This window comes from Cupressus sempervirens, chromosome 10 (assembly GCF_028749045.1).
Source record: "Cupressus sempervirens isolate cs-2001-9-10 chromosome 10, ASM2874904v1, whole genome shotgun sequence".
Taxonomy (NCBI): Eukaryota; Viridiplantae; Streptophyta; class Pinopsida; order Cupressales; family Cupressaceae; genus Cupressus; species Cupressus sempervirens.
In genome coordinates, this window is record NC_143127.1 from 39,792,932 (window position 1) to 39,921,903 (window position 128,972).

Sequence of the window (128,972 nt, forward strand, 5' to 3'; positions counted from 1 at the left end):
GCATGTGTGTGGCATAAAAATTGTTACTATCCAAATTCCCGAGCTTGGAAAGACATCAACACTATGTATCATAATAATCCAAAATCTTGAGCTTCTTAATTGTATTATATTGGTTTCACTATATTGTCATACTAAGCTTTTGTACAATATCCTTGTAAATATTTGGTCATGTGGTTTGTACATATCCCCTACATTCGATTATCAATTTTGATCTCGTTGTATATATCCCAACTTTGATGTTAGTTGTTTGTGATAGATCAAGGTATTGGTTCTTATATGTGTTCTAGAAAGTCCTTATGCGAGATCCTTTGTCAAGATGGTTGTCCTAGATCCTCTTTTTCTAGATTATCACAATTCAAATTCCTACCAATAAGTCCTTGCAGGATGCATCCTTCCTCATGTCTTACATAATACAGTCAATATCCAATCCTACTGATCTCTTTGGAAAAATCTGTTGTAGAGTTTTTCGTTGATGTTGTATTTCAATTTTGGCTCTTGATCATATTTTTTGAGCTATTTGTTTGTATCCCTCCTCAAGGTTATCATAATCATATATATCACGGTGCACTGCGAATGGGGCTACTCTAGAGAAGGGTCTTGATCTTTTTCTTGTTTTCTTCTTATGATCCAATCGAATGTGACCCTTGCATATCCAAACATGTGATCATATGTGCTCTCATGGTACACTTGGGAAAAGTCATATGTTTGTGAATTACCCAACATCATTCCTAACTTGAATCCTTTTCAACTCATGTGTAATGTCGGGGTGTTTAAGTCAGTCCTATGCTACGTTGGTGACAAGGTCTTGATGTTCTTGGCAACCTTGGCAGGTCTCTAATATTGTTCTATCTAACTAAGCACTAAATTACATGGTGGTGTTTCATTTTAAAGTAACCTCATGCTCAAGCTTGAAAACAAAAATCCTACACCCATCATAATCCCAAAAAATCATATCACAATCCAATCATAAATCTAAATCAGTCCCAAGATCCTAATGAGCATGAAATTCAAATCCCTTAATCCCTCAAGAATCCCTTCTTTCTGGCCAGGGTAAATTTCTTTTCGAGATGCTTCCCAAGCCCCTTTTTCTCTCATGACCACCTTCTCAAGAGGACATCACCCAGACTAACCAACCCTCTTTTCCCGTAGTCTGAACCAACTCTATTGCCTTTTAATTCTTTGCATCATCTATTACTTTAAATGTCTTTGAAATAATGTTACTCTAACACTATGTCAAAGAGGGGTAAAATGTAGACACTTAAATATGATTACACAATTTTGCAATCTAATTTAGTTCTCTTTTAGGGTGTTATTAATTAAAAGTTAAATGTTTAATTAATTTATGTCATGCCACTAGTTTATTTATTTATTTAAGTAAAATCGAATTAGTTATCTAAAATGGAAACCTATAATCAGATAATTAATTAATTCTTCCTTCCTCTACTAATTTAAATAAATACATAAAATTATTTAAATTAATTCCCAAATTCTCCCTTTGGTAAAATAATTCATACTTAATCAATTAGAGCACATGGCTAATAACTTTAACCCTTAGCTAACCATCCTCCAACCACCTAACCATTGGTTTGAACTCATCCCAACCCATTCACAAATACTACCCTCTTAATTAATTGATCATTATTAATAACTAATTAACCCTCCACTCATTCTCGCTCCACCCACTTGCATCCTCCATAAAACCCTACTTGCCTATCAACTATCCTATTCCAACTCTAAACCACCCCCCCCCCCCCCCACCCCCACCCCCACCCCAGAAAAAGTCAACCCTCCCATCACATCTTACACTCTTATTCATATGTTTTAAAGTCTTCCTTAAATGTAAATATTTTTACACATCCCTTACACCCTCATACATCTTTTTCCTCTCCAAGGAATATTCTATTCCATCTCCCATTCTCCAAAACCCTTCCCACTCTCCAAGATGGTCACATTCCTCAATGCATGACCTTACGAGATTTGAGACAATATGCACATTTATGGCATACCTTCCCAAACCCTAATCCCCTCTCAAGCTCTCTCTTTGTGGCACTTGTCACAAGGTTATGGATTTGAGAAAGTACAATCCATGTGCTCTCTCTTCCATAGGTAGAAGGTTTCTAGCAGTCTCATATGTCAGCATTGCATGTCTAGCATCTTTAAAATCCATTCTAAGTTTTCCCATCAAGCATTGTATCCACTATTTTCTTAATCAATCTTTTTATTTGGTGCATCAAAAGGTAGAGAAAGGAATGGAGACAAGGAAAGGTTGGAGGCCACTTGGATGAATGTGGTTAGAAACTATTGGTAGGTAGCAATTTAATTTGTCCAAAAAGTGAAATAACAATTTGTTGGGAAATAGGCATTAGAAGTAATGCAATAAGGTATGTGCATGTGAACAAAGAGATTTGGGACTTTGAGTGTGAAATAATTATCATACAAAATGAAATGATAGAAGTCAAAATGTCACAATAAAGAGGAGTGATGAATATGGTAGGTTCGGTGTTAGTGGATGAACATGGAATACATGATGTGGGATGTGAGTATGATGAAAAGTGTACTTAGGTGTTAGGTTATGCAAAAGAGTAAAGGAAAAGGATGAACAACATGTAAACTTGAAATAGTTGTGGTAGGGGTAATAATACTATGGGATGGACATGTAATGAAGCATACTTGTGATTATGGTACGACTCTAATATTAGCTAAAATAGCAAAATACTATTGATCACATAGGCATCATGATCATGATCATCTTAAGGATTTTCAACATAGACATCTAAAAAGGCTTCACTAGCCAATGGGATGATATAGTAAGGCTAGGATGATTACTTGTTAAAGAGACATAATAATCCCAAGCAGCTTGTGGCAAAATCAAAGCAATATTGTTAATGAGAAAAAATAAGGTACTAAATCGCTCACATTCAAAAAAAAAAATTTAAAAATTACGTTATCTTGAAAATGAAACATATTTTGAAATCCAAGCATAACTAGTTAAGCCCTAATCAAATTTGAAAAATGATAAACCAAACTACAAATCTGAAAACTCTAATCATAAAGAAGGTATAACAAAAGGTCACACCCTAATTGATTCCTTTTTATATAAATCTAGGTGAATTCAAGGAATGTCCAATTCACCAATTAACCTATATTCCATTATTTTGAAAGATCTCAGAATTGATAATTGAAATAATATTTTTTTCAATTAAATTCAAACAATAGGTTAGTGTAGCTCTTGATTCAAAAACAACACGTGGAAGATGATGTCCACAATCAATTCACCACAACAAAAAATCTTGCATTTCTGATTTGCTCTCTATCTCAAAATCATAACAAACTCAAAATTCTTCACCAGGCATCCTACCAAATGGCTCAAGGTCAACCCTAAGCATCCTCAATAGTCGAAATTCGAAGTAAACCTAAAGCAAGCATTCAATAATTAAAAGTGAAAGCCACAGTGTGTAAACAAGACGAGTAATCTTCCAATAGGTGAATATTGAATGGAAAAGTCAAGCAATGCCATGCAACTGATACGATCAGCAGTGTCGGGTTACTGTTGGCATTTTTTAAAGGACACAATCCATGGGTAAATACAAGCAGTGAAAACCTCTTGAGCTGGTGATTAGTTTTGATTACATACACAGAAGGAATGACAGAAGAATAAGCTCTATCCATGTATGGCTTTAACGTGGTACTCTTAGAAGTTGGGTGATTGTTTTTTGTTGATAAGTTGAAGTTCGGTGATTGTTAAAATATAACATATTTGTTGATTTTCTCTTTTTAAACATTTCTTATTCCTACAGTAAGAAACATTTCAGCTCCCTAAAGAAGTAAATGTTTATAGTGCAATCACTAGAAAATATCACAATTTTAACAGAGTATGGAGCACGGCCAATTACAATAGTGAAACTACTTCAAATTCTTTGCAAATGGGATTCTGCTGATAATAATTGTGCCAGTTTTGAAATGCTTAATGTTCTATCATCTTGAGGTATAATACTCTAAATGAATAAAGAAATTGTATTTTAGGTTAAATCAACTGGATTGAGGATCTGAACAATGCAGCTCAAAAATACAGCTCTCAAGTCTTTCCGCTTTTTCAAATCAATGTAGAAAAATTTAGAGTATATTTCAGCGACAAACAATTGAAATATAGGAATCCACTGAAGTTCGAAACAAGTAAGAATTGACCAAAATATGCAAGTGGATATATTTGTATTTTCAAGATATAAAAATTTTACGTACAATATTACAAGTCCCAGAAATGCCATATCCAGGAAGTCACAAGGTATAAATTTGGAAAAGTCTATTTATTTCTGCAGCCAATATCAGTTTCTACAGAGCCTGGTTGCAGATCATTTTTGGTAGAGCCTCTAGAATTTCGGTGGAATCTTCTCCTATTAGATTAATTTGTGGGCTGGAATTGCCACTTTTCCAGCATACCAGCACTATATACCAAAATAACATGTTTGTGGTATCTAATGATCAAACTACCTACTATCCCACATGGGGATACCCCCAAGAAGTACAAAATAGCTTTCTCAAAGACCATCCGTTCCTCTGCATAACTTGCATCCAAATCCTTTCAAAAAAAATCCTTTGTACTTGATAGGGGCGCTGCCACTGAGAAAAACTGTATTTGCCCCATGGAAAAATTTTCAATGCCAATATGTTATACAGCAGTGAGCTGGGGACCTGCTTTTCCTTTTTGATCTAAACCTCAAGCTCACAATAGTCTTTATTGCAATGTTACATAGCTAAATGCTTCATTTTTACATGCCATACAAATGATGGTAGAAATAACAAATTACTAAGCTCCAAAAAATAGTTACTGCCGCTAAAACAACAATTTGACAGCACACCCATCCTTTCTCCTGTAATTGTCAATATATCTTCCAAAAATGTTAATATTACATACTGATAAATATTATTTCTTCAAATTGGTACGGGAAAGAATCCGTTTTCCATACGGGCAGCTCCGCAAAGTTGGTAAGTGTGGTCGAATTGCTTCAACCAATGCAGCATGAACTGCCACCTGGTTCTGTACAAACAAAAGATGAAAGCAACTTTTAAATTACAATGCAACAATCTAACCTAGTGAGAAGATCAAGAATGCTTCATCAGGTAGTTTCTCTCCCTCTTATTGGTTTATAAAGGACAATAAGAATGAGGAAAAATGAATGTCAAGGGAAAGCACACCTTTGAAGCGCCCAAAGCTGACTGGACAACATAATTACCATAAGCATCCTGTAAAAGTTCCCCAAGTTGGGAACTATTTAACAGCTCCTGAATTATAGCTGCACGGTGCTCTTCTTGACCTTCCTTAAGACATTTCTCCACAACATTACTGCTGAACTTTTGCATTGAAAGCATTGCATAGTGACCTTTAAGTTGAGCAATGACCTTCGCAGTTGCCCATGGGATTCCAAATTCCAAAATATACTGGACAACATAATTTCTGTAAAACCGAAAAAAAAAAACTTTAAGCATAACTGTCATATTCATTAAAACACGCTCAAATTATGAGCACCTTTATTCTTTAAAAGCACATGTTCATTATGCCAGTTTCTAGTTTCAATAACAAGAAGAAAAAATTTATGGGGATCCTATAAGTATTTTTGTTGGATGAATTACATTTGAACATACAGCAACAATAAATGCATGATGTTTATCTACTCTTTACATCCCATACACATTCTTGTGATTAAATATAATTGAAATATTTTTCTTGATGAAGTTTTATTCAACCACTGAATAATCTGAAAAAGACAACCTATGAAACACTATCTGCAAAATGCTGGTGGCAACTAGCCATACTCATTCTATTTATGAAGGAATGCATACTAACTTCTATATTAGATATTTAAGCCTTATTTTTATTTTGACAAGAGCTGAGCTTTGTCAATAACAATCTGCATAAGGGAGAAGACCTAGGCTACTTGAGTTCTGGTCCAGTTCACCCCAGGTCAAGCTCTGGATGCAGTCCCCTGTGGTTTTGGACAGGGTGCAGATTTTAGCCCACAGACTGTGGGTTCGGTTTGCTTAACCCGAGGCAAACTTGGGAGGTTATGTAGCAACCTATGGCAGAATCAGAAAAGTCTTTGGCATGAACTTTTTATTTTTTGACTTAACTCTTTTGCTTTGGCTTTTTTTGGTCAACACCTCCTAACCCTAAATATGGCCACTAAAAACACTAACAAATTGAACACCTATTTCATTTATACATTTGTGAATGAAAAACAAAACTTCTTGCCTCCGTCACTGAACTTTCTTGTTTGCTTGTCATTACTCAAGGAGAGTTAAAGGTTGATTGTTGCATGCTGTAAGCTGATTTGCGTGCTGTTCCAATATGGTTGCAAGTGTTGAGAACTTCTCAAAGAATTCAGAGGAAAATTTCAAATAAGTGGTAGGTTGTTTTTTGTCTTTGTTTTTTTCCTTCACATTTCATTTCACAAAATGAAATGAAATAAAATCTCTACTTTTGTTTCATTTTTTTTATATCTGTTTGTGGTTTTGTATTTTGTTTATAGATTCATTGAAGGCGAGTGCTTCCACGTCTGAGAATTTCCAGCTCAAAACAGACCTGAACTATTAGAATAATATTTAGTTAACAGTAAATATTGTAATATTAAGTCTAGTTAGTTTATAAATTACTCTTTCTGTTATTGATCGTTTCTTTAGAAACATTATCAATGTAATTTCCTATATGCACATTTCACTCTTTAAATAATATCAAACAATTACCATTGTGGCATGGTATTGAAACGACAGATTATTTTTTGAAAAAAAATGATAATCCTAAGAATTTCACAAAAGTTTAGTGCAAATTTCTATCTGCGATTCGTGGGTAGTTTTTTAATCAGATCACGAGCTTCTGCAGTTTTGCGATCTCAATTTCATGCTCATCCTAGTCAAGGCTTTCTAGGTTTCCATTTGTTACAAATCATGTTCAAGATTATTACTGCTCACATTTTTCTTTCAACGATGTCATTTTCTCTGCGCATGTCAGCTCAAAAGATTCTGTTTTTTGTTTCAAAGCCTGAATGGAGTTATTTTTCATCCAAGGCATACAACAACTCTCTGCTTCTATGGCTGAGTTTATGCAATTTTAGGTGTGATTTTCACACATTTTTGCCTCATTCTTAACTTCATGGAAATTTGCAAGGTTGTGATGCATTTTTTCAGTATTAAAGAAAATCATGTTTCTTTAACATGATGATGCTTACCCAAAATCTGCAAGGGTTTTTGCATAATTTTTGAATACTCTCTAATGTTTTCACTCCTATTCTTTTTGTTTGCCATTTCTTCACCTTGACCTAGGATTTTGGGTAATAGTTACGAACAAAGTAACAAGAATCGGAATCGGATCGAAATCAGCAAGGCCGAATCAAATCGTGAATCGGCCATGAATCGGAATCGAATCGGCCATGAATCGGAAAATTTAAAAAACCTTTGAAATTTAGTGAGTAACTTATTTCATAAACCCTTTATCGCTGATTCGATTCACCGATTCACAAAAAATCGTTTGGCTTGAATTGAATCGCCAAATCGCGTGAATCGCATGAATCACCGTGATTCTTGGAACTATGGTTACGAATAGTGATGTTGAGCTCTTTGCTATTTATCTTAGATGGCTTCTTCTAGCAGATCCATTCTCCCACTCCCTTGCTTGTGCCTCCACCTCGTTCTCCTGCCTCTCAGCTGCATTGTTGTCCTTCCCCTGTTCCATTGCACAACCCCCCCCCCCCCCCCCGCCAGTGCTCCCCTTCCAAGCTTAGGCATTCTTGTCCTATGAACCATTGGTATGATGACTATAAGGATTTTCACTCTCGCCTCTACCTTGCCTTTACCCACCATCACCCATCCGTTCCCTACTTGTAGTTGCCCTATCGCATGCTCTGTCATTAATGCTTTTTCATTCCCCAAAGTAGATTTTCCCTTCACTCCTTCCGTTCTCCCAAGTTGTTCTAGCATATTTTATTTCCTCATCACTCCCCCCTCCCCCATGAGCTTGTGCAAAGCACCTTATTTTCCCATGTCTCCACTCTGTATGATACCCCCGACCAGTCTCTTGTCTAGTCCACCCCCACTTCTACGTACCACCTTTTTCACTTGTTTGATTGTTTTGGAGGCTATCAAAAATATGAATACTAGAAGGGTTGTTGATGAGGAGGGTTTTCAAGGTGAGCTCTTCAAGCATGGTGCAATTGTTCTTTGTTCCCATCTCTTTGAACTCTTCAAATTGAGCGGTTTATTTGGGCTTCCCTCTTGGTCCCATCATATTATCCATCTAATTCATAAGGTGGGCCCAACATCCGACCTCGCTAACTCCAAGATTATTATGATCAGCCACACTTTCTCAAAGTTGTATGCTACAGTTCTTAATATCCTTCTTTCCAGAGAGCTTGATCAACGCTAGGCTAGGGCCAGCAAGCTGGCAGGTTTCGCACAAGATTATTAGACTATGGACCACATCTTGACTCTTTGCACTATCATTGAGGAGGCTTGATCTCATTCCTCAAAGGTCTATTGCTACTTTTTTGACTTCCAGAAAGACTTTAACACGGTCCCTCGATGGACACTTTTTCAGAGACTTCGTGAAATCGGCATCTCAAACCAACTTATCACTGCCATTAAGAGGCTTTATATCATATGAGTTGGTCCCAGGTCATCTTAGGACTCCCACTGACTTCTCCAACTTCATTAGTAGCATCACTGGGGTGAAGCAGGGGTGTCCCTTATCTCTTGATGAGCTTGAGGATTTCCTTCGTGAGCACCTTCCTGTGGGTGATGGTTGCCTTCTTCAGCATGTGTTAGTTCACATCTTGCTTTTCGCAAATGATATAGTTCTTTTGGCCTCCTCCCCTGAACGCTTATAGTGATTGTTGGACAGCTTCACTTCCTTGTATGATTTGAGATGGTTGACCATGAACTTGAGTAAGACCAAGGTAATGGTCTTTATTTGCCTTAAGACTACCTATCTTCACTTTTCCTTTAGTGGCTCTAAGATTAGATTGTCTCATCTTATACATACTTGGGGTCAAGTTCTTTGGGTCCCCTTTCAGTTTGAGGCCCGCTATTCAAACGCATATTTGCAAGGGGTTTGAGTCATTTTCTCTTCTTGAGAGACAATGCTTTAGGAATCACTTCCAAGACATCTTGTCCGAGATAAAACTTCTTGACACTCTTGTGCGTTCCACGATTCTCTATGGTTTGATGGTTTAGGGGCCTTCTCTTCTAGAGTCAGACTGGGCTTAAATGAATATGACAATTATTTTGGAAGGTAGTTAGAAGTTCAACAACCACAACTGACACACCTAGAAACAGTGGATGATAACAATTTTGAGGTTTGATAACTTAACCAAATTATTTTGGGCAAATCTACTCATCTTGCAGGGTTGTGTTCGGGTTAGGACAAATTTAATGAGCAGAATCAAGAAGTTGTGATGCTAATTAAATTGTCAATCATTGACAATCAACTACCACAGGTACTTTCAAGTTAAACAAATATTGAAATATAGGAATATTTGAAAGGCCTACATGAAACATTTGATAAGATCCATGTGTTTTTTCTAAAGAATATGCTTATCTTGATCATGATAGATGAGAGGATATCCCTACTAGAGCTTCCCACAAAAATAAGAACATTTGTGATCAGTTGGAGGCAATTGGTAGAACAATTGAGGAAGAAGAAATGGTAGTAATCATTTAAAAAGTCTACCAAAGTCTTATGATCACTTTATTGAGACACTCAATAGTACCTCAATTGATGTTGACTTGAAGTTTCCAAATCTTCACACCAAACGTTTGCAGCAAGATCGATGGAGACAACAATTCGATGGTAGTGCTAATTCAACCTCTGCAAAAAACTTGCTTTCACAAGACAAAGGTAACACTTAGTTCTCTTAGCAAAAAGACACAAGTCAATCCTAGAGCAGCTCCAAGAAGAACATTTTGTGTAGTTATTGCCACAAGTATAGTCACATGAAGAAAGACTATTGGCACCATTTAGCTTATGAACAAAAGAAGCAAGGAGTACCTCAACAAGAGGCCAATGTAGCAGAGCATGTTGAGCACACTGAATAGGACTCAATTTTTTATGCCTATATGGCCAAATGCCTAACAGATCACATCAAATCGTCTAATTGGTACCTCAACTCAAGTGCTTCTCGACACTTTACTGATCAGCTTAATCGGTTCACTAGTTACACACCTTTTATTGATTCAATAATTTTTGGAGAAGAGTTTACTATTGTCGAAAACGGTATTGCACAAATTCAATTTGTATGGAGGAATTTATTTTCCTCAGCGTTCGAGGCATGGAACTCCAGCTCCTCTTTGTTAGTCAAATTATGAGACACTCCTCAGCTAGATGCGGTATCCAGTTCACACAAATGTAATATTGTTGATCGAGAGACTTGCACTACACATGTTGTGGGTATTGAGGATCCTGGTCTTTATAAACTCACTAACATTAGTGATTCTCAAGAGCATGCCATGGCAGCCAAAAAAATGTCCACCAAAAATCTCTGGTATCACCGGAATGGACATTTAAACATACAAAATCTCTCTTTGGCTAGTTCAGAAGGATCTGGTTGTTGGTTTACTTGGGATTCACTCAATATTATGGAGTTTGTAGAGCTTACCAAGTTGGAAAGCAACATCAAACTCCATTTTCAATGGCGATTCTTGGCAAACTTCCAAGGTATTATAAAAGAATTTGATGGTAGTTCAAGCTCCACAAAGTAGGTCTTTACAACAAACTTGCCTATGCAAGACAAAGGGAGCACTTAGTTCTCTTAGCACAAAAGCCCTAGTCAAAGAATAGCTCCAAGAAGAACGTTTTGTGTAGTTACAGCCACAAGTATAGTCATATGAAGAAAGACTATTGGCACCGTATGGCTTTTGAATAGAAGAAGCAAGGAGGATCTCAACAAAAGGCCAACGTAGCAAAGCACATTGAGGACACTGAATAGTAGTCTATGTTTTATGCCTTAATGGAAAAATGCCTAGTAGATCACATAAAATTGTCTACTTGGTACCACAACTCAAGTGCTTCTCAATACTTTACTGATCATCGAGATTGGCTCACTAGTTAGTCACCATTCATTGATTCGGTAATTTTTGAAGAGTTTACTATTGTCGAAAACAGTAATGCACAAATTCAATTTGGACAAAGGGATTTAGTTTTCCTCACTGTATACAACGTTCCCTCTTTGTTAGTTAGATTTAGAGACACTCCTCAACTAGATGCGATATCTAGTTCACACAAATGCAATGGTGTTGATCAAGAGACTTGCACTATACATGTTCTGGGTATTGAGGATAGTGGTCTTTAGACACTCAATGACATTAGTGATTCTCAAAAGCATGCCATGGCAGCCGAAAGTTCTTCCCTCAGCAATCTTTGGCATTAGTGGAATGGACATTGAAACATAGACTATCTCTCTTAGCTAGTTCAAGAGAATTTGGAAGTTGGCTTACTTGGGATTCACTCAAAATTATGGTGTTGTGGAGCTTGTTGGGTTGGAAAACAACATCAAACTCCATTTTCCGATGGCAATTTATCGAAAACTTCCAAGGTATTATAATAGAATTCGATGGTAGTGTTAGTTCAACCTCCACAAAATTGGCCTTTACAACAAACTTGCTTGCTCAAGACAAAGGGAACACTTAGTTATCTTAGCCGAAAGGCTCAAGTCAATCCCAGGACAGCTCCAAGAAGAACATTTTGCGTAGTTATTGCCACAAGTATAGTCACATGAAGAAAGACTATTGGCGCCATTTGGCTTCTCAACAAAAGAAGCAAGAAGTATCTAATCAGGAGACCAATGTAGCAGAGCACATTGAGGACACTTGAGTAGGAGTCTACTTTTTATGCTTTTAAAGCCAAATACCTAGCATATCACATCAAATTGTCTACTTAGTACCTCAACTCAAGTGCTTCTTGACACTTTATTGATCATCGAGATTGGCTCACTAGTTACACACCATTCATTGACTCGGTAATTTTTGTAGAAGAGTATACTATTGTTAGAAAGGGTAATCCACAAATTCAATTTGGATGGAGGAATTTAATTTTTCTCGTTGTATACAACATTCCAGGCATGGAACTCAACCTCCTCTTTGTTAGATTATGAGACACTCCTCAGCTACATGCGGTATCCAATTCACACAAATGCAATGGTATTGATTAGGAGACTTGCACTATACATGTTGTGGGTATTGAGGATAGTGATCTTTAGAGACTCAATGACATTAGTGATTCTCAAAAGCAAGCCATAGCAGCCAAAAGTTCTTCCCTCAGCAATCTTTGGCATTAGTGGAACAGACATCTAAACATACACTATCTCTCTTAGCTAGTTCAAGAGGATCTGGTTGTTTGCTTACTTGGGATTCACTCAAAATTATGGAGTTTGTGGAGCTTGTCATGTTGGAAAGCAGCATCAGACTCCATTTTCCGATGGTGATTCATGGTGAACTTTCAAATTATTATAACAAATTCCGATGGTGGTACTATTTCAACCTCCATAGAATAGGCCTTTACAGAAAACCCACTTGCTCAAGACAAAGGGAACACTTGGTTCTCTTAGCAGAAAGGCCCAAATCAATCCTAGGATAGCTCTAAGAAAAACATTGTGTAGTTATTGCCACAAGTATACTCACATGAAGAAAGACTATTGGCACCATTTGGCATCTGAACAAATGAAGCAAGGAGGATCTCAACAAGATGCCAATGTAATACAACACATTGTTTTATGCCTCTATGGCCAAATGCCTAGCTCATCACATCAAATTGTCTACTTGGTACCTCAACTCAAGTTCTTCTCAACACTTTACTGATCATCGAAATTGGTTCACTAGTTACACACCATTCATTGATTTAGTAATTTTTGGAGAAGAGTATACTGTTTTTGGATAGGGTAAAGCACAAATTCAATTTGGATGAAGGAATTTAATTTTCCTCATAGTATACAACATTCCAGGCATGGAACTCAACCTCATCTTTGTTGATCAGATTTTGAGACACTCATCAGCTAGATGTGGTATCTAGTTCACACAAATGCAATGTTGTTGATTGAGAGACTTGTACTACACATGTTGTGGGATTTGAGGATCGTGGTCTTTATAGACTCATTAACGTTGGTGATTCTTAAGAGCATGTCATGGCAGCTGAAAATTCTTCCCTCAGCAATCTATGGCATCAGCAGAATGGACATCTAAACATACGCCATCTCTCTTGATTTTTGGCTTACTTGGGATTCAATCAAAATTATGGAGTTTGTGGAGCTTGTCAGGTTGGAAAGCAGCATCAGACTCCATTTTTTGATGGCGATTCTTAGCAAACTTCCAAGGTATTATAACATACCTTGATGGTAGTGCCAGTTCAACCTCCACAAAATAAGCCTTTACAACAAATTTGCCTACTCAAGACAAAGGGAACACTTGGTTCTCTTAGCACAAATGCCCAAGTCAATCCTAGAACAACTCCAAGAACATTCTGTGCATTTATTGACACAAGCAGAGTCGCATGAACAAAGATTATTGGCACCATTTGGCTTCTAAACAAAAGAAGCAAGGAGGTACCCAAAAGGAGGCCAATGTGGCAGAGCACATTGAGGACACTGAATAGGAGTCCACTTTTTATGCCTTTATGGCCAAATGCCTAGAAAATCACATCAAATTGTCTACTTAGTACCTCAAGTGCTTCTCAACACTTCAGTGATCATCGAGATTGGTTCACTAGTTACACACCATTCATTGATTCAGTAATTTTTGGAGTATACAATTGTTGGAAAGGGTAATGCACAAAATCAATTTGGACATAGGAATTTAATTTTCCTCATTGTATACAATGTTCTAGGCATGAAACTCAACCTCTTCTTTGTTAGTCAAATTATGAGACACTCCTCAGCTAGATGTGGTATTCAGTTCACACAAATGCAATGTTGTTGATCAGGAGACTTGCACTACACATGTTAGGTATTGAGGATCGTGGTCTTAATAGACTCATTGACATTAGTGATTCTCATGAGCATGCCATGGCAGCCAAAAGTTCTTCCCTCGGCAATATCTTGCATTGGTAACTTACACTATCTCTCTTGGATAGTTCAGGAAGATCTGGTTGTTGGCTTGCTAGGGATTTAGACTCAAAATTATGGAGTTTGTGGAGCTTGTCAGGTTGGAAAGCAGTATCAAACTTCATTTTCAGATTATGATTCTTGGCGAACTTCCAAGATATTATAATTGGTCCATGTTGATGTATGTGGACCAGTTACTAGGTCCAGGTATTTTTTGATATTTGTCTTAAAATGTGGGTGCATTTTCTTAAACAAAAATCAAAGGTGTTTAGTATATTTCAGAAGTTAAAAGCATAGGTAGAAAAAGAAATAGGTCAACAAATTATAACTCTTGGAACAGATAATGGGGCAGGGGATTTTGTTTTAATTTCTCTAACTTTTTAGTACATCACAATATCAAGCATCAACTTACTAGACTTTACATCCCTCAACAGAATGATTTACTTGTGTGAAGAAACTGCACAATCACTAAAATTTCTCAATCTATGTTGTAACATAGAAACCGTCCAAAAAGTTTTGGTCAAAACCCAATATTGTTTATCTTTTGAATAGGTCTCCTACATGTTAAAAGGAACACTCCAAAGGAAGCCTAGTTTGGCAAGAAGCCTAAAATCATCCCTTGAAAGTCTTTGGTTCTTCCACTTATGTTTGGACTCGAGATGCCAAGCACTCAAAACTAATTCCAAGAGCCGAAAGCAAATGTTCAAAAGACATAGTGAAAACCACAAAGCATATTGATTGATTGGTGTAGATATTGTTGACTCATATTTAATTGGGTTGTTGTCTTTGATGAAGAACGAGAGCCTTTTCAGCTCTTTTCTCTTCTTTTGAGAACTAAGGATCTGCGTTTGCAAGCTAAGGATTTGATTGTTAGTCTTCCATTGGGTCCACATAATGGGAGGGGTTCAAATGACTCTGACTCTAAACTTGTAGAATCTCCTACAAATGATATTGCACCACCCAACTTTCCTCAGGAACCTGTTGAACTACATCATCATGACCATGTTCCAGTTGCTCCTCTTAAAGCAGATGTTGGTACTTCTACTCTCTAACCAAAATGGTGGTCCAAGATCATTGGCAATCTTCATAATGATGAACTCATTGAGGGTAGCTCGTCTAGAAACAAGAGAGAAAAATAATACAATAAACTTTGTTCTTATAACCAATATTCACAATGTTTAAGAGCCTCAATCCTATCTAGAGGCTAAAGGTATACCTGAGTAGGAACAACCTATGGAAGAAAAACATTGTAGTCTTCTAAAGAACACTTGGGTCTTCTCATATTCCATTGAGAAGAAGCTCATTGACTAGAAATGGGTGTATTAAGTACAAGGTTGATGGAACCCTTGAATAATACCAAGCTTTGCTAGTTGCTAGAGGGTTCTTACGGAAAGAGGGGCATTGATTATGAGGAGACTTTTTCTCTCACAGCCAAAATGACTGTTATTCAGCTTGTCCTCGCCATTTCAGCCCAGTTTGGATGCAAAGCCCATCAAATGGACATCAAGAGTGTCCTCCTAAATAGTGCCTTGCAAGAAGTCTATATGACGCAACCTCTTGGTTTCAAAATTGTTGGCAAAGACCACCAAGTATGCAAACTTATTAAAGCACTCTATGGCCTAAAACTGGCTCCTTGGACTTGGTACTTAAAAAATTGATAAGTACCCCAGTGATCAAAGCTTTCAAAGGAGTCCTAACTCAAATTTGTATGTCAAATCTACGAGGGATGATATAATTCTACTTGTCTTCTATATTTATGGCTTGATTATTACGAGTTCAATTTTTTTGATTTAGCAGATCAAACAAAGTTTGTGCCAATCGTTTGACATGACAAGTTTGAGACTTTTGCAATATTGCTTAGGTGTTGAAATTTGGTACAGATAATACTATTTTTAAATCTTAGTCAAAGTATGTCAGGAGTTTGCTAGACAAATTTTGGATGCATGACTGCAAACTTGCATCCTAACCTATGGAGAAAGAGTTGAAAGTAGCTACCAAATTAGAGTAACCTCTAGTGGATAAATCTATGTTTAGTCAACTAGTGGGAAGTCTTATCTTTCTTACTCCCACTAAACTTGACCTCATTTTTGTCATAAGTTAAATCTCTTGTTACATGGCAGCTTGAGATGAACACTGGGTTTTGGCAAAGCATGTGCTGTGAAGTTAAGGGCACTGTCAATTTTGAGATTCTATATGGCAAAAGTAATAACCTAGACTTATCAGTTTCACACACTCAAATTGGGCAGCTTTTGATGATTGGAAGTCTACATCTATGTATGTCCTAAATCTAGGCATATGTGTAAGTCATATGAAGTAGCAAGAAATAACAGGTGGTAGCTCTTTCCTCAAATAAAATTGAATATCGAGGAACTGTTAAAGCAGAGGCAATTTGGCTTCAAACAATTCTTTTTAATATGCACATGCCTCAAGCAGGTTTGTCACCTCTTTTTTGTGACAATCAAGATTTGCTCAAACTCGCCAAAAATCTTGTCTCCCATGAGCAGACCAAAAATTCTCACCAAGTCTCTGGGTCTGGACACATGTATAAAATTTAGGAGGCAACTTGGTGCAATTGAAAGATGGGCCATTAAGGGTATTCGAATAATATTTAGTTAGTCCATGTTGTAGTATTAAGTCTAGTTAGTTTCTAAATTAGTCTTCAGTTATCAATTGTTACTATAGAAGACATCATAAATGTAATTGTCTATATATTTGAATAAAACCAAGCAATCACCATTGTAACATAACTCTCCAAAATAAATACGTGGAACTGGTACAACTACTAGGTGAAGGAGGTTACATTAGGATCTGTAGCCATTGCAAAGAGCAATATAACAACTCATATAGTCAAGTGAAAGCACATTTGTGTTTTTTCCCTCATAACAGTGTCAAGTTTTGAGCAGGCAAACCAAGAGTTAGTGGGGACCCTCTAGGTAAACGCCTTCTTACAAACTTTATTGTAATGAAACATTTTGAAGAGCAAGAAAAAGTAGATGAAGCAGTTGGGAAAGCGGTTCCTTATACTTTAGAAAAGTCTAAAAAAGGATTGAAAGTCTCTGATGCAATAGTTTCCAATCTTGAACCCACAGAAGACCATCCATTCTTACATGTTCCTGAAAAACCAGTCTCAAATAAGAGAGCAAAGGGCTGCTTGGAAATGGCATTTCACAATGGCAGTAGAGAGATTACTGAGAAAGACATAGCTAGATGCATCTATGCTAATGGATTGGTATTTATTGTTGCTCGATCATTGTATTGGCAAAATGGTGAGATCAATTCATAAAGCTCCAAAGGGGTTCAAGTGCCCAAGTAATGCGGTGGTGCAGTTCTTTATTGGACAAAGAGGTGAAAATGCAAAGAATGCCTTGAAGCTCATCAGGGATTCATGGATCAAAATAGACATGTCTGCAGTATATGATGGATGGAAAGATGCAAGAAATGACCGTTTTATCAATGTTATTGCAGTGTCCATGAGAGGTATAATGTTTTTGAAATCATGTGTTGTGAAGGGTAGTCCATTTATTGCCAACATTCTTCTTCAAACCAATGAGCAAGTTAGCCCTCAAAATGTTGTTACAGTTAATGCAAGGCTGATGGGTTACTGGTTGAGGAGCATTGTTCACACATTTGTTAGACACTTTGTGCTATCCACTCACTCAACCTAATGCACAAAAAATTAGGACCAAAATTGAATGAATCAAACAAATGTTTGCTAATGCACCGAGACCCAAATGTTTATCACCAACAACCATATGACACAACACATTTAGACAATTTTTGAGATTGGAGCTCTTGAACGTAAGTTAAATTATTTAAATTTAAATATGTTTTATTTCAGTAAACTTTCTAAGTTTTTAATTTTAATTTATTATAATTTTGATTTTGAAATAGGTTACTAAGATCCATTTTGCATCCAACACAATTGCTTTGAGATGCCTTATGAAGGTTCATGAGGCATTGTCTATAACGGTTATTAATCCTAATTAAAGCATATGAAAGCAATCTAGCAATAAAAGGGAAGTTGTCATTAAGGAAAATGATATTAGATGACACTAGGAGTGATCACATTAACTACTAAAATTATTTGAGCCTATATTGAACATGATCCGGTCTACTATCATGGAAAGGCCTTACTTGTGTGAGGTATATGATGGCATTGACACAATAATTGAGGATATGAAAGTCACCATAAATGGCAAAGAGCAGGATCCCAAAGAAACATTTTTAATGTCCCCTTTTAGGATAACTTCAAATTTTGGGACAATTGCCTTGAATTATCTCGTCTTGCTATAAATTATTGTACAGCTTATATAATAGATAATGACAACATTATTTCAAGAATATATATGTATATTAAACACTTCAAGGACGATTCTATCAATATGAGTGCCATATCAGATTGGAGAATTAGAAACATGTCAATGAATTGAATTAATATACTTGCACTTAGTGCAATGACCACTGCTATATCTGATATGACTAATTGAAGATACAAGATGACGTTGATAGCTTTTTCTGATTTGGCAATGGGAGATATGCTATGATATGGTCAATAATCACTTGTAGCGATTGAATGGATGTTTCTAATGCAATCTTTCAAATCATGCAATTGATTCTACTTATTGCTTATAGCAATAATTGTTGTGTCTAATATGCCAATGTGCTTATGTAAATTGGAAAATGATGCTATATCTGATATGGTCAATTAAAAATTGCAACAAGGTGTTGTCTCTGATCTTCCTCCATTAGTATGCAACTGCTAATGGCAAATAGGCAATCACTCAATTGAGCAGACCCACAAACGGATAAAAGAAAGAATAAGTTTCCAAGTTTGATGAATGATTGAAGAAATGTGCTTGGAACTTGTTCTTATATCTCCTAAATCCAAAAGGTGGCAACCCTTGAGGTTTGATGAGTCACCTCCCTTCTATATTGATCCCTTCAAAACAACAGGTAGACTTTATTAAGAACAGTTCTCTAAATCCTTTTCATGAATACTAATGTGCCTCTTCTTCATGATGTTATCAATTAGTGTATAATTGGTATGCTGCTAATATTGTAATTGATATTTGTTATTACCATTGACTATTTCGTATCTTCCTTTTATTCATTGATACAATCTGCATGGTTATACTTGATGTCACCATTTAGGGTGTGATCAAAACCGCGGTGTGGAGGTATGCTAGGTGGGATGTCAATGAAAACCATGCTCTGCTTATCCAACACCACCTAAAGCTCCTCATCCTAGTAGTAAGGTTTCTAACTCTGTATAAGTTTTGTTGAGACCAAGCAATGTGCCACCCAGACAACATCATCATGTTCAAAGATCACCTCCATCTGTCATGACAAGATTTCCTTCAGGCCCCCATTCGACATTCCCCTTTGAAGTACCTTTTTAACATCCACTTCAAAGGAGAACTTCATCCACGTGTGCTGTATTGCTTCGCAACATGTTACATTTGATGCCATTAATGGAGAACACTATGTTGCAAGTGCTTCAATTAAATCTTTTGATATGCAATAACTTGACTATCATGCTAATAAAATACTTATCTCAATAATTGTTTAATCCTCCTTACAATTCACCGATTGGTTTTTTCCTGATCTTGGTACCTAAAATAAAAAACCCTCTGGATTGTCACAGGATTCTTTAAGAGGTGAAGCACCATCAACATTTGCAGCAGCAGCTTGATGTTTTGGTCTTGTTAAACAACCTCTAGCAAAGTGACCATACTTGTCACATCTGAAACACTGAATTCTAGAAAAATCCTCCTTCAGTTCAGGAACCGAATCTAAATTCCTATCTCTACTCCTCTTGAAGTTTTCTTTTATTTCTTCTCTTCCTTTTCATTTAGATGTCTGGGCAGCAAGGATGTGATCTTCATGATGAAATTTTCATTCATTTCCTCTTGCATCTAATCTGAGTTTTTCTTGAACACAATCAGCTCTAATCTGAATTCTTCTTGAATGCAATCAAACTTGGGTAATTCATCTCTTTCACTACTGCCTTGAATAAAAGACTCCCAAGAAGGAGGGAGGCCATTCATAGCCAACATAACCAGGCCTTTATCTTCAATTGAATCTCCTATACTAAGCTGGTCTTTCAATTTTGTAATCTTCATGAAGGAGGAAACAACTGATTCTCCTCTAGCCTTTTTTATATGAAGTTGATGTCTCGAGGCTAAAACTCTTCTAGTATTGTTGAATTCATACAAGCTTTGAAGACTCACAAACATTTATTTGGCTGAATTCAACTTGGATATAATAGGCACAAGATGATCCTTTACAGAAATAATCATTATCTTCTTTGCCATAATATTATTCTTCCTCCATTGAGCTTTCTCAGTGTCATCAGTTAGTTCAGCCACATCAGACTTCACATAGTTTAGAAGATCATTTTCTTCTCGAGCAATGAGGACTCTAAATTTCCACTAAGTAAAATTGGATGCATCATCCAGCCTATCTTCAACTGTGAGTCCATTCACGATTATTGAAATCTGAAAGAAACAATCTAGAAGAAAAACAAAAGAATAATTTGAAGTGTGGAAATTTGTGGTTCTTGATCTTTTCCTTGACCCGCTCTAATACCATGTAAATTTATGTAGTGCCTGCCCCTAGTCTACATTTTCGAGCTACATTTATGATATGATTGCCAAACTCTTTTAGGCCAATTTATGTTTGATGAGTAGTATTATTATTTTAGAGATTATCAGATGATGTTTACACTCAGTTTATTATATGATGAGATTACTTGGTACTCTATATTTCATGCATGTATGATGATTATTCAATGGTTTCAGTTATCGATGATGATTAGTTAGATGGTTTATTATTTCATGTGCTTCTTATGGATACTTACCCCATACTGCATGTGTATGGTGTGCGTGTTGTTTTATTTATGTATGGTGTTTCTGATATGGTTAAGGAAGGGAGTCGTAGTCACCTGCTAGTCGGGATCTACACGATGCACCACTTCCTGCCATTGTCTGTTTAGCTTAGAATATTGTGTTTGTACATGCGTGGATTTTATGCAGGTTGCAGGTACCGGGTATCGACTTCCCTGAATTGTCAGGATGAGCGTACCCTATCGCACCGTCTCAATGGTAAGAGAGGGGAGATAAACTCTTAAGTCCAAATCCTAAACCCTTTAGCCAATTGTCCTAATTGATAATTAGGACAAGTATCTGAGTTAAGTACCCTCCGAATGCATCAAATGATGTAATTTCGGAATTATAACCCTTTTTGTTTGATATGGTATGTATTTTTCTATGATGGGTTTTCGTATGTTGCTTTATGAGTCCTTGGTGTATTTTCTATTAATTCAGTCTAATTAAAAAGATTAATTAATGATTTAATTTAATAGAGAATTAATATGATATCTTTATATTTAATTAATTAATTAAAAGAATTAAATTTGGAGATTAAAATTCAAGGATAAATTTAGAACAGGATAATACTTATTTAATTTAATAATAATATATTTGGAGTTCATTTTTAAATAAATGCTAAATATTATTGTTATTTAAATTAATTAAATATGTTATCAATTAAGTTCTAAAATAAATTAAAAGTTGAAAGATATTTATTTATTAAGAATTTTAGATCGCATGATCTAAACATGAGTTTAAATATAAGAATTAAATTAAAAGATTAAATTATAAAAATTAATAATGTTATTTTAATTTCTTAAAAGTGCACATAAGATTAAAGTAATAAATTAATTAAGAATAGAAGTCAAGTGAAATTTTAAATAAAGTTATTTAATAATTCAACTTAATGTGCATGAAAGTTGAATGCAAAAGAATAAGAAAAGATAATAAAAGTTAATTTGGAGTTAACTGAGTTGTGCAAAGAGTCTTCTCAGGTAAACGCACAATTAGTGCCCCGATTTGAGGAGAAATTGCTTATCACAACTTTGGGGGTTCATTTTTGAGAGAGAGGAATTTGGACGGGAATTTTTGGGAGACAATTTTTGGAAGCGAATTTCAGAAAGCTGATACCAAGAAAGTGTTCCAGAGGAAGGTTATTGAGAGGAGCGAATTCTTTTACAGTTTCTGGAGATTGCATAATAGCATCAGGATCAGGTAGGGTCTTGTGTTTTCGATTATCGATTTATTACGCAATTATCCTTTCCTGTCTTCTTCGTGTCTGAGGTTTGTTAATCTAGAATTCTCTGTGATGAATGTTAAAACATTACGATATTGGAATTTATCAGATGCTTGCCAATAAACTTCTGTATACATAAGATTTAAATGGGAAGGGTTGAATCTAATACCGAAATTCTAAATTAGAAGATCGATTGGTTGACTATATATTTTCTATATCAATTTAAAAAAAAGGAGACCAATTTTTCAATGTTTATATATATATATATATATATATTCTTAATTAATTTGTTTATTAATAAAAGTCTTATTAATAACGAAATGGTATTCTTTTGTTTTAAAAATATAAGATATTATATATATATAATTATAAATTAAAAAAATAATAAAATAAAAAAATTTAAAAAAAATAATATAATATAAATATATATATATATAGTGGGGGGGGAGGGAATCACCCCGTACCCGCCCCCCACTGTCGGAGGCCGACAGTACCCTGCGTCGCAGGTACTGCGACGGCAGGTAAAGAGTACCTGCCGCCGAGGCCCTGCGACCGCAGGCCTGCGGCCAAGCCGACGGGCTATAAATGTATTTTGCATGAAAAAAATATATATAAAACTGACTTTCGCATTTCGTTTTTTTTATATAATTTTTAATTTATTAAAAACAAATTATATTATTTAAAATTTTTAATTAATAAAATTATAATATATTTAATTTAATAATAGTTTTAACTTTCTTAATATTTAATAAATAAATATTAATTGCATAGACATAGTCTGTAAATTTTAATTTATTAATAATTTTGCTTAGATATTAATAAATTAACAATTAATGGTTAGATTGAAATAAGTAATTAGATCAAATGATTATTGATTAATTTAATTAAAATTAGTTTAATTAAGTTAATTAATAATGAATTTTATTTGACTAAATTATAAATTTGGAGTATTGATTTAATGAAAGTTATTATAGAAAAGGGTTAATCGTAAAGGGTAGTTGTGAAAACCTAGTTACTTGAAATTAACATTAAACTGAAACATAAACCTTACCTTAACTCAAACAATATACTTTCTAATCCAATTTCTAAGACTTTGATGTTGTCTTTGTACTTTGAATGTTTTGGGGTTGGTTTAGCGTTGACCAGTTCAGGTTGTTACCAGAGGCTCGGGGTTGTGAATGTGATGTCATGATGATTTGGTCTCGATCTTTCTTAACCTGACCATGGTAATGTGATGAAGTGCTCTATGACATGATTGTGTTACTATTTGTTATTGCTTTCCAGTTTCCTTGTGTGAAGCTGAGGTGTATGTATTTGAGAATACCTAACTTAACCATTTTTGAGTCTCGATCAGTTATATTTGATAACCATTTCTGAGTCTCGATCAATTATACTTGTATTACTTTCTGGTTGCTCATTAGAGAACCATTGGATTTTGTGACTTATCATTGATGCCTTCAGTTGCTGATAGAGAACTGTCGTGATTACATGATTACTATTTGATGTTATCTGTTGCTCATGAAGAACTGATGTAATTTTGTGGATTATCTTTTTATGATGTTTTTCAGTTGCTCGTATAGGACTGAGGTGGTTTTATTATGATTCTTTGATTTACGAGTTCATGAGCTAGGGTAGGTTATCTATGTGTAGAGTCGGGAAGTGGCTTGCAATGGGGGTCGGAGCCCTAAGAGGCTGCCTTGAGAAACCCATTGTAAGTCGTTTTTAATAAGTGAAAACATTTTACACTAAATGAGAGAAAATGAACCTAACAAGATAATTGTATGTTCTCTCCCATGCCATGAGTGCTAGTACAGACTAGGATGGGGTAGAGAGAACGCTTGGTTACGGCCTTGCATTCCATAGTATGCCTCGTCAATACGAGAGGATACTAGTGGCCGCAGGATCAGTAGGGACCCGGGATTCCTAAGAGATTGCTCGGGTAACTTCTACGTGACTTTTGCGATGACACTTTCCCACTTGCATATTAGGTTTCCTACGTGTCTTGTGGTACCTCTGGGAGTTAGATGTCGGTCTTTTTAGGAACCCTTGAGTTAGCATACTTATAGGATTTCCTAGACTTAGAGAGTGTCTTTGATTATAGGTTTTTGTTATCCTATTTGGGACTTGAGACAATCTCCTCAGCGCGGTGGGAGTGGACCATTTAGGTTCCACGCGGTCGGGTGGTAGTGCTTTTACTCTTACCATTGAGATCCGTTCCGTGGTCACCGTGGCTGGAGTTTTCGTGATTGGCATTTACCTTCACTATGTTCTTGGATTATTATGATGGATGGTTAGATTTTATGATAGATGTTTTATCATTATGGATGTATGGATGTATCATGTATGGGGAATCGTTTCATATGTTTTTACTATACCTTGTATCATGGATTTGAGGATGTTGTATCTTTATCTTTACATATGTATATTCTTTTAAGCCTTTCATACCCTGTGACTTGTACAGTGGATGATTGAGCATTCCGAATTAATTTGCCGAGAGGCATTCGGAATAAATGTATATTATGGACATGGGACTTTCTGATTATTCTTTCATATGTATGTGATAGTTGTTAGACTTAGATTTAATTAAATTTAAACGTGACTCAACGTCTTGGGATCTTTAAGAAATGTAACTTGCAATGTATGTTTGTCGATGATTACATGTTATTGCTTCCGCTACTATGTGTTGATGTGTATGTCATACTTTCTTATTTTTAAAAAAAAAATGTTTAGCAAACTTAGTGAAACTTTAGGTTAATTCTTTTGGATCCCTTGGCGGGGCGTTACAATTTAGACCCAGAAATACATAGAAACAACTTCCAAAAATCTTAAAACCCAAGAACAGATAACAAAAGAATTTTATCCTAACCCAACCACAACTGAGAATTGATTCTTTATTGAATATTGAAAAATCAATGAGACTGAATACAAAGCTCGCAGGCTTAGAAATGAATCCTTTACACAGATTGTTAACACTTAACAAACACTAGTAGAATGCCTTTTTAGAATTTTAAAATCTAGAACCCACAAAATGCCTATGATATATCACCTATATCTAGTGTAACATGGGGACTTGTCCCCCCACCAAAACCAGGCCGCACCCAAGATGGGGGGACAATGTCTTGGCGTCTTGGGCGGCGCCACTCAGAGAGCCACCTCCGCCGAAGACGACAAGACGTCTCCACGTCCCCTGTGGGTGCGGGGGGGCGTCTCCGAGATGGCAGGACTTCCAGCCTCCAAGGGATGATCATTGATCATTGATTTGGCATTTTGATTTGGACTCTTGGAGACTTGTAGTGTTTGTTTGCATTATATACTTATTTTGATGTCATGATTCATAGCACATGATACTTATTGCAATCATCTTTATGTCATGACTCATGATCATTGATTACTATTAGATAGTAGAATCTAGATACTCATACTATTGATCTAAAGATTGATATATATTATAAATTTAAAATTATATAATTTGACACTCTTTCATTTGCTGATATTCAATGTTCATTGATTGACATTTCATCATGAATCATGATGTGTCAGTTCAAAACTTCAATGTTTAAGTTTTTTACATCTTTATATCTTATATTGTATAATTGTAGTACATCTTTTCATAACTAGCATTTTAAGTACCATATGTATAGTCTATACATCCCTGCTCCCACCACCACCCCCCCCCCCCCCCCCCGCCCCAACCCGTTGTCCCCCCGTCATGCCAAAATCAAGGCCCGTTTGTCCACCCATCTCGGAAACTTGTCCCCTGTCCCGTAGGGTGGTGTAACTATGCCTATATCATACACGACCAATGAGCACATATGATAATCACACAGAATGTTAGCGAGAATATCTGCAGGAAACATAAACAATTGCACACCCTTTCTTTGAACCAATATCCATGCTCAATGACAACAAATGTAATCACAAATCATGTTACGCTAGTGAATCAACTAACTCATGGAGTAATACCAAAAGGCCATCCAATAGAAGAAAAATGCAACCGAATACACTCAACTGCAATCCTCCAAAATGATGCTATCGGATCACAAACTATGCAGCTTTGACAATCCACTTCATTGATGCTTTGTAACGTAAAGGCCAACATGTAGCACTTCACATGAGGACTAGTACTAGAGTGGTGACTCTTGGAGTTCTCAGCACGACACCAAGCTTGAAGGGAGTTTACCGTATGCAAGAATCAACAGCAGTAAATGAATGTGTCGTTCCAATTTCTTCATTATACATGAATTGATAGAAATACTAGAACAAATATCCTGAGCCACATAAATGATCTACAATTACCATAAGGAACAGATCCACAAATTGCGAATGAATACAATTCATTTTCATAACCGTATAATACAAAGGAATGAGAAACAACAATATGAAAGAAACCATCATAAAACGGAGACATTGCATGAGATGTAGTTCTTCAACAGCATCATCTACCGACAACCCTATATGAGATGATTTATTTCAGGTATGCAGACATCTCTTATAGCTACAAACTTTAATATTATATAAATCCAAACATACCAATAAGGATCAATCTTGATCTAATATGAACCAGTGAGTTACATGGTTCCTGAATTATGTCTATTAAGGATCAATCTTGATCTAATATCAATCTTGATCTAATAAGGATCAATCTTGATCTAATATGGAGATCTATGATCTAATATGAACCAGTGAGTTACATGGTTCCTGAATTATGTCTATTAATGTATCTAATGATCCAATTGATAGTCTTGATTGACTATCACAGTCTCAAATATTCTTCTTGATTATGCGATGAATCTGGTTTATTCGCAACCTCTTATGGATCGAGGGAATGACTAGTTCCTAGTTTCCGTAATAGTAAACTTTTTATGAATATGCAATAAGTAGGATTACCACTATTTCAGACTACAAAATATCTTGCTTATGCAATTTAGTCTCTAGTTGAAATCTTTATGTAAGTGCATTCTTGTGTCCCCAAGTGTGGAATGTTTCAACTTGAGGCTACATCCTGTATGCAATGATGGGAAGAATGATGATTTGAAGGTATTGTCTTTTTGTCCCTGAGCATAGTTACACCGCCCTAAGGGAAGAGGGGACAAAGAGGCCTTACTTCGGGGACAGCAAGGGGATGGTGGGGGAACAGTGGACAGCCGGGGGGTTGTATATACTATACATACGATACTTAGAATGCTAGTTATGAAAAGATGTATTGCAATATAAGATACAAACATGTAAAAGAGTAAATACTTAAACATTGCATTGCATTAGCACATCGAACATTGAACATAAATAGTCAAATCAACAAATAGTCAACATCAGGACATCCTCCCATTCTTGGCAAAGGTGGCAGAATCTGGTTGCTGCTAAAGAAATGATCTCTACAAATTTAATAACACTTTCCATTCTATCTGTATGTTCCAAATGCAGATTTGAATGTATAAATATGAGTAGAGGAGACAAGTCTCTATGGTAATTTATAAGTTAATAACTATCTAGACAATATTAACATTAATATATAAACACACACACTATTACATCCCAATTTTTGCCCTAAAATTTTAAACTGAGTATAGCCATTAAACCAAATTAATTCTTCATGTTCATGTGAAATTGAGATAGTTCATTATAGCCGTTGTTATAACATGTTAGTTATAGCCGTTACTTATTCCTTCATGTTCATGTGAAATTGAATCAGTTAATTTTAGCCATTGCATCGATCTAATTATCATATGAAATTGAGTCAGTTAAATCTAACCGTTGTGTTAATTTATTTTCATGTGAAATGGAGTCAATTAATTTTAGCCGTTGCATTGATCTAATTATCATATGAAATTGAGTCAGTTAAATCTAGCTGTTGTGTTAATTTATTTATGATCATGTGAAATGGAGTCAGTTAATTTTAGCCGTTGTATATACATGATGAATAAATTAGTTATTATGATGAGATTCCTAACGGTCACTTGATGATTTTATTTAACAAATTATGAATCTTGAATTGATGCTTTGGCAAGAATGTTGTTTTAAATGTTCACAGGATGAAGACCGAAGAGAGGGGAAGCATTATGAAACGAGGTCATCGAAAGGGGATGGTCATAAGGTTCAGTCGTCAAGAGTGACAGGTTTGACCTAAAACCGCCCTGGCAAGGTTATGACTTGACAATATATTTCATAACAGAACCACATGAGCTATAAGTAAAAACAATATAAATATTAAAAATAAACAAAGTTCTTACCTTTAAATAAATTATCAAATAATAATATCATTTAAATATTATTTTATTCACTTAACTATGATCATAGATAAATAATTATAAAGTGGCATCATTACATTAATTCATTAATCCAATTATGCCACCTTACAACTACGTACCTATAAACTTAATCAAGAAAATAAAATAATATTAATAATATTAATTATATAAATAAACTCTTCATCTTCTTTCTTTTTAATTTTTCCCTCCTTTTCTTTATTTCTTTCTAGCCGATTGAATAAAGAATCCGAATATGATCTTGTAATCAATGGAAGCCGTAAAGACAAGCTCACGTCTATATTATAAGAATTTCAAACGTAACTTGGTACCTTTGTCTTTATCCAAGCCTTGGCGTTCATTATTGCTTTCAGCCCTGCAAACCATATTTTCGCTTTGAAACCTTCAACCAAGCTTACAAAATCAATCACAGAGGAAGCAACAAGTAAATAAGGAGCTTACGGCTAGGATATTGCCACTGGTTGGAGAGTTCTCTCAAGAACTCGAGCCACATCATCACAGGATTAATTCACGTAAGATAGCTTTAGAATTCCAAAAAAGAGACATTTTCACTTCCTTTTATTATTTGATTTAAAATATGCAGTCATCCCTGTAGGTAGACGTACAAGATTTCTCATAGGTTTTGGCAATTATTTTGTCTCTTTGCATCATCAAACTGTACATATAACCCATTGTATTTCATATCGAATTTGTCTTTTCATTTCTAGATTGTCTTTGTTTCTTGTTGTGACATAAGACCAGAAAGAGGATGTCCATATTAATTCTTTCAAAATCATTATAACCTGTTGAAGATCAGTTGAAGCCTTATTTTCTATTTAAATCAGTTAACTGAAATCGATATCCGAATAGGCAACATCCCTGAATTTTTCTTAAAGAGGGGTTAATTTCTTTGATAGCATTTACTATGCAATTTGAAAATAATGATCAAAACAAAGATGAGTTCATAAAACAGAGTACCAAGGAATTCACTAGGCTAAGAGCCAGAATAAGGTGAATAAGGTACAAGATATATCAGTAAAGGTTAATTGTTTAGGCACCGAGGAGTCACCAGCCTGATGGCCTAATTTTGGTGAGGTGTAGATGAACCTGTTAAAAAGAAAACAAAAATGAAATCAATAACCAATACATTCATACATAAACAAACTAATATATATTAGCTCATGCAAGTTCCACTTCTGAAATAAGTTGTCAAGCTGAGTGGTGGAGATCGAGTTATAAACCCACATTTCGAAATCCTTGGCTAGGGTGGAATTAGGCAGACTTGCCAGAACAATTGATCTTGTTGTTGTCCAGACACTTCAGTTATTCTATCGGATAACTGTTGGGACCTCAACCCACCTGGATACTCTGATGGCTAGAACAATGAACATCCCAAGCCTAACCTCAGGGTAGGGAGGGTCGTTCTATTAAATTAGAACTTGTGGGGATAAGTAAAAGGTCCACGGCTGGGAGGTTAAGCCTATGTTAATTCTTCTCCTCTCACCAAAGCCAGACCTTGAACAATCTACTAAGGAAGCTTTACACAAATCTGAATGCTCTTTATCAAATCTGCAAGTCTAGTATTTCTTTTCAAGTTTATTAGTTATTTACTCTAAAGATAGACTAGAACGTAGTTATCTCTGTTTTCCTTTCATTCGATTGAATAATAGAAATAGATAAGTATTTATTTTTCATCTGAACATGTAATTTATCAATTATCAATGTAATTCTTGATAGATTAGAAATGCAATTTAGATTTAGTTCCAGTTTAAACCGTTAATGAAAACTTTGTCATGTGAATGAGAAATAAAAATAGGGTAGTTTAATAATGAAATTTAGTTAGAAGAAACTGGATGTTACACACACACACATATATAAGAGTTTGTCTAATTGATGATTAACCAATTGCCATAGGAGGATTGTCTCTAGGTCAATTCAATCTAACTGAAGCTCAATATGATATTCTTGGAATGGCATATTTAGGGATATCAACATATATCCATTATATTAGACGTTATCTTTTGATATCATCCATAGTATGATTCAACAAGGAATATCAATCATTTGATATTCATCATACGTATATTATATTGGTATGTGCACTGGCATCAAGTCCATGATGCCTACCAAGAGAATATGTCATATCCTAGAGGGATATGTGTTATTTAATCTCCGAGACAGCAACTTAATGTAGTCCATCAGAATAACAAGTGGCTAGCACAATCTCTGGGACAGCAACTAAATGTAGTCCATCATCAATAAAAGACAGGTTGTCATGACCTCCAGGACAATGACATAATGTAGTCCAGCATGATAACAAGTCAAACCATTGTTAATATCGTCACCTTACAACAACGACCATAATCAAACATCATTGAAAGATCGTCACCTCTCATGATGTTTTTCAACAGAATCATGTAGTAACTCACATGATACACACCATGACCCATGTTAGCGGGTGGATCCAAAATAGCTGCTCCTAGAGGGTAGAACTAGGGCTTTCACCTCAAACTTCTATCTCATAGAGAACAATGCATTACAAGGAATTTCACCTCGAACTTATTCCTCGTTAAGATTTCAATGTGTTGACTTTTTCATCCAAGGTTGCTTGTTAGACTCCCACTGGAACAAAATGTCCAAGATCCTTTGATGTCAACTGAGGCAGATCCTCTAGTTACTCACTCTTGAACTACTATTATAAGATTATCTGAATAATCAATCTTTGATCTTAGAATAAAATTATGTTGTAGTTTGCTCCCTCTAAATGGAAGAGTCCCTTGTCTTTATTTCATAGTCTCGTATGTTATCACTCAACAACATTCCTAATGCATCATTCTTCTTTTTGTGGAAGAATATTCCTGTAGACCAAGGAATGCAACAAGAGTACATCAAGATAAATGGCTCTTATTATTCATATAAGCAAGTAATTATAATACTCAAATATAATAAATACTTATCTACACACAAACATCCTTGATACAAGTTGCTCCAATGAATGTCCATATGTATCAAATCTAGAAAATGCCTCCATATAAGCATTTGTCAAACAATGGTAATGGAACATTGGTTACTATTTCCCCCCACAATGTAAAATTCCTGGTTAATTCATTTTATACAAATTAAGACCCTCATGAAATGATCAATTCATTTCTCAATGATGCAAAGCCTCTAAGTTCAACTATTATTTCCTTGCTCATAAGAATTTGCACACATGAGATAGACTCATATGACCAAGTCAAAATTTAGAAATAATAATATGCCATGTATCACTGAGTTCTTTGTTTCCATCTCTCATTGCTATTAGACTGATTTCAAATATTTGTGTGCTTTCTAGAATGGCCGTCAGTTGAAGACAAAAACATTAATTGTGGTTGTCCATCCTTGCCAACCAAGTGAAACTTGGCTGTGGTCCAAGACACTAAAGGAGAACATTTATCATTGGTGTATCGACGCAACATCAAAGGCTATCAAGAAACTTTTGTGTCTATTCTCTCCACAAATTCTACAATGAAGTTGATATCAATGATATTGTAGATTTCATCTTAGGCAAACATAATCGTAGATGGTCACTCTGAATGCAAGTTGTACAATATTTTTTTGGAGATATGCTCATTGTACTTATTTAAGGTTCTTGTGATGCCATTTCTATTTTTAGGAATCTTATAATCATGGTGTCCAAATTACTTTGCACTATCCTTGATAGCCTCAAGTGTATCGACAATCAATAACTGTTTAATGAGAGTGATAAGTCCACAGGGAAGCAAGTATTATTTTTATTCTTCAATCCACTCTTCACGAGTATTGTTTCAAACCAATTTTATACCCAATATAAATAGAAATGTATTGGCATTTCAAACAGTTGGGTTCATTTGGTGATTCACAAGCTGCATTGGCGAAATTGAGAGGTTCGAACCCTCCTATCAGGCCCAACACATGCTCATAAATTATTAAAATTGTTGATCAATGTCTACTTTCAACAAATTCATTTTGATAAGGTCATCGGGTCCACCTTGGACTTCATAACTTTTCAAACAAGTCAGGAATTAGAAATGGTTCCATATCATGTTCTATAGATACTTCAAATAGATCTCCCATTTAGAACGGAGTCCCTCAACCACTCTGCTAACCGATCTTCAAAATAATTTTGCTCATTATTTCTCTAAGACTGGCTAGAGTCAATGTAAGATGTCTATCTTATCACTATATCTAGGTAGTGTACAAACCTGACACAACTATTCAAAATGGCATCATACTTGCCATTGAAATTTCTAGAAGATTCTTCCAACTTGGTTGACACTACATTTTGAGTGTATCAGCATCCAGAAGATCATAATTCTTTGAGGGATTGTTTGCTAATTGAAGCTTCAAAAGATTTATCAAAGATCTATATTGAATTTCATCTAGAGGAGTGCATTACACATTATGCACACATTTCTTTGTGATATTTTACCATTTTCACATATGCTAAGGCAACAAATTCAATCACAAATGCCTCTGTCATCTATGTAGATCATACTGATTTTGAGGCTATAGCTCTCATAACATATTGCGGATGCACTGCATAATGGGCCGATTCTTCTAAACTGGAGAAGATCTGCCTTTTGGGCCTTTCTATTAGGGACTATTTTATGCAGACGGACTTGCCAATTCCAAAATGAGGATCCTTGGGGACCTCATTAAATTCTCATCTTGATCTTCTGACTTCCCAGGAGTCATCGCTACTTCACTGAATCAACCCAACACATCTCAAATACAAATATTTAGCATTCTATAGTGTTTCCCATGAGGACCAAAGTGATACAAACATCTGTATTCGAGCCCTCACCATTCCCACGGTAGGTGTATCAATTCTCTCATTTGCACATGTATAAAAAAAAATTATATGAGATTCTAGTTTTCGTGGATTTTACTTGCAAAAGAATTAATATTGAAAATGATGCCTATCAAAGATTTCCACATTCTTCTCCCTCATAATATGCTCATGACTTAACAACTTTCTTAGGTAATATTTTGACTGCACTCTTGAACGTAATTATTTATCCATACTATGAATTTTTTTCTTACATCCCTTGATCAACACCAAAGGACAACACGATATTACCAAATGTCTCGATATTGAATCATGGGTTTGTGGATGTGGTTATGGGATTTGTGCATTTAGTAAAAGGTTAAATTCACAACCTAGAGAAACTTATCCGCCACTAAAGAGCTTCTGAGATGGTATTTATAAGATATGCAGATTAAACCACAAAAAATAATAGATACATTAATAGTCAACAAGCCTTTGAACAATCATTGTAACTCTCATGATATTCATCCATGCAAGGGTCTGTAGTCTCTAAAGTTGTCACGCCAAATACTATTCACAACACTTGGAAAATATATTGATACCCAGTAATTCCTTTCTTGTGTACTCTCATTTGAATTTTGCTCAAGATGGACTACTCTCTAACATATGCTAACTGTCGACGATAGTGGGATTCATATACCTTAGCCATCTTTCTTTGTGGTTCTTTTCATATTCTATATATAATTACTGCCATCAAAGATGATATTGCATGTTGCAAATAACTTAAATCTCTAAAGCTCTAAGCACCATAATAAATTGTCTCGAGCACAGACATTACCAAATACAACTCATGATCCCAAAGACATTCAAACCTGGCTCATTATTTTTGTTGCTTAATGTAGAATATGGTGGCAACACAAATCGGCTTGGCTACCCAAAGGGTAGAATGGGCGATGTCCAAGATCATTTTCCATCCTCATGTGATGAACAAAGTGAGAGAAGAATTGGATTCATTTGTTGGAATTGAAAAGCGAGTAATTGAATGTCATCTTTGTAACCTACAATATTTACAAACAGTTTAACAGAAACTCTACTTCTGCATCCGCCAATGCCACTTATGCTTCCTCAAGCATCTCCAAAATGTTCAAGGGAAATAATGGGGCATTTCATTCCACTCAAATCACATTTCATGGTGAATATGTGGGGAATAGCAAGAGATCCAAACACGTGGAGGAAGTCATTGGAATTTGAGTTGGATTGCTTTGTGGAGAGTTCGGTTAATCTGGATGGACGAAATTTCCATAAAATATCATTTGGCATAGGGCACAAAATGTGCCTGGAGTATAATCTAGGGCTTCGTATGATACAATTTGCACTTGCAAGTTTTCTTCATGCATTTGAGTGGTCTCTTCCCCTAGTCAATAACCTAAAAATTTGGACATGAGAGAAATAGGAAGTTTCAATTCATAGGCATGTTCCTCTCAACTTATTTGCCACTCCTTGCCTACTGATTGATATGTGGTGACTGACTAGGAAAGTATTGTACACTTTTCATAATTCTTTGGGAAAAAAAATTGGTTAACTCATCAAGGATTTTTGAGTTGACTCGTCAAGTGCTTTTAGGTTAACATGTTAAGACAAAATAATCTAGCCCTAATTTTGTAAGCAGCGAAAAGCTTGTATAAATGACTAAGGGTTAAGGATTTCATAATGTATAATGAGATAGTAGCTTCTTGCGGAGGTATTGGGCTATAAGGGATTACAGTTTGTAATCAAGTTGTAATCACTAGATAATAAGAATATTAGACTCACTATCGGTGGATGTAGCCCAAGGATTGAGTGAGCCACGTTAAATCTTTGTGTCTTGTGTTCTCTTCTATGTGCTTTATTATTTCCTGATATTAGATATATTTGCATGTAATTGTTATTTTTGTCTCTATAATAACAAGAAGGAAAGAAGGAGGCAAATGTGGTCAGTAATAAATCTGAAGAGAATGTTTTGCTTCTTTCCTTAGCAAATGTTGATGATTCATGGGTTTTAGATTCAAGCGTTGCATTTCATGCTACTCCCCATTGAGGTTATTTTCTTAATTATGTCCAAGGGGATTTTGGGCTTGTTTATTTGGGAGATAACGAACCTTGTCAAATTGTTAGAAAGGGGAAAATTAAGATTACATTGCAGCTTGGGAATCATTGGCTTCTAGAAGAGGTAAGACATGTTCCAAGGCTGAGAAGGAATTTAATTTTAGCGGAGCAACTGGGTGATGAGGGTTGCGCAGTTACTTTTAATGATAAAAATTAGAAGATTTTAAAATGTTCCTTAGTAGTAGCAAAAGGTGTGAAAATAGGCACCTTATATCTTTGTACAGGTCATATTGTTCCTTCTTCTTTAATTGTTTCAGAGAAAAATGAATGTGCAAGAACAGTTGTTGCAGTTGAGCAGGGAGAACAAACAGTTATTGTAGATTCTAAAACAGCACTATGGCACAACAAACTTGGGCACATGAGTAAGAAAGGTATGAAATTATCTCATTCAAAGAAAGTTTTACCAAGTCTAAAATGTGTGAATATGGATTTTTGTGAAAGTTGGGGGTATGGAAAGCAAAAGAGAGTGAGTTTCACGAAGAGTGGGAAGGAAAAGAAAAATGAGAAATTAGAGCTTGTGCATATAGATGTATGGGGACCAGCTCAAGTATCTTCCCTTGGTGGCTCTCATTATTATGTTACATTTATTAATAATGCAACTAGAAAAGTGTGGGTTTATTTCCTTAGACAAAAATCTGATGCATTTACAACTTTTAAGAAATGGAAATGTTTGGTTGAAAATGAGACTGGTAAAAGGCTAAAATCTCTTAGATCTAATAATGGTGGTGAGTATTGCAGCAATGAGCTTGAAGATTATTATTCCACTAATGGTATTCGTAGACAAAAAACTTTTCCAAGGACTCCAAAAGAAAATAGGCTAGTTGAACGCATGAATAGGACAATAATGGAGCATGCAAGGAGCATGAGGTTGCATGTTGGGCTGCCTTAAAATGTGTGGGCAAAGGTTGTCAATATTGATGTATATTTGATCAATAGAGTTCCCTCTACTCCTTTGGGTTGTGGTATTCCAAAGGAAGCATTGACTGGTGAGAAGCTAAGTTATTCTTTTTTCTCAAAAGATTCAGTTGTGAAGTATTTGCATGTATAGATTTTGAAAATAGAACCAAGCTGGAAGCTAAATCTAAATAATGCATATTTGTTAGATATGGCATTGATGAATTTGGTTAAACTTTGGGATTTTGAAAATCATAAATTTATAAGAAGTAGAGATGTCATATTCAATAGAAAGTGTTGTACAAAAATCTGTTGCAGCAGCATGAGAAGAAAGAAAATGATTATATAGTACTGGAGGATACTCCAAAAGATAATGTTCCAGTAGTTTCTTATGCTCCGCAACAACAAATACCACAAACCCCAGTAAATGTTAGACGGTCAACAAGGCTAAGTAGACATACAGAAAGATTTTCTCCTTATTTATATTCTATTTTATTAATTAATGCAAGTGAACCAAAATGTTATGATGAAGTTGTGCAAGTGGACACAAAGATTCAGTAGGTGTTTGCAATGACAGAAGAAATGGACTCCTTGCTGAAAAATCGGACTTGGGATTTATGTAAGTTGTCTGCAGGCAAAAAAAGCTTTACAAAATAAATGGGTTTACAGGCTGAAAGAAGAGGATGGAGGTAAGAATAGATTTAAAGCCAAATTAGTTGTAAAAAAATTTGCACAAAAAAAGGCATTGATTTTGATGAGATATTTTTCTCTTGCTGTTAAAATGACTCCTATTTGCACTATTTGAAGTATTGTGGCACTTTTCTCCATGGTGATTTGGATGAAGAAATATATATGGCACAACCACAGGGATTTTAGGTCAAAGGTAAGGAGTATTTAGTGTGGAGATTGAAGAAAATTTATATAGCTTAACACTTCAGCAACGGTATCTTAAATTCGTTAATTTTATGCATAAGCATGGTTACAGTCAATGTCATTCAGACCATTGTGTTTATTTTAACAGGTTGGATGATGACAACTACATTATTTTATGTTTATATGTTGATAATATGCTTGTAGTTGGATCTAACATCGATCACATTAAGGAATTAAAACAACAATTAGAACATTCATTTGCTATGAAGGATTTGGGGGCAGGAAAACAAATCTTTGGTATGAAAATTTGCAAATATAGGAAAAATAGGAAATTGGCTCTATCTCACTTTGATTATATTGAGGTGGTGTTGCAACGTTTCTCTATGGAGAATGTCAAAGGTGTCAGCACACCTTTGCCTAGTCATGTAAAATTGACAAAGGAGACATGTCCAAAGACACAAGAATAGGAGGATAAGATGTCCAAGGTACCTTATGCTTCAATTATAGGGAGCATAATGTATGCCATGGTTTGTACTAGGCCAACTATTGCACATGCAGTGGGAGTCATCAGTAGGTATATAAGTCATCTTGGGATTGAACATCAGAATCCCTTAGATATTTGAGAGGAACATCCAATAAATGTTTACATTTTGGGGGCTCTACTACTGATTTACAAGGCTATGTTCACTTAGATTTGGCTAGAGATCTAGATATCAAGAGTACTACAACATATGTATTTTACTCCTAGCGGGACAACGGTGAACTGGGTTTCTCAATTACAGAAGGTGAATGCTTTATCCACTACAGAGGTAGTCAAGGAGATGATATGGCTTCAATTCTTCACGAAAGAACTGTGACACCTGATGGAGCCCACATTTTTTTTTGCAAATTAGGACCTCCATGTGTACACTCCCTATTGTAACCATTTCATGTTAAGGATTCGGAGCATAGCGCTATATGTTAATTGCACATATGTTATACACACCTCAAATATTTGTTCACTTCAGCACATGGATGAGACTCCTCTCTTTAACTATTCATAGCTCCAGATGCAGGTATTTGATAAGGCAGACCACATTTTGGTATGGGGTTCTCAAAATCATTGAATCTAATCCTATCACAACTTCCAAGAAGAAATGTCGACTTCGATGTTCTCTGTAACTCAGACATAATCAGTACAGGTTAAAAGGTCCAGAGCATATAGCTGTCCATGGTGAAGTTTGTTTATGGAACTTTTAAGAAGTTACATCCTGGTGGTCAAATAAGATGCCTTCATTGCCACGTGAAATAGAGTCAAGGATTATTAGTGCTCTACAAATATACAGAGGAACAATATTTTTGCAACTGATATTGCTTCAAGAGACTTGGACTCCCCAACTATTGATTGGATTATTTAGGAGGATTGCCCAGAAGATGTACCATCTTATATTCATTGTGTTGGGCTTACAGCCTATTTTACGACTGGAGGTTGTTCTATTGCATTCCTGATGCCTTCAGAATTGAAAATACCAAACTTAACAGCAGAATGAAAGATACTCCAACCTGGCACATGTGTAGCAGATAATATTCAAGTATCACACAGGAGGATGAAATAAGTAAAAGTCTACTCTAAATGGTGAACCTGTTGTAGACAGATGAACACATGGAGTAGAAAAAGATTAAAGCCACCATTGTTAATAACCTGGAGTCCACGTCAGCAGATCAAAAGGAGCAGAGAAGTCAACACGTAGTATTAATCACAACTATCCGGTTACGATTGAAACTGATTAAAATATACAAAATCACTGCACAGAGTCAACAATATATTACAGTTTAATTAAATCAAGATTATGAATTCATTAATAATGTTTTTGAAGCCCCGTTAAAATGAATAGAAGGAAGAAACTAACAAAAGAATTGCAGCAGTTCTACTGTAGAAAAGAGGACTGGGCGCCAAGAAGCAAAAGAGAAGGAAAAATCAGAAGAAATTGTCTTAGATGCTCAAAAACTACTCAAGTTTCTTTCCATGGCTGGGAAACTGCAAGGTTACAAAAAGATATCCTCCTGCCACCACAGCAAACAAATAGATCATATTCCAAGCAATGATGGATTTCGTATCCAATACACCATACCCATGAATCAAATTGCCAAAGGTATTCCAACAGAACTAAAGAACGATACTAGAAAACTAAGTGACCGCACAATGGGAGCAAGCATGTAAAATTGACAAATGACTCAGAGTCCACGAGCATGGGAGTATCGTGTGTTGCAGAGGACTACACGGTTGCAAACAATTGAGAGTTTAAATTAAAATTACAACCATCGGAAAGAGTTTTCGCATAAAATACACTTTGGCATCGTGGATTTTTAATTTTTCGGGTGGGGTATGTATGCCGCCGACTTTTTCATGGAGAGAAGATATTTTAGTTAATTTTGATCACCGATAGAAGGATAATCAAGAGGCATGATTAATATGTGAAGGGGTATAAGTTTTACAATTTTAAAAAAAATAAGTTTTAAATTTAAAAGTCATAACTTTAGAATAGGAAGATATAAATAGGAGTTATTTTATTCAAAAAAAATAAATAAATAACAATCAACATATTCGGACAAGGACATTCATACACTCTAAGGAGTATTTTATTTATTTATTTATTGTATGGAGGAATAAGGAGTTCATTATGACTTTGTAATATAAATTCTATTATTTTATTTTAATAATAAAATAAAATGTGTTTTGTTTATTTTTAAAAGGCGTGGAGATTTAAACTACGGGTGAATCGTTCTTCACAATTATATTTTAGAATTCTATATATCATTTTGATATCAGATAAGTGGACATGGTCAATTAGCATTTTAGATTTGATCATCATAGGTGTTGTGAAATATTAAATTGTTTCCGTACCTCAGTCCAGTTTGTCTCCTTCTCAGCAAAGTTAAAATTCAATCTGGACTAATTTAAGATTGCATTATAATTGATATGTCGCATCTGGATTATTAAAATTGTTGGCAGTATAAGTGCATTGAATATTATGAAGTTGTACGTAAAAGTTCACCGAAGTTGACTCTATCGCCCGAATTAACAAAGCACTAGTCTTTTGTTATTAAAGTCAGAAAATTTAAAATATCCTTCTTACAAAAAAAAATCAAGTCCATTATTATTAAAATTTTATCCAACTACTCAGTATCGAGTTTCATTCTGATCAAGTTCAAGGACCTTGCTAACCAAGGAACTCACAAAGTTTAAATTCGCTATAGAAAACCCTTGAATTGAGTAGTCAATGTTCAAGGCGAAGGTCTACCCGCCTGGGTGTAGCGGAGCCTGAAGTGCAGGAGAATCAAGATGTATTCCTATTCGTTGGCCAGAACTGATTGAGAAGTCCTATCGAAGAAGTGGCAGGCTCTTGAATTTCCAATCTGCAATTTTGGAAACCAACAACACCCACAGAGAGATAATTATCTGTACACAAATAGTGAAGAATTCTACTCTACATTCAAAGACAACACTTACGATTATGGTATCGTTTCATTTAGTGAGTTTTGGATGATGAACAGTTAAAGCTGGACAAGATACATATAGATGACAATCCAGCAGATATGTTTACAAAGGTCGTGACAAGGGAGAAGCTAAACTCCTCTTCAGCTTCGATTGCTCTTCTAAACTAAACAAAATAAAGGAACAGTTGAGTCTGGGGCAATTCTATCCAGTGAGAGCCTCATGTGGTAGCAATATTGCTATAGGATCAGTTTCCAAGTGGGAGATTGTTGTTTAGTGTGGAGCCTAATCAATTCCCAAGTAAGAGAGTGTTGATATGCGATGACTGATCAGGAAAGTATTGTACAATTGTTTAGGTTGTCTCGTCAAAAATTTGAGTAGACTCGTCAACCATTTCCCAAGGTTGACTCGTCAAGTGTTTTTAGGTCAACTTGTTAAGACAAAATAATCTAGCCCTAATTTTGTAAGCGGCAAAAAGCTTGTATAAAATGGCTAAGGATTAGGGATTTCATAAAGTATGATGAGATAGTAGCTTCTTGTGGCAGTATTGAGTTGTAAAGGATTACAAATTGTAATCACTAGATAATAAGATTATTGGACTCGTTGTTGGTTTACATAGCCCTAGGATTGGGTGAACCATGTTAAATCTTTGTGTCTTATGTTTTCTTCTGTGTGTTTTATTATTTTATGATATTGGATATATTTGCATGTAATTGTTATTTCTATCTCTAATCCTAACACCACCAACAGTCCTTTATAGTGTCTTACCTCATTTTTATCAATTTTACGACGTCTTACTTTAAACATTTCGTTTGTGTGAAATATTTCCTATTTAATCCCTTCTTTGAACATGTCTCATCTTCTTAGAATGCATATATAATAGCACTGCTTGTTTCTTTCTTAAATAATAATGACCTTCTTTGATCTTGGTTTAAACTTTTGCCATGTTATTTCTACCCTTGTCATGGTTGCACTGTTCTTTGATTTTCTTACATTTGCAGACTAGCTCTGATACCATGTTGAAGAAATGATCCCTGCAAATGTAAACACTTTATGTTCTATCTATGTGTTACAAATGCAGATTTGAATGTATAAATATGAGTAGAGGAGACATGTTTCTATGGTAATTTATAAGTTAATAACTATTTAGACAATATTAACATTAATAGATAAACATATGTATATACATGTGTGTGTATATATATAAGTAGATATATAAGAGTTTGTCTAATTGATGATTAACCAAAAACCATAGAAGAATTTTCTCTAGGTCAAATAAATCCGACTGAAGCTACAACATTAACAGTGGTGTTGTTGGGGATGGGGGAATGGAGTACCCAAGTCCCTGATGAATCTCTATCTCCGTGACGTGGGGCAAAAAGCGAGGGGTGGGTGGGGATGCGTCCCTGTGTTACTATGTCCCTAAGCAATGCTTATCTCTTGTATCAATAATCATTGATTCTATATATTTATCACTGATTCTAAAGAAACTATCAACTGAGAACTGAAAGTCCCCACCACGTAAAAAAAATGCAAGTGTCTATATACAGTAAGAACTCCATCTCACCCCAATTCATGGACAACAAGCCACTACATCTGCCTAATATATAAGAAGAAATACTAGACGCATTGATCATTTCAAAGTGAAACCAAGAAAACATTAACACGACAATATGAAACCCACTCCCCCTCATTATGTTGTAGTGCATGAAGAAGAAACATCTAAAAATTCACAAAAAAGTACGTGCAACTGAAAAAGGGTGTGCAAACCAAGGTATATGTGCTTGAAAGTAGAAGAGGTTGTGCTTGCAAACAAGAAGTCACACACAACGAACCCATGATGGCATTTTACGATACGGTGTGAGTGCAAAATATAGCACATGATATGCGGAATCCCCAAAGAGCATACACGAGAGTGGCACTTTATCTTAGTATGTCTACAATGAAGAAAAGCATTCAAAAGATGCCTACAATATCCAAAAAGGATAACACTCTATAAATAGATATAAAACATCTTAAAATAAGTGATCCCACACAAATCAATGCTTTGGCAATATTAGAATATTATAATATGATTCTTTAATGGTCATCTCAGTTAGTCTTTAGTTTATTGCGTAATTTCTATTTTCATCTTTAGTTCACAATTGTTTCTTTAAGAAACATCATCTTTGTAAATCTATATAAGGAGTTTTCATCTCCTTTGTTTAATACAACTACAACAACATTGATTTACCATAACATGGTATGATAGCAGGTTGATGGAATTTCATAAAAATTGGCAAAGTTTTCTTTAAAAAATTGAGCCTCTTCTAATCTGGAAAAAAAATCCGAATTTTTAGTGTTTATGAAATTTGTGGTTTGTCTTCGAAGATTTTTGCTCAAAATCACAAGCCTTTTTGAGGATTTTGATTGAGCGATCTCTTGATTTCAGTATTTTAAGTTGTAATAGTTTTTTAACCAATGGATTAAAGTCTTCTTACCATTCAAAAATATAAAACTTCAAAATAAAAGTATGAGTTTTCTAATTTAAAATGGTCGACCTTTCATTAGTCTAAAATAGCAATATAGCCTCGAGGCTTAGAATAGTTTTGGGAAAGCCAAGTAAATTTAAGTCCACTCGAGAATAAGGAAGAGGTCCTATCTAACTACTGATTAACTAAAAGAAGGCATAAACCGAAAAAACCTAGCAACCGGGCCTTAAAATTTAGCAGCAACTTTCATAGTCAAGTGTGTTGGCAATATGGTCAGATAGATGTCTTGATGGTTGTCATTTATGGCAACATATACTCAACATTTCATTTATGCATTCAAAGACAGAAAATTGTCTAAGTATTAGACAGCTTGCAACAGTACAATGAACAAATCTTAAAGGTATAGATGATGCGCAGAGTTAGCTTATGCGCAGTTGAGGAAAGGCTTATGAAATCGTCATGATGACGTGTACCAGTGAACATGTGTGTACAATCTGTACGGCGCAAGTTATAGTAAGTTTAACTGTGTTGGTATTTAATAGTGCAAAACAGAGCATAGCAGAAAACAAAGTTGTACAGCATTAAGAATTATTTTGATTTCAAAATAATTACGAAGTCATGTTAAGCCAACTATGTGGATATTATTTTATATTATGTCAAGCGTGTGAAGACATGGAAGCCGACTAAGCAACAATTTGTGAATGCGCAAGATATAAGTAAAGCTCTTATGATGCAGAGTGAGAGAATGAGAGTTGCGCAGTGAATGTATGTTATGCATAGAAATTGTGAAAGTTGCATGATTAGATATGACATGCGAACTATTGTGAGAACTGTTTGCGAGCTTTATGTGATGCGAACTCTAATGTAAGATCAGAGAAAGTGCGAGTTACAGCAGCAAGCAAGTATTGTATGTATATCTATCTTGTGAAAGAACTGAATTGTATAATTGCATGTTAGCGCAGTGAGCTCTTCTTGCATACATTGTAATTGATCTGCCAACTCCTAACAGGGTTAAAGCTTCTAACAAGGCCTAGTCCTCCAACAAGGATTCGAGACACTATACGTACTTCATAGACTCCTAATAGGGTCACTATCCTTAACTGGATCCTATTGTTTAGTGAATCATCTAGTCGGTATCATCCCTACCGGAGTTTTCCCTTGGCCAGGGTTTCCCTAGTTTACAAACAATGGCGTTATGAGTTCTTTATGTGTATTGTTATACTTACTGTTCAATATTGTTGGTTTACTTTCATATGCAAGATATAAAGTAATTAACAATTTTCAGTTGTGGGCAAAAGTTTGTAATATACTGATTCACCCTGTCTCCCTTCTCGCCCCCCCCCCCCCCACCCCGTCTCAGTATTATCTATTTCTAACAGGGTGGAGGTGGAAGAACTTGTTGATTGCTCTTGCTAACCCCTTGTACCAAGTATGTTCCTCCATTCTAAATGTGTAGTCCAGAAGTTCACTATCAACTCATAGTAGGGCAGTTCGACGTGGTTAATTTGTTGCTTCCAAACCTCTTATATGTCAGAATATGTCGACAGTTCTCCCAATAATCTTCCAATTGTGGTATATGTCGGAAGTCCTTAGTCATATTTAAGTGGGTAGTTGCATAACATCTACTATCGAATCTTCTTCTATTGGAAAAACAACTCCTGAATTTTGTCCTTCCTTGAAATTCTTATCAATATGAGCTAATTGTCTACACACCTCAATGAGAACATGGTTGTCTAACACATACCTAGGGAGCTTTAGTAATTCACCTTCAAAACCCCTAACATGAATATAAGTGAACCTTGAGAATTGGATGAAAGAACTTCCATAAATGCAAACCAATTCCATAGCTTCATCAAACATCATTTAATTAACAGTTCCATGAAGTTCATACACCAATCTTCCAACAAAAACATCATTTACCCTCAAAAAACCTTCTTCATACCTCTGTTGCTGCAAGTGCTAGTAATATTCATAGACTTTCGTTCCAGGCACCCAGGGTTTGTGATGCAGTCCTCGTCATTCCTTAGTACAAGCTGGAATGTAAAATAGATAAGACATGTAGAGATTATGCAGCCCAAAGAAATTTCCCAAACCTTCGTGTAATCTTTCAGCTATTACCTACCCCTAATCTAAAAATTTCTTTCCACCCAATAAAACCTGGATGAGGAAGTGCATCCAGTCTTCCCAATGGAATGTATGTTAGTTTCCCTTGACTTTGTTAAGCAGAATAACAATATCCCTCACCTCAAGTATTAAGTGCTCCCTGAATAGCAGTCTAGGTAGCCTGGAGCTGCCTTTTGCATCTTTAGGAGCCAATTTCGAGCTAGAACACTTTTATATACACTCTTCTCCTCTATGAAAATCAAGTGCGAGGTTGAGATAGACCATTCCTCATACGGCCCTTTGTAAGGAATGCCCATTGCGATTATTGCAATTTCCCTATCAATCTTTACAAGTTCACTTACAATTCTACAACATATTTATTCACGTACTTCAAAGGACATGGCACAACCATAGGGAAAGCTCTGGCTTCAACCAAACCACAATTAGTTATCTTCTCCATCATGTACCCCTCTTCCGGATTTTTAACCTTCTCAAGAAATTCATCTAAATTGTCTTGTGCCAAGGAAGTATGACCCATTTCTGGGAGGGTACTTATCAAACACGATGTCTGCCCCCATTTGGGAAGAACATGACTCAAAGTGTTTCTCTTGCAAATTCAAAAAATTGTACAGAATATAGCAATCATGCAGCTAAAACAATAATCAAAACTCTAGGAATTTCTCCAAAGAATAAACAGCAATTCAAAAGGAGATCACTGTTACTCACCTTCTGAACTCATCAAATCTCCCTAGATAGAAGAGAGTTTCTGCAGTTACCTCCGTTGTCTCCACTTTGCAACCCTTAGCTTCGTTATGGGCAATTACCTTACTATTTACTTATATAAAGGCAGAAATGACTAAGGATGTGGTGATTACTAATTTGTTCGTGGGCAGGCACTTACTGAAATGATAGTAATCAGAAAAAGAAATCAATTACACATCTTTCCACACAATGAGCTTACATTCTAATGATTACTTTCTATAAATAACATTTTAAACTTATGACTTACTAGAAATATTCTCCTCTCGCGCATATTTCTCCAATTGTCATTGCAATGAGTACTTTTGTAATGTAGATAAGAGTGAGCCTTGAACCATGAAAAAAGCAAGCTCACAAGTTCAAGTTCACTAAAAGCTTGGGTGACGGACTTGTAGGACAACAAACAAAGACCCGAGACTTATTGACCAACAAAATTTTATGACACTTGGGACTACCCAACTTGAACTTTGAACCTTGACCTTCAACAAAAATGAGTACAAAATTCAAGTTCAATCTGACTTAGTACTCTTCACCCGTTTGCCAATAGGCAAAGATAAATGGTATCTACTGTTGAAGCTTGAACTTGGAACTCATGAACTTGAGAGGGAGAGGATTCAAAGTGATTTATCAATTGACTTAAAACAGCCATCCCAAAGTTATGTGAGGAATCAATGAAAATATTGTTCAGTAAGGGAAATGAGACCTAGCAAAAAGATGGGGCTAACAGGAAGAAACAACCAAAAAGGCATCATCAACAATTTTGAGTTGCCACCAGTAAAGTCTCTGATAATGGATTAAAAAAAATCCCAGAAAATTTGGAAAAATTAGTTTGTGGACAGAAAAAGAATGTCAAAGAAAATGCTAAAAAAAACACCAATAGATTTGTAAAACAAAGCACAAGAAACTTGAGGAAAACAGAAAACTCTCGAGCCCAAAAACTAACTTCTTGGCTCAGCGTTGAACAAATATTGGTAATTGGGAAAACAAACCTTGTCATCAATAAAAATGATTTCATCAAGAAATTCAAATGCATAGAAAACAAAACACATGTCAAGAACAAGCAAAGTGGTGATTGTAGACGAAGAATGCAATTGCCTTGGAGTTTAAAACATTGCAAAAATTAAACAGCACTGCAAATGGAAAACTTGGCCTCCACAAATCCAAACCACTCACAACACCAAAAAAACGCCACCATGTTATGTCGACAGAGAGGCCTTAGAATAGTAGGCATGGCCCTTAGAATAGTAGACGGTGTACTAGTGTATTGACAAAAACAGAGAAAGAGGGTCCAGAAGAGATCACCCGAATGGGAGATAGCTCTCACTTTGATAAGGGTGCACTTGACCTAGACATATATTACATGGGCACAGGGATGGACCGATAGGGCTGAAATGCACTTGACCAAAGGGCTCTTGTCTTTTGATAGAGACAAAATATGACTTGTCGAACTTGGGGGAATGTACCAAAACGCAAGGATAGCCATTCTCTACAGCCATCCTAGAAACACAGGGCAAGGGATGACTTCGGGTTGATGAACAAAGCTTCAGTTAGCAACTTCGGAGATCTGCCGAGGTGGAGAAAGTAAACACTTGCACAAGCTGCAAATCTGAAAACACAACCACCAAAAAACACTGCCAGCCAAATAGGAATATCAAATCAGACCAAAACCCAGATTTTGAAAAAATAAAAAATAGTAGAAAAATTAAAATCCACCAAATAAAATCATTGAAAACCATATGTAAAATGATGCAGACATGCAAAGATTTCAATGACGTTTGTAAGACCATATGGAGTCCCTACAGCTGTATGGATTTCTATTCCTTAAAATCTTTGCAGCACAAAAATAATTGAAAATTTTTCAACTGCTTGATTTTGGCATATGGACAATCAATTGTTAGGTTTTTGTGCCTTCCAAATGCAATAATGAGATTTGTTTGCCTTTGTGATTCACTAAAAAAAATCCAAGACTGAATTCTTCAAAAAAATGAACAGGAAATTGTAGATTTTGAGCTCTAATACCATGTTGGAATTGATCCTTTAACCTCATAGTTCTCAAGGATCATTTGCAATCAAACAAATATCACAGAGAGTGAAATAGCAATCTATGGAAGCCAAGGGCTGATTGATCAAAGAGCATGACTACTCAATTAAGAGTGAAGCATTAATCTATGCACAACAGTGAAGCATTAATTTATGGGTATAAACAACCCACATCCAAGTTATCTATGCCCTATGGCTATAGACACTGCATAGAACTACACAATTTGTAGATCTAAAAGCAGTGGAGCATATATCCACCACATGTAAATGCAAAAGCATGCAAACTTAAAACCTTATCACTAACAAGTAAATTAGACACAACAAGAAATAATCATGAAAATTCTTCATGACTCAAACACCAAATCAACTCTAGACCCAATTTACCACAAATCCACACTTTAGTAACCAATGTTTAGGAGCTCATCAAGCAACCACTTTAAAACGCTAACTGATCATATACCAACATCGCCACATTAAGAATGATTTGTGTGATGCCCTTGAACCATACATTAAGAATGAAAAATGACCACACAAACCTACAACTACTTGTATCAAAAAACACACCCACAAGATTCATGATCTAAATTTCTCTACAAGCTTACAAATACCCATAGTTTCCTTAAACATGGTAAACCTCCAAAACCATGGCATGTAAATGCATACAAGTTTCAATCGCCTTACCATTTAAAAGACACACAAGTCTGAGAATACCAGAGCAATTAACCTAAATGATCAAATATCACAAATAGGCATAACCATAAGTCTAGTTAACATGAATCCAAACAAATGAAGCACTATCGTTGAATAGGCACAAATCTAAGAGGTCTAGTCTAGGCCACCAAATATGCTTTACTTCTCAACCAACACTATGCGATCACATAAGCTATCACGTCATGACAAAGCTCCATGCATACAAGAACCTTCATGACACCATTATCACAACCCTATATTCTCCAACATCAAACTCCCATTAAAATGAGATCATGAATCTCAAGTCTATATTGTGCTATCATCCATGTCTTCAAAATAAAAAGACAAGTAAAAACATCTTTGCAGTCAACAAAGTGACCAAATACTTAATTCACTACAAAGTGCTTAGAAAACATTTTTGATCTATAAGGATTTCAAAATTCACCATGCCAAAGACATGACTATCAAACCAATGAGAACAAAATCAACTTTGAACTACGAGTTTTTATCAAAAAAACAAAATATGCAAAACTAAAAAAAATCTTTATGAGTAAAAAAAGTGACCAAACACTTAACGTTAATTCACTATCATGTGCTTAGAAAACATTCTTCATATATAAGGAGTTCAAAATAATCATTGCCAACGACATGACCTATCAAACAATGAGACCAAAATCACTTTTAACTATTATTCTTTTATCACAAAAACAAAATACACAAAACCCATTGATACCATTGTGCACTTCTTGACGAAAACTTCCTATTAATTGTATAAAGTCGAAAATCCAATATTATGGGTCAAAGTTATTGTTATTATAAAACTATGCTTTATCAAGCCTTCAAAACCGACCTTTGTCACTATTCCAATGGTTGGTGGGTTAAGAGTGGGCAACATGATTGGCAATGATGGAACAAAAGGCAATGCTGGTGCAAGGCACTATACATGCTAATTAACCTCATATAGACAAAAAAGTAATTCTTGAGGGACTTTGCTTAGTTTTAGTTAAATAATGTTTTGTAAGGTTATTTTAGACCATTTCCAATCGTTTTCCAAAATTTCAACTCTTTAGGTGTTATTGTTTTTGCTAGCTCCAGTCGGATAAGCCTATGAGTCTATACTCTATATATATATATCAAGTGAGATATAATATATATATCTATATATATTGAGAGAAATTAATATGATAATGCTTCATGGAAACTAGTTATATAAATATATATATATAACTATAAAAATTATAATTGTGATTATATTAATTACATAATAATGAATAGACATGTCCCTTCATGGGACATGTCTCTTCTTGGCTCATTCTCAATATAAATAAAAGAGATCGCTGCCTTTGGAAAACACATATATTGAAGGCAATGTTATCACATTTGCAGCAATCCTAAAATCAAAATGGTATCAGAGCCTAGTTGCAAATATAAGAAAATCAGAGACAACGAGAATGTGGAATGCACAAACTTACTTTTGTATCATCACAATATGGTGCCAAGAGATATCGCCAATGAAGTTTCTCACAATTATTGCTATCAAGTATGATTTACATTGCTCAATTTAAATTGCTCAATGCCACCTACAACTAAATATAACAAATATTAGAGGAATATGTGATCTTCAATATTTGTAAATATTAAAGGATGTGTTTGTTTTTACAAATGTCAAATACAGTGATGACATGTAATTAATCTATTGTGGATGATGAGTCCATGTCGCTGGTTCAATCCCCCAACACTATCACCCCAGAGGATGTGGAGCCCAAGAGTGAGTTGATGACACTACAAGAACAACAAAGTCAAATGAACAAACAAAACTAGAGGACCCAAGGTAGTAATCCATGATGTTGAATGAGCGAACATCGCTACAACAAGAGCTGAGTTGCATGTGCAGACAAACTATGATGCTTCTTATGTCGTCTCCACACTAGAAAACACATTTATAACTATTGTCATCGATGCCTTTGTAAGTTCGAACCAGCTCATATTTTTTTAATTTTGGCAGTCTCTTCGTCTACTACTCAGAATTGTTGTTCTCCCACTTTCGAAAAGTGAGGTTGCATAGCAGCGTTGATCTGTCACTAGCAAAGTTCAATGTAATGCTCACCATGGACATTGTTGGTTCCCAAAATTCTCCAATAGGATTCTGCAATCAGTTCTGGCCAATGAATGAGAATCACCTTGATTCCCTTGCACTTCAGGCTCCGCTACACCTAGGCAGGTAGTCCTCCTCGAACCTAATCACTTGGTTCAGAGCTTTTCTATAGTGAATTTAAGCTTTGGAGAGTTCTTCGGTTGGCAAAATCCTTGAACTCAATTAAAATGAAACTGAATGTTGAGTGTTGAATTGAATGAATTGTATAAGGTTTTAACAATGGATTTGATGCTTGTAAGAAGGAAGTTATAGATTTTCTAATTTCAATAATAAAAAGACCAAGGCCTTTGCTCATCTAGGCAATAGAGTCAACTACAATGAAGATTTTCATATACAACTTTATAAAATTCTACAAACTTATACCGTCAAGAATTAAATAATCAAGATGCGACAGATCAAATATATATGCGATCTTAATGTAGCCAAAATTGAACTTTAACTTCTCTGGTAGGGATACAAACTGGACACAAATTTGGAAACAATTAAATATTTGACAATATCTACAATGACCACATTTAAGATGCTAAACGACCATGTCCACTTATCCAATATTTAAATTGTATACAGAGTTTTTTTAAATGATTATAAAGGACGAATCATCTACACTTTAATTCTCCATGCCTTAAATAATAAACAAACGGCTTTTATTTATTATTAAAATAAAATAATTGAAATCATATTACAAAGTCATATTAAGACTCACTTTCCTTCTGTACAAATAAATATATTACATCTTATAATTGCTTGTTTGAATGTGTTTTTTGAATGTATCTCCCTGTTATTTGTTTCTTACTCCTATTTATATTTCATAGAGTGACTTTTCAAAGGGTCACGTTTCTTTATAATAAATTTAGTAAAATGTTTCTGATTACCAATAAACAAAGATTGCTTCGATACATTTATATAATCATGGATATTATTTTAATCACCCTTTTAATAATATTTGATCTCTACTTCCTGTTAATCCAAATGTTTATAGCATTTCTATGTTGACATGTTAATTCGCTATTAATGGCGACACTCATCAATTTATCTCTGATCGAGGGTATGAGTTGCTCGATATTATATGGCTCCATTTTGCATTCCTATCTTTGACGGCATATGGTATCCTGCTTTCTACTACATAAATACTCCCAATGGCTTCCTAATTGTCTTTGTTTCTTCCTTATTCGCTAATTGTTGTTAATTCCTCAGACACTTAGCCTATGATATTGGTTTTACTCCTAACGACATCTAGCATCTAAAGTGACTTTCCGGCAATGGATTTTTGCCTTCATCATGACACACACACTTTATTTGTTTCTATCGCTCCTTGCTCCAATATCTTTATCACCACTGTAAGCAAGAGTGAGACCCTCGAACAATTGATTCATTGTCCACCAATTCCTACTACTGGCTACCCCTTCGATAATGGTGGGAGAATTTCTTCTAAGACACCACTTGGGCTATGGACACAATCAGGGAACAATACTCTGTCATCCAACCCTCTCTACATATTTTTTCTTCATTAATACTATTATTGCTGATCTTTTAAAACATGATTTGAATGCCTTCCAAAATTCTTAATGGTCTATGTCTATGTTTGTGTGACAGATGTATGCAAAACGTACCACATGTGTGCTTTTGTTGTTTTTGGTTGCATTCGAAACTTCACTTCTTTGTATTCACAGAACAATGGTTATTATATTCCTCATTTTATAGACATCATTTTTAGTTCCATCGTTGTATAGTATTTGAATATATGTTTTATCTTTGCTTCTCTTCCAATGTATTATATGACATCTGAGCCAAATATTGTTTAGATAAATGAGTGTAAGCTATTAGACTTGTTGATAGATCATCATAAACTGGAACTACAATATTACCAACACCAAAAGGTAGAAATACCCTGGTTGCACCCTCATTATAACAGTTAGTTGAGTTTACTTAGACTAGGGTGTGTTTGTTATTCTTATCTTCATGTACTTGACTGTCATATATATATATATATATATCAATTGTTGTTATAACTTACATCACTTAAACAATCCGTCTATAGTCTCTTGGGTCTTTTCATCATCTCTAGCAAAAATATGTTATATCCATTCATTGTGAGAATGTAGAGGTATATAGAAATACCTTCAAATACTTGACATTGAGTTATAACAATTTTGCACAAATGGAGTAACAATTTTGCACAAATGGAGACTAGAAATTTAGGTCTCTATCAGACACATCAACGAAAAGAAAATTGATAGAGGTGAGGAAGACCAATTTAGAAGACTGGTCAGGTACAATTAGACAAAATATTTCATCCTACTCCATTGGCTTAGTATGGGAAGTTGTCCCAAGACACTGCAAAATTATTGGGACATGTGCAAGCAATGATGTGTGTAAGGTAAACATGGAATGGGAGACATCTTACAAATGCCCACCTGGTTTTGACCCAAACCATGTAGATAATTCAAACTACATGCCATCAATATTGAGTAGATCACCAATGTAACATTTGTTCCATCAGACTGTGAAAGTTGTGAAGCACTGTTAGTTACAAGATAGGGAAATCATTATCGTGCAAAAGGTCTTCTTACGGTACCAGTTGCATTGATGAACAATTATACACTCCTAAGCGGATGTCAAAGTCCTAGACTGTAAAATCCTAAGTGGATGTCACCTATCGGGTTGTCTTGAGACACAAAATATAGCAAAGGATATTCTCCTTGCTATAGCAATATATGATCAGTTGAGCCAACAAAGCCATTTTGATTAGCCACACGTTCTAAGAGGATTATTAACTACTAGGGCGTATTGAGTTTATGATGATCAAGGAACCTATGGAATTAAGTTTTTGGACTCTCCAATAACAATCCTTGCAATCTGATTGTGGATCATGTACAAAGCTAGAGATGAAAATTTATAGATTCTAAATTGTCAACGTAATTTGAAAAAATAACATTCCAAAAAGGATACGTAGTACAAGGGTCATTACAGTGGTATAAGAATGAGAATTTTACATTGAAGGGGGGAATAATACTCAATGTTTCATTCGTATTGTTTGACAAATGCTTATATGGAGGCATTTCCTCATCTGATGCATACGGAACTTCATTGAAGCAACTTGTATAAAAGATGCGCGGATAAGTATTTATTATCCTTAGGTATTTCATTTACCAACTCACTATAGTCCCTCTCTTATTTGTATTTCTATACCTGCTATAAAAGCTATTTGCCTTAATCTTTTTCAGGGATGCTCTTGCAGAAAAAAGAAGTTTGATATCAGATTCAAAAAAAGTCTAACACTTCATGAGAGACAACTTGGATGAGGAGCTTAGAAGATTGATATTCAAAGGGAGTCTAAAAAATCCATGTGTGTGATTGCATGATTTTAATAAGCCTGCCCCATGTGTACATCATGAGGAAGTGACGATTTCCAAGTGATTATCATTTGTATATGTAGAAGTTATTGAAAGGTGACAGTCTTAAAATAACTTAATCTTCTATTATGATGGATATCTTATGATAGATTTATATCTTGCATGGTGGATTAAGTTCCACAAACAGAACATGAATGTTCCTATGGTTGAGGATATTGCAAATACCATATAAACATTTTTTGAGTACATGGTGAATGTCATGCAACTTGATATTCAAGAGGCCATTACTCAAGAGTACTTGGTGAATATCATGCAACTTGATGTTTAGGAGGTCATTACTCAAAGTACTTGGTTAATACCTTGCAACTCGACGTTCAGGAGGCCACTACTCGGAAATTTGGTGAATATCATGTGACTTAACATTCTAAGGCCATTGCTCAGAGTACTTGGTGAATATCATGCGACCTAATATTCTTAGGCCACTACTCCTGATAGCATGAGATGATATCTTATGGCGAGCATCTTCTGATCAAAGATATTCTTAAACATGCTATCCTTGATATTACACTGAGGTAGTATCAAATTTATGTGCTTTTCCTCCTTGGCTAAGAGGGAGATTTATTGTTTGTGGTAGCTTCGGTCAAATAAACCTATGAGTCTAAACTTTTGAAGATATTACATATATATAAATATTTTTAATTAATATCACATGAGATATATTAAATATATATATTGAGAGAAATTAGTATAATAATGATTTATGGAAATTAGTTATATAAAATATATATATATAACTATAAAATTATAATTGTCATTATATTAACTCTATAATAATTAATAGACATGCCCCATGAAGGGACATCTCTTTTCTTGGCTCATTCTTAATATAAATAAAAACTATCGCTGCCTTTGGAAAACATATACATTGAAGTGATATTACATTTGCAGCGATCCTAAAATCAACATTAGGCTTTAAAACGCAAAAGTTGCTCAAATTGGCAAAGTTGTAAGAATCCATATTTTTGCAAAAAAACAAGGGAAAAAACATGCAAAAGGAGTTGAAAAGTTACCCTATGAACATGGATCAGTTGCATTAAATCATTATTGACTTAAAGAAACCTTTTGGGCTTCATTTGTATGGACTGATCAAGATTTTCAGTAAAATTTCTCTAGTTCCCTGTTTTTTATGACTATAAACAGTTCGATAATGGCCCATTTGATTCTATTGGGGTCAATAGTATTCTAAGTCTACTTTATTTTGGCTTTGGTCTCATGTTATTTGATTAAGTTTTGACTTACATATCACAATTTTTGTGTTGAAGGATTAAAAACCCTACACAAGGTGACCCATGAGCTTGTAAAATGTAAAACTTTCATTTTGCACACCGGAAAATATATTGTATATTAGTCTGATTTTATACATTTTTCATTGTACCACAGGTGCAGGGCATGAAGAGGATGTTTACAATGGTTTTGAAATGAAAGAGGACTGATATTTCATATGTATCAATCAAAGTAACGAAGGTTTTCAAGTTTCAACTTGCATGCGTGAAAGGTGAATGAATATTGTAGGGTATTGGTTTGGTAATGTTGAGAACGTAGAGTGAGGACCTTAAATACAAGACGTTACATCAAGATAAGTTTTGGTGTTTGATAAGCAAGACGTTTTTTATGACTGTGCCTGAAGGTGACTGTGACAGTATAACAGCATCATATAAAACATTTGTAAAACACTATAAATCATTTTGATTCAAGGCTGCATGCATATAGAATGTGTTCCTAGATGTGTTAGGATCCTAAAAACATTAAGACACTAAATTATATTACAATAATAGATAAGCTTCTATTATTAGTTAATGGTTATCTACTTGTAATCTATTGTAAATATTACAATGTTTCTAATATTTATTTAGTTTGTAGTTATCTGTTAGCTTTTTTTAGCTTTCTTTTAGCTAGAATAGAATGTTTATATTCTTTACGATCGTTTCTTAAGGAAACATTGTTTTATTCTTTTGTATATGTTGACCTCTCGGTCCCTATTAATAACAAGCAAGTATTTTACCAATTACTTCGTAATATGGTATCAAAGTCAATTCTTTGAATTTTTTTGAAAAATATTATAATTTCTTGTTCAAGATTATCAGAGCAATAATTTTTTATATTATTTTCTATGATATCTGCTTCTTACGGCTATTTTTCTGCAACTGTTGTCTGTTTTTTCCGCACATTTCACCATTTCTTGTTGTTTTTTTTGCAGCGGGATTTTTTTTGTTCAAAATCCTGATTTTCTATACCGGATCAAAAAACATTTATAGATTCTTGGTGGGTTTTTCAAGATCTCAACTTGGTTGTCGTGTGTTTTTTCTAGGTGCCTCAATTTTTGAGCCTGCAGATCAAAAACCGACAACAAATTCTTTTTCAATTTTTTGAGCTCTCTTCTACATACTCTTTCAAATTTTCTCTTCCGTTTTTTCCTCAAAGTACGTGCCTTCACAGATTTTCACATTTTTCATTGAAAAATCTGCTATGGCATCTTTGACTTAAATTTTGTTCGAGAGCAATTAAAAATTCAATGGTCGGAATATTGGCACTTGGAAGCAATGCATAATAGCAATTTTTGAATATTGGAATACTGATCAAGTTGTTCTAGGTGTTACACAATGTCCAATTGCCCCTAGTACTAATCAGGATACATGGGATCTGAATAATTGAGAGGCGGTCATGCTTCTCAAATAATCTATAGCTGATGATCAACCCTCTCAGGTTCCATCCAACAAGACAGCTATTGAGATATTGGCACAGCTCAAAAATCTTCATGAGAATTCTAACAAAAGCAGAGCTTTCTTCTTGAAGAAAACTCTATTTTCTATTATCACAGATGAGCGAACATTGCTCCCAACTCACATGACTAGGATTCAGGAAATCTATGATCAATTGTTTGCCATTGGTCACAAGATGGAAGGAAGAGGGCATTGTGATCATCACTCTTAGGAGCTTACCCAAGTTCTATAAGCATTTTTATCGAGACTCTCAACATCACTTCTAGTGTTGATCTGAAATTCACAAATCTCTGCACACTCCTACTTCAACAAGATTGGTGGAAACAACAGTTCGGTAGCAGTTCCAACTCCACCTCCTCAGAGCAAGCCTTTGTTGCTAAATCCTTTAAGAAGGATTAAGACAAGTCTCAGCAATCTTCTCAACATAAATCCTCTACTCCAAATTCAGAAGGCTCTCGTAAGAACATTCAATGCAACTATTGCCACAAGTTTGGTAACATGAAGGTTGAATGTCAGAAACGCTTAGTTGCCAAATCTAAGCAATCAGGTTCATAACCCAAAGCGAGCACTGCAAAGCACACTAAGCAGACGAAATCTGTCTTTTACGCCTTCATGACTAAAAGACCTACAAATCATGTGAAGTCACCTACCTGGTATATTGATTAAGGTGCCTCTCATCATTTTGCCCATCACAGAGACTGGTTTACTGACTACCAACTTTATCCAGATTATGTTATTTTTGGTGGCAGAGAAAAGTACACCATTTTCGGTAAAGGCAACATTCAGATTCAATCTACTAGGAGGAATCTCATTTTCCTCGATGTGTACTAGCCTCTAGGTTCTAGGGATGGAACTAAATTTACTCTCAGTCAGTCGTTGCGACACTCTCCATAGGTGGATGTCACCTTTAGTTCACATTAGTGCACCATCACTGATAGGGTGACTCAGTCTATTGTTGCAGTGGGTCTTGAGGATCATTGTCTTTTCCAACTTACTGATTCTGGTGATTCTCGAGACTTAGCTATGGCTGCTCGGTAGTCTTCAATTAGCACACTTTGGCATTAGTGGTATGGGCACTTAAATGTGCATTATCTCTCTCAGCTTGCTCAAGAAGAGCTTGTCCTCGGTTTGCCAAAGATTCAGACTCAGCAACTTGGAGTTTGTGATGCATGCCAGGCTGGGAAGCAACATTGCACACCTTTCACCAATGGTGATTAATGGAAAGCTTCTCAAATAATTCAGCTTGTTCATGCTAACATCTGTGGCCCTATGGCCACTCCTAATCTTGGGTCCAGGTATTTTTGTTGTTTGTTGATGATTTCAGTAGAAAAATTTGAGTATACTTTCTTTAAAAGAAATCAGGTGCATTTATTGTATTTCAGAAGTTCAAACCTTTAGTTGAAAAAGTGTCTGGGACATCAATTATTGCTTAGGTCAGACAACTAGGGGGAATTTTGTTCTAATGACTTATCTAGCTTCTGTGATACTCATGGCATTAAGCACTAGTTAACCACACCCCACACCACAACAAAATAGTGTAGTTGAACGTCGGAACGAAACAATCACCGAGATGGCTCAATCCATGCTCGAACACAAACAAATTTCGAAGAAGTTTTGGGCAGAAGCAGTTAACGTTGCAGTTTATCTTTTGAACTGGTCACCCACAATGGCGGCCATAGGCAAGACTTCGAAAGAGGCCTAGTCAGGTCACAAGCCTAGAATCAATCACCTGAATGTTTTTGGCTCCCTTGCTTTTGTTTGGATTCCTAATGGGTCAGCCACCAAGTTGGACGTCAAGAGTCAAAAACTCATGCTTGTTGGATACAGTAGTCTTCACAAAACCTATTGCTTGATTGACACTGAGACATCTCATCTCCTATATAGTCATGATGTAGTCTTTGATGAGCAACGAGGACCATTCATGTTTGTTTCTCCTATTCTTGATCCAACAGACGAGCCTATGAGGGCTCATGATTTGGGAGTTAGAGTTCCATTAGGTCCACTTGATGAGAGGGTTCCAATAGCTCCTATGGCTCCAGTTATACCAGTGATCCCTATACAGACACCTCCAACTTCTCCTGCAGGACCACCCAGATTTGTAGATGCTTCGCCTACTTTGATCCACATTCTTCACATGAGGAACCTGATCATAGAGCACCTCCTAGTACTAATGTTGGTCATTCTCCTCTCCGGCCTAAGTAGTAGGCTAAGACACTTGCTAATCTTCGTGATGATGAGCTCATTGATGGAAAAATTGCTTGGAAAAAGAGCAAACCTACAAAGTTTGTTAACTTTGCTCTCAAGGCCAACATTCACAATGTGTTTGAACCTCAAACATATTTCGGGGCTAAAGGAATTCCAGAGTATCCAGAGTAGGAACAAGCCATGACATCTAAACACCAAAACCTACTAAAGAATAACACCTAGGTCCTTTTTGATCTTCCACGAGGGAAGATACCCCTTCGCTGCAAATGGGTTTACAAAATCAAATACAAATCTGACAGTATTTTGGATAAGTACAAAGCTCGTTTAGTTGCAAAGGGCTTTTTTCAACATCAGGATATTGATTATGAGGAGACATTTGCCCCTACTGCAAAGATGAGCACAATCAGATTAGTCTTAGCCATGGCAGCACAGTTTAGCTGGAAGGTCCATCGGATGTAAGTCGAGAGTGCTTTCCTGAACGGTGATCTCCACGAAGAGGTCTACATGACGCAGCCTCCTAGTTTCAAGGTTATCGATAAAGAACATTAGGTTTTCAAATTAGTGAAGGCTCTTTATGGTTTGAAACAAGCCCCTCGAGCATGGTACATGAAAATTGATAAGTACCTTAGTGATCAAGGCTTCCAAAGGAGTTCTTCAGACTCAAATTTGTACATCAAGACTACTGACAGTGACATCATCCTTTTGGTTATTTATGTAGATGATTTGATCATCATTGGCAATTCGGCATCTTTGATTCAGGGAATCAAACAGAGTTTATGCCAGTCTTTTGATATGACTGACCTTGGGCTAATGCACTATTGCCTAGGTGTTGAGGTTTGGCAACAGTCTTCTGGTATATTCATCTCTCAATCCGAATATGCCAAGGCTCTGTTAGACAAATTTCGTATGCAAAATTGCAAGCCTGCATCTACACCCATGGAGAAAAATCTCAAGTTATCAACCAAGTCTGATTCTCCTTCTATTGATGATACTACATATAGGCAACTAGTAGGCAACCTAGTATACCTCTCTACTACTACCAATTTTTTGCATGGTTTGGTATGGTCCATAATATCTTGGAGTCAACTTATTATTCTTTTTTTGTTGCTTCATTGAGATTTGTTTATAAGGCTGCAATCTCAAGAAGACCTAGTCCCCAAATTCAAAATTTCTTTCACTACGATGTTGGTCTGCTTGTTGTTTCATTCGATTTTGTGCCATAGCTAAATTCTCCTTGAGTTCTAAAAGTACTTGTTGTTGATGAAGCAAGTGGTCCTCCACTACCTAAACTCTTGATGACACCTTTAATGATGATGTGATGGAAGGAGGATGATATCCATAAAGTGCCAAAAATGGAGACATTTTTTATAAGCTATGAAAAGAGGTATTGTACCATCGTTCTGCAAGAGTTAGCCAATCTATCCATTGAGATTGCCTTTCTAAAGTGAAACAATGTAGATATCCTTCCAAACATTTATTAACAACCTCAGTTTGCCCATCTGATTGAGGATGGTATGAAGAACTATGAGCCAATTGAGTACCCAAACATGAGAATAAATCTTTCCAAAAGTGACTAGTAAAGATAGGATCACGATCACTAACAATAACCTTAGGTGTGTCATGTAGCTTTTGGATATTCTCCAAGAAAACTTTTGCCACTATACTTGCTGTGAAAGGATGTGATAATGCAATGAAATGTGCATATTTAGTGAGACGATCAACTACTACCATGATGACATTATGACCTTTAGGTTTGGGAAGCCCTGTGATGAAGTCCATGGATAGCTCTTCCCAACATTGGCTAGGAACAGATAAAGGCTGCAAGAGACCGGGTGTCTTAATTGTTTCCGGCTTATTTCTTTGACAAACCAAACATTCAGCCACAAATTATTTTTCTGAAGTGAAACAACATAGATATCCTTCCAAACATTTATTAACAACCTCAATTTGCCCATCTGATTCAGGATGGTATGAAGAACTATGAGCCAATTGAGTACCCAAACATGAGAATAAATCTTTCCAAAAGTGACTAGTAAAGATAGGATCACAATCACTAACAATAACCTTAGGTGTACCATGTAGCTTTTGGATATTCTCCAAGAAAACTTTTGCCACTATACTTGCTGTAAAAGGATGTGATAATGCAATGAAATGTGCATATTTAGTGAGATGATCAACTACTGCCATGATGACATTATGATCTTTAGATTTGGGAAGCCCTGTGATAACATTGGCTAGGAATAGATAAAGGCTGCAAGAGACCAGGTGTCTTAATTGTTTCCCCCTTATTTCTTTGACAAACCAAACATTCAACCACAAATTTTTGAAAATCACATTTTAGCCCTTCCCAAAAAAAATCTTGCTTGACTCAATGATATGTCTTCAAAAATCTTGAATGACCACCAATTGGGGACTCATGTAATTCTTTGAGAATCTTCTATTTAAGAGAGGAATTCTTGCAAAGATACAAGCGCTCTTTATACCAAAGAATATCCCCCTTTAAACAAAACTTATCTGAACTACTAGTGTCACTTTTTATTTTCTGGATGAGATTACTTGTTGCAACATCATTTTGCCACTCTTCTTTGGCTTCTACCACCCAATTTTCCTGTAATATTGAAAGGGCACACAATAAGGCTTCATCTTTTTCATCCTTCTTGAAAAGTGCATCGGCCACAATGTTTTCCTTCCCTTTCTTGTATACAATTTCAAAGTCATATCCCAACATCTTAGTGACCCATTTTTGTTGCTCTTCTGAGGATAGTCTTTGTTCCAAAAAATATTTTAGGCTATCATGATCTGTCTTACCCTTGAAGTGTCGACCCATTAAATAAGGCCTCTATTTTTTAACTGCATGAAGGATTGCTAGCATTTCCTTCTTGTAAATAGGTTTGAGTTGATTTTTACCTTTTAATTGACGACTCTCAAAAGCAATCGGTCGACCTTCTTACATGAGAACTGCTCCTATCCCATTTCCAGAAGCATCACATTCCACAATGAATTCCTTGGTGAAGTCTGGAGTGGCAAGCACTGGAGTTGTACGCATAGCCTTCTTCAATTGCTCAAATGAGACATTAGCAGATTCTTTCCAATGAAAAGAATCCTTCTTAAATAGAGTGGTAAGGGGTGCTGCTATACAATCATAATTCTTCACAAATCTTCTATAGTATCCTGTCAATCCCAAAAAACCCCTCAACTTCTTAATAGTTTCTAGAATAGGCCATTCCATGATAGTCTTAATTTTGTTAGGGTCCACCTTTACTCGTTCATGTGAACCTATGTGTTCCAAATACTCCACCTCCTTAAGACCAAAAGCACACTTGGATGGCTTAACATAGAGTTCATGGTCTTCGAGTAATTGTAATGCTTGATCTACATGCTACAAATGTTCTTCCCAAGTCTTGCTATAAATTAATATATCATCAAAAAACACTAACGCAAACTTTCTCAAGAACTTAAAAATGAAATTCATCAAACTTTGGAATGTAGATGGTGCATTGGTAAGACTGAATGGCATCACCAAAAATTCATAATGACCCTCATGAGTTCAAAATGTTGTCTTACAAATATCTTCCTCCTTAATCCGAATTTGGTGATAACCTAATCTAAGATCTAACTTCGTGAAATACATAGCTCCATTTAATTCATCTAGAAGATCATCGATGACTGGAATAGGAAACTTATCTTTAATGGTGTACTTGTTGAGCACTCTATATTCTGGACATGTGCGCCAAGTTTCATCCTTCTTATTCACCATCACAACAGGTGAGGAGTAAGCACTTTGGATATGCCTAATAATTCTTGCCTCTAGCATTTCCTCAACAATTTTTTCTATCTCACTTTTTTGTATGTGCGGGTACCTATAAGGCCTGATGTTTGGTGATTGACTCCCTGGAACTAGTTGTATGCCATGGTCATGATCCCTCTGGCATGGTCATGATCCCTCTTAGGAGGAAGTCCTTTAGGCATATCTCCAAGAATCACTGAGTGACGATCAATTATTGCTTGTAAATCTAGATGAGTAGGAGCATTAGATTGAGAGACTTCTAACGAACATAGCTGGACTACAAATCCATCCACACCTTTCTTAAGAAGCTTTTGCATTTGATGAGAGCTTACCATCTGTGGGGATTTTGCCTTCAATCCCCTTAGCTCCACTACCTTTCCTTTTGATTGAAATCACATGAATAGTTCTTGGAAGTTCATCTCAATTGTTCCCAATGTAGTAAGCCATTGTACTTCCAAAACAATATTCGTTGCACCCATGGATATCACATACATTGGGATATCAAGTTGATAATCTCCCATAGATAATTTGATGCTATGACACTTCCCTGAACAACTAACTGCGCCCCCATCTACAATCAAAATCGGAAACTTGGGGCTAGATATATAAAACAATTTAGAAGAGTTGCCAACTTTTTGTTGATGAAATTATGAGTACTACCTGAGTCGATCAACACTGTTACTTTCTGCTTCTTTAAGAAACCCACTACCTTGAGAGTTTGTGGTGCACTAAAACCTAAAAGTGCATGACAAGAAATGATTGGTTGAGAATCATGTGATTCCTCACTTGACTCCCTATCCTCCTCTAATATAGGTTCATCCTTTTCTTCCTCAATTGGACCTTCAATATAGTACAATTTCTTTTCACTACATTTATGTCCTCCACTATATTTGCTATCACAATTGAAACACAACCCTTTTTCTCTTTTCTCCTCAATTTGTTGAGTCAACCTAGTACGTTGAGGAAAAGAAGGTGTTGAATATCCTTTTTCTCTTGTCACATTAGCCCCTTGCTTTCTAGGAACCAAGAACTTCTCCTCTACCCTGCGTGTCAATATAAAAGACTCATTTACTAAGCTAGGACAAAACATGCGTGCCTCATGTTGAATGTGATCCTTGAGACCACCCAAGAATAAATCATTCAAATTCTCCTCTGTAATTGTATCCACTCTTAAGGATAGATTTTGGAATTTTTGAATATAATCCTTAACTAATCCTATTTGTTGAAGCTTAGCAAGTTTGCTTAAGAACTTTTCTATCACACAATTGCTATATTGTGCTTGGAGTTCTTTTGTAAAAAATTGACTATGATACAGTGAGTCCCTTTTTCCTCCTATGAGTACAAAGTCAACGGTACCAAATGAATTGATCTGGTTGTAGTTATAAGGAAGCCATCGCGACCTTTTGTCCATATGGGATTTGATGTACTTCAAAAAAATTCTCCATTTGATTTATCCATGTTAGAGGATCCTTGCCATCAAATTTGTGCATATCCACCTTTGGAGAAAATTTTCTAGATCCCGTAGGATTAATAAAATTTGTGTCATTATTAGTCAACTTGAAGGTTTCACCTTGATTGCTTGAGAGCTCCTTCCTTGTTTCATTCATATTGGTGCTTAACATGCTTCGTATATCTAATATATCTCCTCGTAGGTCACACATATCCCTCTTAACCTCTTCCTTGAACTTACTAAGTTCCTCATTGGGATTACTATCCTCTGTTGCTTCCCAATCTTGATCAGAGGATTTCCTCGGTGTGGTAGCATTCTTTTTCCCTCTTGTTGAAGGCCCTGTCATGATGGAAACCAATGTTTTTGAAATAAATCACACAAATGAAATGCAAATTCTCTGATTTATTTATTTATTTTTCATTGTAACTTACTAGGGCCAAGATACCCTTACTCGGAAAAAAAATCCGAAAAAAAATTAGCAAATTTGCTGCTTTATGAGAGAATTTTCCTAATTTTGCAATATCTCGCTTATTTTTGTTTTTCAACTTCTCCAAGCTTTGAATTTAGGCTCCTCTACTATGTATTCAAAAACACAATACAAGTTATACTCCAATTTTGTAGGATGTGAAAAAAATGAAGACCTCAATAAATTGTGTAGAAATAGTAATTCTCTCAAATTTGCTCCAATTCCTCTAAATTTTGGACTATATCTTCTTTAATATGGTCTTCAAAAACCCTTTAAAAATTTTTGAAAAATTCGCTAAAATCTGAAAGTTATGCGCTTCCCAAAATCGCCCCGAAGTTGAGAAAAAATCTTGCCTCTGTGGTGCCAAGAGCATGCTCTAATACCACTTGTAATGAAATAACTTGCACAATAGAAGAAATAATATGAAATATTTTATAAATACTTGATAATAACTGAAAGTAACAGGCCACTTCAAGGGTGCAACATCCAAATATCTCCAATGAGAACACACTTCACAATATGATGTTGAAATAAGACTCACAACATCCTATATATACCTAATTATGCTTAGGTTGAATAGACACAACCCCACATAATACCTAGGCTAACCTACCTACCTAAATAATAATATAATAATGATAACACAACTTAATTAAGGATTAAGAGAGCCACAAGTTGACTATTCATAACCCTATACACACCAATATTAAGGGCATAGCAGATTAGCACGAAATCTAGTCTTCCACAAATGAACCGAGCATGTGGATGTTCCTTGTCACTATATAGAACTGCTGGTTGAAGACGGGACAATAGACTTGCAATATGTTCCTACCACAAATCAAACTGCGGACATTCTCACCAAGCCTCTTGGTCCTGATAAGTTTGCTAAATTCAGAGGACAGCTTGGTGTTGTGGATAGATTAATCATTAAGGGAGGGTATTACGATAATAGATAAGCTTCTATTATTAGTTAATTGTTATCAATTTTTAATCTATTGTAAATATTAGAATGTTTCTAATATTAGTTAGTCTGTAGTTATTTGTTAGCTTTCTTTAGCTTTGTTTTAGCTAGAATAGAATGTTTCTATTCTTTATGATCATTTCCTAAGGAAACATCATCACTTTATTCTTTTGTATATATTAATAACAAGCAAGTATTTTACCAATTATTTCGTAATAAAATATACCATCGTTCCATTCAATTCATGCTAGAAGTTGTGACTGTCCTAGTTGTGTCTCAAACTGGCAGAATTCTAATTCTTGTATGTTTCAGCACTTTGTACTCTTTTGTACAGAAGAATTGGGGTATACATGTCATGTGGTTGAAAAGAGTATTGTATCTACTTTCTTTTACTTCAGGTCTGACTTATTTTCATTGAGAAATGAATAGTTTATAAACTTATAACTTATAACCACTTTTGTAAGGACAGCCTGTTCAGATTTTGGTTTCCCAAATCTGCAGTGTAAAGAATGTGCTGTTACAGTTATTTATGGTTGACTAAGGACCTGCCAATAGGTGTGTGGGTATTTTACCATGCTTTTTACAACTTTCATTCATTCCAGAAAAAATCATTTCATCTTTTTTTAGGGGTCAAACAAACCGATTTCTAAAAACTGTCATGTCTATGTGGTTTCCTGCCACTGTTGCTACAAGAACGTGGTAGAATTTTGTTATATGATTATTTGTGTGCTTGGTTACCATGTATGTTCTTGGAATGTCACATTTATCATTACAAAAGAATCTCAGTTTTTTCTTTGTTTTCTTGTATATTTTGAATACCCAAATCAAGTTTTGGTTTGTAGCCATTTGTTGTGAAGTATGCCCATTTGGCATTAAATTGTTTCCAAGTTTTGTGTAAACCTTTTCCTCTACATCAAATGCTGAGGTAGTTGTGCTTGGCAATACCACTAATGGTGATGGCAGCCGGACACTATGTGGCTAACAAGTGGAGTAACAACAGCCATTTGTCGGGAAGTATGCCCATTTGGCATTAGGTTGTTTCCAAGTTTTGTGTAAACCTTTTCCTCTACATCAAATGCCAAGGTAATTGTGCTTGGCAATACCGCTAGTGGTGATGGCAGCCTGACACAATGTGGTAACAAGTGGAGTAACTACAGCCACTGAGTGGCTTTGCAACAATGTGTTGGCTAGGATCAATTTATTAGGGACCCCACCCACAAGACCAAAGGTTGGCCCCATACATAACCAAATGATTGACCCTCTGGCTCCAATAGCCTGTCCACAAAATCGAAGCTTCCATTCTCCCCCAACTTAACCCCAATGTTGTATCCACCAACTCAACCCCTTACCATTTTTTTTAATTTCTACAAATTGTATGATGATTATGCAAATATAGTAGACGAGAAATAAAGCATTAGTCTCTACCAACTGCACCAAAGAATTTGCAATGACCAACAAAGTGTATACATAAACCATGACCCCAAATCATGTATTTGGAACTAAGTTTTCTCAATGATAAATATTTTTCAAATGTAACACCAATATTAAATATTTATTCCAATGCAAATATTTCTTACAATGTCATATACAACACAAAGTGTCCACAAGAATACCTAACCCTTGTGATGCATGCATCCGTCAAATGCACCACAATTTAATATTTATTTTATCATTGCCGGCATTACTATGCAAGGTGCGCAACACACCTTTCCAAACATATGGGAGTTTCCTTCTAATAAAATTGGCAAAAAACAAGATCATGTATGGTAGTTCCCTTCTAAAAAAGTTGGCAAAAGAAATTCACGTAGTAAACGAAATTTGAGCCAATGAGTTCGACTTAAATTTGCTTGATAGAAGTATTATGATTGTGTACTTTTATTTTTGGATTTGATTGTGTAAGTTATTTTAGTATCAACGTTACTGATCAAACTCTGTGATCCATCATCAAGATGAGAGAATGCAAGAATAAAAATTATGCAGACTAAGCCTCATAATTTAAAACTGCAAAAAATGCCTCTATCAATATTTGTAAATTATAATTAAGCTGGAACTTTCCAAACAAATAATGGAGAAACAAACTAAAAAATCGCGAAGGTCATATCTAAAACTCACTTTGTGAAGATAACCACATTTTAAGTTCTCCAACTTTATCTGAAAGGGGGGACCACATTTATATAGTACAAAAGGGATATAAGTGCATACCACCTCTGAAATTTAACTCAAATTTAAATTCAGGAAAAACATAAAGCTTTGTTTACTTCAAGACCATAGGTGGAAAGATGGGTTGCTCTCTAAAAATTTGTGTAGGATTGATCTCATTATCATTTCTCACCACCTGAATCAGATTTTATGCCAAGGAACTTATCGTGTTCCATTGGGGATAAGTTACTCAGACATACATATAATAATAAGAATTAAACAATACTCAGACCGTAATTTTATTGATCTGAATAATAACTATTATCCTTCATATATTTATTGCAAAAGGAAGAATCTGCATCATCTAGATCAGAGAATAAACAAAATCAGAAAGCCTTTTCTATATACAAACAAGAAATAGAACTATTTAGAGAGATATCATTAATGCAGAACAAAATCTCCTTTTAAGGATATAAGACAATGTCAATCACATTATTTTCATAAACATGTCCAGTCATAGGGTAGGATTTAGAGTACCCAAACTGATCTTGAGATAGCTCGAGGGCATTTGAAGCTATTTCTGACACTAAAAAATCACGTTGCAATCCATCAGAGTGATCAATACACCGTTGGAGAACACAGCATCCATGCCGATGTGTTGCAATTTGAACACAATGTTTTGCTGCAGCATCAAAAAGAAACTGCCAAAACAGTGACCACAATGTTAAGCTACTACATGAATGTTGTGCAATGATGTCTTAGGCATTTAAATTGATTCTGTACTCTGAACACACTAGGAAGGAATCGCAATCTGCATATATAAAGTAAATAAATAAACAGAGAGTAGAACATTTTGACTGGGTTAAGGCAAGTATAAATAAGAAATACCATTAAAATCCAATGTCAGTATCACACACTACACTGAAGATAAAATTAACACATGCATACAGGTGAGATAAAAAGAAAATAGATGCTGTTTTATTTAATCAAGACAAAGGCTTCATTATTTTGCCAACAGTGGCATGTTGTGATGGTTAAGTTGTTGTGTAGTTATTTTCGCCATCAAGGTTCAAATCCCATTGGGGATGAGGTCCTCCATTTGTGCCCTCACCAGTTCATAGCTCCAGGTCAAAGCGTTTATCCCTTTTTAAGAAAAAGGGCAATGGCTTCATGAAATTACAATTAATACCCAGGTAATGGTTACATGGTCAATTATTTGCATTCAAAGTAATCATTTTTAGGGGCCATGTCATGTCCCTATATTTGTAAGATGATATAATAAATAAATTAATAATAATAAATTATGATATATTATAAATATAATGGAAAAATAGAATAATAATTAATTAAAATATATTAAATGAGTAATTATTGAGATATAAATAAGCTATATTCTATAAAGCTCAAGATTGAATAGATTTAATCAAACATTCTATCGACAACTATAAATAAATACATGATCATATATGATAAAGTATTAATATTATAATTTGAATAAAATATACATATCAAAGCACAATAAGAACAACAAATACATATTAAAAGAACAAAAGTGTCTAGCCGAGTAGAGTCTTGACTCATCACAGTCACAAAAATGCATATAAGATAATCTTGGGAAACAAAGAAAGGGGGGGAATGAAGGAACACATGACGTAGCAACGAATTGGGTAGAGAATTGAACAAGGGAAGAATTACTTGCAAACTAGAGTAGCAGCGCAAGTCAGAGTTCATCATCGAAGAAAAGAATCGAAGCACGAGTCACAGCATCGGAGGTAGAACAGTCCCAAAATTATCATAAACAAGGCAAACATTGTTGGGCAATTCATCTTCGGAAATATGGATCAAACCTCCATCAAACCCGACGGCCATAGCAGGAAGGAAATACTTGGTAGTCACACCCGGAAGCAAATGCAAACTGTCATCCCAGAGTCAGCATCCAAGCTCGGCAAATCAATCAAGGCAGGACATCATACTCTCTGAGCGCAATACTTGCAGCAATAATTTAGATAAAGCCGAGAATGAACACAAACCTGTTTAACAATGACTTAGTATATTATGAGAAATGTATAATCAATATCATAAAATATTGGTGATATCACTCCAATTGACAATATGCGATGGAAATAGTAAAGTGAAGAGCAGCGGTTAGGGATTCTACCATTTGGAAGTGGGAATAAATTCATGCTTTGAAAATATAGTTTTCAAGAGGTGGCGACAACATTAAACATGAATATAATTATCAATGATAGTGCACAATAAATTGCGTAACACATACAGGTGACTGTCATTGCCGAACATGACATATTTAATAATCTTCACATTGTTACCTTTTGTGTAAGGTCCAAATAGTAGAATAGGCTAGTCCAAATTTATAGTACGATCATCATCAATTAGTACTAATCTGAGATTTGCAAATAGATGGTCATCGATATTGAAGTTGTCATCAATGCAAATGATCACGAAAGACCAAGGAGATCATTAAATGGGGAATTGAACAATAGAGTCTACACTTCTTGGAGAAAAAGAAGTAAGAACGTTACAGACATGGACTATCGATACATGGATGAATAGGGAATACTGGACTTAGATAAGGAAGATGAAAAGAAAATAATGACATATAGTCCTCCAACAAATATGAAATGAGGGAATAATTCAATCATAATCAGATATGAGTCGAGGAAAAATGATGTAGTCCTAAAATACTGAAGCTTTATATATATATTCAAGGAGTGGAATGCATATATAACAATACAGGAATAAATGATACATAGTTTATAAAAACGAGGATCTAAATATGGAAGTTAAAAGATCTATATACATTATCAATCAACTAGGCAGAAGGGAAAATATAAGTAATTTTGTAAAGACAGTTCTAATTGTGAATTTTAAAGTAACCAAACGAAGGGTCCCAACTAGGGACATTATAGGCCAAGGAGGCTTTGGGATTTCTGAAGGTGTTGACGACAACGACCTGTAGGAAACCTACAGCGGAATCTTGGCAAACTCAAGCCAAACTTGCAAGTTACCAAACAAAAGAAGTATTTTTAACAATTTTAGAAACAAAAAAAAACTCTTAAATACCTAATCTCACCCTAATGTCAAGGCTGCTAACATTTCTTTCCACAAACACAAGTAAATAAAATGGGATTTTTGCCACCAAGATTTGGTGGTGGTATTTTGCAGATTGTTGCATTTTCCCCTTATAAGCGAAGGCTAAAAGAGAGACGTACACCAATAGGAGAGGAAAGCTATAGACAAAAGATGTATCTATCAAATTTGAGTTAACTTCATAAAAGGGTTTAAGTTTTGAAGAATTGTTTTGAAACAAATGTTATTACATTTTATTTTTATTCAGTCTTAAATTTGTAATGTTTTTAACATGGTTCGTAATTCTAGTTGTGTTACTCGACATTTAGAGAGTTTATTTAAATTAGACATACTGTCACCTCTTTGGTAACATACAATCATGATTTGAACAAACACTAGCAGTGGGGGTCATCATTATCATGTGTAGCCATTGTGCAAATGAGTATAAAAGTTCATTTAGTCAAGTGAAAGTTCACTTGAACACTAGTAGCATGAAACTCAATATGGGTTTTAATATTTTATTCTCTTCAATTTGAGCTTGTCTACCATTTTTATGGATCCCATGTTGTCAGTGCTACCACTGTCCACAAGAATTTGCAGCATTTTCCACTCACCTTTCACTTTGTTCAAAATTTAAAAAATTCTTTGAATTAATTCTAGTCTCTCCTTATCCAGATGTAACAAAAAAATTCATTTCATTATGACTCTGTCTTTGAGATTATATCCATGCCTTGGCGAAGCCTCAATTTCATTTTCAGTCGGAGCTACATGAACTCTTGCTTCTTTTCCTTTTCCACTATCCTTCTGAATTTGTGGATATTCAAATACACAGTGTCCTGCTTCTCCACACAAAAAGCATGTAGCACTAAATCCTCTTCCTCTACCTTTAACCCTACCACAATATCCTCTACAACGAGAATAATCGACTCAACCTCTAAAGAAATTTCCTCTTTCTTTGCCTTCTAACACACTTGCATGAGATGTGCTTCTATTGCCCAGTTTGATAACCTCTACCATACTAGGCTATTCTCTTCCATGTTAGAATTTGCTTCTACTTTGGGGAGTTGTTTTGTTGTTTTCTATTCAATTCCTTTTCTACCTTCAAGGCACATCAACATACTTCCTCTACACTAGGCACATTAATCAAACTTATTTCATCTTAAATAAATATGGGTTAACCAAATGAATGGAATCAAACTCATTTGACATGATCTTCTATATGACCAGCTCTTTGCTTAATCAGTAGAATTATTCCATGCATTCTTCAACAGTAGTTTCTATTTGCTTCAAATTCTAAAGTTCTTTATTTTCATCAAGATTCGATTTTATCTTCTACCTTTCCTATTAATTCGTTTTTTGTCTGTAAATGATCCCACCATAGGGATACATGAACCTTCAATCTGATACAATATATAACCTTCTAATCATCTTCAGTATTATCATACTCAAAGTATTTTCTCCATTTCACAGATTAAATCCAACAATTCCTCTGCATTCAAACATCCTTTATAACTAGGACTTGATCTAGAACTAATCCTCATTATGGCTCTTATAAACTACTCTTCTCCTTGATCAAGGCCTAGTTGATTCACTTTGCCACTTCTTTCAACAGCTTATTCTTCTGCATCATCACTTATATCGTCTAAGTGAACTCCTCTTCTCTAAGACATCTCGAGTCTACCTCTTAGGGTTTCCTTCAACCCTAACACAACCCAAGCTTTGATACTGCTTATTCATTATTCTATGACTCTTGGTTACCAATAACTTACAGATTTATATATATGAGTGGCAAAATGAATAAGCCGCCACATAAATGAGGATATGTGAATATCACTGCCTACCATTTAAATTGAAAACTCATTAAAACTGAATGTGATCCAACATTACAGACTCCTAGATGCCCTTGCATCATTCCATTGGAGGGTGACAAGGAATTTGGATCTAACTCCCAAGCATGCTAACTTTGACACTACAATTGTGCAACTCACTGAATCTCAAATGACAAGGCTAACTGCTATTGTGGTTCCAATTGTATCAAATGCTAACATTGATGCTTTCAATTTAGAGCAAAATAAGAATATGGAATATTGATTCTAATTTTCATTTGCTATTTACATCTGACAAATCGTTGAATTATCCATATTGTGAATTTATAAGCATTTTTTTTATTTGCATATTACAAGGTAATTAAATAATTTCATCTCTTAACAAGTATGAGTATTTCTATTTTATAATTTGTAATTAAATATTTTGTTTATTGGCAATTATGAGTATTGTTATTTTAATGAGTTCTAAATTTTAAATTTATATCTATATATGTCATATTTACACCACCCATCGAGGACAGCAGAACAAGAGGACAAAAGGCCTCAATTTCGGGACGATGGGGAGACAGCTGGGGGTAGTGTTATACATACTATATACTATACATATAGAACTTAAAATGCTAGTTATGAAAAGATCTATAACATTATGTTCCACGTATTTTCAGGGATGGGGATGTGTGTCCAAGATGGGTACGCTTTAGGGCCGATTTTATGGGGATGGTAGGGGACAGCTATTAAAAAAATAGAGGAATTTTTATATAGAGAGGAATTTCAAATATGCATATCATAACATTGATAAAGCATTCATCATGAACATTTAAGAAGCCTAATACATAGCGTTAGACTTAAATTGAGATTTCCAATGTGAATCAATAAGCAAAATAACAAAATTCAAATGCTATCATTGTCAAAATATGGCATACATATAGAAAAAATACTCAAAGGCTCCAAATTTCAACCATGAAATGACATAAAAGATTTAAATGTAATACTATAATTAAACTACTATAAAGTAAACATCGAAGTCTGCAATAATATATAACTGTCCATAATCATTATAGGGTAGATCTAAGAGACTATATCAAGTAGATTTGATGTCCTAACCTTCCCTTTCAATTGTTGTCCACTCAACCAATTGCTCCTTCTCTTGTTGCACTTCTCCTTTGTGAATGTGAGAATGAATTATTTTTTCTTCTTTTCAGTTATTTTATGCTTAGATTAGGCTTTGGTATTGTTATATGTGATTTGGGTGTCCTTGTGGACCAGCCAGCATTTTTTTTCAAATTTAAAAATGCCTTGTTTTTAACACTAGCAGTCCAAAAAGATAACCAGAAGCCCCATGACGGGGACGTCTAGTTGTCCCTCGTACCCTACTGCTCTCAAAGTGGCATTTCAAGGATGATACCTAATTTGCCCATTTTCAAACACCAATGAGGATGGCAAAAATTTGTTCCTGCATCCCTGTACCATATTGGGAACAAAAGTAGGTCTAAAAGTCCAAGCGGCACATCCTCGTAGAGCACAAGTATTAATTCTATTAAAAAGTAAAATAGAAAAATTGCAAATACCAAATGCTAAATATGTGAACACTGAACAATAAACATTGAATATCACTTTTTAAATGTCTAGGGATAGGAAATTTCTAAAAGTCCTCAAGACACTTAGGGGACCCATGGGCATCCCCTCGTTCTAATAGCAATTGAGCAATTGTTGGGTGGCAATGGTCCAAGACATGGGGACGGGGTACCTATCTAACAAGGCCACGAGGATCTAGGGGCAAGGACATGTCCCTATATAACACTTATATATATGAAACTATACCCTTACCCAAAGGAAAAAATGTGATATCAATGTATATACCCATCAGCATACCAAGATCGATAACTTAGCTGAAAATTAAGTTGTCGGTCCTAGTATGTGGTTGGCTATTTTATGCACCCTTAAATAGTCGCCTAGACTATGGGCCCCCATTATTCAATTTATCAAATTTCCTAAATCAATGGTTTGCAATATTTTATTAAATCAATTCAAAGCAATTTCTTTGATCAAATTGTAATTAATTCAATTATTTCAACATTTCCTAAGGTTTTATCATTTTATCCTAAGTCTTATTTAATTAAAAGAAAACCTCTCTTTTAATTAAATAATTAATTCACATTTAATTAATTAAGAAAAAACCCCTCTTTTAATTTAATTAGATATTTCCTATTTAATTAAAAGAACTTGCTCCCTTTTAATTAAATAAAATCCCACTTGAAAAGGAAATAAAATAAATAAAAATTAAATAAATTATTTTTTCCTCTACACTTAAATGCACATATTTCTAAGTGGAATTCCATTTAATTTTCCTCCTCTTTTCTCATTGGCAGAATTTTGTCTCACACGGATCATTCTTTCTCCACCCTTGATTAAATCTTATTGCCTCTTAATCTTAATCGTCCATTCTTCTTTATAAGGGAGAGCCCTCTCCTCATTTTTGACATCCATGATTATGCTATTGTTATGCTACAGGTTTGGAGAGCGATTTTTGGAGGAGTTTGAGCATTAAAGCTTTTTGTAGAGAACTTCTATCTTCTTGTATTCTTCTCTCATGCATCCATGGCTTCCATCATCATGACCCATCCTTGCATTTTCATATTCGCTTAGATCCATACTTGCTTTCATAGATTAATCTTGCATTGTTATTTCCTTTCATAGATTAGATTTCCTCTCTTGCATTGCTTTGCATTGTTATCATTTAGATTAGCTTGCATCTTCATTTGCATTCATATTTTTATCTTTGAATCTCTCGTTTTATGGTGTACTTGCATGGGCACAAACTAAGTCAAACTGAGGGCCTCCATTACAAACCCTTGTATTCCATGAATAAAGAGCTATGAGCCGTCATTCGAGACCTCATTCTTGAGCAATCTTGGATATAATGACTCATAAAAATGTGTCAACATTTTAGCACATAGCTATAAGTATGTGTATGCTGGTATAACAAACAAATTTCCTTGGGTATGGCTACACTTAGATACAATATAGATACACATGCACACAAATGTTTTTTAAAAATTATAAAAATGTAGAATTCATTACATTTGATAGTATGATACTTCATCATCAATCAATGTCAATTGATAGTTTAGAATTTCAATACCATGTTATATATGCCAAATAGTATATATCATACATGTCTAGGGTCACGATTCAAATGAGAATCATTATTGTTACAAATTGACAATAAAAGATAATGTCTTGAATTTTTGAGTGCCAACAACTAATCATTGGAGATGAACCCCAAAAAAGGGGGGGCTCATTATCATGTGGGAATCCTGAATACAACCGCAACACAGTATAATGCAGCTAAGGTGCTGCGGGATGCGCTTCTGGAATTTGGTGCGGCCGCGCTCAACGTATCCTTTCATCGCTTTTGGGAATATGCTTGAGACACCAAAAATGTCATTTAATTTCTAGTTTGAATGTTTATTTTTGCTCCTACAAAAAAAAACCCTCCTAACCTTCAACAAGGTCATTTGAAAGGATTTTGTGCCAAGAAGTGACAATTTGAACCAGATTTTGAGTGGATTTCAAAGCAAAAAGAATTTCTAGCCTATTTTCTGATTTCTTATTCTTTGTTTTTTAAAACTTTTTATTTATTTTTTGTTCCATATAGGTTTATAAAAAATCAACAATGCCTCACATAACTACTTCAAAGAGACTTCAATGCCACAAAACAAGATTTATCACCATTGTTTTGACAATATTTTTCTATTTTTCTATTTGTTTTTTCAACTTTTCACAACTTTTCTTTTTTAACTTGAAATCCTTTGTTTATGAAAATGTTTAAAATCTTAGATAAGATTAAATTTTTAATAATTTCAACTAATTCAAATTTATTTAAATTAATTAAGCCAATAGGCTTATATGTAGGAGCTTTGCTCTTGGCTTTTATTAATTTTCGCTGGTAAATTGTGAGCCTTTGCTAACAAATCCTCATCTAAATATTTCTATTTCTAGTATTATAATTGTTTCTTTTAATTTTCCCTCATCTTAGACTTTGCCTGTTTTTTCCTTTTTCATGCCAAAGTTTTTAGCTTGATATGTTAAATTCGGGCAATGCAATGATATTTAACAATTTTTTTATTTTTTTCAAGTTTTAAGGTTTTTTATAGATACTTATAGAAATGTTTAAATGCATCTAGAAATTTATTGAAATATTATGTTTCTATCTAGATTTTAGTTTTAAATTTATTATTTATAAATTATATAGATTTGGAAGGATGATATCTAAAACAATTTATAAAGATATTATCTAAAATAATTTTAGAAAGATTTTACATCTACTTTGATTTTAGTTTTAAATTAATTTTAAATACTTTTGTTGATTAATTCATTTTGTTTAAGTAATTATAAAATTGTAAAAGATTTGCATGTGAAATTCAAGAAAAATAACTAAAATTTGATTACAAATGTTAAATTCATAATCATTAATCAAATTTTAAGAATACTTTTAATACTAAAATTTTAAAAATTTTAAATATATAAAGAGTATAATTGTTTAGAAAAATAAAAGAACGATAAATAGATAAGTTTTTTTTTTTTTTTTTTTAGATGTGTGAGGAGAGGGATAGAGTTAAACTAATCAATTTTTTAACAAATAGTATTAGGGTTTACTAAGGGTTGATTTAAGGTTAGTGCTAAAATTACATAATACACTAAAATAATTCTAGAAAGATTTTATATCTATTTTGATTTCAGTTTTAGATTTATTCTTAAATTTATTGTTGATTAATTCAAAATTTTAAAAAAAAGAACATTTCATTATAAATTGTAAATGATTTGCATGTGAAATTCAAAAAAAAAACTATAATTTGATTACAAATGTTAAAATATCAAGGAGTTTTTAAGAATGCTAAATACATAAATATTTCACAATTTAAATAAAATATTTGTGTGAGGAAAGGGATAGAGTTAAACTAATTTTTTTTTAACAAATAGTATTAGGGTTTATTAAGGGTTAATAGTTAGAGAAATCTTATCACCTATCGTCTCATCGTTGTACATACAAAAACGTAAAACTGTTAGTTTAGTTTATTTGTTAATTATTTTCTTTAAAAATAACTTGTGCTTTCACTTTGTATGTGTAGGTTAATTTATAATGGCAAATAGAGAAGATTCTAATTTTGGATCAACTTCAAGGTTTGCCCCGTCACTATGAGTGCTACCGTATCATTTATAGGCACTTTTCCTAAAGAAGCTATAGATGTTGTTTGAATGTATCCCAACCAAGGACTAAAAATAGGGTCAATTTCTTGCAATAAATGCAAAAGAATATTTCATGGAGGCCTGAACTGCCTCAAATAAGTATGCCAAACAAGGACTAGAAATAGGGTCAATTTCTTGCAATAAATGCAAAAGAAGATTTCATGGAGGCATGAATTGTCTCAAATAAGTGTTCCAAACAAGGACTATAAATAGGGTCAATTTCTTGCAATAAATGCAAAAGAATATTTCATGGAGGCATGAACTGCCTCAAATAGCATCTTCCATCCATTATTAAGCATGATGTCAAGGCTTTTCCTAGGATTGATGAGGAAATAAAAAGAGAAATAAATATCAAGGGAGAGGGCAAAGCTAGCCATGGAAGCATCCATAGTTGCTTCTCAAGTTGCTTTGGTCAACCTTGAATAAGATGAAGCAACACTTTAGAGCATAATGAGCTCTCTTTGTGGCCCATGTATTCGTAAATCCACCACCACCTTGTCCACCACTTCATCTACTAGTAAAGCACTAGCATCAATGTTGTGACCTATAAGTAATTATTTTGAGCAGAGATACATACCTAGAGCACAACCATCATTGGAGGAAACTGGGTGGATTAAGGAGGCATGTGAGAACGCAGACATTAATGTGTAGATTTTGGTACTTTAAATTAATTTAGTAGATTTAAATATTTTGATAGTTTATGTTGAGTTTATAAAATTTAGACTAAATTTATAGTCTTATTTATAGTAATTTATGTTAAATTTAAGCTACTTTTTGTTTAGAAATTTAATTGTGACGCAGTGCAGGGAAGGAGACCCCCCAAAGGAGATGTCCTAGCCCCCAGCTATATAACCATGTAGCAGAAACACAACAACAAGAAGCAAAAATGCAAGATCTGATACCAAATTACAACAATTGATATAATTGATTACATGCAATATGCCCAGTTGTAAGGCCTTCCAGGTCAGGGCCAAATACAAACAGCAATTACAAAATCAGTTCTGTAAGATCCAACAAGATCCAACTTACAACCAATCTCAACTAGCCCAGATTTGTAACAGAACAGCAATCTGGAAGAAAACACCAAGGAAATCTCAACTTGTGCTCGCAAGCCCACCAAGCAATCTCCTTGTTTTCCAGCCGCAGCCCTAGCTCTTCTCCAAGATCCAAGTGTAAACTACCTCACATTCGGCACTCTATCCACACACTCACAACTCCATCACAATCCTGCTCTAAACTGCCTCACATTCGGCAAGACTCGAGAAAACTCGCTCTTCCGCTGCTCCCCACACTCAACTGAATGACTAAAAGACTCCACAAGACCCTTACTTATACCCAATTAAGCCACAAGTCGGCCCATAACACAAATTAAATACAAATACATAAATTAGATGCCACAAGTCGGCTTGCAACAGCAATTAAATGTCCAAAAATCGATGTCCGAGCAAAATCGCGATATCTCCTAGCTCCGATTGAATTAGAACTCGCGCATCGAACTGTGGGTAGTATTTTAGGTCCTCTACAACCCCTTAAGTGTGCAAAGGCTGATTCCCCAAGGAAAAGTGCACATCCATTCCGAAAGTCACGCATAGAAACTTGTCACACAGTTTGTTAGAAATCGATACTCCGGGAGAATTGCCATATCTCCCAACATATAAGGAATTATAACTTGCGCTCTTAACTAGAGATAGTACTCTAGGCCCTCTTCAATCCCTGAAAAGCGCAACCTCTAACTCATTGTGGAAGATTAGTTACATGGCACACAAAAGGAACCCAGAAACCAGAAAAACACATTTCCAACAGCAAGATAAAAACAGTTCAAACTTCAACTCAATCCATCCCATCTCTATGCAATCATGAGGAAAGGTTCCCCAATGTGTCTCTAACACATCCCTAACATGAAAAGCATAGCTCCACCAAAATCCAAACTCAATGCTCTTGCATGAAATTGTGTACTTAATTTCACTTTACACTTAAAGGTTTCTCGCAAATGCAACTGATATGGAAAGATAAGTGATGGAAGAGCAAAAAAGAAAGGAAAAGAAAAAAAATGGTTGCACTCTTTTTTTCAAATGGGAGGACTTATGGGGAAAACCCACCATCATTAATTTTTTCATTGCTTGCAAAACTAATGTAGTTTTATTGAAATCGCTAGATGCCTCCAACAAAGTAAAAATGCAAAAAGCTTTGGCTCTAATGTTGGAACAAGTTGTCATGGAGGTGGGAATTGATAATGTAGTGCACATAATAAATTGATAATACAGTAGCATAGGCGACCACTAGTAGAATCCTCCAACAGAATCACAGGACTATTTTTTGGATGCCTTGTGCAACATGTGGCCTTAACCTTCTTTTAAAGGACAAAGGCAAACTAGATTTGTTGACACCAATTGTAGAGGATGCAAGGAGGATCAAAAAAGATAGTGCATCCACCCTTGGAATCTTCACTTGATGAGAGAACACATCCAAACGAGAGAGTTGGTAAGACTATTCGTCACAAAGTTTGCAATGATTTTCTTACCATTGCAAAGTATTCTTGGTTCATTGACGGCTTTGAAACAAATGTTTGTGAGTTGAGCATGGCTAGACTCAACTTATTTGAAGAAGCTGAAAGGAGATGTTTCATGCATAGTCTTCAACAACCTATTTGTGCAAAAAACTATAGAGATTGTGAAGGCAAATCCAAATTGAATATTTCAATTAAATTCAACCCTTTCATTATAAATTTGTATCTTAAATGATTAATCTTCTTGCACTTTTCAATTGTAGGTGTTAGAGACCTTGGTTAAAGTTTCCCACTTGGTAGTGAAGAACAAAACCCCAATGGGATATTCTTAAGAAGTCATGGACATGATCGCCTCAAATTTGATCCCATTTGTGAGATTATTGATAGGTGGAGGAATCAGCTCCACCATCTCATTCATGTAGCAGGATACTTCCTCGACCCTCAATTTCTCTTCTTGGATTCCTTCTTAGATCCTAGTGGAGAGATTATGGAGGACCTCACTATGTGCATCATGAGATGACACCTAAGGTTGTGGTAAGAGACATCATTGTGGTTGAATTTGAAAATTATAGGGAATCAAGGGGTAAGCTATTCTCTTCAAAGTCTATTGAGAGAGAGATAAGTACTCAAACACCACATATAATGTTTGGAGTCCTTCAAATGCATCTTACACGCTAAAATTTTCACATTTACAATTTCACAACCACTAATTTGATAAAATATGTTTTGAATCTGCTTTCTAACCCTACAATATTTTATTTTGCAGAGTCTTGGTGGACAAATTAGGATCGAAATATCCCAAACCTCCAAATCTTTGCCCTTCATGTTGTGTGCCAACCTTGCAGTGCACCTAGTGGGGAGTGCAATTGGAGCTTGTTCAAGGCCATCGACAAGAAGGGGAATAAGTTAGCTGAAAAATGCCTTAATGACCTAGTCCTTCTACAATTGAAGGATGACAAAGATCATTATAGTGATTGGACAACACAGGACCAACCTCCATTGTTTATTGAGAATGAGATCTGTGATATGGGGATGTCGACAATGGAGAACGGGAGTAGATTTATATTCACATTGGATGCCATCTACATTACCCGAGGATATTATATGGAGAGGTTGGCAAAGGAGGAGAGGAATGGATTTGGATTAACGTTTGATAACATCTACATTACTCAAGGATGCATCCCCAAGATTTTTTTAAGTGTGCATGCAGGAGATTTTGACTTGAATTCTAGAGGAAACTTAACTTTGGCTCACAAAATAACACAAATTTGGCATAAGAATTCTACTAGTTATTATATTTTAAGGTTCTATAATGTATAAGTGCATGCTTTATCAATGTATTTGTATGAATATTTTAAATTTCCCTGCATATTTTAATTTTCCCTCATTTTACATAGTCGTCCCCTTTGCAATCCCCAGAAACTCGTCCTCTCCTCCCCTTATGTACCACTCTTGCAAACTTGGGGTAACCTTGGAGAATGGCATTGAAGAGGATGAAGAGGTTGAGAATGATAAGGTGAAATTATTGCCAATGCCAGTAGCATCTACATCCAAGATGGAGGTGAAGTCACGATTTGTGATGTCAAGCAAGGCATCATAGCCACAACGAATTCCTAGAACAATACCCTCTAGTTCTACCTCTCCCTTTTTTTACTAGAGCTAGGAAGAGGAAGATGTAAAATGTTTTGATGGAGTATTTAGTTTTAGTTTTACAAACAATTCACTATTTTAATTTTGTTTCATATTATCAACCATCAACACTCCACATGAGGATGCCATTTTGAACCCAATTTGCATTTAACTCAATAAAATATATCTAAACTAAGCTTGTTTCTTTTATATGCTCATTTATTGACTCATTACATGAATCTCCTTATTGAATTTTGCAAAAAGAATGCATTTATAATGAAATTTAAGCAATTTTTTTAGATGTCAATTTTTTGTCAAGTCACATTTTTAGGCCTTGACAAGTCTGAGCATGTCAACTTTGATTTGAGCCAATGCCACTACCAATAGGTTCACCATGTGTCAATGTCTCATCATCATCTTTTTCTATAGTGACTAGAAAATTCTTGAATAGATGCATCCAAGTTGGTACACTCAAGGGCTCCCAATTCATTGTTCGTTGACCCTTCCTCGTAGCGTTCTTGCTTATGATAAAAGGCACATATTGGAATAAAAATCATCTAGGTCTTTTGCATTTTTTCAGCCAACCAATTACACTTCATTGAGTGGATAAAGGAGTATGAACTCCAATTCCATTTAAAGAAAGAATTTGCAACCTGTCAAAATTGGAGAGAAACAAAAACAACTTAAAAATAAAAAATGCAAAATAAATTAAAAGAAAGCAAGTGCTAAACACTACAATACAAATGTTAACAAAAATACTTGCGGTGGAATCTTAATTACAAGAGGATGGAGAAACAAATGATCTTACCCAAAGAAGTATCAACATGTACAAGAATCTATGAGTGCATTTGTCTTGAAGAGCACAAATACTATGATCTTGTCCTAAGATGAACAAGTCAAACTCTTTCCTAAACATTTATCTGGGAAGTGTCTTTAGTGTTGAAGATTGCAGTTGTGATAGAGATCTTTATCTCTAGGAATATGGGTGATATTACTGTTATTGTCACCTTCAGCTGAAGAGGACATTTATGATGATAATTGTAATAGCAAATATAAGGACATATGTCATACAACATGCGTTAAGGCATGCACATGGAAATATAAAGAGTTGTGTATTTGAAAAATGAAAAGTCGTATTTTGGGAAATTCAAGAGATTTTTGGTTGTAATGTGAAGAGTCTCTCTATTTGTTATATATATCGCATCAAGCAAAACGCAATGTACACTATACACTTGAACATTTACTATCAATAAAGTGATATTTTGTTGTGTAGTTGGATTTTTCCCTTCATTTTGGAAGGGTTTTCCCAAGGTAACTTTTGGCATATGTTGTCTCTACCATGTTTTCTTTATTGCTATTTATCATTTATTTATGGGCAAAACTTAACATGGTATCAGAGCCTAGTTTGATAACAATAATAAAGTTATATCTTCTATGTGAGTTTGTTTTTGTTGCTCGATTTCTATTCTTCTTCAACACAGTTTCACTTGGCTATCTATTATTATCATCGGATTCTTTTTAAGTTGCATCTCCCTCTAGCCAAGTCTTTGTCTGGACTCCAGCATGCTATGTGTAAGGATGAGTTTATATGGGTTCTGAGGCAGCACAGATGCCTTGCAATCATATGTAGCTCCCTGATAGCATCTTCCCTTGGTTTGCTCATCACCTATTTGTCAAGAGATGATCTACATCCTCAGTTTTCTTGATCATCATTTGGATTTATTCTTGCAAAGATATTTTTATGTCCCTATTGTTTCTATCGTGTTTCGGTTGTTTCTTTTTGCCATGTTTGTAGAGCTTTTGAGGAGAGTTTATTATGACATGGCATCATGCGTATGTTAATGGGCATGATGTTGTCTATATCATCCGTTTATTTTTTGAAGGTGTCATCGGTTCATGAGATGCAATCGTTGGTTCTGTGAGGATGTTGTTTGGGCTTCGTAACAATTGTCATTTGCACTTCCATCATGGTGTGGTTGACTAATTTAATACAAGGAGAAAATGGCAATCAGTCTTATTCACTTTGCTCATCTTTCATCGTTACTATGTTAGATTTTTCTCTTATCTCTTTAAGGCTTTCCTTTTTTGGACTGCTTACCTGTAATTTTGAGTATTCGTAGCATTCGTTGTTCTCTCTTGTTTTTTAAGCTGCTTGACCTACGATATCTTGGTATCGTACTCACTATCTTTTTCTTCCGTCCCTTATTGTGGAAGTTTCGATGGTGTTTGAAATTCATTATGATCTCACGATTTATTTTTCTTGGTTAGCGAATCTTGAAATAGATCGAGGATCAAACAAGGAGCTATTGACAACCATTTTCTAGATGGAAGTCGTTGCTTCAATTTTTTCTTATTGTCAATATATTGTGAGAAAAGATATTGTGGACCCTTGCTTGAATCGTGTGAGGAATCTAGCAAATAATTGCACAAGACTCTTGATAGTCTCGTCTTTCATTTTTCTTATTCATTTGTGCCTTTCTGATTACTGAGGACTGTTATGTCTTCGCATAGATATTTGGACCTTTGTTTGGATATATTGAGAGGAGCAATACTAAGAATGGTGAAACATTTGATGAGACTTCACTAACTCGACAACTACCTTGTGTATGGAATGAAGTTTGAATGATAACAGTTGAAGGAAAAGAAGCCAAATCATACTTTATTAAGAGCAGAACATGGAGGACCTCCTTATGCAAGTAGTTACCATCAAAGGAAAGAAAGAAATTGATCTTTGAGATCATTCATTATCTGCACTAAATTAATTGGTGAATGTGGTATGCATGTAAGGAAAGTTGTTTCAAACTGACCCATAAAGTATAGGTGTCAAAAGTAATAAAGAAACTCATCTTTAATTCATATCCGGTGCCAGAGACTCGCGGTATAGTATTTTCCAGAACAGAATTAAGATCAGGATTAAAAGAGCTCAAGTCGGAAAGTTGTGGTAGTTATTAACACCATATTTCTTATTGGTTGTTGGCATTACAGTTGATGGAAAACTCAGTGCAAACATTAAGTTAAGACTATCTGAAGAAAATGGCAGATATCCTTTCAGTTTGAAGTCAAGCACATTAAGGAAAACGGCCATACATACTTTTCCAAGTGGGTCAGACAAATAGTAGTGTTATGGGTAGGGAATCTGCTACATACATCGGAATTCTGAAAATAAGTCTTCTGGGAATAGTGTGTATCGGAAGGTGAAAGGTTGTTTGAAGTAAAGATAGCTCCTAGGAGTTCACTTGGACAGCTTCTGGAAATTCACATATTTCTTCAGGCAGATAGATATGATCGTATCTGCAGATAGGAGATATTAGATTCTGGTACTCCTCAGATCTTAGGGCTCGACTCTATAATACACAGGAGGAAGCATAATGTGCATAGGAAGGTGTCTCTCATGATGCCGATTTATACTGTGCAAGGAAGAAGCTTGTGACTAATGATGTCTTCACCAATAAAATTCTGGAGATTGCTGACAGCAACTGAATTGAACACGAATACTAGACTACAAAGAGATAAGAATACTGTGATTATACCTTGAAACTGAATTTGTGTATATTTTATGATCACTCTTGTTCTCAGGAATCATCTAATTGAATGGAATTTTGGGTGGAATAAATTTTAAGTTTGTATTATATTACAAAGAAATAAGTATTTTATTTTAAGTGTTGATAATGAATTTGTGTTATATAGTATGGTTATAACATTGATTTCTATTATAGTTGATCTTATAGGCTTTTAATATCTCTCATGGTTGCAGGGTCCAACAAGAAGTAATGAGTCGAGATATTGACTTGATGTTACATATTCAAAGGGAGATGTTCAGATTTTTACTGCGGTGATCAACGTAGTTCCTGATTTAGAGGGAGTCCCTGTGGAATTCCTGCCATTCTTCAATATGTTAATGTTTTTGAATTTGACAATCTTGTTGGCAACAAGTCTCAATTGTGATTTTCCTTGTTGATTATGAGTTCTTATTCATGCAAAATTATTAATAGTTGCAAGGGAAGCTCTGAAAACCTATGTTCCACGGAGTTTCCGGGACGGGGACGTTTTAGGGGACGGGGACGTGTTTCCGGTACGGGTACGGGTCGAAGCCAAAATTTAGGGGACGGGACATCAGGGGACGGCGATTAAAAACATAGGGGATTTTTTTTACTATAGAGACAAAATTCAAATATGTATATCATAACATTGATAAACCATTCACCATAGACATTTTAGAAGATAAATACATGGAATATTATCAAATGGCAAATACTAAGTGCTTCCATTATAACAATATCACATACATATATAGCAAAAATTAAAATGCCTAAAGGCTTCAAGTATCATGCTGAAATCAGAATGAAATAAAGAGAAGTCCAACTAAAATAGTTGGTAAATAGTAAATACCGAACGCAGTCTTGCCTCACTAAACACAATCTTTGCTCATTGCTGCTACTGCTCTTATGTTTTTTTCCTTCCTCTTAGCAAGTATGTTAAATCGAAAAATAAGTAGAAGAGTTAGTGTTTTAATGGACCAAATATGGGTTGCATATTGTTATTATGTCTTTAAGATGACTAGGGGCCACACGAACAACAAAAATTAGGAAAAAATATTTTTTTGGGGATGGTTTGCCTTTACCAGATTGATTGGAAAAAAGGGGACGGCCAGCAGTTTCGGGGACGGATAGGGGACGGCAAAACTGTCCCCGATACTGCTGGCCGTCCCCAAGTTTCCTGCCCAAAAAAATTGGCCGTTTCGGGGACGTTTCTGAATTCTTCAAAAAAGGGACGTCGCAGGGTACGGCCAAAATCCGTACCCGCGTCCCCGTTTCGTACCCGGTACGGGTACTAGGGTACAGAGGCAGGAAACGCGTCCCCGTGGAGCATAGCTGAAAACTCTTTCACTGATAAAGGAATCCATAGTGAACGTCATGTAGAGATAGTCCATGATGTCATCACGTTGAGTGATTCCATGATGGAAGTTGGATGTCATGTTGAGAGAGTCCATGACAGCATCACATTCAGAGAGTCTGTGATGTAAGTTGGTTGTGAGCCTTGCAAGTATGTCATTTGAGAAATTCCATAACAACATCACATTGAGAGTCTGTGATGTAAGAACCTTGCAAGCTTGTCATGTTGAGAGAGTCTATGATGACATCACGTTGAGAGAGTCTATGATGAAAGTTGGTTGTGATTCTTGCAGGTTTTTCATGTTGAGTGATTCCATGGATTATTTTTTTTTTATGAGAATAGATGTGATTAGAATTTATCATTGACATTTTTTAGTTGCAGCAATGTATGACTGCTATGCTAAAGATCTCTCTCTTGTTAAGAGGGAGTATTGAAGATTGTAGGTGTGATAGAGATCTTTATCTCTAGAAATATGGGTGTTATTACCATTATGGTCACCTTCAACTAAAAAGGACATTTATGATAATAATTGTAATATTAAATATATAGATGTGTCATACGACATGCGTTGAGGCATGCACATGGAAATATGACGAGTTGCATATTTGAAAAATGAAGTCATGTCTTGGGAAATTCAAGAGACCTTTGGTTGTAATGTGAAGAGTCTCTCTATTTGTTATATATATCACATCAAGCGAAACACATTGTACACTTGAACATTAACTATTAATAAAGTGATGTTTTGCTGTGTGGTTGGGTTTTCCCCTTCATTTTGGAAGGGTTTTCCAAGGGTAACTTCTGGTGCATGTTGTTTCTGTTATGTTTTCTTTATTGTTGTCTATCATTTATTTATGGGCAAAACTTAACATTTTGAATGACCATTTGTATCTGTAAGAAACTTCACTATTTCTATATGGTGTTCTCCCTAGCAAGCAACTATAAGCTATATAGTATTTCATAGATAATGCATGCAAGTGCAATAGTGTTTTCATCTTGTTCCAACAATGATAAATGATTTTTTCCACACTCAAAAAAATGTTTCTTCAAGGTCATTCTCTTTTATGCTATTATGCCCATTATTTTTTCTATCATGGAGTCAATGCCATCATAGATTTCCCTCAAACATGACCAATTTGTATCAACAAACATGATCATACTCAAGATAGGCTCAATAAAATTTATAGCACATTCCACATGACTCCGTCAATCCCAAGCTAAGATTAATAACTTGACCTTCTAGGCCCTTTGCAACTTTGATTGCTTCGAAATACTACATTGGTTGCTAATAACCATGACACCCTATGCCTCTCACACCTTCACAAGTCATCTAAAAGCAATTGTGTGATGCAAATTGGGTCTCAACAACCTATGATATGTACAATATATGTTAATGACACAATAAAATATATTATACACATATTAAAGACGGCATAATGAAATTAAATAACAAATTCAATAATTAAATTGAATTTACCCTCAACAATCCCAAATTTGAAAAAGTCCTAAAAATGCCTTGTGACATACAATTGTTATTAGCAAATATCTTTCACCCACTCTATTTGAATGCAGATTGCTTACTTCTCCAAGCTAAGTGATGCACTAGTGTCAAAAAGATGTGTTCATATCTTTCTTCAAACTGCACCTTTTTGTATTCCCTTTGATGATTTGGACACATTTTCAAGATTCGGCGTCTCTATGAATTCATGAGAATTTTAAATATGAATTTTGCATCTTTAATTTTCCCCTCACAATCAAATGCCTTCAAAATTATTGCCCCTTGGGAGGAAATTCAATAACATTTATTAAAGGATGATTTTTGCAATCTTTCTATCCATTAGAAAAAATAGAAAAACTCATTTTAATCAAAGAATTCCAACTTGGTTAGAGTGGTCTCTATAACAAATTCCTCTTGCCGGTAAGATGGTGCACACCTTTTCATACCCAAAACTTGTGAAATTAGAAGTATTAGAAGGTACATTATTGATTATCGCCACCATTTCCCACCAATATGGTGACCACACCAAGTTGATAGGAAGACCATTGGCATAAATGAAATGTGCAACTTTTTCCTCCACAATGTCTCTTGCTTCATTTTGAAATTCCTTGTACAATGGGCATTTTTTGCAGGAAGGAGTGGGATCTTTTGAGTAAATAGGTATCTCCAAGAAAGAATGTTGGGAGGCTAATTAATAAGAATTTGTTGGTAAAGTAATGAAGGGTGCTCTCCTTAACACCACAAACACATAACAAAAATAGAGAAACAACAATAGTCTGCAAGAACCAAAAATGGGCTTCTTATTATCTCCAAAACTACAGAATCGCAAATTTCAAAAATACAACATGCAAAGTCACATGGGTGTTTTCCTTACAATATTTTGTAAGACAGAGCCACCAACAACCACTCAAAACTGCCCTAAACAACCCTACACGCCTTCAATATGGGCAATTTTCCACCGCCCAATAAGGTTCTAGAATATAGCCCTAACCCTTGAGGCCAACCAACTCTAATTATTTTATTTTTCACATTTTATTACATTAGAGTTGACTTATAACTTCAAGTAACCCAACTTTCGAAGGCCATAACTTTTTAACCATAGCTCTGATTGGTTAGTATAACCATTTTTTGGAAACGACAATTCTTGATCTATAGCGTCCTACTTGCATATGCATCATCAGTCGGGGTTTGACCTCATTTCGAAGCCTCTTAAAGCCTTCAAAATTGAGCTCATAGATTTTGTACAGAAAATCCTCAATAACTTCACCAATACAGATGGTATGGCAATGAAACTCAACTGGCAGAATGACATATTTAAGATGAATCTCCACCTACGAAATCAATACATTCTAAGTTCATATCACCAACTTACTAAAAATAGTAAGTTTCCACAAATAGTATCTCTCCACTGAAACAACCCTTATTGAAAAAGACAGAAACAAAAATATTTTTGGGTGATGCAAGATTGCACTTACACCCAAGATGCTCCTGCGTTATAAAGTCGTTGATGTTTTCATTGCTAAAGAATTTTATACTAGTATTGCTCTTTTAGGCACAGCATCAACTTCTTGTTCTCTACTGTATACCACAATTTTTTCGTTTGACATCCATTCCTTAATGGCCCTTTACATTCTCTATTCCTTTCCCACTTACGCCATAAAAGTGATCTTTCACTCGATAATATGGCTCTTCACGTTGGTTTTACACACATTACAATTCCAAAGGAATGGACCACTTCATGGAAAACCATAACATTTTTCCATAAAGGATATGCTCTATCAATTTATTTATTTTTTATTGCATCCAAAACCATTGACGCTTATTGCAGTTTGATTTTGTTGTTATAAGAAAATATACAATTGTAAATTAAATAATTAAACACAAGCCTAAGATAAGTACAAACTAACAAAAGTTCAAAGCAAAGGTCAAAAAACATTATAACAAATAGTTAAACTTGTTTCTTTTTTCTAAATAAAAAAAACCTTGAAAAGATTCGTCAAAAGCTTGAAAACATTGGTTAAAAGACAAAATAATAGGGTCAAATGCTTTCTTAGATTATTAAATCTCCTTTGTGCAAGCTACCTTTGCTCCTTTGGCACTCCCTGGTCGATCATCTTTAGAAAAAACCAACAGCTCTTCAAAATGCAAAAATGAGAAAAGAGAGGGTGAAGGGAGCAAAATGATCCTTGTTTTGGGTGAGATGATGCTTTTGGGCTCATTTTAGCATGCTTGAATGTAAATAAAAGGTTTTAAAATGTAAGGGTACACCCAGATATGCATGGGATGCACCCTGTACGCCTCAATTTCCCTATAGGAATAAATTGTTAAAAAGTTAGGTACACCTAAATACACTCAGATGTGCCCCAAGTTCCTTGTGGAAACATGCATGCGTTCCCACAAGGAACCTACGTCATGTATGGCATAGCCTTGCATAACTACAAACAAACAAGCACCAAGACGCTCCTAATATCAATATGGGGCCGATTCTAGGCATACCTAATAAACTAGTTTAGGAGCTTCAGTTGCAGAAGAAATTTGTTCATTATGAATATGGATTTGTAATTTTTATTTAACTTGATGGATGATATATAATATGAAATATGATGAGTATTGAACTCATATTTTGATCTATAAATGAAGGAGAGCTACTTATGAGCTTTCTAAATTTAGTTTTATGCGAGATTTTTGAGATTAGTTTACAAGTTCAAGTGTCTTTTATTTTTTGGAGTTTTTGTTGAGCCCCAATCTTAATCAAATATTAGGCCTACCAAGTTTTGTCGAGTCAAAGTTTTGAATGTTGCTAATTTTTTTATGTATCATTTCAACCTTATGATAAATGATGGATTCATTTGATATAAAACTAAATTTAAATGAAATCAAATTACAATGCAGCATGGAAACTAAAGATACAATTATACAATTCAAATCTCAATAATTGACATGTCATTGTTTAATCAAATTATTATTGTAAAGCTAGATCAATATAGAATACAACAATATGTCAAAAATTAAGTTTAAGGCAAACTCTGGAAAGGGAAAATGTCCTCAGTTATCATGTCCATATTTGTTTCTCCATGCCTCAAGCACTTAAGCATCATTACCATCATGGCATAAGCATCAACATCAAAACATCACAAACAAAATTGTCAAGGTATTACTCTTCAAAGATGCTCAAAGGCACCCTTGCTGATAATTGTTGTTTGTCCTCAAAATCCTTGTTATATATTATGCACCGTCATGATAATCATCTTATGCAAAGAGGTAGAGACTATAAAGTATGACTAGTTTGTGCACTTTTCAAGAGGTTAAGTTTGTTCATCTTCACAAAACTGATGAAGCCATAAGCAAATCAAAATTTGTCAGTTCTAAAGGAACTGGTAATATCTGACAACATACAAATAGCAAGTTTTCAGAGATTTGGGATTCCATCTCCAGACATCATCCACTAATCATCAGATTCTTGACTACTAAAACCCATAGAAAATTTATTTTTCTTTCCTCCCATTGTATTAGTAATAGTGGATCCACTAAAATGTGGTATCTTCCTTTCCTCCCATTGTGTTGATGGATCCACTAAATGTTGTTTCCATACTATCCTTCCTTGTTAGAAGCCTATCTCTACACCTTGAAATGCTAACATGAGCATTCTTCCAAGGTTTTCCGCGTCACATTGAATTAGGTATATTGAGCCACTATATGTAGTAGTGCGTTTATAATTCTCGCCTATATTGAATAATCTCTACTTGTACAAGTCTAGCATGAAGTCTCACAGCTAGCAGTTCTCAAGTAGCATAATACATTTTATACTTACCAAGGATCATTGTAAACCTCTACAATACTAGAAGAATCTACAACTACCCCTTACTGCAATGACCAAAAATGAAAATAAATACTTCTAACCTACCCACCGATCATCACACAATATAAGCTACTTCACTCTTTTTCCCTCTTCTATTATGGACTCTCGCCAACTTCGCCACTCACTGCCAACATCCAAGATCAGCAATAGCTCCTATGCATGAATTATCTAGGGAAAAGAAGGATGGTAACCAAATCTTGTTATTGGGGACTTCATTTTCAAATACATCAGCACAGTAATCAAATACAACTGTCAAAAACTCCCTAGTCGCCTGCCCCAACCTAACATCCAATCAAACTTCAAAAATGTCTTTATTATGGAAAGCATGTGCACTAGAATAGATCTATCTCCGTATAACTTTATAGATGCCAGGAGGATGTTCCATATTTGGTAGAATGCTACCTCAGGCTCTGGCTTTCCTACAGATAAATTCAGGGAAGTATCTCTTCCTTCTTGATTAGTCAGTTACTGTGTAATTGGTGAACTAGTTGGGGTGCGAGTGTATGAAGCACCCGGCTTTCTCGCCTGTTATCATATCCAAAAGACTTGAGGAGTCAATCCTTGTATTCTTGACATAGAATTTGTGATGGGATTGGTGACTCAAACCTTTTGCAAAACACTTGGCACACTTCAGAATATTTCAAATACATGTAGGAAGGATCTATGGTAGTAATAAAATGGTAGTGTTAAAAATTGCATATCCTTCAAAATTCACACTATATCATGAACTTATTTTGGCATCTTGAGAGAAATTATCTTAGATGTTAAATGTTAATACTTTTGTTTTACATTTCTCACATTTTCAAGATAATCTGAGCTCAATTTGAATTTTCCTAAATGAGAGCACAACATGTAACATGCTAGCATCCAATGAAAATTCATGAATGCAATGGCCATTTGAGTGTTACTTTTCCCTGCTCTCATAGATAATTGGGAAAATAAAGGCTTTCCATGTGAATCCAAACTGCTCTCTGATTTCTAATTTGCCTTCTGGTTTTCCAATTTTAATTTTTGGCCTCTCATTCAATCACTTGCGATTTCTTTCTTCAAGCTCTAATATAAGAAGAAGAAAATCAGCAAGCTACACAGCTATACCATCATTTTGCACGTGATCTCTACTCTTTTCCAAGCTAAAATTTTTGTAAGATTGTCACAGAAATTAAAGCTACGAAGCATTGATCTTGTTGAGAATTTTTGAAAGCTTCAATTGACATTGCCCTTGATTATATTGTTCCCTTTCCCTTGTTATTAACCTCATTTTATTGTAGTCTGTCAATCATAAGTGCTATCATAGCACATTTAAGATCATTTCGATCTCAGCCATTGTCGTTTCAATTCAAGCACTTTACTTTTAATTTGAAATATATCAAAAATCTACGTTGTCTATGGAGGTAGAAATACCAACAGGGGGTTTTGACAGAGGTGAACCACTCAACAGTCACAAAACTGTTCAAATGTTTCAATGTAATCCAATATATAAAACCTAGGAGACGAAGGCTCCTTAAATAAAGATTACAAGGTTGGAGTGCTAAATATAGCAACAACTTAACTTAAGATGACCAGTATATTATGTTAATACCCTCCCTTACTTGTCATCATGCTACTCTACTGAAGACACAATTTGTAGGTTTTAGTCAGAAGTGCGAAGGTCGCTCCTCCTCTTCAAAATAACCTACTGCTACTTAGACCCTCCCTGGATCTACAGAATGTTAATGACCAAGAGTACCAAAATATGTCCAACCTGATGTTGGGTAAACAAAAGACTATCCCTAGAGATGAGTTGTTGGAACTGAAAAAAACTTAAAATCACAATTTGTGGAAAAATCAGCTAAACCTCCAAACATGATTTTGGAAAAAACTGAAAAAAAAAATTGCAGACATTCACCCTAGCAATTCCAGGTGCGACCCAAAACAAATTGCAGGACACCACATTTTTTGTGGAATAAACATCAAACCCTAAAATTGAAGTTCACAAATCAATGTCAATGTAACACGGGGACACGTCACCCCCCCCCCCCTCGGAAAACCCCAACGCGCCCTGGTCAGGGACTTTGCATTCCCATGTCCCCCCACCACTGCCTTCAGGCCACCATATCGCTGCCAGGGGGTTTCTGCAAGCAAAAGTTGCAGCTGCAGCACTTGTGATAGAAAGGGGGTTTACTAGCTACCTATAGTAAAGGTCACTGCTACACACACACTACATTTGCATACTTATGAATGTGCATACATGATTTTATACATGTTCTAATATCATGCTACTCATTGTTGCTTAAGATATATTTGACATTTATGTTGCAACTTTGCTATCTTGTAAGTATTTGGTATTATAATTTATTAGCTCTTATACTATTATAAATCATTCCATAACTAGCATTTCAAGTACTATGTGTATAATATATTACAACAATCCAACCCCAACAAACACCACCCCCCCCCCATGGGGTTCCCCTGCTATCCCTGGATTGAAGCTCTTTTTCCCTATCCCAAAAGCCCATCCCCTCGTACCCCTGTTACGCTGCAAATCATCATTTTTTAATGGTAAAAAACCCTAAAACCGGAACACCTAACATATTTTTTGGGAAAGAATTAGAAAACCCTCCAAACAAGAACCCATGATTTTTCCGGACAAAAATATACAAAACCTAGACAACCTCAAAGACCCTCTATTCTGAAGAGAAATGCCCTCCCAAAATCCTAAGCCCTACCGTGAGTGAGTCAAACCCAAACCAGTTCCTACTCTGATATCATGTTCAATTATTTCAATGTAATCTAATGTATAAAACAGAAACAAGTCTCTTTAAATAATAACATGTTTTGGGGAAAGAATTAGAAAACCCTCCAAACAAGAACCCATGATTTTTCAGTACAAAAACATACAAAACCTAGACACCCTCAGAGACCCTCTATTCTGAAGAGAAATGCCCTCCCAAAATCCTAAGCCTTACTGTGAGGGAGTCAAACCCAAACCAGTTCCTACTCTGATACCATGTTCAATCATTTTGATGTAATCTAATGTATAAAACAGAGGAGAGAAGTCTCTTTAAATAAAGATTACAACTGGAGTGCTAAAAATAGCAACAACTTAAACTTAAGATGACCATTAAAATGACTATCATATTATTTTAACTAAAAAGAAGCTGCTCCCTCTGTTTGCAAGCTTTCGTTGGAGAAGCAGCAGTTGCATTTGGGGATCTCTTTTCCAGTTTTTCATTTAGTATTTTGAATATATTTCATTTTCATTTTTACATAGGTTTTTGGCATTTTTGCCAAAGTTAGTGTTGTATTCGTGCCTTTTAATATACCTCAACAAGTTTTTTCTTGTGATGTATTCGTGCAATTGAATTTTCTGTGTCCATAGTACTTTTGTTTGTCTAGACTGCACAACACCATGACGGCACAAACATTCTCGCACCATATTAGTTATATCCATTCTAAGAACTTGTCTATATACTTTGTAGATGCATTCTATTGAGACAAATGACTTGCAACTGTCTAATTTTTTGAAGCCCGAATGTGTTACTTTCTTTGGAAAAAAAACATTTCTTGTTGAAAGTAGATACCAGTAATAATACTGCCATGCATCACCCACACGCACTCAGAGATCAAAACTCCTAATTGATATAAGATGTAACTAGTACTTCACAGCATAAACCACATTGTGTTCAAACTTTGAATAAGATTCCTGCAACTGCTTTGAATCAAAAATCCTGCTAATCTGCAAAACTGTGAACCCATTGTCACCATATAAACCACAGGAGAGAGCCCAGTCTTTTCTGATACATTACAAAGATCCCCATTTGACAATGTATCAGTAACATTAATTAGTTGCCAGGGATAATATTGGTCAACTCATTCATGCAACAGCGAACTGTAGCATCCTTCAAATCTAGTTTATTCCACTATTTATGCATTGCTCTTAGATACACATTGTTCAAGTAGTTCAAATCTGGTTTAATTCCTCTATTTATGCATTGCTCTTAGATACACAACGTTCAAGCAGGCTGGTGTGCCATGCTCATCTTGAGTTTGCTTGGGGTGCATAAAGACGGCATTGAACTGCTATGATTTTTTTTATCATCTCCTAGTAATGAGGAGAGAGATTGACATGGAAAGATATTCTATCAACAAAATCTTACAAATTTGATCATCTTAATCTTAATGTTGCTGATATTAGAATATTTCTTGTGGCATGAGTGCTCCAGCAGTTTGAGATTACATGAATTTTTCAATTTAATATTTAACAATACCTCCATTCTAATAAAAACCAATATTGTTAGAAAAAGCATTACAGATTATTACACATCCCCTTTATTACAAGGGTATGCTAATGTACCTAATGATATGCTAATGTACCTACTACATTAGTATATGCTAAGGAAAAAAGGATGCAGAAAAAGCTGGTTGTGTACGAGGATATGCTAATGTACCTACTACAGATCATGCTAATATGCCTGCTGCTGATGTTCCCGCTGCTGAACCCATGGATGCTGCTGTCACAGACCCTTGTGATGTTCATACTGCAATGCTCCTATTGTTGGTGTGGCTGCTAAAAAAGCTTGGTTCTTCAAGTTCTGATAGTTTTGCTTACTACACTAGCCTTTTAATCATATTCTATGTAATATGCTCTGAGTTGTGTACAGCCAAAGGCTGATCACATATTTGCACTGTTAAACTACCGATAATACTCCAAATCTTTTAGTATGTTTATCAACTATATTCAATAGAAGAAAAAATCAAACTTCAAAATGGGAAAAAATTCAAAAAAAACAAAACAAATGCACATTAATGAATCTTCAGTGTGAGTGAAGCAGATGAGCCCAACTTGGCAGCTTCCCGAAAAAGTGAGAGAAACATGACAAGTGGAGTTTTTGTAAAGGGCTTCTCCAAATTGGGAACTTGCAATAAAAACGACAATAGCTGTCTAAAATTGGCTTAACAATTAAAGCACAGCTTTCTGGTTAGAACTCTATATAAGAAAGCCTTCCTCATTAATTTTCACACACAGAAATCGAGAAACAAGTTGAGGGCAAGGATTTCAGGATTTCAGGAGAATCTGTGAAAGGATTTGAAGAAAATGCATATTATTTTTCAGAAAGAGAAAAATCTGGGAGAGAGAAAGTCGTTGCTTTCAGTTGGAAAAGTCAGAAGAAGCAGTAAATTTTAAAGAAAGGATATTCTTTTTGCAGTAAGTTTGAAAATTCAAAGGAAAATGCATGAATTGGAGGAGAGAAAATCTTGTTCTAGAGAGAGAATGCAGGATTTTCAATTAATCTACCAAAATTTCTCTCCTCCAAAGGCAAGCCTATTTGCAAAGAAACAAATTGGTTTTCTTTTTTGGTTTCCTGCATACTCTTACGTATGTTAATTTTTTGTTTGGCAGGAAGGAGAAATCGCAGAACCAAGGGGAATGAGTGTAACTAGAAGGCAACTGATCAAAATGAGTAGAGAGGATACTATCCAGAAACCAAAATTGTGTAAAAGTGAGCAGATGTCAGTTACACGAATTTAGGGTGCCTTCGACATAAGCAAGTTCAACAGGAGGATGTTTGAAAACAAAGATCATGAACCAATGCACTTTGCTAGCCAGATTGTGAATACTGGAATCGTGGCTGCAGCTGATTCTCTTCCAGCCTTTCAACATGCAGAATTGATCGTAGAATGTACAAGACACTACAATCTAAATGACAGACCAGTCAAAGATCCAGACAGAAAAGTCATAGCTGATCTCTCTCCACAGGCAATCTCAGAAGCATTCAGAATCCCTACTCTCCGAAAAATGGTACTAAAATCAAAAGTGCAAGCACTCAGAGTTTTCAACATTGTGAAAGTGTCATAAACAGTAAATGGTTGCAGAAGAATAGACCCACCATTCCAAGTTGCCTAAGGAGCTAGTCTAGCTCGATCTTCAATGCGAGTAAAGTGATTTAGCCATGATGCTAAGCAGGATATTCGGGACTCCACAATCCTATGAGCTTGAGGCATGCAAGTGGTACTTCATCGAACGGGTACTTGGGGATTCAACAATGTGAATTGAGTTGGACTAATTAGTGACAACCTGACTGAGCAACTGGTGAATTTGGAACAGCCAAGAAAGTTTTATATGAGCTCCTATGTCATCTACATGTTGGCTCGAAATACAAAGTATGATTGATTGAGGTGTAAAGGAACGATTGGAAGTGGTTCTCAGCACCTAAAGGTGCACGAATTTTATGCTCAATTGCATTTATATGCCAATAGATATTATGTTAGAGTCAATGACATCTTTGCAATGTGCATTGTCAGAACTCTATAGGAGAACTTGCACAAGAATGATTGGAAGTGGTGCTCAGCGCTTAAAGGTGCATGAATGTTATGCTCAATTGCATCTATATGCCAATAGTGATTATGTCAGAGTCAATAACATCTTTGCAATGCGCATTGTCACAACTCTACAGAAGAACTTGCACATGAAACTATTAGTCATGGCAATGAAATTCGTAGAGTATGGAGCTTGATTCATCAAGTTCCCTACCTTCTCTGACATTGGAGTATAAGGTTTTTTTGCCCAGCCATATAAACTCCAAAGATATCCTATTGATAAAATGTTGATGTTGGAGATCATTCAGCTACCATCTGTTTATGATAAATTTCAAAAAGGAAAGACGAAGTCGGGGCTAGAATTCCCAATTTCTATTGGAGAAGATAAGGTTGAAATGTGCCCATGTTTTAAGGCGAGTGAGAGATCATCAAACAAGTTACATTTCTTCAAGATGCAACTGAGGGGTAGGCATGACATTCATATCAAAGAACCCCAACAGAAGAGGCAAAGATCAGAAAATACTCCACCATCACCTAGCTAGACTTCAAGTCTATTGGAGATGGGTCCTTTCACCAAGGAAGTAGAGACAAGCAGATGAAGAAAAGAGCAAGAGGATCACATGGCCAGACTAGTGCAAGATAGGGAAACTATCAATGCCTATCAGGAGTTTGCCCGAGGAAGAAGCAAAGAGAAATATGTTGCCACTCAGGAAAGTCTCGACACTATCCTAGAGCGACAAATAATTAAAACCGAGGTTCCTAAAGCATAAACAAAAATTCCTCTAGTAGAGGTAGAAGTTACTGTAAAGAGAAAACAATCTCCGAGACAAAAGCAAAAAGTCATGTAGCCAAAGAATAGATTGATATAAGAGCAATACAAAGGCAAGAGAGTTGACAATGCAAAATGGTTAGAATGTCGACGCTTATGGTGGATAAGACAAAGGATAATATTACTACCAATGAGTACCATGCAACAGAGATTGGTCTAGGACATGCCCGGCAAGAGAAAGGTATCAAAGATTTTGACAGCTTTGCACATGCAATGAAAGATAAGATGAGGAAACTAGAAGGAAAACATCAAAAACAGAAAGGTAAGATAAGGCCTTGTGTGAATACATAAACCGCCTACCTCATCCAGTGAGAGAAGAAGGCTCATCCTTTGTTCCTCCTCCAATTATTCTGGCTAAGTTAGTGGAAGATATAGACAGAATCATACGGATTGCTCAGGGTGCAGAAGTTTGGATAGAAGGCATTTAGAATGAGGCATACAGGCACGTTGAAAACTTAGTGCAAATTTGTAATAGGGAATTGGTCATCCTCTCAAAAATACATTGCATGGATGAGTCAACAAAAGATGAACGCATGTATTGACATGAGGTGATCTCAGGCTTGCATGATTTAATGGAGACTCCCAGGCAAATATTGATTAAAGGCAGAATTTTGGGGAAGGAGATATATGACTTGACCTAGTGGTGTAGCACAGTGATCATAGCCAAGCAAATGTTTGAATATTTCAGCAAGTAATCCACTTGATTGAATAGGGTAGTTGAGAATATTCAGGAAGGGATCTCCAATACAATTGCATCATTGGTATCACAAAAATTGGACAAGAATGAAGTAACAACTGTTAAATCTGAACTAGAACCTAATAATGAACATCTTCATGTATCCTGGGAAAAACCCTCTACTACGAGGGAAACAACTGTCATGTCCCCTCCCCCACACTAGTTCTATGGGGCCAGGCTAATCTATCTCCACATCCGGATAGATTAACCACATCACCAGTCAGGATGCCTACCAGTCACAAGGGAGATTTATCTTAAGTCGTCACTTAACGTATTGAAGGTGTTTTAATAAAGTTACTTTATGTTTTAAAAAGTCATGTACTTTATAAAATAACTTAAGTGACTAGAGGACGAAATTGGAGTTTTATCCCACATCTCTTATTCCAACGCTTTTCCCTCACTTTGAGGTTATAAATAAGAGTCTGTCTCGAGATTTACACACAAGAATTTATGAACTCAATATATTGAAAAATCCGGTTGCTTTAATGTGACTGGCAAACTCTAAGGACAAAACCCCTCGAATTATTAAGGAAGTTGGACGTCACCCCAACTCCTCATTTTTGGATTCAAAAAGGCAAATTATGGCAGAAATCGGCAAGGAGACATATAACATTGTTCTTCAAGATTGAAAGTAAGTATTGGTTTAAGCATACATTAATAGTAATAACCAGACTTATTGTTTTTCCTCTTTAGTGGTAAAGGGTGGCTACGTCATCTAAGAGAGCATAAGAGTTGAATGGGAAAACGTGGATCGGTGTAGTCTTTCCTACAGTCGCCAAGTTAACACACAATCTGATAAGATATCCGCAAGAGCAAGCATAATCTTACTATTCTTAGTTCTGCATACTAACGACATGCCTTCCAGCTAAGGGTATTCACAGGTTCATAAGATTAGACGACTCCTGTTTTGAACCACGTCTATGTTGTTACTTTGCCAGGAATATTGTTCTACGGTTTTGATAACAATCGTCATGGATTAAGAACGAGCCATTGATAATCACGGTACAGAGCCCATTCCAAAGTTGGCAACTTGTGTGAATGCGGCAGTATATGGAGAAATGTTCACGGAAGTCTTTGTTTGATGCAAGGCATAGGAACTAGCAATAGCATCAATATTCACTTACCTTTCTATATGCACAAACTGGATTCATTCAACTCACGGGCAGTAGGATAAGGTTCTCGTGTCGATTAGCAAACGGGTCAGATATCTAGAGGAGGTGATGAATTGGACACTTGCTATGTGTTCAAACATATTCTCTGTCTTCCATCTCAATGACGGATCTTTCCATTCTCTACTCACCCTGCACTAATTATTTACGTAACAGATACAGTATATAGGTTGTAACCGCATTTCCAATTTATATGTTAAGGGCTCAATTGATTTGCTATGTATGAGCATAAGGTGTTATCTTTAATTTCTGAATCAGTTCTATTTCAATCTTTTGCTTGAAGTACGGGTATTTATATATAGCATATCCTCCTCTTAGCTTAGTCTTCAAGGAAATGGGAAGCGTTGATAGCAGTACTAAATTTACTCAAGAAACTGGTTACATAACATCTGTTTGATGAAAATCTCGATAGACCAAACCCGATATTTTTCATCCATTTCAGCAAAGAACATTACAACAACCCAGCCCCAAAAAGATGATTCCTTTATTTATTTAGAAAACTTGATTACACAGGTCAGAGCTACTACTCTATGAACACAAGAACCAACAATACAAACAACTCTGATGAAGGCAGGTGAAAACCCCGATCATCAAAATATATTAGAGTGATAGACTATCAACACTTCATAAATCTTGAGAAGTAGACTAGAGAGTGCAATCGACAGATTATGCACACAGAGAATGACCAATCTACACATTGTATATGATGTCGTTCACCTTTAAAAGGCATATCATATTTCACAAAATGGTCATAGATTGCCATGAGATGATAATAGTGATAGGTTAACGAAGTTGCACGATTCCATAATCGCATGAGGAGTGGCCTGTATTAGCGGTGACGGAAGGAGGAAGCACCCACGTTGCTTGTCGTTTTCCACAAAGTGTCGGGTTGCCTTCATTCGTTATACTTCTTGCCAAAATGGAACCGTTGCCAATTAATATCCTTCTTGCCAAAGCATAATCGTTGCCAATTAGTATGCGGGACCCAGAGTGCAAGGGGAGATGAAATATAAGACACCTACAATACACGCAAACAAAATCCTCCAAAGACATTAATTAATATTTAATACAAATTTGCCAATTTCATAATTGTAGTATTCGCAATTTTATATAAAGCTAAAATATTTAACACTCCCTCTTAGCTGATATGAAATTTAGAAACTAGATGAAAATGTATTCATATGCTCAATTATTTATAATCATGGAATAGCTCACATGAAAAATAATTTATTCATAACTAATAATCATGGATTTGCTCAACATGAAAAATATGTAAGACTCGCAGCTAATCCTTTACTCGTGGACTCTCGCAACATGAGTGGTCATGGAATCTCTCAACATGACATCCAACTCGCACCATAGAATTTCTCAACGTGATGATATCATTGACTCTCTCAACATGATATTCACTATCGCATAGTGAAAGAGTTGTCATAGTTAATCTTACAATATTTATTAGTTCAAACATCAAAAATGGTAATAGATAAATCTTACAAAACTAGACTTTGTTCTATTTAAGTCTTAAGATTTACCATACCTAGCTTATCTCTAAAATAATGAAATTTCACCTTAGAAAGGGGCTTGGTGAGAATATCAGTAGTCTGATCATCAGTGTTGATATACTTTAGTTCCACAGCCTTTCGGAGTACCATGTCCCTTAAATAATGATACTCGATTTCTATATGCTTTGACTTGTCATGGAAAACTGGATTTATAGAAATCTTTATGCAACTTTGGTTATCATAGAAAATTGTAGTAGATTCAGAGGATTTTCCAAATAATCCACTTAGATGTTTTCAAAGCCAAACAACTTCTTGAGCTGCTGAGCAAGCTGCCACATATTCCGCTTTAGCAGTACTTTGAGCTACACATTTTTGCTTTCTACTGCATCAAGCATCATGGCTCAACCAAGGTTGAAACAAAACCCTGAGGTACTCTTTCTATCCATAATACAAACAGCCCAATCAGAATCCGAGAAACCATGAAGTTGCAAATCATTAGAACAAGAGAAGCTCAATCCATACTGTAAGGTTCCTCTGACATATCTCAAAATATATTTAGCTGCAATGAAATGATATTTTCTTGGCTCACTAATAAACTAACTCAAAGTATTTAAAGCAAAACAAGTATCAGGCCTTGTATTGACAAGATACATGAGAGAACCAATAAGCTGCCTATAAGGAGTACAATCAATTAATTATGAATCAGCTGAAACTACTTGTAGTTTCTTCAAGTTAGATTGCATAGGAGTCCCATTAGGCTTGCAATCAAGCATACCAAATCTCTTAGGATGTCTAGAGCATATTTATCTTGACTGATAATAATCTCATTAGATTGTTGCCAAATTTCTAGACCAAGGAAGTAGTGTATTAAACCCAAATCTTTCATCTCAAATTCAAAAGTTAAATCCTTTTTGCATTTGACAATCATTTCATCATCTCCTGTAATAAAGAGATCATCAACATAAAGAACAAGGATCAACATAAGATCATTGGATCAGCTTCATTTTTTGTGAACCCCAAACTCAAGCGATAGCTGTCAATGCGCTCGTACCAGGCTCAAGGTGCTTGTTTAAGGCCATACAACGCCTTTTTTAATTTGCACACATGAGTTTCTTTGTTGTGAATAATGAATCCATCAGGCTGCTCTACATAAACCTCTTCATTAATAAAACCATTGATAAAAGTTGTTTTGACATCCATATGATGAAGCTTTCACCTTTTACTTGCAGCAATAGCAATAATGGTTCTAATGGAGGTATACCTTGCTACGGGAGAAAAAATTTCATCATAATCTATACCTTCCTTTTGGTTGAAACCTCTGGCTACAAATCTAGCTTTAAATTTGTCCACATTCCCATTAGCAGCATGCTTTGTCTCGAATAACCACCTAGAGGAGATGACTAATTTATCTTTAGGACAAAGAACAATCTCCTAGACTTGATTTTTTATAATAGACACATATTCTTCTAGCATTGCATCCTTCCAAACCTGCTGTCCTATTGCTGATTCAAAACAAGAAGGTTCAGCATCAATGAGATTACACATTAAAGCAGCATAATTATCAAAACATTGAGGCTTTTTACTTTCCCGAAATGTTCCTTTAGGAGCTGAAAATTTTTCAGCTTCTTGCATAATGTTTCTTGCCCACAAAGGTCTCTTCTTTTCATTCTTGTAAGCACTAGGATCAGCTTCAGAGATGTCTTGAATCTTAGGAGAAGGGAGAGAATCCTCTCTCTCTGAGAAGCTGGAAGAAGTAGGAGCAGCAATTGGAGGATTTTGAGTGACACAAGGAACATCTAAATCAATATCAATAGAAGAATCAGCAGATTTGCAACTATCAAAATTTTCTTCAAAAGAAACATCTCTACTTAGCTCAATTGACTTTTGCCCCGAAATGACGATCCTATAAGCTTTTGAAGATTTGCTATAACCAACAAAGATTCCCCTTTACTTGAAGAATCTAATTTAGATCTTTTATTTTTGGGAATATGAACATATACTAATGAACCAAAAACTTTAAGATGACTAATGTCAAGTTTAGAGCCAAAGAAAGCTTCTTCTGGAGTCATATCATTAAGGACATGATAAGGACTTCTATTTTGAACATAGACAGCTGTCCTGCAGGCCTCTGCCCAAAGAAAAATCTGCAAATTCTGATCATGAATCATTGCTTTAGCAGCCAACAATAGTCCTGTTTTTTCTTGCAGCAACCCCTTTCTGTTGGGGATTGTAAGGGACACAAAACTCCCTCTTGATTCCTGCTTCAGCACAAAAAGATTGAAAAGAACCTAAAATAAATTCACCTCCATTGTCAGATCCAAGAGCTTTAGTTTTCTTTTCTGAAATGTTTTTGACTAAGGCTTTAAATTTCTTAAACTTGAATAGGACTTCATCAGACTCTTTGGATTTAAGGAAGTGAATCCATGTCTTGCGAGAACAATCATCAATAAAGGTGACTTAGTACCAAAAACCACTTAAGGAAGCTAATGACATTGGTCCACACAGATCTAAATGAATCAGCTCTAAAACATGCTTAGCCCTACTCACACTTGAATGAAAAGGACTCTTTGAAAATTTTCCCAAGGAACAACCTTTGCAAACACCATCATGAGAGGGGTTAAGAGGGAGACCTACAACAAACTTTCCCTAAGGATGAAAGAGATTTAAAATTGAGATGCCCAAAACTCTTATGTCACAATAAGTTATTATTAGAAGCAACATGATTTAGAACTTGAACTTGATTAGCTGACAGCTTATAGAGACTTCCATGACGCTCTCCTATAATTTGAGCAGAACTGAAATCAGAATCTTTCTTCCAAGCAACTACACTTCCATTAGAAAAAGCAATATTGAAACCTTTATCTTCTAACACTGAGATGGAAATTAAATTCCTCTTGATACCAGGAACAAATAAAACATCACTAAGATGAAGAGGAATACCAGATTTTAATTTTAAGGTGTTAACTACCCCTTTAATAGAATAAGATGCATGATTGCCAATGATTACTTGAAGATGAGAATTTGTTTTAATCAGATTCGAAATGTGTTGCTTGAACCCAGAGATGTGAAACGAATCACCACTATCTATCAACCAAGTATTGCGATCAGCTTGTACATGACTAGACAAATCTGATATAAGTACAAGACCTTCTGAATGATCACAAGAATCCTTTGACGATAAGAATCTTTCGAATCAAACACAGCCACATTATGAAGATTGAGTTTCACAATGCAATGCTTAGCAAAATGACCAAGTTTTTCATAATTAAAGCATTTAATCTTGGAGAAGTCTTTTTTTCTTTTAAAATCAGAAGATGAAGAAAGATTTTTATCTTCAAACTTTTTGAAATACCTCTTTCTTCTTCTTTTCCTTGAAGTGTGAGGAGTGAGCACTTGATCTTCCATATTGTGAGATTTACAAGAACTCCCTCTAGCCTCCAACCGATATTCCTCTTGAATAAAGTTAGTTCTCAACCTCTCAGAGGTTGGTAAATCACTTCTACTGCTGATGCCTTGAATGAATGATTACCAAGAATGAGGAGACCATTCATAGCATGCATAACTAGTTCTTTGTTGTTGACAATCTCTCCAATGGTACTTAACTAATCCTTTAACTCAAAAATCTTCAAGAAGAAAGAGACAATGGAGTCGCTTTTACACATCTTAATATTAAGGAGCTACATACGAAGTGCCAAAGTCCTACTGGTATTACTTATCTCCTATATGCTATGCAGAGAATCAAACATCTCCTTGGCAGATTTTAGCTTAGAGACAGTAGGCAGTAAATGAACCTTCATGGAGTCAATAATTATCCTCTTGGCCAAAAATGAAATTAGATGCTCCTTCCAGTCGGTCTTCAACCTTCAAACCAGGCACCATGATGAAGATGAAGAAGCAATTTTAAAAGAAGAAATGTAGTCCAGCCTTAAGGATCATAAGCCTAGCTCTAATACCATGTTAAATCTGAACTAGAAACTGATAATGAACATCTCCATATATCCTGGGAAAAACCCTCTGATACTAGGGAAACAACCCAGCCCCAAAAAGATAATTCCTTTATTTATTTAGAAAACTTGATTACACAAGTCAGAGCTACTACTCTATGAACTCAAGAACCAACAATACAAACAACTCCGATGAAGGCAAGTGAAAAATCCGATCATCAGAATATATCAGAGTGATAGACTATCAAAACTTCATAAATCTTGAGAAGTAGATCAGAAAGTGCACTCGACAGATCATGCACATAGAGAATGACCAGTCTACACATTGTATATGATGTCGTTCACCTTTAAAAGGCATATCATATTTCACAGAATGATTATACGTTGTTGTGAGATGATAATAATGATAGGTTAACAAAGTTGCACGAATCCATAATCGCATGGAGTGACCTGTATTAGTGGTGATGGAGGGAGGAAGCACCCATGTTGCTTGTCGTTATCTACAGAGTGTCGGATTGCCTTCATTCATTATACTTCTTGCCAAAACATAACCGTTGCCAGTTAATATCCTTCTTGCCAAAGCATAACCATTGCCAGTTAATATGCGGGACCCAGAGTGCAAGGTGAGATGAAATATAAGACACCTACAATATACGCAAACAAAATCCTCCAGAGACATATTAATTAATATTTAATACAAATTTGCCAATTTCATAATTCTAGTATTCGCAATTTCATTTAAAGCTAAAATATTTAACAACGGACAACCTAAGAGGTAAACTAGAAGAGTTCTTTCAATTGAGCTCCATCATGAGGAATAATTTTGAGAATTTATCCATTTTCCCAAATGTCAAGCACACAACCCAAGAAGGTTGCATTCCTGTAATCACAGAGATTGGACGAGAATGAAATAATAGTGGACAACCTAAGAGATAAACTAGAAGAGTTCTTTCAGCTGAACTCTATCGCAAGGGACGATTTTGAGAATTTATCCATTTTTCCAAATGTCATGCACACAACCCAAGACTTGTTGCCAAATCAAGAGAACAGCTTGAGCAAATCTGAAAGAGCAGTAGCGGTCTTGGAATTCAAACAGGGATCAGCGCCAAGTGTCAATGTGGATGAGTTGGAGACTGTATTGAACAGATTCTATGCATTCAGACAGTAAGGTCAAACATAAGCTATTCTAGGAAGATATGCATTTATTGCCTAGTGGGCATGCATAGTGAGCATTCATGTCACCCCACTCTCCTGCAGGATATACATGCATAGTGGGCATTTCTTACCCACTAAGATGGTAGCTTCCTCTTGATTGATCCATATGGACTCCATTAATTTAGATTCTCTTTTCTTGCCCTAATCCTTATTAGGGCTAACGTGGCATAATCTAGGCCATCAGTTATTGTTTCAATCCAGGCCATCCCTTTTAATTGAGGACCTAAATAAAGGCCCCATTTCTCATTTGTAAGCAACGAAATTTGAGATTGTTTCTAAGAGCTACCTAGATGATAGAGTGTTCATTGTTGGTTTCATGGTGATTACTTGATATATTTTGATGCTTGCAAAGTTTCATTGTTCCCTAATTTAGATTAGATTGGTTAGATAAAGTGTTTTGATTTCAATGGAGAATGTGATGATGTTTTGATGAATTTCATGGTTTGTACTTTTTACAGTTTTCTGATTGTAAGTCATTGTGCAAAGTTGGCCTAAACCCTACTTTTAATGGATGCTTAACTTCTATCATTCAATGTGCATTGTTCATTTTGATGGGGTTTGTTCTGATATGAAAATCATCTACATAACCCATTGAAGATTGCACCAGTTCTCAAGTAGTTGTAGTTTATCTTGGCGAAGCACAACTCGGTTATTTTTGAATTTGTCCATCAAAGTAGTATCTATTGTTGTCATTACCCTTAGGATTAGATTAGAATTCCTTGACCTTTTCCCTTTGCTTTTCGCATATTACTAAAACTCCAAAAAATTACTCAATTGCAATATCTTTCGACAACTCCCACATCCAGTATGGTCTGATTAACAGAAAATCACATCAACCGTTGAGCTTATCCAAGGTCGGGACCTGACACAAAAGGAACCTTAGAGTCACTTGTATGATCTTTTGTACTCTTAGCATACACAGAAGTTTGATCAACAGAGGATAGGATATCTCAATATTTTGTTCTCCCATTGGTGGGGCATAAAACGCACATCAGCAGGTGCACGTTGTGACAGAAAATCACATCAACCGTTGAGCTTATCCAAGGTCAGGACCTCACACAAAATGAACCTTAGAGTGACTTGTATGATCTTTTGTAATCTTAGCATACACAGAATTTTGATCAAGAGAGGATAGGATATCTCAATATTTTGTTCTCCTATTGGTGGGGCACAAAACACACATCAGCAAGAGCATGCTGTGATAGATGGATGCCAAGCTCTGAAAGAGCACAGCTTTTTCTCCTCAAACAAATGCATAACCAGAGGTAGTTGACAAAACTAAGGTACAGCTCAATGGGGATTCTAACAGCAGCTGTTCCAAGACTTGTTGAATCTCTACCCTAAATCCAACATTCTTGCAGTGGGGAAATCTGCACTCTACAAATCAGCCATACTCTGAAGTTTCTTTGGGGTATTTGCTAACAATTCCAACCAACGTTGCATTGGAACAGCCCAAGAAGCAAGAATGACAAGATTCAAAGGTGATTAAAACAATGAAATTTATTGAGCAGAATCATTTAATCCAGCTCTAGATAAGAGAGACACTTCAAATGTCTCAAGAAAAATACAAGAGCAGACATGGGCAGCACCATATGGAGCATTATTTCAAGGTGTGCGGATAAAATAAGGTTGTCCGTAGGTAAAGTATAGTTGCAAGGTCATGCTAAGAAAATTAAGAGGCTAAGTTATGGGCAATTTTTCATCCTAGAAGCAGTTGGTGACAAAGAGTTCAAAGCTTGGCTTAGCTCGATTTATGAGGATGCATTCAGTGATGAATTGTAAACATTTGCATCTCTCTGAGCCATATACGTTAGTTGAAGAACAAGAACACGAACAAGTAATGACCTCTTTAGGAGACTAGATGTGAGGTTGACAAGCAATGCTTTTTGGAGGAGGTTCGAAGGTGAAAGATAGGAAAGACTAAAAGGAGTCCGACGGTCTTGGCAAGTTGGACTTGACAAGCAAAATAGTACTTCCAGGCAGAGTCTTAAGCTTTTGTGAGACAAAACAGCTCTCTAAGAAGAGAGATGGTCCACATGGATGTAGATGGTCAAATGTCTTCGTTGGCTGAACAAAACAACAGCATGGTGAACTAGGAAAATAAATGCTTTTACCATAGGACAGAAGTTTGGAACAACCATACTGGAAACAAGACTCCTGTCTGATGACAGTAAATAGAAATGTGGAATTTGAAACAAAACTGACTTATGGTGCTTCCAATTCCAAAATGGGATATTATGGTGCAGAGGAAAGGTTCTAAACACCCATGAGAAGGTGTGACAAAGCTAGTTCAAGGGCTGAAGAATTTCTAGAGTGTTAAGTGAGAGAGAAAGAAGAATGCAGCTGCGGCAGACTCTGTACACTTGACAGTGAAAAGTTGGAACAACAATTAGTTGTACCCCCTCTCTGTAGTTGTATTGTTGATACTTGACAATAATAATTGATAAGTTGGAGCATGGAAAGTCCACAATTTTAACAAGGGCGAATTTTGACAAAACCCACTCACCTTTTTTTGAGAAGCAACATCAAATAGTATATGCAAACGGGCAACAAGTACTGTCGTCAAAAGCATGACATCCCCATGTGAAGATATGTGATGACCAGAGCACCACAATGGAAACATAGTATGATGAATGCAAAGGTTGGATGGGTGACACACAAGTGAGGAGATGAAAGTGAGAAATTCTTGGAGCAGGATAGAGTGAGGCAACGAGACAAATTGGAGGGAAGGGATTACAAATCACAATCCCATGCAGCACACCAGACCCATGATGAAAAGTAGGTTCACCCAATTACCAAGATGATGTATCATCTGCTGTTTCTATAATTCCTTTAATAAGACCTTCATCTCTTTACTTTGATTTATTTCTTATTTAAAGTATAACTATAACTTATACAATATTCTTAATGTTTAAATTTTTTAAGACTATAAATTATAACATATGGTATGCAAAATATAATAATGTATACAATATGCACATATTAGTATTGTATAAGATATCATATATTAATATATATTCAATATTATGAAAATTGCCACTACCAGCTGGTTTTTCCCTCTATGGAGGATTTTCCACAATAAAATTCCCTGAATTGTGCATTGTTTTTGCAAGTTTTCTTGCATTAGTCTGTTTTTTAACATAATCTTCCTTCGGCAAATGAGATCCGTTATAAAGCAAGAAAAACAGTAATTGATTTGGTGATTTCGTAGTTTTTACCAATTATTTGACGATGTTACGGATTACTCAGAGTGGCATAGTCCTTGATTGTATATCTTCATTACAACAGACAGTAATATATTCTTATTATATTCATATCAATTTTGTACAGTACTTTTGTTTCCAAATGCATCTCAATATTTCCAGAAAACAATACTTAGCAGTCAGCATTATACTACTTCGATAAAATTTTAAGGATGCCTGTGACTTTCCTTGGATTCTTTCTGAATGATTCTAAAACTCCAGAATAGATTTAGGCCTTTGGGCCATAATTTCATTCAAAGAATCCTTAGTTGCATGGTTAGGGTTCTCTGTCAAAATAACATATTAGTTTATTACTCTGCCTGAAGTATTTTCTCCATATCTCTAATGGCTTCCACAGATCACCTCACATAATGCACTCAAATGGTAGAATGACACATTCAAATTTTCTCCATTCTAAAATAGATGCATTTATCTCCATAAGGATTTCCATTACTCCCAATTATGTTGCACGAAGTTACACATTCAATTGCTTCAATTCTCATCAAAATGAACCTCATGTTTTATTCTTCAAATTCAAATATCATTTGTACACAAAATTTACAAAAGAGCAGATTTTCAATTTTTGACATATGAAGAATTTCTAAAAACAAATCCATCAAAGAATTTTTGACAAACCAATCGCTAACATTATTCATTACTACAGTACCATAAACCTTTACAACCCCATCAGAGAAACTCACAAGGAAACAGCAGCATTATCATACACAGTTGAGCACTCTATAGCTAAGAATCATACATATTGTACAAAGAATATCATATTTACTTTTAGTCTACCTAATTTTTATGTAGCATCTATCACAAAAAATGTTATAAAGCTACATTAAAAATCTGGTTTGTTTTCCTTAATGTATAAAGAGGGTCAAAAGGACAAGAAAAGGAAAAGAAGTAACACACTCCACAAGCAACGTAGAAAATGCATTAAAATCATGCAAATAACAACAGGTTCTAGCCAGAACAGCTTATTTAGAATTGCTTTAAAATTAAATTGACATAGGCACATGTAAACTGACTTGAGAAGGCGTCCATTAGTTTGCAAATGAATACCTGATTATCTTTATCACTGAGGCACTGCAGACAACGCTGTACAACATGATTGCCATTTAAATCCTTTATCAGAGTAACAACACCTGATTTAAGAGATTTTATAACCAACGAAATTTGTTCTGGAGTTTGTAGGGTTTCTATCAATCTCTGTACAGCCCGTGTCCTAAAAGAGTTTTCAGTAGACAAAATACAAGTAAACAATTTTAGTTAGCAAAAGAGGTTTTGCAACCAAAATGAGCTATCAAAGAAAAGTAACCAATTTGATATATACATTATTACAATACTTGGAATAATATATCAAAACTCAGCTATGCAAACTATAGAGTACCCCACAATTTAGCATTGTGGTATCCTTCCATCTTTTAAACAACACAAAAACTCAATAAAACCATCACTTACCCATGCATGTTAAGTGATATGTTAACAAGCTCGCCAGGCTTCCCAGTCACTGCAAGGAGAATTTGCAATCTCTGATGCTCATTACACACTTCTAAAAGCTTTTGAACAAGATAATTCCCAAATGGATCAGTCATGAGTTCAATTATGTGATCAATGATCTCCACAAAAATTGTGTGCACATCCTGGGTGCATCCTTCTTCAAACTTCTTCTGAAGAAAACGACAGCCATGTTGATCCTTTGCTATAAGATAGATGCGGCCATGTACTTCTTCTAATGAATTATATTTAGTTTGTTGCTGAGCATTAGGTATGACCTTGGTCATTAGTTCCGACTCTGGGATTCTAGAAGGTACTCCTTTGGAATTTGCTCGAATATCCAACTGAAAAGACCCAGCAGCCATACCAGAAGAATACTGTCCATTTACAAATGTCTTTGAAATATCATGTTCATGTGTGAAGGAGTCCTTTCGTCCCCCTGTTGGGGATGGGTTGATAGTTGTAATTGAATTCACTCCGTGGGACCGATTTCTAGTCAAAATCTTTTCAGGAAAAGTAGAGTTTTCTTGTTGATCCAAAAATGTAACCATGCGGGGACCCTTAAGTGATAAAGCGCCAGACATTCTTGCACTTGTGACTGGTTGCATTTGACAATCAGAAAACGGATAGTTTTCTCCATTGCCACAGAAGCCATGGCTGTTATATTTAGAAATGTTTCCACCTTGCAGAGGAAACTCTTTGTGATTCAAAGCACCTGCCAATCTTGGAACAAAACTTGTATAATCACTTTCCGTGGTAACTCTTCCATTGCTTTGGAGGATGCTAACAGTCTTGTCAAATTCTTGTAAGTTTTTCACAGAAACTTGGGGCCTAACACCAATAGTATTAATATTTCCAGTAAATGTACATGCTGCCTGATTGGGAACACCAGAAAAAGCCTGTGCCTGCTGCAATAAAATATACTGCTGATTCATTCTCCTACGTTTTTCATCCTCAATACCATGCCATGCCAAATGTGTTGGATTTGCCTGCTGGAGTGAAGAAAAAAGAGGGCGTTGATGTTCCAAGTTCGATCCAATTTGAGAATCTGCAAAATATTGTGGTTGCAAACTCATTGCAGGAGAGCGAAATTCTGCACCAGAATCATGTCTAGATGAACTTGGGAGAATCTGATACGCGGGTAAGTCATGCAGAGTTCTTCCTGGAGAGTACAGAGGAAAGTGGCGTTGATGGTCTAGCAATGCTCCTGATTGGTCATAATATTGCCCAACTAAATTGGCCCCAAATGCTGCATTGTAAGTATTTGGCTTCAAAATCATATCCATTTCTCTGCCATTAATATTATGATTTTTTAAATGTGCAGGAAACTTGATGCCGTGCATTTTGAAGGAAGCTGACATGGTTGCCTGTGAATTGGGATGATTTAACATATGGGGTGATAGTTCAGGGCCTACAGAATTCAGTGTTTGAGTAAAAGGTTCGCAAGTAGACATACTGATTGCATTAACAGCACGATATGCTCCATTAGATTGGCTTGGACTTATACCATCTTCTAAAAGTTCAGCACCAAATCCTCCATTCCCATTCATAATTTGGATTGGATGTTTTGTGGGAGCATCTTCCCTAAAGCTCAAATTTCCAAATGCACTTGCAAGGGATTGATCATTGGTTAAAAACTGTTGGGTAGGCAAGGCAACCCCATTTTGATGAATTGATAATGTTGACTGTTTTTCTTCATGTTCCATATTTTTCTGCTTTGCTTTTGATGGAGATCTCTCGTCTTCTGGAAGTAGAGTAGAAGCCACATCGTGGTGGCTACCAAAGGACAGGCTGCTATAGAATGAATTAAGGTTGCCATTGGAACGAGGCGAATGTGCATGAATGTTACCTGCAGAGGATGCAGAGAGATTCTTTACTCCATGATAACTATCATAAAAATCTCCATATGTGTCTGTCACGGAAGATTTGTTGGACCCTTCCCTTTGCAAAGGACCAATCTCTTGATCAGCCTTGGGAGACTTATTCTTCACCCTTTGGAGCTCCTCTAGATGAGGAGGAGCTGATGTTGCCCGGGGTATTTCCCCCAGGAGCATCTCAAACTCCTCCTCGTCAGTCTTTGTCCCTTTCATGTTCAGCTATCCAGCAAAGAATAAAGACAAACTAAGTCAGGGAAGCAAGGTGTAAAGTGGAATGCCCCAATTTACTATCCTATCAACTACCCAGCAATACATCAATTACAAAAGCAGTCTGAGGACCCTAACCCATAATCATCAAACAGGATACCCAACCAAAAAAATATATTATTTAGCCTTGCAGATCACTACAACCTAAAAGCCCCAATCAATTACATAAGTCTTTATTGCTTATACCAGGCATTCCCATACCTTATAAAATACCAATATCATTTAGGTCTCAAAATTATCGTTGCCAGTAACAGACACCTTAAAAGACCAATGCTTGTATCTAAGAAAGAAACCTCTACCTTACTGAAAATTAATTACTAAATACCCAGCGAAATTAATTAAGAGGCAAGGCATGGCAATATGTGAGTAAAAAGGTAAATGTACCATAGCCCTTAAAATAATAATTTGAGAAAATCTTAAAAATAAAGAACACCAAGAAAAAAGTCATCGGCACCCACGTCTAAATCAATCCTTTTTTTGGCTTCCAAATTAAAATTAGGAAGATAATATTCAATGCAGACTACAACACAATACAGATATGTGCCCAGGAGCGATAAATAAGCCTCTGGGTATTTGAAAGCTTATAAAAAACGCACCCATATTCACAGATTCTTTTATAGAATTGAAGTACTCCACCCCACAAGTTGTTTTCTAAATTTACAAGCACAGGTTGCCCAATAAAGCATGGATTTTATTTTGAGGATGTACCTAAGGGAAGAGAGTAAAAATAAAAAATAACCAGAAATTTTTCCAGAAATTCAGTGAAATGTAATTATACCCAGAGGAAGAATCGGAGGAAAAGCCATTAGAAGAAATAAAGAAATGCATTAAGATCGGAGGAGGAGGAACTAACCTTCGACCAACCCTAGACCAAAAGGAGACGATAATACGTAGCTGTCAGGCTCGATCCTGCTGTATGACAGCCCTCACCCTTTTCTTTCATTCATTTATTCAACAGATACCCAACTCAACAATGTGCAGCAGACGCCGCGCTGAGAAGAATGTGAAAAACAGAGAGGTGTGACAATAATGGTAAAGGAAGACAAGGCAGAGGAAGAAACAGAGAAAGCATGCATTGTTCAATTGCAATGACTACAACACCATTTTAACAACACTGCCCAGGTCAGGCAAGGGAAAGACCAAATTCAACATCACCAAATATACTCGCCTAATATTGATATTCCAGAAATCAAATTTTAAATCACACCACCTTTATAAAACACAAATGCGAGGATGAATTTCATCTGTACATTGTATAGGCTCTCCAAGGTTTTTAACTTTGACCACCTCCTAATAAGGTAGCTTGTAACAAATTATGCATGTTTTCTTTTTAGGTCTATGAGGTCAAGCTTGATGCATTAGGCTCTCTCTTGTGTGGACATTTTCAACTTTTTGTCGGTATGTTTAGATTTTGGTGATAATTTATTTCTTTTGTTTGGAGGTGAGAGGTAAACTCCCTAACTAGATGTAGGGCCACTTCAACCATACTTCATAGAGAATGTTAGGACTCGAGATTTATTTTGATTTAGTTGTTGGGGTATCCAAATTCTTTTGAATAAGTTAGGAGGTAGGAAAGTGAACACCTTGGGTAATGAATGCTATTAGTTTGTAAATATATTGATTCTAATGAGATAGTCTTTCTTCTTCATTTTCTTTTTTTCTTTTTTCATTTTTATTTTAATAAAATTTAAGTTATTAAATAAAGGTTGATTTAAATGTAACAATTTTTAAAGAAATTTATGTCATGTGTATAATTTGTATATAAAATTATTAATATATTAAAAATAGAGTTTATCTTATAGTGTGTTAGTGAATTAGAGTTGTTTGTAATGTCTTATTCAGATATCCTTGAGTTCTTATGATGCCATTAAGATTGGAAATAAATGAGCAAGGTTGATTTAGTTTGGTTACATATTTTGCTTGTACTTTCCTTTCATTTTGATGTTGCTTATGTACATGTTATTTTATGAGGATGTTGATTATCATGGATTAGAGTAGTATGATGTTGTGTGAGGTATGTTGATCATCTTTATGCTTATTAATGCTCTCGAGTGTTTGCTCCTTGAGTTTGGTGGTTCGTGTACTCCCTAGTGTGGAGGCTCTAGCCTTGTTTTCTTCCTAGTTTAGCTTTGTAGCCTTATTTTCTAGCCTGGACAACATTAGGATAGCAAGTTGGGATGATACCGGTAAAGTGTTGCCCAACAAGACTATGAAATATCACCTCCAATTGGGAGAAATATCACTTTCAGTTGGGAGAAATATCACCTCAACTAGTAAAGTATCGTGTGGCGATATTTTGAGGTGTTGTCTGGCCTTAAAGAGAAATGTCGCCTAGAATTTCTTGGGGAACCTATTAATCCAAATAACGGGCACTTCCTGACTTGTCCGATGAATGCCAGTAGATGATTTGGATACCCTTTTGGGAGTTCTTGCTCCCTAGACCTTGATAATTTGCTTATTGGACATTTGGTGTGTAATTGTGATGACATCTCTTCATTGTTGTGTTTTAGCTTGGTAAATGAACTTGTATGGATTAATCATGTAGGAACTTTGGATTTGGGCTTTAAAATGAACCTCGATTATAATCCTAAATTATATCTTGTAATGAACATGTTAGTAACTGATGAACACTTGGGGATCTTTGGTGGTTTGGTTTGTTGTCTTTCATTGCAATCTCTTTTATGTTTGTAGTTGTACGTATCTATGTTGTCTTTAAAATAATAGTGTTCATCATTGTTTATTCTTGTTTCTGATGATCTATGGGTGGGGCATTACATGTGGTATCAAAGCCCATGTTCAAACATTGGGATCTTCGTGTATATGTTGCCATATGGTTGTTGTTGTTATGTTGTGTGAGTGTGAGTGTGAGTGTGAGTGTGAGTGTCTCCTTATGAGCTCGTTATATCTTATTGCTTAGGTGTCTACTTGGGATGGACTTGTTGATCTGGTATAGGTGACTCAAGTAACGTGAGGAGAAGGAAGTGAATCACTCGATTATGTGTACCTTTTAGGGATGAATGATACCCCTTGGTGAAAACCTCATCTGAGCATACTAGACCATGTTGTGGGTTGTTTCTTGTGGATTATAGTTGTTAGTGACCCTTGTTTGGTTCATGTTATGGATGCCCTAGTGAATGGAGCAATGTTGTCCCTTGGTTTAGCATGTCTTCAAATGTGTTGTGTTAACCCTTGTAATGTGGTTGCTATCAATGTGCCTTAGTATGGCTTGGTTTACTGTGTGACCACTTAGTTAGAGTCACTGATTGGTATGCTTGTTTGGCCTTGAATTCCTCTTATATTGCTCCTTGTAGAGTATACACTTAGCTAGAGTCACTTATTGGTATCCTTGTTTGGCCTTGAGTGCCTCTTATATTTCTCCTTGTGGAGTATGGTGCATTATGTTCCTTGTATTCTCCTAAAAGTAAAGAAATAAAATGTATTTGGAATTCACCATCACTCCGTGATGATATTGAATGGTTCCTCTTATTGAAAGAAATGACTATGTTGTTGATACAGTGCAAGGTAGGAGAATCCCCAAAGTAGATGTCCTAGTCCCTAGAAAATAACCACACAGTGGAAGAATAACAATAACACTGAGATTTAGATCCAAAATAATGTTAATTCTCATAATATAATCATAAGATTTACATCCAACATGCCCAGTTGTAAGGTCTTCTGGTTATGGCCAAATACATAAGCAAATATAGTAACTGCTCTGCAAGATCTCGCAAGATCCAAACCCTAGCTAGCCCAGATATGTAATCTAGTAGAAAATCCAAGAAGAATCTAAACTTGTGCTTGCAAGCCACCAAGCAACCTTCTTATTTCCCAAGCTGCATCTACTAGCTCTACTAATAAACTTCGCTCTTCTCAACTACTCCTCTCTAGCTGACTTCCTTCATGTTGGATCCCATGTCTAATGAATAATGACAAGACAAGACCCTCTGCTTATACCAGACCAGGCCACAAGTTTGCCTAGTAAGTTACATTAAATAAACCCTTAACATCAAATAAACCCTCAAGCCACAAGTCAACTTGACAACAAATATTAAATGTCTTTTTCTCACTTTTCTCTATTTTTTTTAAATTTAAATTTAAATTTTATTTTATTTATTTATTTTCTCTTATTTTCATCACTTTCTCTCTTCTCCAATTTTTATTTTTATTTTTTATAATTTTAAATTATGCCCCATTTTATTTTGTGATGCAAGATGCTCCTGCATCAAACTCCCAAGGTAGATAGAAACTCCCGAGATAGATAGAAAAGTATGTCTCATACTTTGATGCCAAAAGAAATATCTGCACACAACTTCATCTTCACCAAAGGTTTCCAATCCATCCCATATATAAGAACAAATCTCAAAATCAACCATCTATGTTTCATCCACTCAAACATCAAAATCGAATGAATATCAGTAACCCAATTAGCAAGCTCACTCTTAGGAACAAACTAAACATAATGCTTCACCAACAATCTTTTCAATTGATCACAAACACCGACAATAATATCCTAAAACATTAAATCCATGTCAACAACATAAGGTAACTCTCAAGCCAAATCAACAACATGTAAGCTAAAATCCACAGTAAGAGCAACATGTAAATCCTCAACCATGTCAACCATAGGTGGGCCAAGAACATACAGATCCACAGTATCATTTAGATCTTCAACCACATCAGCAACTAGTGAATCTACACCAACAACATCCAACTCCACATCAATAGAAAAATCCATATGTGAATTCTCACAATCAACAATCTCATCGTCCACAATAAGATGCTTTGCAATATTCATGTCAGATCCATCTAACTAATCATGAAAACAAATATCCTCTTCATCTTTAGCGAAGTCATCCTTTACCTCTTCCTTAACAACAAAGTGTCTTCTCTTATGCACAATCTTCTTAACTATCCAAACCACTCTCTTTTAGATCAGTAGACTCCATTTCCAGAAATCTTTGTGAAACTCAATTATCCCTTCTTTAACTCGATCAGTTAAACTAGCTTCCAACCAAGCTGACATCTCTAAAATCTTTTTCTCCACTACATCACAGATATCTACAATCATCCCAGGGTCCAATCTTCTCAGAGATATCTTCCAATATCTTCGCAAACCCTCTGCAACAAAATCTACACTCTTAACAATCAACAACTAGATCAACCTTCCATCTTCACAACCATCTCTTTATATCAAGATCCATATGTGAGCCCTTTGCAATTGTAAGTCAAAACCATAATTTGCCACCTCACAACAAAGATTTCTAGGACTCTAAAGGAACAATCCACCACAAGATCGAGCTCTGCTCTAATACCACTTGATGTAGTGCAAGGTAGTAGAATCCCCAAAGGAGATGTCCTAGCCCCCAACAAATAACCACGCAATGAAAGAATAACATTAACACAGAGATTTAGATCCAAAATAATTCCAATTCTCATAATACAATCATAATATTTACATCCAACATGCCCAGTTGTAAGGCCTTCTGGGTTATGACCAAATACATAAGCAAATACAACAACTACTCTGCAAGATCCAAATCCTAGCTAGCCCAACTCCACAATCTAGTAGAAACTCCAAGAAGAATCTAAACTTGTTCTTGCAAGCTTCCAAGCAACCTTCTTGTTTCCCAAGCAACAGCTGCTAGCTCTGCTATCAAACTTTGCTCTTCTCAACTACTCCTCTCTAGCTGACTTCCTCAATGTTGGATCCCATGTCAAATGAATAATGACAAAATAAGACCCTCTACTTATACCAAACTAAGCCACAAGTTAGCTTGACAATAAACATTAAATTCCCTTTTCCCTCTTTTCTCCATTTTTTATTTTTTATTTTTTATTTTTTCTCCAATTTTTATCACTTTCTCTCTCCTCCAATATATGTGTGTGTGTGTGTGTGTGTGTGTGTGTGTGTGTGTAATTTTAAATTATACCCCATTTTATTTTTTGTGTGAGATGCCCATGCATCGACTGTGGAACCATTGTAATGAAAACAGTAAATTTGGTAATAGAGAATGAAATAATTTGTTGCACTATATTATTTCGGTTAATGACTTACATCCTTGAATTGCTTAGTTCTTAAGATTATGAAAAGTACTTGGTAGGATAAATTCTTTAAATATTTCCCTTGAATCTTATATTTGTGATCGTGCATGATTGATTGTTGCATTGCATGGAAAGGAATAGGGAAATTGCAATTAAGTAATCATACTCATATATTCATAAGTATATTATAGTATATATGTGCATGAGGTCATTGATGGTTATTGTCTTATGTGTGTGAGTGTGTTATCTAACATTGTTAGGGTGATGCATTCCTTAACATCATGTGGCAATTTTTCCCTCTTGTACAGTTGTTCTAAATCACCACATATAATGCATCTGATTAATGCCTTGTTTTATTTGTCAAGTGGATCATTCTGCATGTTGTTCGGGATAGCATTGGTTTTTGGTATTTTCCTTGCTTGGATTGGCCATCAAAATTTCTCTATCACTCTCTTTGTGACAATTGTCACACTTAACTTATTGATGAAATGTGCAATTTTTGAGATTTATTATTGGAATTGATAATTCCCCCATTTGAGCCTTTTCTTTTGTTTCATGGTGACTATTCCAAATGTCTTTTACTACTTCCCAATTGTGTATTATGGCTTTATCATGTTCATTCAAACCTCTAATAATATGTACAATGCATAAGTTGGCAGAGAACATACTAGTGTGTTTGTGAATAGACATAAAGGTTCTAATGAAGTTTTGGTTTTGTTATATGTCAATAAATGTAATGTTACTTGTGAAAGAAAAAGAAAGTTGATAAAAAGTGTGTACCTACTAAATGGTAATTTACTCTTGATGCATTGCTCTATCTTGATTTCAAATATTTGTAATTGCTTATAAGATGATTGAGTTAATGTTGGTTATGTGAGTGAGATTATTTGGTTTAAGCATGTACTTTTCTTTGCTTGTCAGGTTCCATGTATGTGTCAGCATTCATCCTCTTTTGTGGTTCTAGATATTTTGGTTGTTGTGTTCATTGACAACTAGGATGATTGAATTCTACCTTGTTGGACTCTTTTGTGAGTGGTCTTTTTTTTTTTCTTAGATGGATTTAGGTTCTTCTTGTCATATAGCTTGTGTAGATCATTTTTACTCTTTTGAACAGAGATCAAGTAGAGCTTGGATATGAAGTTTATTGTTCCTAGTAACTCCTGGTGGATTATGATGGCTCTTGGTGACTCCTAGAGTGAAGGTCATTTATTGCTTAGTGCATTATCATATGACCTAATGCTTGGAATGCTTTGATATGTGATCATGGGTCTTATGACCACGTGATTGTCTAGAGCTTTCCTCTTCTAGAGTATATGTTGTCCTTTGGTAGTTGGGTATGGCTTAGTTTACCTTTGAGTTTTGAATCCAATGGTGAGCCTCAATGCTTGTGTGTTTCCTTTGTTCTCACCTCACTTGAGTGAGTGGGTTGGTGTGGTTATGCCACTAGCACACTTAGTGTTGGGTGAGTGTTTAGATGATTGGTGGCATTATAATTTTCCCCAAGTAATCTTGGGATGGCTTAGTGTGGAGGTTGAGAGAGTCTCCCTTCCAAGTCCAGACACTCAATAGTTTTATCTCCTTATGTAAATATCTTTAGGATGCTCTCTCTGTCAAGTTTCTCTTTCGTGGTTGACTTGAGGATTGGAGATTGAGTTTAGCAGTAGGTCAGGTGTAGCATTCCTAACATGTGGCTAGAGAGACATGGTATATTTGGATACATGTTACCATCATTTGCATTGGTGAGAAGTTAAACATGTGATTTTGTCCATTAATGAAATTCTTTGCATCCTTGTTGAAAGGCAATGCCTTGTCTACTTGGGGTAACCCTAGTTTCCAATGATAGTTGAGCTTTCTGTACAATAGAGACTAAGTTGCTCCTATGCTTGGTGGTTAGTTATTGAGACTATCCTTCAAAAAAGTGTAATTTTGGTAGAGAACTATCATCATTAGTGTTTTTAGGGTGAGTTTTCTTATATTCAAGAATGCTCATGTGTTACATGGTAGTGTTGTTGGGCATTTTGGGATGGTTATCCCCCTTGATTCCAATTCAATTTAGAAAGGGCTTAATGTTTGACCTTGGTTAGTGGTCACTTGGTAGGTGCATGTTGCAGTTGGGAACCTATGGATGAGGTAGAGTGGCTTGTTCCTTGCCTCGTAGGGTTGAGTTTGTGGCTAGTTAAGTTTTCCTAGCACACGGGAAGTTCCTTGTTGAAGGAATTTATGTCGGTGTGACACCTATCCTCTTGTGGTTGACCATTTGTGGTGGTTGATGAGATGGTTTGTGAGTGTTGAAGTGATTTGGTTTGACTTGTTGGAAGTAATGAGAATTTCTTATATTGTTGAACCTTGATTTTGCACTTGGTGTGATTGCTTTTTATTCTTGGATCACAGGCTTCTAGGAGTAAGCCTAGCCTTTAGGGGGGATGATGTAGTGCCTCTCTCATTTGATTCCTATAAGTCATCTGGAAGGATGCAACTTTGATGCTCATGCTTTTTGAGTGATCTAGGACCTATGAGAGGTCTACACCCTTGGAGGTGATTTGATTTATGTTATTGTAATAGTAGGTTGATTATGCTTATCCCTAATTTATGAGATTATAATGTATTAGAGGGTTTCACCAAGGTTTATACCAATGGTTATTAGGATCTATATGGTATCATGATGTTGTTCTATGACTACCCTTGATGTATGAACAATGGTTATACTCTGTAGTTTTAGCGCATTTTACATTTGAGGTTTATGATGTTATTTTAGGATGATTATCTAAGCTCATGTGTTATATTTTACCTTATTTGTTGTTGAGTAATTAATTAATTATTTCCGTTATTAAATGCTTAGAATAATTGTAAATGATTTGTCCATATCAAATTCATATATTGTTGTGCTATGAATATCTATTGTGTTCCTTTCAATAGACTGATGTAAATATAATTATTTAGTTGGGTTATTTAAATAAGATTTATCAGATGTTTTATTACATAATCTCACATAATTGTTACTTTGGATATTATATGTTGTGCATCTACACTTGATTGTGTTTGTTTACTATGCAAGACTTATGTCCTCAACAACAACACATGTAATTAATGATCAAACCTTTCATGTTGAGCCAATATCTTCTCTATATGGGTCATGTATCTTTATACTAATTATTTTAACCTTTTGGTAATTGATAAATCTGGATTCATTATGCATATGTGTCTCAAGTCGTGAGCGTTTTTGTGCATTTAGAAATCTGCAACTATCATGAAAAAATGTTAATTAAATCTTTTGCTTCAATGGATTAGAGTGATTTTATTTATTTTATTTTATTTCTCGACTAATTTGTCGTAGTTGAATTCCAATTTAATTGGAATTGGCTGATTTAATTTGGGAAAAGAGCCAATTAGTTTATCAAGTTATTTTAATAGTTTAATTTATAAATTGCTTTTATAAAAGTGCTTATATTAGGCAAAAGTGAGTTTCTATTCTCACTTATCACTTTGTTATCTCATGGTTTTGGAGGAAAATCCTTAAACCCCTCTTAGGAGAATTTAGTGTTTTGCTTGTTGCGAGAGTTTGGCTCAGTAGATCTTTGTGAGATCAATCTCGTTGGATTCCTATTGGGATTTCTCTACTATGGTAATGGTCTCATCCAATTTGGTGGCCCTATTATTTTACTATGATATTTCACATATTGCCCTTTTCATTGTGAGGTAGGGCTTTATGGTTTTATTATTTTTAGCCCGTTTTAATTCATTATTTTGATTGTTAAATGTTAGGGAGTAGAGAACTAATGTTCCCCTCTACTTTTACATAATTCCATCACCCGGTTGACAATTGTGAGCATTTTACTTTTCTAGCATGTGGGTTTGTAAGTTTTCCTACTGTTATGCTACTGGATTTGTATAAAGTGTCCAGATCCAAGATTTTATTTGAAAAGGGAGTTGTTGGGTGGATTTAGACCAAAGGATTTTATTTTTGTCGATTTATTTGATGTTTATTTTTGGGTGTTTTTGGCATTGTCTCATTTTGTGTGCCATCTAGTTTTCGCCCATTTCTATGTTTAGCTTAATTAGAGGTTGGATCCTGTAGCCCTTGCCTTCATGATTAGGATCATGGAATCAAAATAGTCATAGGAATTCTTGGGTATTTTATTTTTTGATATAGAGTCATGTCTTTATATTGGATTTTGTGGACTTGGGAATTTTGTCGAATTTGTCAAATGGGGTTTATGAGCCTATTTTGCAAATTTTATTGTACACATGGTCTCATGATCATATTCTAGAGTTGGGGTTTCAATTTTGTTGTTATATGAAAAGTTCAAATTTTGGGCTTTTTAGTCTTGCTTTATTTTTCATGCTACCCATATTTGTTGGGGTTTTGTTAGTGTCTTCTCGGATTTGTAAAAATGGATTGTCTTACATATTTCCTTTCATATTATGTTTCTACTTCTTGGACATTGGGATTTGTGTAGAATTTGTACTACTAGATTTAGGCTGGTTGAGTGAGTTTATTTCTACGTGTATCATGTGTTGTATTTCTCATATCCAACCCTTGCATTGGTATTATGTGATTATATTTGTAAAGTTAGTTGTGCCCACACACAATAATGTGTGTGTGTGCATATGACAGGATCTTGCAAGACCTGAACTCGCAAATATAGGTTGGTTAAGGGATTGTTCATTTGGGGTTTGGGTTGGGAACTTGCATCTCCTACAAGCACTCATCATGTGATGAACATGGGTATGTAGGGTAGATATGTGGAGTGGCTTCTCTCATGTGTCCTGACCCAAAAGTGGCCGAGAAGGTCATGTGTAGAGGTTCTAACAAGTGATAACCAAATTAATTAATGGGTATTAAAACTTAATGATAAGATAAGAGAAAACCTATATGGTAGGCCTGTATCTGGTCTAAGGGTGTGTGCTTGTATGATAGGCATGTATCAGGTTTGAGAGCATGGTGTAATGGCCTCCAATTGGAGTTGATTCTAGACTAGTGTGATGGCCTCCTGAGGGAGTTGATACCACACAATATATAGCTTGGGCTTCACAATGCCAAGCGACTTACACTCCACTAGAGTCCCTACATAGTTATCCTATAGTGGGTTTGACCAATGACCTTATGTACTACATTGTCTTCATGATAATATAGATGTTGTATCATACTTGATTGGTGTGTGTGTTAGCCATGGGTGATTGTCTTATGTGATTGTGGTTGGGTCATTATCTCCCTCAACACAATGGGTATGGACCTGCGGATACCTAGTGTTGAAGTGTTGTTTTCATATGTGGACATTATTATTTTGCATGCTATATTTTAGAGTATTTTATTTACTAGCAGTCGACGCATATAAAGACAAAGAGTTAAATAAATGTATGAAATGCTAAATTACTGATAATATGCTGTAGAGATTGAGTGGATATTTGTGATTGACTAATCTGTTTGAAGTTATTAAAAGTTGAATTAGTACATTTGGGGGCTTTAGGATAACTGATTCACCCCCCATCCTCTCAACTATTATAAATTACTATAACAATTGGTATCATAGCACTGGTGCCTGTCAGGAAAGTTTGAAGGACTCAAACAAAAGATCAAGATGTACAAGATAGAAATACTTAAGTTGAACAAGGAGAACTTCCCAACATGGCAAAGGATGATGAGATTGTACTTATTTGGTATTGGAGATTCCACATCCTACTACTTAGGCAATGAATACATTGAGGTACCTAGACCCATGATAGTTCAACAAATAAAAGAGAAGCAAGAGCACAACCAAATGATGATTGAACTTTCAACAACCCTCAATCACAGAGAATTTAATGATGTGAAGGAATACACTACTACTAAGTAAATGTGGGACAAGTTGGCAAAAATCCATGGTGGAGACAAGAAAGGGTTGAGAGCTAAGGCACAGAGATCGAGAGGAAAATTTGATGACATGAGAATACAAGAAGGTGAGAAAATTGCACAATATTATGGCCAAATCAAAGAAGTGGTGAATGCTATCAAAGGAGCTAGAGGAAATATAACTAATGAGACTATGATAAGCAACGTATTGATGACTTTACTTCCTATCTATGCAATTAGAGTATTTGCAACTCAATAATTGAGGTGTACACCTAGTAATGATCTGATCTTGGATAGTCTCATTGGTAGATTTACTACATTTGAATTAACAAATTTTGATTTACTCCCCTGCTAATGTTGAATCTACATTCAAAGCCCAACTAACCCTTGATGAATCTAAGAAAAAGAAGAAGAAAAAAGTATGTAGAAAGTGACAGTGGATCTAATGATGAGCTTGATGAACTTGAAGCATTGTTGGCAAGAAGACTTCCTAGAGGAAAAGGCAAATACAAAGGTAAACTTTCTATTATCTGTTTTACATGTAACAAAGTTGGTCATATTGTTCTTAGATGCCTTGATAGAGATGACAAATAGGAAAGGAAAGATTTCAAGTACAAAGGAAAAAGAGATGATAGAAGGAAAAAAGACAAAAGAAACTACAAAGACAAAGGTAAGAAATATTGCTATAGTGTTGAAGAGGATGGTTCTTATAGTATTTTTGATGATCATGATGCAGAAGTTGCTTATATTGCAGTGAAAGATGATTCTGATGAAGATAAGAAATCTGCATTGATCTCACATGTGAGTAAGAATGATAGATGGATAATTGATAGTGGTTGCTCACATCATATGACTGGTGATACAAATAAGTTTAATAAGCTAGAACACTATAATGGAAGTAGTGTTAAGTTTGGTATTGATGGAACATATTATGTGAAGGGTAAATGATCAATTAAACTAAATGAAAAGATAAAGTGTGATAATGCATATTGGGTTGATGGTTTCAAATACAACTTGTTGAGTGTAGCATAGTTGATAAGTTTAGGTTATAGAGTTAATTCCATAACAAGAAGGCAAAGATCTATGATGGTACTGGTGAACTAGTTGGGAGTGGAGAGAAAATAAGAGGTAACTTGTTCTATCTAGACCTATCTGAAGATATTTGTCTATTTGTAGAATGTGAAGATGTTTGGTTATGGCATAAGAGGCTATGTCATGTGAAATTTGACAACTTGGTAAGCATTAGTGAAATTAAAAGAGTTAGAGGGTTTCCAAGACTAAGAAAACCTAATAAAGTGATGTGCAAATAATGTCAAATGAGTAAAATGACAAAGTATAGTTTCAAGAGCAATACCTATTCTTCTAATGATATTTTAGAGTTGGTTCATACTAACTTATGTGGTCCTATTGGAATACAAAACTATTATGGTGATTGAAGGATTTGAGCAATACAAATCCACAAAACCTGAAGAACACCTGCATGCAAAAACTTGTCACAAAGAAGAGGCAAGCGTTGGGCTCTAAAAATATGGAAAATTATATTATCAGATTGAAAAGAATGAATGAAATTTACGATTGATCAATCCTTATACAAGGAGATTGTAAAACCTACAAGGGAAACCCTAAGAGGTAAATGACATTTAATTGAAATACAAGTGCATGAAGTGAAATCTTAAGAAGGGAAGGTAATTTAATAAATTAAATTAAATTAACCCTTTAATCTAATGCCCCCCTTAAGATGAGCAACAATGCAACTACAAACAATACAAATCTCCTCTTTGAAGAGCCCACCTTCACCTAATGTTTTATGATTCCAATGGTGAATCGATGTGTAAGCCATGGAAGGGATTGTTTGGTGTTATGTGGTATGTTTCATGTGTTAGCAAGTGATGAGTGTGTGTGTGTCCCATTTGGACCTTGTTTCCCCTGCTTGATGGGTGGCTTCATAGGAGCTTAGGATGGGAGGTGAGCCTCCATGGTTCCTAGTTTGTGTGTGTGTTGCAGGTTTTGTGAAGATGG

The 128,972-nt window shown here is 35.4% G+C and overlaps 1 protein-coding gene across 1 annotated transcript; it reads right to left on the bottom strand.

Annotated features, from left to right (window-relative positions):
- Positions 1 to 4,180: 4,180 nt before the first annotated feature.
- Positions 4,181 to 116,518, bottom strand: LOC149532455 (uncharacterized). Its single transcript, XM_089803358.1, has 6 exons — positions 115,935 to 116,518; positions 112,902 to 115,033; positions 112,503 to 112,665; positions 68,496 to 68,659; positions 5,194 to 5,452; positions 4,181 to 5,035 (listed from the first exon to the last, which is right to left on the bottom strand). Exons 2-6 carry the CDS (start codon positions 115,025 to 115,027, stop codon positions 4,922 to 4,924), a joined length of 2,826 nt encoding a protein of 941 aa, XP_089659484.1. The 5' UTR covers positions 115,028 to 115,033; positions 115,935 to 116,518; the 3' UTR covers positions 4,181 to 4,921.
- Positions 116,519 to 128,972: the final 12,454 nt, after the last annotated feature.

What these genes read in the sequence shown, in the direction of transcription:
- LOC149532455 (XM_089803358.1), bottom strand. Translation starts at nt 115,027, where the DNA reads ATGAAAGGGACAAAGACTGACGAGGAGGAGTTTGAGATGCTCCTGGGG. An exon ending in TCAGTGATAAAGATAATCAG is followed by an intron (nt 68,660 to 112,502) that starts GTATTCATTTGC and finishes CTGTTTTGGCAG; the next exon opens with TTTCTTTTTGATGCTGCAGC. An exon ending in CAGCTTTGGGCGCTTCAAAG is followed by an intron (nt 5,036 to 5,193) that starts GTGTGCTTTCCC and finishes TTGTTTGTACAG; the next exon opens with AACCAGGTGGCAGTTCATGC.